We start from the raw sequence: 142639 nt of genomic DNA, 5'->3' as shown, positions 1-142639 counted from the left end.
CTTAATTGCTTGCACGCTGCCCGCCAGCGATAGAGGCTGCATGTCCCACCTCTTGAAGTCCTCCTCCATTTGTTCTACCAGCCGTGTCAGATTAAGTCTGTGCAAGGTTCCCCAGCTCCTAGCGATCTGAATCCCCAGGCATCGGAAGTTTCTTTCCACTTTCCTTAGAGGCAAGCCTTCTATCTCTCTACTCTGGTCCCCTGGATGTATCACAAATAATTCACTCTTCCCCATGTTTAGCCTATACCCCGAGAAATCCCCGAACACCCTCAAAATTTGCATAACCTCTATCATCCCCCCCGCTGGGTCCGACACGTATAACAATAGGTCATCCGCGTATAACGAGACTCGGTGTTCTTCTCCCCCTCTAATCACCCCTCTCCATTTCCTGGAGTCTCTCAACGCCATGGCCAGAGGTTCAATTGCCAACGCGAACAGCAATGGAGACAGCGGGCATCCCTGTCTTGTTCCCCTATATAGTCGGAAATACTCCGATCTATGTCGACCTGTAACTACGCTTGCCGTTGGAGCCCCATAAAGAAGTCTAACCCAGCCAATAAACCCGTTCCCAAACCCAAACCTCCTTAACACTTCCCATAAATACTCCCACTCCACCCTATCAAATGCCTTCTCTGCGTCCATTGCCGCCACTATCTCTGCCTCCCCCTCCACTGGGGGCATCATTATCACCCCTAATAGTCGTTGCACGTTAACATTCAGTTGTCTCCCTTTTACGAACCCTGTCTGGTCTTCGTGCACCACCCCCGGGACACAGCCCTCTATCCTCGTTGCCAGTACCTTTGCCAACAATTTGGCGTCCACGTTCAATAATGAAATGGGTCTCTAGGACCCGCACTGCAACGGATCTTTATCCCTCTTCAAAATTAACGATATCGTCGCCTCCGACATCGTCGGGGGTAGAGTCCCCCCTTCCCTGGCCTCATTGAACGTCCTCACCATCAACGGGGCCAACAAGTCCACATATTTTCTGTAATATTCCACCGGGAACCCGTCTGGTCCCGGGGCCTTCCCTGCTTGTATGCTTCCCAGTCCCTCAATAACCTCGTCCACCCCAATCGGTGCCCCCAGGCCTACCACCTCCTGCTCCTCCACTTTTGGGAACCTCAATTGGTCCAGGAACTGCTGCATCCCCTCTTCTCCCTCTGGGGGTTGAGACCTATACAGTTCCTCATAGAAGGTCTTGAACACCTCATTTATCTTTCCTGCCCTTCGCACCGTGTCTCCCCTTTCGTCTCTAATTCCTCCTATCTCCCTCGCTGCTGCCCTCTTTCGCAATTGATGAGCCAACAGGCGACTAGCCTTTTCCCCATATTCATACCTCCTCCCCTGTGCCTTCCTCCACAGTACCTCCGCCTTTCTGGTGGTCAGAAGGTCAAACTCCGTCTGGAGTCGTCTCCTCTCCCTGTACAATTCCTCCTCCGGGATCTCTGCAAATTCCCAATCCACCCTTAAAATCTCCCCCAGTAATTTTTCCCTTTCCTTGGCCTCTGTTTTCCTTTTGTGGGCCCCAATGGAGATCAGCTCTCCTCTGACCACCGCTTTTAGTGCTTCCCATACCACTCCCACAGGGACCTCCAGGTACCTCTCAATACACCCCCGCACTCTTGCACACACTCCCTCATCCGCCATCAGTCCCACATCTAATCGCCAGAGTGTTCTCTGCTCCCTTTCCTCTCCTAATTCCAGGTCCACCCAATGTGGGGCATGATCCGAAACCGCTATGGCTGAGTACTCAGCTTCATCCACCCTAGAGATCAACGACCTTCCCAAAACAAAAAAATCTATCCGGGAGTACACTTTATGGACATGGGAGAAGAAGGAAAACTCCCTAGCCCTAGGTCTAAGAAATCGCCATGGATCCACTCCCCCCATTTGGTCCATAAACCCCTTAAGTACCTTGGCCACTGCCGGCCTTCTTCCGGTCCTTGAGCTGGATCTATCTAGCCCCGGGTCCAGCACCGTATTAAAGTCCCCTCCTAAAATCAAGTTTCCTACCTCCAGGTCCGGTATACGCCCCAGCACCCGTCTCATAAATCCCGCATCGTCCCAGTTTGGGGCATACACATTAACCAACACGACATCCATTCCCTCCAGCCTGCCACTCACCATTACATATCTACCTCCGCTATCTGCTACGATGTTCTTTGCTTCAAATGCTACCCGTTTCCCCACCAAAATGGCCACCCCTCTATTCTTTGCATCCAGTCCTGAGTGGAACACCTGTCCCACCCATCCTTTCCTTAACCTAACTTGGTCCGCCACCTTTAGGTCTCTTGGAGCATAACCATGTCTGCCCTTAGTCCTTTCACATGCGCGAGAACTCGGGCCCTTTTTATCGGTCCGTTCAGTCCTCTCACGTTCCACGTGATCAGCCTCACTATGGGGATACCTGCCCCCCTCCCGTGTCGACTAGCCATTACCTTCTCTAGGCCAGTCCCATATCCCGCCTCCACGCTCCCGCTCGCTCCCCCAGCGTTGCACACCATCCCCGCCCACCCACTCTTTAGCCATTTCCTTTTGGATTTCCGCAGCAGCAACCCAGTTGTCCCCCCCCCCCCCCCCGCTAGATCTCTTTCTAGCATGATTGCTCCCCCCATATTACTTCCGTAAGTCAGCTGACTTCAACTGACCCCGGCTACTCCTGCTCACTCCTCGACCCCCCCCCCGTGTGGGGAACTCCCATCCGCCTTGCGCCTGTCTTCCCGCCTTATTCTTTCTGGCGCGGGAACATCCCTTTACCTGACCCGCCTCTTATGGCGCAGCTCCCTTTCCCCTCCCCCTCCCCTTCCCCATTCTCCAACTATGTCCCGTCCTTCCCCCCTCACCGGCGCCCACATTTCCCCAATGTCTCCCCCCTTCCAAATTTACTTCTCAATTAACTTCAACCATAACATTAACAATAACATTTCCTGCAGCATCAGTCCCTCAGTTCCGATCCAATTTCTCTTCTTTGATGAAGGTCCATGCTTCCTCCGCCGTCTCAAAATAATGGTGTCTCTCCTGATACGTGACCCATAGTCTTGCCGGCTGCAGCATCCCAAACTTCACCTTCCTTTTATGCAACACCTCTTTGGCTCGGTTGAAGCTCGCCTTCCTTCTCGCCACCTCCGCACTCCAATCCTGGTATACCCGTACCACTGCATTCTCCCATCTGCTACTCCGCACCTTTTTAGCCCATCTCAGGACCTCTTCTCTATCCTTAAGGCGGTAAAATCGCACGATTATCGCCCTGGGTGGTTCTCCCGCTTTTGGTCTTCTCGCCGGAATCCGATTTGCCCACTCCACCTCCAAGGGGCCCGTAGGGGCCTCAGCACGCATCAGCGAGCTCAGCATCGTACTTGCGTACGCTCCACAGTCCACTCCTTCCACTCCCTCAGGGAGACCCAGTATCCGAAGGTTCTTCCTTCGCGCTCCGTTTTCTAGGGCCTCGATCCTTTCAGTACACTTTTTATGAAGTGCCTCGTGCGTCTGTGTCTTAACCGCCAGGCCCAGGATCTCGTCCTCAATATCTGTCACCTTCTGCTCCACCACGCGGAGCTCTGTCTCCTGGGTCTTTAGTGTCTCCTTGAGCCCCTCAATTGCCTGTAGCATCGGGGTCAGCACCTCCCTCTTCAGCAGCTCCACGCACCGTCTCACAATTTCATCCTGCTCAGGCCCCCATGTCGCCTGCGCTTTCTCCGCCGCCATCTTGTACTTCTCTCTTTCTGACCCTTTGGTCGACGATTCCTCGCGCTGCAGCCGCCGGTTTTTTCCTCCTTCGTTTGGGGGGGACTCCCTTCTCACACACCCCACACCGGGTTGCGTTGTCAAAAAATTCCCCATTGGGGCTCATAAAAGAGCCCGAAGGTCCGTCGGAGCTGGAGCCGCCGAAACGTGCGGCTAGCTAGGCATCACCGCAACCGGAAGTCAAACCTAACACCTTCCTGACCCCTCTTGTGGTGACGGGTCGTGGCATTTGTTGAATTGCCTGCTTCCGATCTGCTGGTATTTCTTTAAGTCCTTGGGATATAAGGTGTCCTAGATATAGGACCTGTGCCTTCCCGATTTGTGCCTTCTTGGGGCTTACCTTTAACCCTGCAGTTTCCAACTCATGTAGGATTAGGTACAGTGCTTCCTGGTGTCCCGACTTGGACCCTGAAGCTATTAGGATATCATCTACATATTGTAGGGCCATGCTGCCCTCTGGTAGTTCTACCCTACTCAGGATGTCACTCATTACCCGATGGGAGATAGCGGGGCTGTTGTGGAATCCCTGTGGTAGGCGAGTCCACGTGTATTGTCTGTCCCTTACTGTAAAGGCAAATTTGTCCTGGGATTCTGGATCCAATGGTCGGGACCAGAATCCATTGGCTCTGTCCAATACTGTGAATATTTCATGTTCCTGCGACAGTCCATTCAGGATTGTCGAGGGGTTTGCTACAATGGGGTGCAATTTGGGCATGACTTTATTGAGTCCGGTATAGTCTATCGTGAGCCTATAGCTCCCATCAGGCTTGATTACTGGCCAGGTTGGGGAGTTAGTGATGCTTGTGGTCTCCCTTAGGATTCCCCTCTCCACTAACCCTTTGACTATTTCTACTACGGCCTTTTCTGCCTCTGGCTTAATTGGATACTGCCGGTGGGGCTTATGCTCTGGTCCTGGTACCCTTATCGGGTCCATTTTAGTCAGTCCAGTATCTAATTTTGTCTCCGCCCACACTCTGGGGATGGAAGCACAGATGGCTCCGAACCCCCCTGTCTCTAATTCCCAATTTCTGGCGGTGACTGTGGCCACCTTAATGATTTCCAAGTGATTTGTAAGTTTCCCTATTTTAGTTTTCCGACCGTCCTGTCTTGGCCAAATCAATTCTCCCTCTCCACAATCTATTTAATCTTTATATTCCTTCATTAAATCATTTCCCGTTATTGAACTCTCGTTATTTTGGCATGCATAGAATCTCATGGGTATATACAGATTATTTATTTCTACTAACGTGGTTTCGCTCAGGTAGGCGGGTGTTTTGTTCCCTCCTATCCTGGTTAGGTGAATCATTTTGTTTGTATGGGGTAAGGGTAGGTTGGTAACAGATATGGACGCTCCTGTGTCCACTAGCATCTCATATTGTCTGCCCCCTACTCGTGCAGACACATAAATTCTTCCCTCCTTTTTACCCTTGTGAGTGGGGGCTGCAGACAGTCAGCCCTGCTGACCTCGGAGGTTCCGTGATCCCTCCGGTTCTGTGATGGTCCTGGATCTGGTCGGGGGTCTCCCATGCTTCTCCCAACACACTGCCTCTGAGTGTCCATACTTATTACAGTGGCTGCAATGCTTCCCACTGTCTCCTGGTCTGTCTCCTTTCTGTGGGGCCCCGCAATCCCTCGCATTGTGCCCTTGCCGGCCACAATTGTGGCAGGTCAGTTTCGGCTTGGCCCAGTTCCCGTTACTGGGGGTTGCTACTCTTTCTGGTCTTGCTCTGACCTGGGACGTCTCCTCTACCTGTACACCGCTAGCCCACTCTACCAACTCGTCGTAATCCTGGGACATAATCACTCCCATTTTTAGGATAGCCTGGTGGGCACTAGAGAGTCCATCCATCTTGAAAAGTTTGGATGAACGCCCGATCCCCACGGCATGGGTTCCCTTGCCCTGAGCACTCTTGGTACACGTGGAACAATCGTTCCTCATATTCAGAAGCTCCTTCCCCTTTCTGCTGTCTTGTGGGAGTGATCTTGCTCCAATTAGTGGGAGCGTTCCCTAACACTCTCTGGATTTCCGTTTTAAATTGGGCGAAGGGGTCCTGCTGTGCATCTATCTCTGCTGTTAAAGCGACGGCATGTGTCCACCATCCCCCGTTATAATCCTGGGCTGCAGGAGTGGCGGGTCCGCCAGCTACCTGCCTCCACTTATCTGCTGGACAGGCTGCCCTGACCAGCTGGTGTACGTCTCTTAGGTCAAACTGGTGTCCTACCCAGATTGTGTCTAATTCTTCTCAGAATTTGGTGTTTGCGTTTCTAGGTTGTAACTTGCCCAGGGGAGCCATTGTCTGCTGTCTCTCACCTGGGGTAAAGGGTTTATAATTCGCCTTTGGCTGCGCCTCTGTTCCTCCTCGGGTTACTGGCACTAAATTGTATTCTAACGCACCCTACCCTACCGGAGGGGCGGTTGGCCCCTGCTGTGTGGGCTCGTAAAGGGGTAGGGGATCAGTTTCCCCGCTCCCTTGTTGTTCTCTCAACACATGGTTGTGTTTCTCCAGCTCCCTTACTCTAGATTCTAATTCCCTGATCTTCTCTTTGTCTTCCTTCCACTTTTCAGTAGAGGTGTCTATTTGTTCAATTAGTCCTGCTAACTGATGTACTAACATTATCCCTATCTTTTTAGTCTTGTTTCTCTTCTCTTTGCCTATCCAACCCCTTTGTTGTTCTAAGGTCTGGGAAGTGTCCCAGCCGTCCTTCTTCATCTTTTTTATCAACACTTGTCCGTCTGTCATATATGTCTCAATAAGAGAAACTGCAGATTCCCTTTTTATATCATTGACTGCCATCTTGCAGACTTCAATACCCCCGGTTACTATGAGTAAAGTGTGCTCTCTACTGGAGGGACTTCACTACCCCCCCCCAGCCACTATTATCATAGAATTTACAGTGCAGAAGGAGGCCATTCGGCCCATCAAGTCTGCACCGGCTCTTGGAAAGAGCACCCTACCCAAGGTCATCTAGGGTATTACTACCCTAGCACCGTCTGTACGGCAGCAGTTGCCTCCTAGCAAAGTGTGCTCTCTACTGAAGGGACTTCACTACCCCCCCCACCCCCCCAGCCACTATTACTACCCAAGCACCGTCTGTACGGCCGCAGCTGCCTCCTAGCAAAGTGTGTTCTCTACTGAAGGGACTTCACTGCCCCCCAGCCACTATTACTATTCCAGCGCCGCGCTATCGCTTCCGTCTCTCAGGGTTTGACTTATACTCATGGTGTCCACTATTACCACCTCGTCAACATGCTTCTCCACCGGAGTTCGGCTCTAGGTCAGAGTTGATCAGCTCCTTTTCCGCACCGCTAATAAGACATTGGTCAGCCCAGTACCCAACTTATGCTCTACTTTCATACAAGAACTCTGCGTTTGTTCGCCACTACAGAGTTCGGGGTTAGCCGATTTCTGCCACTTGTGCTTCACAATCCTTAGTGCCTTTGGTGCCTCAATACCCACATCAAATCCTGACCTTCACGTGGGCGATTCCTCCTTTTGACAGCCAGTCGAAGGCTGGGCGTTTGGGGCAGCACTACCTTGTCCGTTTGTTGATCATCACAAGCCACAAATCCTTAATACTATCAACAGTTATACAAAACCTGATCTATTATCATGTCACTATACAGTCAAGACTTATATCACTATGCTTATCACTATAGGTACCTTATTTTAAACTGCACCTTTTGACCTGTCTGACTCCTGCAGATTCGAAACGATCCTTACCCCGGCTTTCCGATCGAGGCCTTCGATCGGAACTCACCAGAAGTAAGATCCTGCCGACTACGCCAATATCTTGTGGGAAAAATCAACCACTTCAAGAGTCAGACTTGCTGTGATCAGATAAATGCAGTTTTATTGTTACACGAAGCTTCGGGAGAAAGCGTACGTACCCCGCGGTACAGTAGCCAGCCTTTCTCCCGGTTTGAATGGCAGTCATTCATTTTATACTTTGGGTTCACAATGAGCCCAGGTACAAAACAATTATCACCTTGTTATCTTTAAACATTTTATAGATTGTACATCGCTATTTGTAAGCATTTTGCCATTTACACATGGCCACAGTCAAAGAGGTTTAACAGGTTACAGGCAGCAGCAGGAAGGTAGTATCGATTGTCCCTTTGTTTTAGGAAATGGTCCAAGACATTCGTATTAGCATATCATTGTGTACACCTTGGCTGAAGTCAGCTTTATTCAAGTGGTGTCCCGCATTTATGTATTTCTTAATCTTCCTGCCTGGCTTCCTTTGTCCTGGATCTGTTCCTATCTGTCCTACCGGTACCCCGCTGGACTCCAGGCATCAGTTATGTCTGCTTTATTCTCTGTGTCTCCATCTTGTGTGTCAGGCAGCCATCTTCTGTGTCAAGTGCCCTTTTGAACCATTTCCCACTTCAGTAATACACAGGATCAGCAATAGGCGATTCGGCCCATCGAGCAGCGAAACCGTGGATGGCCTGATTGTGATCTTAGTTCCATTTTCCTGACAGTCCCTCTGGTCAGAGCTTCCACTGCTGGCTGGGAAAGGGAATGGAAATACCAGCGACCCTCAGGTTGAACCAATTCCCACTCCGCTCCATCTTAAATTTAACCTCGCCCCGCTTTTAATGTTCACGAAGCTCCAGATTACTGAAATGAGAGGAACATCTTCTCCTAATCTTGCCTGCCACGCCTCCTCAGAATGGGACATGTTTCACTAGGATCACCTCTCATTCTTCAAAGATTTAATGAGTATTGCCCAACATGGGCAAAATCTCCTCCAACCAACACCTTCATAACAGGAAAAAGCCAAGTGAAACGATTCTGAGTGTCATCTAATTGGAGCTGACCAACACTGTGTTCTCTCCAATGCCATGTATATAAAAAATCTCATCTTTTATACTTGTAATAAAGTTGAGCATCCGATTTGCATTTTGTGAGTCATGTACACTGAGAGCAAATCCCTCCAAACATACTGCTCACCCATGTCAATCCAATTCTGCTCTTCTGCACTCCCTGTCCAAGTGAGCAACTCTGTGACCCTGTATGTAAGATTCTGTAGGATTTGGTGTATTCTCCTCCTCATCATGACCTTCCCTGTCGCCCCTCCGCTCTGTACAGATATTTGTTGTTCCTCGTCCCACATCTAGGGGGTCCACAGCGAGCTTTACTTTGGACAGGTGGTTAATCTGTCACCGGAGATGACACCAAGTTACCCTGGAACCAGAACTGGAGATTTCACAATTGTGATCGATCGATTTCTGGTGGGACAGGGGATCAGGGCGTATACACTGAATTAATGTCCGCATCAGTCACAACCTCAGCGTATATTGGCCAAGGTTCAAGCGGGAATTAATGGCTTCCTCACGTTCCTGTGAACGAGGTTCGAGTGTGGCTGAAAGTGCATGCCTCAAATATCATGTTCATGTGTTCTCCTGTTCATGTGTCACGTGCTGTCCCAGCTGAGATTGTGATAAAAATAACATGCAGAAAAGTAAGCCATGACTAAATATATCACAGGTCAGAGAATGTTCCTTAGGTTTTATTGCTATTTATTGGAAGGGGAAGAATTTGGATGGAACGCTGAGTACAAATATGTGCGCAATGTTGTCATTCAATACTCACGGGATGTATTTACACTCGATTATCCACAGAGTAAATCTCCTTCTGCACCGCACTTATCAAATGCCCCCAAACACAGGGTTCGATACAAAGTAAAGCTAGCTCTACAATGTCCCTCCCGGGGAACATGGAGCTAGATACATCCAAAGCTCCCTCGATATTGTCCCTGTCAAGCACTTCCATCAAATGGTTCTCTAGAGATTGCAGTCCCCGAAACTGTCCAACAACGACGTCCTGGGCAGGTATATCAAGATGTAATTGAAGAGTAAATGCCCCTTTAGATTGTCCCATCCACATTTCCAGGGCAATTAAAGTGCCTATTAGATGCAGAATAAGGGCCTCTACACTTTTTTGTTAAACCCAGTTTGGGACCTGGATTGGTAGAAACGCAATGGGTGTGGACAGATTGCAAGGAAGGGGAGAGACAGAGGGTGAGACTGAGAGAAAGTGGAGCAAGCAGTGTGGTTGATAAATAAGGGGCGCGATTCTCCACTCCCACGCCGGTTGGGAGAATCGCCTGGGCTGCCAAAATTTCCGAGGACGCCGGTCCGACGCCCTCCCGCGATTCTCCCAAGCGGCGGGAACGGCCCGGTCGAGTTTCGTGGGCCGCAGGCCGGAGAATCGCCGGAGAAACCGAAAATGGCAATTCTCCGGCACCCCCGCTATTCTGAGGCCCGGATGGGCCGAGCGGCCAGGCCAAAACGGCGGGTTCCCCCCGGCGCCGTCCACACCTGGTCGCTGCAGTCGTGGGCGGTGCGTGAACGCTGGGGGGGCGGCCTGCGGGGGGGCGAGGGGGGATCCTGCACCGGGCTTCACCTGGAATGTGGGGTGGCCCGCGACCGGTGCCCACCGATCGTCGGGCCGTCCTCTCTGAAGGAGGACCTCCTTCCTTCCGCGGCCCTGCAAGATCCTTTCCCCCATCTTCTTGCGGGGCGGACTTAGAGAGGACGGCAACCACGCATGCGCGGATGACGTCCGTTATGTGGCGCCGGCCGCGTCATCTATGCGGCGCCGCCTTTACGCGGGCGACAAGGACTGGCGCGTGTAGATGACACAGCCCCGATACTGGCCCACTGTCAGGGCCTGAATCGGTCGGGACCTGGGCCGTTCCGCGCCGTCGTGAACCTCGACGGCGTGGCCACTTCGGCGTGGGGGTGGAGAATCACGCCCAGAGAGTGGGAGAGTGAAATAAAATAAAATGTGTGGAAATGATTCTCGGGAGGCGAGAGGGACTGATTATGCTGGAGAGTGAGGAAAGGTAATGGGAGAGGAATTCAATGTGATGTTGAGTGAGAGATAAAGTAGGGGAGTGAGTATTGAGCAGGAGGCAGAAAGCAAAAGTGGAGCCTGAGGGTTGAAGGTGGGAACAATGGACTGTGAAGAGACATATTGGTGTTGGGCAGTGAGAAGGAGAGCGGTGGATATCTGGTTAGAAACTTGTCTGAAGTCAGATAGGAACAGTCTGCAAACAGGCAGCGCCAGCTGCAGACAGTTCCCTGGGTGAGGGATGGCGTCGTCAAGAAAGCCCCAAGCTAAGTCTAAGGGTTGTCAGTACCGTTTGCCAATCCATTCACTGCCCTCAGATCCCTTACTGTTCTCAGCTCCCCACTGAGCTCCTTTTAACACCCCCCCCCCCCCCCCCGCCCCACCCACTCTCTGTCCATCCAGGGGAGCACAGTAAGAAGACTTACAATCCCAGGTTAAAGTCCAACAGGTTTGTTTTGAATCACTAGCTTTCGAAGCACTGCTCTTCCCTCAGGTGCATGGAGGTAGGTTCCAGAAACATATATATCGACAAAGTCAAAGATGCAACACAATGCTTTGAATGCGAGCATTTGCAGGTAATTAAGTCTTTACAGATCCAGAGATAGGGGTAACCCCAGGTTAAAGAGGTGTGAATTGTCTCAAGCCAGGACAGTTGGTAGGATTTCGCAAGCCCAGGCCAGATGGTGGGGGATGAATGTAATGCGACATGAATCCCAGGTCCCGGTTGAGGCCGCACTTATGTGTGCGGAACCTGGCTATAAGTTTCTGCTTGGCGATTCTGCATTGTCGCGCGTCCTGAAGGCCACCTTGAAGAATGCTTACCCGAAGATCAGAGGCTGAATGCCCTTGACTGCTGAAGTGTTCCCCGACTGGAAGGGAACATTCCTGCCTGGCGATTGTCGCGCGATGTCCGTTCATCCATTGTCGCAGCGTCTGCATGGTCTCGCCAATGTACCACACTTTGGGACATCCTTTCCTGCAGCGTACGAGGTAGACAACGTTGGCCTGTTTGAGGATACGTGGTTGTCTGAAGGCAAGTAGTGGAGATGTGGGGATGGCCTTGCCAAGATGTCCATCTTCATCGATGATAGGTTGAAGGCTTCGAAGAAGATGTCGTAGTTTCTCCGCTCCGGGGAAGTACTGGAAAATGAAGGGTACTCTGTCAGTTGTGTCCCATATTTGTCTTCTGTGGAGGTTGATGCAGTTTTTTGCTGTGACACATTGGAACTGCCGGTCGATAAGTCGAGCACCATATCCTGTTCTTATGAGCGCGTCTTTCAGAGCCTGTAGATGTCTGTTACGTTCCTCCTCGTCTGAGCAGATCCTGTGTATACGGGAGGCTTGTCCATAGGGGATGGCTTCTTTAATGTGTTTAGGGTGGAAGCTGGAGAAGTGGAGCATCGTGAGGTTATCCGTGGGTTTGCGGTAAAGCCAAGTGCTGAGGTGACCGTCCTTGATGGAGATGCAAGTGTCCGATTCTGGAGAGTAGTCCATGGTGAGTCTGAAGATGGGATGGAACTTATTGATGTCATTGTGTTGTCTTTTCAGTGATTCTTCGCTGTGGGTCCAAAGGAAAAAAATGTCATAGACATTGGGGCAGCAAGGTAGCATAGTGGTTAGCACAATCACTTCACAGCTCCAGGGTCCCAGGTTCGATTCCCGGCTTGGGTCACTGTCTGTGTGGAGTCTGCACATCCTCCCCGTGTGTGCGTGGGTTTCCTCCGGGTGCTCCGGTTTCCTCCCACAGTCTAAAGATGTGCAGGTCAGGAGAATTGGCCACGATAAATTGCCCTTAGTGTCCAAAATTGCCCTTAGTGCCGTGTGGGGTTACTGGGTTATGGGGATAGGATGGAGGTGTGGACATTGGGTAGGAAGCTCTTTCCAAAGAGCCGGTGCAGACTCGATGGGCCGAATGGCCTCCTTCTGCACTGTAAATTCTATGATCTATGTATCTGGCGTATAACATCGGTTGAAGGTCCTGTGCAGTGAGGAGGTCTTGTTTGAACTTGTGCGTGAAGATGTTGGCGTACAAATTTGGTTCCGTGTGTCCGGATGAAGAACTTGTTGTCGATGGTGAAGACGTTGTCAAGACGGCTCCTCTCCCACGCTTTAAAAATCTCCGGCTCCACACTCACTTTTAAATCTCCGGCTCCTCTCCTGCTTTTAAATCTCCGGCTCCTCTCCCGCTTTTAAATCTCTGGCTCCTCTCCCGCTTTTAAATCTCCGGCTCCTCTCCCGCTTTTAAATCTCCGGCTCCTCTCCCGATTTTAAATCTCTGGCTCCTCTCCCGATTTTAAACAAAAAGATAGTTACGTAATGAAAAAGAAGCTACAAATAGTTTGATAATGACAAACTGTTTCCATAAGGAAGACGCACTGTATTGTTTGAAAGGTATGACGTGCCTGGAAAACTGCTTAAAAGCTGATGTTTGGTTTTGGTCTGCGTGCTGAATGCAGAAATTGTGACATAATATATTTTATGTTCGTGGCAGTAATGTGGCTAACTAATCTATGTTAAGATGTCCAGTCTCTATATCAGCTAAAGCTGTGCTTCTGTGTTGTAAAAGGTGTGGCCATTATTGGTGACTACCACTTAATTATTTAAAAATAAAGCAACCAATGGAAATGTGTTTTGATTGCTGGAGATTCACTGGAGTACAAATAAATTTACAAGGCATGGTGGTCAGTCCTAGCTAAGCAGGTCATGGAAACTAGTGGGATACAGATGATATAATCAAGGGGAGGAGCCAGATCTGTGTGCAGTTTTTCAGTCTGCCAGAAGGTTTGAGTTGAATAGCAGGCTTGCCAAATGCAGTCTGGCTGGGCACAAGAGTCTGATAAGACAGAAGGATTTTCAGACTTCCTGAAAGGGAACTATCTCCAATGGTCTGCACAAATAAGCAGGTAAACCGTTGTGTTAACTTTACTTCTAAGTGGCATTTGAACCATCTTGGGTTGCTTAGTTGGAATATATATAGCAATGGTGTAAGGCATAAGTTTGAAATTTCCCTTATGTTTAAGAGCTCTTCAACTGACAGTTGTAAAGCTATCTTCTTTGATCTAAATGTGGGTAATTCTGTGCTTAAATTAAAGTTTGTTTGAAATAAAGGATACTTATTAATCAGAGTGATCACTCAGTTTAAGTAGGAATTTACTGGTAAGATTACTCTTTCAGTGAGGATGAGTTTCCTGGGTGTGGAAAAGGTTACTCTAGTTGTTTTCCAAATAGTGGTTAAAACAAAACTTTTGGATTTGGCGATCAAACTGCAATTGACTTTACCTGAAGGGGTGCAGACATTGGAGATAATTAAAGCGATAGCTCAGCATTTAAATTCACCAAAGGCATCATTCTGAATCAGTAGAACTAGCTAATATTTAGTTACGAGTGAAACATTTTGAAATGGAGGAAAAGCTTGAGCTCCTCAAAAGAAAATTGAAATGAGGAAACCTGTTGTGGAAATGGAAAGATGAACAAGGGATGAAAAGGAAAGAGGCAAACGAAGAAGAAAAGGTAAAGAAAAGAGCGGTAGCGGTAGAGGGAAAAGACAAGCAGAGAGATTTTGAACTTCGGAAAATGAATCTGCAAACAGATTACAAACTGAAAAGTTTGCAGTTAAATGCGGACGTTGAGGCTGTTGTATCATATTACTTCTCCTGGTAGCATGTTATAAAGTAATATATGTTACTCATTTGTTTATGCCGAGAAGTTCTTAACTTTGATGATGCTGAATACTCAAAGTCGTCCAGTGACAACAAATAATTTATTCAGTAACTAAGCAATTAACTTGTGAGTTTGATTCTTCAATACTTTTACTAGCAGTTAAATTAAACAAGATAGGATTGGATTAACTTTGAATATTATACTTGCACTCTGAGCTAACTCTACACTTCTGTTCTATAGTCACAACACACCCAAAGAGAGTGGGGAAATAGAGTGAGCCTGTATTTATACCCCCTGATAGTGTTGCCCTCTAGTGATCATTTGACTGTACTGACTAACCATTAACCCTTTATGTATATACATATACAGAGATCACTACAGAGGCAAGTTCAGAGGAAGGCAGGAGTGTCAAAAGCCTAGAGCGAAAATGTTTAAATATATTCCTGAACTTCCAACGGTTGAAGAGAAAGATGTCAAAAAACGTCTTTATTCTCATTGAGAAAGTAGCTGAATAATTGAATTAGCCAAAAACCATGTGGGTATTGTTGGTTCAAACAAAATTGTTAGGTAGAGCGAGTGAAGTGTTTGCATTGCTAGCAGAGGAGTTATCTCGGGATTATGATGAGGTGATAAAAGCCAATTAAAATGCATATGGACTAGTGCCAGATTCCTATGGATGAAAGTTTAGAAATCTATGGAAGGAATCACGTCAGACGTAAATGGAATTTGAAAGAATTAAACAAAATAATTTTGATATATGGATAAGAGAATTAAAAATAGACCTAACGCATGAAACCCATGGGGACATAGTTATTTGTTGACCAATGTGAAGATTCACTTCCTATAGTAGTGCGAACTGCTGTGAAAGAGCAAAGGGTTAAAATTACTCGACTGGCAGCAGAGCACTGTCAATTAGTTCATAAATCAAGGTTTGTAGTTCAACATCTATTTTAAACTGTGAAGGATATGAGCTGGGGAAATGAGAAGACTGCAGGTAGTGAAGGCAAAGCAGGTCTCGGAGATATTGATGACTTTTCAGCTCAGGTCAGAAAGGAATCGTATGGGTGTGGAAGAGATTGAAGAAAAGTTCAATGTTTTCATTGTAATAAGTTTGGATCCACAAAGTCACGGTGTTGATGTCTTAAGATAAAAACTAGGAAGACAAACAGGATAAACAAACAGGGTTTATTAAAATGGGGAAAAAAACACGGTTACCACTCAAGAGGTGCACAATACTGCACACTGGCTCAGAGGGTGCATGTTAGGAAGGTGTCAGGTTTGTTTAAATATTTTAGATGTGGGGTCGGGTTTACACATGTCTACAAGGTGGGTATGTAAAGAGATTAAGATCTTCAGGCAGACAGGAGGAAGTCAATCTTTAATGGGTGAGAGACAGAGGTATGTCGTTCAGATTAAAATTGCCCGATAAAGTGGTAAAATGTGGGATCACAATGAAGTGTGTCGTATTCCATTATGTAAAACTGGTGAAGTGGCTGCAGGGTAATTATCTTTTACAGGCAGGTCCAGTCCTTCGTGGGTAATTATATAGCGAGTGATGCCGACTGTGGTTGAAAGGCAATGGAAAGTGAAACAACTGAGGTGTTTCAAGAATCATATCCGAGTGGTGTTACTAGATTGTGTGGGAATAAAATCACAAAGTCACAGGTTGAGACATGAGGCGGAGAAAACAAGGAGTACGGATAGCAAGATTGAGGTTCATTTATCAGGTCCAGCCTTTAACCAGATGACTGATAAAGAACAAGAGCAAGTGGAGGGTGGAGGTCAGCTGTGGAATTCTCTGTCAGCGGATCCTCCGGCCCGCCGGTAGCACACCCACACCCGCACGTTTGCTGACGGCGAGGGTCGGCCCACAATCGGGTACTCCATTGGCCAGCTACGGGAATGGGGAATCCTGCTGCCGACGGGGGTGCGACGTGCAGGACTGGTGGACCGGAAAATTCCGCATATCTTTAGTTCCAGAAAATTAGGAGAATTACAACAGAGGAATTCAGAGATAAAGTTGATCAGAAAGCATACACAGAGATAGAATCTGAGTAGCCAGGTGTGTTATTACACAATAAATAATATATTAATAAGGAAGTGAAGCCCTTTAAATGCTCAGGTTGTTGATAAAAGGTCAGAGCTTGATCACATGGTATTAACAGTGCATTATAGAAATGAAGTTCTGTGGGTAGCACATGAGATTCCTGTAGGGGGTCATTTAGGAGTAAGGACAACTCCAGCAAATATACAAAAACATTTTCATTGGCCTGTCCTGCAGCGGGATGTCGTTGAACTTTGCCATACATGTCATACTTGATTGGTATTGGAAAATCTTAAACAACAATCAAGCCAGCTACCTTAATACCCATTCTTGCATTTGAGGAAACATTTGTTGAGGCCTCAATTGTTAAGACGTTAAAAATAAATCAATGTTTGTTGACAATAATGGGTGTGTTTGCTAGATTTCCGGAAGCAATTCTGTTGCAAAATATTACAGCAAAAAAGATTGTAGAGGACTTAACTTTGTTTTTGCCACAAACGGGCTACCAAAAGATATCTCGTCGGATCAGGGATCCAATTTTATGGCAACATTATTCAGGGAAGTTATTAATAGCTGAGGAATAAAGTGCATCATCCAGCATCAGAAGGAGCTTTAGAAAGGTGGCATTTGAAAAGTGGAATCAGACTTTAAAGACAACATCCATATTGACTGTGTTGACATCTTTATTTCTCTGTGAACCACAAGCTGTTTCCTGTATTGACTGAATGACCGCACGACTGGAGTATTAGTTCAAAGACAGTTTTCTGAATAACACAAGACTTACATCTATATGCAATGATACACGCGACTACGCACTAAATTAGACCTAATCCCAAAGATGACCTTTACTTCACTTCGGGGTGACTGGCTCTGTGCGAGAGATCAGGCCTTTATCTGTGTCCACGTGGGTCAGTTGGAAGTCTTCAGGTTCATCTCGGCTGGACTCGTCCTTCTGGTAGCGATCACGGGTCCTTGAAGTTGGCTAGTTGATATGTTGCAATTGGTCACACACAGGCTGGTTCAAAAGAGGCCGATCTTTCGGTTTGCAGTTCTTCTTATCCCCCTGGGCTTTTGCCCCCTTTGGGCGGTCCTAACTGCAGATCCAGTAGATCGATAGGGTTTCGATCACACTCTTTGACCCTAGTCATTTAGGGGCGGATACCTCGGTGGCTGGGCAGGTCCTAGCTACCATTGTCATAGGCACATCGGCCTTTCCAAATAACAGGAAGTGGCGCCGGTTAGTCTGCTACCGTTGTAACACCTTGATTCAAACTTGAGTGTGCTGGGGGACATGGTGATTGACCCTTAGTGGATATAAGTTTCAGTCAGGCCTGGCTTCTTTGCACAATACACAGAGGCTGTGTACCTGTCTGTGTCCAAGCTGACCACAATTCCCATGATCCTTTGCAGGTGGCCATTTTAGATGGCTACCGATACAAAGATTGCTCAGATACAAAAGGAGATTGCAAGCACCCTTAAGAATATCATTGAAGTCAATTACAACGATTGGAGATCAACTATTGTGATGGTACCAAAACCAGATGGAACAAAATGATTGTGTGTTGCACAAGCAAAGAGTAATATCAAAGTTTATTTACTAAACGTATCCTGACAAGTACCTTTAACAGACAGGGTGATAGAGATTCTGGCTTTTGTATCACCAAATGGCCTGCATCAGTTTAAAGTGGTGCCATTTGGAATGAATAATGCGTGAGCAACATTGTGAAGACTAACTGGACTACACAATTGTGCAGTGTACACTGCAGGTTTGGTGGTGTTCAGGTCTCTGCGAAAGGAGCTTTTGGAACATCTGAAGGATTTGCTCGATTGTCCACAGTGGAATGATTTGGTGGTAAACCTGATTCAACGTCTGTTTACCAAAACGAAACCACATTATTTAGCCACATTGTTGCTCATGGTCAGATTAACGCATGGAATGAGAAACTTAAAAGCGATTGGGCACTTCACAATGCCATCGATGAGAAGAGAACTTCTGAGATTTCTGGGCACGTGTTCCTTTTGGCAGAAACCCCACGCCACATTTCACCACGATGGTTGTTCCACTGTGTTCCGCCACCCTGGGCTAGTGCGTGGTCAATTCCAGCCTCACTTTACCCTGAGTTGCAGCACAATTTAAATTGACAATTAATTCTTCGAAAATATCTGAGGTCTCTGGACTTTCGCTGACAAAAGACGACAGTCATCAGGTATGTAAATGTAAACACATTTTGAAAAATTAATAACAGTAACTATAATTAACTATGCAGTAGATGAACGTGGTTAACTATTATCTAATTACTAATCCACCTCTTTAACTCACCCCCACTCTCTGTACACACAAATGCAAGACTGACAAACAAACACAGAGGGGGAAAAGGGTGTAAATATAATGATGGAAGTAAATGGATAAGGGTCTTTGTTTCAAATGGTTGTATTATAGTTCAGCTTTTTCATACGTTAGCCTTCTCGTACTCCTTTCTACAGTCTAGCCCTTCAGTTCGAGGTTTTTGTTTTCAGTCCATAATGGTTTTCAATACAGATTCATCCAAGTCTAAAGAACCTCTCCACAGGTACAGACATCTTCATTAGGCAGCATTAATGGAGGAAGAGAGAGAGAGAGAGAGCGTGAAAGAGAAAGATAGACATTCACAGCTGCTCAACTCAGCATCCAAGCTCCGAATGTCCTGGTTATCTGAAACAATTCCACTCAGGTAGGACCCATCATTGCCTGTCACCGGGCAGAATATGGCCCTTTGCCAATTCATTGGCTACCAGCCAACCAATTGAACCGCCTACCTCCGATCTCTCGGGTTCCACAAAGTCTGAGTTCTGCTGTTCAAAAGCACCACAGTTCATTATTTTACAACGTTTGAGTTCCTTGCTTGCTCTTTCACCTTAAAGGTATATGTTAAGAAAATATCCATGATCAAAATGATAACCACCAAGTAAAAGGAATGGGAAATAAAGGAATCACCACAAAAGGCACCTTACAACTGACTGACCTTGGAAGAAAGAACTAGAAATTCCTTTGGATGGCTGACCGTTTGGAGGTACTGACAAACTGAAAACTATGCTAGCTGTCGCATCAGTTTGAATCACACCGAATTACCACAAGCAATTTCAGGTGGCCATTGATGCCAGTGATGTGGGCCTTGGTGCTGTTATGTTACAAGAAAATGAAGAAGCTATGGAAAGACTTGTTTGCTCCCCCACCCCCCAAAAGCCAAATACTCGTCAAAGGATGTATTCGACCATTGAGAAGGAGGCGTTGGGTTTGGCATTGGCTTTGCAACCTTTTGGCATTGATGTTGCTACAAATTCATCAGCGATAATTGTTTGCACAAACCATAATCCATTGAAGTATTTGGTGAAATTTAAAAATTGAAACAAAATACTTATTCGATGGAATTTATTGCTGCAACAATTTAACTTGAAAGGTATACATGTGGCAGAAATAGAGAATGTGAATGCCGATATTTTATCATCATTTGAGATGAAAGAAGAATGGAACGTCAAAATTGGGAAAGACAGACTTAAATGTACTATACTGCTGTTTAAATGTTCATGCATAAATATGAGGGGATATGTATCATATAGAGCAATGTGAGTGCATAGTAATGAGTAGTGTTTAAAGTTGAAAATGTTATGCAAAATGAAGCCAAATTTTCATATTGCTAGTTCATTCTGTTAAGGGGTTAAGTGTGAGGAATGTACAGAATTGGTATATTTCTATTGCATTTCATATCTGTTGCAGGAATGCTCTTCAAAGCCTGGTTAAGGTAATATCTGTTGCAGTCATATTATTAAAGAACCTTGATTATGATATCCAGACTGTGTTTCTGTTAAAACTTATTTTAAGATGAGTAAAACATTAGGTAAACACTGTTTCTATCTATTTATGTCTTTTCATACAGAAAGCTAATGAAACATTGTTATTGTTTCTGGAAATCCCCTGGGTAATAGATCATTTATGAGAGATTGTATTTTGTGCTAGCTGATTAAGTGACGGGACATTATAGTGGGATACAAATGATGAAATTAATGTTAGGAGCCTTGTATTGCTGTCGTTTTGCAGTGTGTAATCAGCTTTTATGTTGAACAGCAGTTATGCAAATTCTGCCAGGGCCTATTAAGACACAGTGTATTGGATCTGCTGTTGAAAAAGTCTCTCTTTCTCCAAAAGGTCTGCACCGAGATAAGCAAGTAACCTATTTTGTCAACTTTACGTAGAAATGATATTTGAACTGTATTGGGTTGCTTCATTGGAATGAGTGGGTTAGGTGCAGACAGTAAGTACACGTTTTTTATTTTATTTAAGACCTGTTAACAAAGTTATTTATTTGATGCTAATCTTGTTAATTCTGTGTTTAAATTAACATGTGTTTTAACATAGAATATACTTATTGGTCAGAGTTATCATTCCTGGGGTGAAGTACCCTTCATTACTGTTTTACAAATAGAAAAAGAGCTCTGGGTTCCCGTCTGGTATTCTAAGAAAATTTGGGGCCTGTCCGTTTCCCCAATAGTATTAGTTTTAAAAGACATTTTGTAAGAGCTGACTGAAAGTTCAGAAATCTGCTGATAAAAGGTGTTTTTTTGGACAGACGCAGCATTTGTGTGAAATTGTTGGGAAGCGGCATATTCATTCGCATAGAGTCCTGTTGATCAGTTGAATGCAATGATTTCAACATAGGCTAGGATGATTTTTTAAACTGGCAGTTGCAAGTTTGGCTTTAAAAAATAAACAATCTCTTCATATTGCTAGTTAGGGGGAAGGTCTGGTGTATGTAGAACTTGTTATATATTACATATAATAATTATATTTGTGGCAGTAATGTTTTAATAGCCTGGATAAGGTATATATTTGTTGCAGTAATTTTATTAAATAATCTATGTTGTGATATCCAGACTGTATGTCTGATAAAGCTGTAATTAAGAGTGGCAAATGGTGGGGAAATGCTTGATCCCGACCATTCTCTTCTTTTTACAGATAAATGAGCTTTTAACTTGTGTTCCGATTGCTGGAGATTCCCCGGAGTGTCGGTAATTCATGGGGCAGTGGTGCTAAGTCCAAGCTAAGCAGGCCATGGAACTTAGTGGGATACAAGGATATAATGAATGCAGGCTAGGTATATCTGTAGTTTTGCTGTCTGCGAGAAATTTTAAGTTGAACAGCACTTTTGCCAAATGTGGTCAGCTTGGGAGGAGAATTCTGACAAGACCGATGAATTTTCAGTTTGTTCCTGAAAGGGAATCTCTCTCCAAAGGTCTGAACAAATAAGCAAGTAAACATGTTCTGCTAACTTTATTTATCAGTAGAATTTTAACCTTATTGTGTTACTTTGTTGGAATGGAGAAATCGTGGAGGTATGAGGCGTGAGTTGAAGTTTTTCCTTGTGTTCAAACACTGTTTACCCAATAATTGCTGTTATTTTCCTTGATGTTAATGCGGTTACTTCTTTGTTTAAATTTGCCATTCTCATCCCGTACCAATGCAATGTTGTGTTCTGGACCGGGATCTTGACATCTGGAAGAAAGGAGAAGGATCAACTGGGTGCTTGAAGATATCAACTCTTTGCATTTCAGAGCGTGCCCACAGCGGCACATAATTAGAAGCTGAGTGTCTGAAGATTATTCTCATGTCCGCCTGAAAACCAGTGCAAGAGTCATGGTTGGATTTATTGAGCTATGACCCAATTGTAAGCCACACATATTATCTGGCTAATGCTTCCTGCCTGGTCTCAGGAATAGGCAATATTTTCTGTAATTCCACTCTCTTTTCCTTTTTATGTTTTACAGTGAATTTGGTGTCAATTTTGATTATTTCCCGTGGAAAGTGCGGCCTCTCCACCTGCACCACACGCTACTTGGTGGCTATGGCAACAGCGGATCTTCTGGTCATTATCACTGAGGTCATACTAAACCGAATTTGATTATTTCCCATTGATTTTCCTAAGTATCACCCCTGTGTGTAGTGTTCGCTACGTCCTGCTCTGTATAGCCACAGACTGTTCTGTCTGGTTCACCGTCACTTTCACGTTTGATCGATTTGTCGCATTTGTTGTCAGAAGCTGAAATCTAAATATTGCACCAAGAGAACTGCAGCTGTGGTCCTAGCAATTATCGGCATTCTGTTCACATTCAAAAACATCCTCATCTACTTTCGATTTAAACCTAGAAGGATTATCGACAATGTACCATGGCAATGTTCAAATAAGCGGAGCTATTTTACTGACCCTGTTTGGATTGGATTCAGAAAATTTGCAACGGTTTTAACGCCACTGATACCATTCGGTTTAATTTTGCTACTGAACGTACTGACAGACACATTTTGGTGACCAGTCGGGTCCGTAAGCAACTGAGAGGTCAGAGCGTGGGGGATAATCACAGTGACCCGGAGATGGAGAGCAGAAGGAAGTCGATGATTTTACTCTTCTCCATATCCGGCAGCTTCATCCTCCTGTGGTTTGTTTATGTTTTGTATTTCTTTGATGTGAATGACTTCTTAGATGATGATTCATTTTACATCTTTGAAAATGTTGCCTATATGCTGCGGAACTTAAGTTGCTGCACAAACACCCTGATTTACGTCCTGACTCAGTCTAACTTCAGAGAGCAATTGAAGAGCATGCTGAAATACCCAGTTATATCAATTATTAAATTAATTAATAAACAACACATCTGAGACCAATCAGATGGTGAGGCAGTGCTGAAATGCAAGAGGATGAAGCAGGTAGTTCGGAAAGGAAAGGCCAGGAGCAGTGGGGAAAACAAAATAACTGTTAGGGATGGGCAAGGGTGAATGTGAATGTTCACATATTAGGAATATTACTGTGACAATGCATTATTATTATTTATTTATCAATATATTCATTTAGTCAATAAACGCTTTATTAAATCTGAGTCCCGAGCTTTCTTAACGCCTAGCTGGGTAATTGGGAAGGTGGGGAATGGGAAGATGGGGAATGTGGTATATGGGAGTTTGTGGAAGGTGGGTGATGGGGAAGAGCGGGTTTGGGAAAGGTGGTGTGTGGAGTGGGAAGGTTGACTAGGTGATGTTGAAGATGGGCTTAATGAACATGCGGGATGGGGCAGGTGGGACTGGAATTTGTGGGAAATGGGAAGGTGAGAGGGTGGAGAATGTGGAGGATGGGAAATGTAGTGGATGCGGATTGTGGAGGATTGAAAATGTGGGTTGGGGCAAGTTGAGGAATGGTTAAGTTGGGGGATGGGAAATTGGGCAATGGGAAAGTTGGGTGACGAGGAAGGGGGTGGGGTTGGGAATGTGTTGTTGGTGCAGGTGGGTGTGAAATTGGTGCCATGGGGTGGAGTGGGGTATTGGCATGGTGAGGGTGGGAAAGTTAGGGGATGGGGAGGTGTAGCCATCTGGGATGGCCACTTCCAGAACACAAAATGGACACACACAAAGAATGTAGGGGAATGTGGACATTGCTGGACAGCAAGCATGCACAGTGCCTGAATGTATATTTGGGAAGCAGTTACCAGACGGAATTGAAACTTTGGGTCGATTAGCATATTGCTGGCCCGTCTCCGAGAAACAAAGGACTAACACTCAGGTAGTTGATATAGTTCCACAGTTACAGTACACAGATACAGTGCACAGATATGTACACAGATACATAGTTGCAGGGGCTGGTTTAGCAGACTGGGCTAAATCATTGTCTTTTAAAGCAGACCAAGGCAGACCAGCAGCACGGTTCAATTCCCGTACCAGTCTCCCTGAAAAGGCGCCGGAATGTGGCGACTAGGGGCTTTTCACAGTAACTTCATTTGAAGCCTACTTGTGACAATAAGCGATTTTCATTTTCATTTTTCAGACATCCCGGCACCAGAAAGACACAAACAAAGCCAGGCCAACAGCCACCTAGGACAGGCCCAGCCATCAGGGCACCCACCCCTTTCACGCCCAGCCATCAGGGCACCCACCCCTTTCACGCCCAGCCATCAGGGCACCCACCCCTTTCACGCCCAGCCATCAGGGCACCCACCCCTTTCACGCCCAGCCATCAGGGCACCCACCCCTTTCACGCCCAGCCATCAGGGCACCCACCCCTTTCTTGGACAAGATCGATAACAATGATCGAGAAGCGGCCCAACTAATTGGGGCCAAGTTTAAGGCCCGCCTAAATGCGCAAAAGCCCCTCCAAGTATAAGAAGGAACCCCCACGAGAGATTCGCTCTCATGGACTTGGCTCTCAAAGCGGAGACACCCATCCACCAGCATCACCAGAAGCAAGTAAGTTTAAGGTCAACGCTCGCTACCAGACGGACGACCTTATCTGTTCTCCTGTACCCCTTCGAACCCAACAGCCTCAGATCCGAACAACGGCCATTGTTCCTCTGGCTGAGTGGGCGCCCGAAGTTAAGTATAGGCGTTAGCGTTAGAGATAGTTTAGTTTGTAGTACTGTTGTGCATGAGTAGATCTTACTGTGTGTGTAAATAAATAGTATTGACATTGAACTAACTAACTGGTGTACTGGCTCTTTGATCAGTATTCGGGTTTGAACCTTGTGGCGGTATCGAGAGATACCTGACGACTCTAAATGTAAACATAATAATGATTAAGGAAGGCGGACATATTGACCGCCATATTTATAACCAGAGAAACAGAGGTTGGGATGGCGAAGGTGTCCAATGTGGAACATTCATGATTGGGAAGGTGGCGACAGGAGAAGGTATGGAATGTGGTACATCAGGGATGGGGAATGTTGGGAATGAGGAATGTGGAATACACAGAAGGTGGGGGGTGGGGAAGATGGGGATGGTGAATTTGCCGGATGTGAAAGGTGGGGTGTGGTCAAGCCTAGACTCTGGCAGAGCGGTGTGGAGGTTGGTCGTCACCACCAGGACCCATTTTCCTTGTGGGGTGGCTGTGGGAGGACGGGGTGGGGAGGTCTTAGGGAGGGGAGCCGAGATCCTTGGCCATGTCAGTCGGGAATGCATTCTCATTGCTCACTTCGAAGTCTCATATTGTATCGTTTGAATTTCCTTCATTGGTAATTCAGCCTCTCCAGCTGGTGTTTGTTGTGGCAGAGAGTGAACGCAAGTAAGCTCATCCAGTAAAGTAGCAAATTATGCAGATCGCAACGTTTCAGGGTGTAAATAGATCTGTCAACGCCACAGCTTCATGGAAAACGCCCCATCCTTTATCCCGCCCAAATCGTTCTTGCTGACATGCAGCAACATATATCGTCCAATAAAAAGGCAAATTACTGCAGATGTGAAATCTGAAAAAAACAGGAAATGATGGAAAATCTCAGTGGGTCTGGCAGCATCTGTGAAGAGAGAACCGAGCTAACGTTTCGAGGCTGGGTCACTCTTCATCAGAGTAAATCATTTAATCATTCAATCTTTGCTCACAGACATCGCTGACAAACATTCAAAATGTTCCTACTGGATTTCCTGAGGTCAATCCTGTCGTGCATTCAAAGGAAAATACTGCACATGTTGTGAATCTGCATGAGAAACTAATAATGATTGGATTAAAGCTCAGAAAATTAGAGGATGTCAGTGGAGCCAGACACAGAGTTAATGTTTCAAATCCGTGTGATCCTTATTCAGAGCTGAAGCGAGGAGTACATACAATGGAGTAAATGAGGACTGATGTGACCATCAATTCACACGAGACGATTAGTAGAAGTGACAGCGGTTTTAATAAGCTAGATCGGTGCCTGCCTGCGACTGCTCTGTACTGAGGGCCGCCACAGGCTGCAGATTTATATACCACCCCCGAGGGGGCAGAACCACAGGCGGAGCCCACAAGGCCATCAACATAATACAATACAGAACAGTGGTGAATTGGAGTAGCAATACGTTCACCACATTCACCCGCTGTTTGAAGTCCAACGGGGGTGAAGTGGGCTCACAATCGAGTCTGTCCGGCGCCTTGATTGTTCTCTGTGATCGGCTCAGCTCCGGCTTTGCTGCGGGCACGGGTGTTGAACTCGTCGCTGCAGACACGGGTGTTGGGCTCATTGACTCAGGGAGTGTGTCGCCTGGAGCTTCATCACGGTGGGTCGGCGATGGGGGGAGGGGGTGTGTAGGCCGTGTAGGGGCGGGGGCGGTGTTCGGCGTAGGGGGAGCGTAGGTGATGGTCGCTGGGGAACCGGCGGGTGCCAGATCCCGGAGGGAGACTGTATCTTGTCGGCCGTTGCGGTGCGCCATGTAGGCGTACTGAGGGTTGGCATGTAGATGGTGGACCTTCTCGACCAGTGAGTCGGACTTATGGCTCCTCACGTGCTTCCGGAGGACGACAGGCCCCGGTGTTGTCAGCCAGGACGGAAGCGAGACCCCGGAGGTGGATTTCCTGGGGAAGACAAACAGACGGTCGTGAGGGGTCTCGTTCGTGGCTGTGCAGAGGAGCGACTGAATGGAGCGGAGCGTGTCGGGGTGGATCTCCTGCCAGCGGGAAACTTGGAGATTCCTAGACCGTAGGGCCAGAAGGACAGCCTTCCAGACCGTCACGTTCTCCCTCTCCACCTGTCCGTTTCCCCGGGGGTTGTAGCTGGTAGTCCTGCTCGAGGCAATGCCCTTACCGAGCAGGTACTGACGCAGCTCATCGCTCATAAACGAGGAGCACCGGTCTCTGTGGACGTAAGTGGGGAAACCGAACAGGGTGAAGATGCTGTGCCTTAATGACAGTGGCCGAGGTCATGTCGGGACATGCGATGGCAAAGGGGAAACAGGAGGACTCGTCAACGACGTTGAGAAAATAAACGTTGCGGTCAGTGGAGGGGAGGGGCCCTTTGAAATCGACGCTGAGGCGCTCAAAGGGGCGGGATGCCTTCACCAGGTGGACCTTGTCTGGCCGACAGAAGTGCGGCTTGCACTCAGCGCAGACTTGGCAGTCCCTGGTCATGGCCCTGACCTCCTCGGTGGAGTAGGGCAGGTTGCGGGCCTTGATGAAGTGGAGAAGCTGGGTGACAGAGGTCATTGTGGATGGCCCGAAGTCGGTCATCTTGTGCACTGTGCATGTGCTGTGGGACAGGGCATCTGGGGGCTCGTTGAGCTTCCCCGGACGATACACAATATCCTAATTCTAGGTGGAGAATACGATTCCCCACCACAAGATTTTATCATTCTTGATCTTGCCCCGCTGTGTGTTGTTGAACATAAAGGCTACCGACCGTTGGTCGGTGACGAGGGTGAACCTCCAATGCCGCACAGCTTCCACAATGGCTTGAGCTTCCTTTTCGACAGAGGAGTGTCGAATCTCGGAGGCATTGAGGGTACGGGAAAAGAAGGCCACGGGCCTGCCTGCCTGGTTAAGGTTAGCGGCCAGGACGACATCTGACGCATCGCTCTCCACCTGCAAGGGGATGGACTCGTCCACTGCATGCATCGCGGCCTTGAAGCGGCTGAAGGCCAGACGGGCCTCAGTCGTCAGGGGAAAGATGGTGGCTTTGATAAGTGGAAGGGCTTTGTCCGCATAGTTGGGGACCCACGTGGCATAATATGAAAAGAACCCCAGGCATCTTTTCAGGGCCTTGGGGCAGTGGGGAAGGGGGAGTTGCAGGAGGGGGCGCATGCGGTCGGGGTTGGGCCCTCGGACTCCGTTTTCCATGACATAGCCGAGGATGGCTGGAGGATGGGTGTGGAAAACGCATTTCTCCTTGTTGTAGGTGAGAGTGAGGGCTTGGGCAGTTTGAAGGAACTTCTGAAGGTTAGCGTCGTGGTCCTGCTGATCATGGCTGCAGATGGTGATGTTATCCAAGTACGGGAACGTGGCCCGCAGCCAGTACTGGTCAACCATTTGGTCCAACATTCTTTGGAAGACCGAGACCCCATTAGGTGATGCCGAAGGGGACCCTGAGGAAGTGGAAGAAGCGGCCGTCTACCTCAAAGGCAGTGTAGTGGCGGTCTTCCGGGCGGATCGGAAGCTGGTGGTATGCGGACTTCAGATCTACCGTGGAGAAAACCCAATAGTGTGCAATCTGATTAACCATGACCGCTATGCGGGGAAGGCGATACGCATCGAGTTGCGTGTACCGATTTATGGTCTGGCTGTAGTCTACAACCATCCGGTTCTTTTCCCCGGTCCTGACGACCACGAGGGGACTATAACTGGCCTCGATGATATCCTCCCTCAAGAGCCGCTGGATCTCTGACTTGATAAAAGTCCTGTCCTGGGCACTGTACACTGTCCTGGTGGCGACGGGTTTACAGTCGGGTCGCAAAGAACGAGGGAGGGGCGAGCTTAAGGGTCGCGAGGCTACATACGGTGGGAGGGGGTAGGGGTCCGCCAAACTTCAGAGTCAGGCTTCTGAGGTAGCACTGGAAATCCAGTCCTAACAGGAGAGGAGCGCAGAGAGGACATATAGTTTAAAATTAGCGTACTCGCCGCCCTGTATCGTGAGGTTCGCGACACAGTACCCCTGGATCTGCACTGAATGTGATCCGGAAGCAAGGGAGATTGTTTGGGATGCGGGGGAAATCTGGAGGGAACAGCGCCTTACCGTGTCCGGATGGATGAAGCTCTCCATGCTCCCAGAGTCAAACAGAAAGGGCGTTTCGTGCTCATTGACCCAAACGGTCATCATGGAGTTCTTGAGGTGCTTGGGCCGTGACTGGTCGAGAGTGACAGCGCCAAGCTGCGGGTAGCTGGCGTGGTCGGTGGTAGCGGGGTGGTCCCAAGATGGCAGCTAAGATGGCGGCCCCCGTCGGTCGCACGTGTCGGGCGGCGTTGAAGATGGCGGTCAAATGGCGGCCCCCGTCGGTCGTACGTGTCGGGTGGCGTTGAAGATATCGGCCAAGATGGCGGCCCCATGAGTCGCACGTGTCGGGTAGTGTTAAAAATGGCGGCCCCCACGGATAGCACGAGGCGGATGACACATCAGAAGGGGGCGGTACCGGCAGGAACACAGCCACGCTGCGGGGTCTGCGGACCTGTGAGTCGGGCCTGCGATTTTGAAACTTTGGGTCGGGCCAGACAGACTTTGGCAAAATGTCCTTTCTTGCCGCAGTCGCTGCAGGTTGTGTGCCGAGCTGGGCAACGCTGCCTGGGATGCTGGTTCTGGCCGCAGAAATAGGAAGGCGCCACCCCCCAGGTTGGGCGGGCAGCCGCGCGGCACAGGCCTGGGCCACCCTCGGGACTAATCGAAGACGCAACCAAGGAACCTGGGACACCCTCGGGCCGGGTGATGGTCCCGCCTCCGCTGCCCATGAGGAAATCGCGTGGTCGGAGGGGAAAGCATTTAGGCTATGGAAGGCTTCCTCTAATTAGGTGGATAGTTTTACCGTCTCGTCTAGGCCGAGGGCGCCCTTTTCGAGCAGGCGCTGTCTGACATAGTTGGAGCAGACTCCAGCCACATAGGTGTCCCGGATGGCGAGTTCCATGTGCTGCGAGGCCGTGACGTCCTTGCAGTTAAAATTTCGAGTGAGTACCCTCAGGTCGCGTAGATATTCCTCCAGCGTTTCCCCGGGGCGTTGACAACGTACGGTGAGGAGATGCCGCGCGAACGCTTCATTCACCGGCCTCACGTAATGTCTTTTCAGGATCGCGACCGTGTCTGCGTATGTGGTCGCGTCTTCGATTTGTACCGAGATTCTGTGGCTCACCCGGGCGTGGAGGAGACTCAGCTAATGTGCCTCAGTGACGGCGGGCGAGGAGGAGGCGGCGAGGTAGGCCTCAAAGCAGCGGAGACAGTGTGAAAAGATTCCTTTGGCTTCAGTTGTCTGTGGGTCGAGTTCCAGTCGATCAGGTGTGAGGATGGCTTCCATTGCGATATCTTAGCTTATTAAATTGATGCGACCATCAATTCACACGAGACGATTAGTAGTGCCTGCCTGCGACTGCTCTGTACTGAGTGCCGCCACCAAGCTGCAGATTTATATACCACTCCTGAGGGGGCGGAGCCCACAAGGGCATCAACATAATACAATACAATGCAGTGGTGAATTGTAGTAGCAATACGTTCACCACAAGGACAAAGTAAGTTGCGTGAAAAATGGGAGCTAAGGAAGGTTTGAATAAAGTTTGACATAAAGCAAACTTCAAGGTCGGTGCCACAGAGATTTTGCCAACTATTTCTGCATTCATCATTAAATTGGGAGCATTGTTTCACAGGCTACTTGCTTGGACCTAAAGGCATGAAAGCACTGCTTAAATTTGAAGTCAGGATCTCCTGTTTACAAGACAGGCGCTTTAACCATCTAAGCCACGGCACCAATCTGCAAGACAACTTTGCAAGTGTAGAACAGATTTCAATTGTTTTGATTAAACATCGGTATTGTTGATTTCTCCTGCTGACTTTGAGAGTGCAAACTAAAATATTCATCGTCACTGGGCTTTTGAAACTGTAAAGATTGCAGTTATTTCTGAAAGTTATTAATTTAAAAGCAGTTCTGCAGGAAAGAAGTATACAAACAGGAAATATTTTGCGAATTGGGAAGTGATTAAACATGGCCAGAAAACTACAGTGGTATAATGCAGGACAAGACCAGGAGAGAGTTTTTACATTCACTGAAAATCTAGCAAAAATTCTTGAAAATTCTGGACGGTTGTTACAATTTGGCAAACACGACGTTGTCACGGTTCTTCCACTTTCCATAAAGCATCCTGCATTCTTTATTTTTATTTCCTACCATTCACTGGGAAGCAAACGCCTTGAGCCAAAATCAAAGCTCTGACAGGCACTTGAACCCTGGACCTTCAGATTAAAAGTCTGATGCTCTAGCGACTGAGCTACCAGGGCCCATTATAAAAATGTTCTCATAGCTCACTTCAAAGTCTCATATTGTATCTTTTGAATTTCCTTCACTGGTCATTCAGCCTCTCCAGCTCATTTCCCTCGCAAGCAGACCGGCAGCCTCCCTTCGCCTTTCTTTCTCAAATTCTTCAACTTGGACTCGCATTTTACCAATGACCTGTGATGTGACAACTGTTGTTACCCAGGGACATGCACTGGGACTTCAAGACATTGAAGATTATGTTTAGTTCGCTGAGATATCAGTGGGAAGCTGCAAAGATACAGATTGTATTTTGAGAGAGGGAATAAAGGGTGTTCTCTGTTGTTTGTTGTGGCAGAGAGTGAACGCAAGTAAGCTCATCGAGTAAAGTAACAAATTATGCAAATCGCAAAGTTTCAGGGGGTAAATAGATCTGTCAACGCCACATCTTCATGGAAAACGCCCCATCCTTTATCCCGCCCAAATCGTTCTTGCTGACATGCAGCAACATATATCGTCCAATTAAAAGGCAAATTACTGCGGATGTGAAATCTGAAAAAAAACAGGAAATGATGGAAAATCTCAGTGGGTCTGGCAGCATCTGTGAAGAGAGAACCGAGCTAACGTTTCGAGGCAGGGTCACTCTTCATCAGAGTAAATCATTTAATCATTCAATCTTTGCTCACAGACATCGCTGACAGACATTCAAAATTTCCTGAGGTCAATCCTGTCGTGCATTCAAAGGAAAATACTGCACATGTTGTGAATCTGCATGAGAAACTAAATATGATTGGATTAAAGCTCAGAAAATTAGAGGATGTCTGTGGAGCCAGACACAAAGTTAATGTTTCAAATCCGTGTGATCCTTATTCAGAGCTGAAGCGAGGTTACATGCAATGGAGTCGATGAGGAAAATGGAAGTTGCGTGAAAAATGGGAGATATGGAAGTTTGAATAAAGTTTGATATTAAAACAGGGGAAAGCAAACTCGAAAGTCGGCACCACAGACATTTTGCCAACATTTTCTGTGTTCACCATTAAATGAGGAGCATTCTTCACAGGATACATGCTTTGACCTAAAGGTACAAAGGCATTGCTGAGATGTGAATTCAAGATCTTCTGTTTACAAGACAGGCGCTTTAACCATCTAAGCCACAGCACCAATCAGCAAGACAGCTTTGCAAGTGTAGAACAGATTTCAATTGTTTTGATTAAACATCAGTATTGTTTGTGGTATTATCAGGTATTGCTGTACCTAAGAGGCTGATGACCATTGGTTAAACCTAGGAGTTTACCATTGGCTGTTGATACGTAGCTCCGCCCTGACAGATGGTGTATAAGAACTGGTGCCATCCCAGCAGCCTTCACTTTCTGTACCAAAGCTGCTGGGGAACAGTTCTAGTCGATTAAAGCCTTCAGTTAGGAAATCACTTTGTCTTGAGTGTAATTGATCGCGCATCAATTTAATCGACTACACTTAAGCTGGAAGGATGGATCTCCGAATCAAACCGGAGTACCTACAACTCAGCCCCCACGCGGAGTACTCGGCTGCAATATTTAAACACTGGCTGGCGTGCTTTAAAGGCTACCTCGAGACGGCCGGAGGTACCCCCTCCGAAGGACAGAAAATGCATCTCCTGCACTCAAGGGTCAGCCCTGGGATCTACACCCTTATCGAGGAGGCGGAGGACTATGATCCCGCGATCGAACTGTTAAAAGGACATTATATCTGCCCTGTAAATCAGGTCTACGCACGTCACCTGCTTGCAACGAGACGGCAAAGGCCCGGGGAATCGTTGGAGGCTTTCTACCGGGCGCTACTGGTGCTGGGCCGAAACTGTGGCTGCCCGCAATTTTCAGGGAGCGAGCACACGGAACTTTTAATCAGGGATGCCTTCGTAGCAGGTATGAGCTCTTCTGAGATCCGCCAAAGACTATTAGAAAAGGACACCCTGGGACTTGGAGAGGCATGGGCCCTGGCAGGGTCCATGGACGTAGCCTCCCAAAACACGCAGTCCTATGCGCCCGACCGCGCAGCAGCCCCCTGGGCTGCGTGGCACCCCTCAGCGGCAGCCCCACAGAACTTCCCCTGACAGCGCAGGCCTGCGCTGCGAGACGGCCCACTAACGCCGCCGGGCACCGCTGTTCCTTCTGTGGGCATGTGAATCATTCCCGCCAGCGCTGCCCGGCCCGCACCGCCGCCTGCAAAGGGTGCAGCAAGAAGGGCCACTTTGTGGGGGTCTGCCAGGCCCACGCTGTGGCCGCGGTCTCCAGCGACTCCGGACCGCCGCGCCAACCCCCCTTCAGGTCCCAACCGGCCAGCGCTCACCGCCACCCCACTATCCTAGGGCCACACGCGACCCATGGGCATGGCCATCTTGCCCCCCGGACTCCACGCTGGACGGGTGGGTGCCGCCATTTTGTCCATCCCCGCCGCCATCTTGTCCATCACCGATCACCATGTGCGACCCATGGGAGACGCCAACTTGGATGGGGCCCCAGGCCCCCAGCACAACCGACGAAACGCTGCCCAATCAGAAATCGCAACTGCTTCATCTGGCCTCGGTGACACTGGACCAAAGTCGACCTCGGACACTCGCAACAGCAACAATGACGGTCTTCATCAACGGCCACGAGACATCTTGCCTGATTGACTCTGGGAGCACGGAAAGCTTTGTTCACCCCGACATGGTAAGGCGCTATTCACTTGTTACCCACCCTGTAAACCAAAGGATCTCCCTGGCCTCCGGGTCACACTCGGTGGAGATAAAGGGGTTCTGCCTAGCGAATCTCACTGTCCAAGGCAGGAGATTCAACAATTTCCGCCTTTTTGTCCTGCCGCACCTCTGCGTGGCTGCACTCATGGGGTTGGACTTCCAATGTAACTTGCAAAGCCTGACCTTTAAATCGGCGGCCCTATACCCCCCCTTAATGTCTGCGGCCTTGCGACCTTTAAGGTCGACCCGCCTTCCCTGTTTGCGAACCTCACCCTGGATTGCAAACCTGTCGCCACCAGGAGCAGACGGTACAGTGCCCAGGACCGGACCTTCATCAGGTCAGAGGTCCAAAGGCTGCTGAGGGAAGGGGTCATCGAAGCGAGCAACAGTCTCTGGAGAGCTCAAGTAGTGGCGGTAAAGACCGGGGAGAAACATAGGATGGTCATCGACTACAGTCAGACCATCAACAGGTTTACGCAGCTGGACGCGTACCCTCTCCCCCGTATAGCCGACCTGGTAAACAGGATTGCGCAATACAAGGTCTTCTCCACGGTGGATCTCAAGTCCGCCTACCATCAGCTACCCCTCCTTAATAGTGACCGCAAGTACACTGCCTTCGAAGCAGATGGGCGGCTCTATCAATTTTTAAGAGTTCCCTTTGGTGTCGGTCTTCCAGCGAGAGATGGACCGAATGGTTGACCAGTACGGCTTCCGCGCAACGTTCCCGTATCTGGATAACGTCACCATCTGCGGCCATGACCAGCAGGACCACAACACCAACCTCCGTAAATTTCTCCAGACCGCGAAAATCCTTAACTTTTTTTTAAAAATATATTTTATTGAAAATTTTTTCCCCAAACAACAATTTTTCCCCTCTTACAAAGCAAACGTAACAATACAGAAATGTTTAACAATACACAAATAACAAAACCCCATTATCTTTTGACATAAACTAAACTAAAACCCCCGCCCCCCCCCCCGCCCCCTCCCCCCCCTCCCCCCTGGGTTGCTGCTGCTGGTCATCTGTCTTCCCTCTAACGTTCCCCTAGGTAGTCGAGAAATGGCTGCCACCGCTTGGTGAACCCTTGAGCCGATCCTCTCAGGGCAAACTTTATCTGCTCCAGTTTAATGAACGCCGCCATATCGTTTACCCAGGCCTCCAGTCCGGGGGGTTTCGCCTCCTTCCACATGAGTAGGATCCTGCGCCGGGCTACTAGGGACGCAAAGGGCACAACGTCGGCCTCTTTCGCCTCCTGCACTCCCGGCTCTTCCGCAACTCCAAATAGAGCTAACCTGAAAATCCTTAACTTAACGTACAATAAGGATAAATGCGTATTCAACACCGACTGTCTAGCCATTCGAGGCTACGTAGTGCGAAATTGAGTTTTAGGCCCCGACCCTGAGCGCATGCGCCCCCTTATGGAGTTCCCCCTCCCTCACTGCCCCAAGGCCCTGAAGCGCTGTCGAGGGTTTTTCGGTTACTACGCCCAGTGGGTCCCGAACTACGCAGCCAAAGCCCGACCCCTAATCCAGTCCACAACCTCCCCCCTGTCGACCGAGGCCCGCCAGGCCTTCAGCCGTATCAAAGCAGACATTGCAAAGGCCACGATGTGCGCCATCGACGAGTCCTTCCCCTTCCAGGTCGAGAGCGATGCGTCCGACATAGCTCTGGCGGCCACCCTCAACCAAGCGGGCAGGCCCGTGGCCTTCTTCTCCTGTACCCTCCACGCTTCCAAAATGCGCCATTCCTTGGTCGAAAAAGAGGCACAAGCCATAGTTGAAGCTGTGAGACATTGGAGGCATTACCTGGCCGGCAGGAGATTCACTCTCCTCACGGACCAACGGTCGGTTGCTTTCATGTTCGATAATGCACAGCGGGGCAAGATTAAAAATGACAAGATCTTGCGGTGGAGGATAGAACTCTCCACCTTCAACTACGAGATCTTGTACCGTCTGGGGAAGCTAAACGAGCCTCCTGATGCCCTGTCCCACGGCACTTGTGCCACTGCACAAGTGGACCCCCTCCGAGCCCTCCACGAGGACCTCTGCCACCCGGGGGTCACTCGTATCTTCCACTTCATCAAGACCCGCAACCTGCCCGACTCCATCGAGGAGGTCAGGACAGTCACCAAGGACTGACAAATCTGCGCGGAGTGCAAACCACACTTCTACCGGCCAGAGAGGGTGCACCTGATAAAGGCTTCCCATCTCTTTGAACTCCTCAGCATGGATTTCAAAGGCCCCCTCCCCTCCACCGACCGCAACACGTATTTCCTGAACGTGAGTGACGAGTACTCCCGGTTCCCATTCGCCATCCCCTGCCCCGACATGACCGCAACCACCATCATCAAGGCCCTCCAGGGTATCTTTACACTGTTCGGTTTCCCTGCGTACATACGCAGTGATAGGGGGTCCTCCTTTATGAGCGACGAACTGCGTCAATTCCTGCTCAGCAGGGTCATTGCCACAAGCAGGATGACCAGTTACAACCCCCGGGGAAACGGACAGGTGGAGAGGGAGAACGGAACGGTCTGGAAGACTGTTCTACTGGCCCTATGGTCCAGGAATCTCCCAGTCTCCCGCTGGCAAGAAGTCCTCCCGGTGGCCCTCCACGCCATCCGGTCGCTGCTCTGTACAACTACCAATCAGACACCTCATGAACGTCTCCTTGTTTTCCCCAGGAAGTCCTCCTCCGGGACCTCGCTCCCAACCTGGCTAGCGACACCCGGACCCATCCTGCTTCGGAAGCATGTGCGGGCGCACAAGTTGGACCCATTGGTCGAGAGGGTCCACCTGCTGCACGCTAACCCCCAGTACATCTTTGTGGCGTTCCCTGACGCCAGGCAAGATACAGTCTCCCTCCGGGACCTGGCGCCCGCCGGAACCCCACACGCACCCGGACCATTACCCCCACCCCCACCCCCCTGACAGCACCTCACTGGAGGGTCAGTACTCCCGCCGCTCCAGCCTACGCCTGCCCACCCACCGATGCCCCCTACAGGCGACCCCCCCGTGTCAACCGTTTGCCCCAACAGCACCGCCTAGGGGTGACGAAGCTGCCAGGGAGGCCAAAGCTACACTCCCGGAGTCGCAACCACCTGGACCCCCACCAGAATCACCACCGAAGCCCAGACGGTCCAGAAGGACGACCAGGTCACCCGATCGACTGATTGCTTCGCTGTGACTTTAACCGTGAACAAACAATTTGTAAATATTCTCGACAGCTCTGTAAGGACGTATCACAGTACCTCCATATCTGATCATACCATGTTAAAGGCGACTGTTACCACTGGCCACCACCCCCGCCGGACTCTTTTTTAACAGGGGGTGAATGTGGTATTATCAGGTATTGCTGTACCTAAGAGGCTGATGACCATTGGTTAAACCTAGGAGTTTACCATTGGCTGTTGATACGTAGCTCCGCCCTGACAGGTGGAGTATAAGAACTGGTGCCGTCCCAGCAGCCTTCACTTTCTGTACCGAAGCTGCTGGGAAACAGTTCTAGTCGATTAAAGCCTTCAGTTATGAAATCACTTTGTCTTGAGTGTAATTGATCGTGCATCATTGTTGATTTCTCAAACTGACTTTGTGAGTGCACTGGGGTTTTGAAACTGTTAAAATTGCAGTTATTTGCTGAAAGTTATTAGTTTATAGCAGTTCTGCAGGAAAGAAGTAAACAAACAGGAAATGTTTTGCGAATTGGGAAGTGATTAAACATGGCCAGAAAACTATAGTGGTATAATGCAGGACCAGACCAGGAGAGAGTTTTTACATTAACTGAAAATCTAGCAAGAATTCTTGAAAATTCGCGACGGCTGTTGCAATTTGGCAAACACGACGTTATTCACGGTCCTTCCACTTTCCATAAAGCATCCTGCATTCTTTATTCTTTTTTCCTACCGTTCATTGGGAAGCAAATGCCTTGAGCCAAAATCAAAGCCCTGACAGGGACTTGAACCCTCGACCCTCAGATTAAAAGTCTAATGCTCTACCAACTGAGCTCCCAGGACCCATTTCAAAAATGCTCTCATATCTTACGTCAAAGTCTCATATTGTATCTTTTGATTTTCCTTCACTGGTCATTCAGCCTCTCCAGCTCATTTCCCTCGCAAGCAGACCGGCAGCCTCCCTTCGGCTTTCTTTCTCAAATTCTTCAACTTGGACTCGTATTTTACCAATGGCCTGTGATGTGACAACTGTTGTGACCCAGCGATAATGCACTGGGACTTCAAGACATTGAAGATTACGGTTAGGTCGCTGAGATATGAGTGGGAAGCTACAGAGATACAGATTGTATTTTCAGAGAGGTAATAAAGCGTGTCATCTGTTGTTTGTTGTGGCAGAGTGTGAACGCAAGTAAGCTCATTTTGTAAACCGCAAATTATGCAAATCGCAAAGTTTCAGGGCGTAAATAGATCTGTCAACTCCACATCTTAATGGAAAACGCCTCAAGCTTTATCCCGCCCAAATCGTTCTTGCTGACATGCAGCAACATATATTGTCCAATAAAAAGGCAAATTACTGCAGATGTGAAATCTGGAATCAAACAGGAAATGATGGAAAATCTCAGTGGGTCTGGCAGCATCTGTGAAGAGAGAACCGAGCTAACGTTTCAAGGTTGGGTCATTCTTCATCAGAGTAAATCATTTAATCATTCAATCTTTGCTTACAGATATCGCTGATAAATTTTCAAAACGTTCCTTCTGGAATACCGGAGGTAAATCCTGTCATGCATTCAAAGAAAATACTGCGGATGTTGCGAATCTGCATGAGAAGCTAAACATGATAGGATTGAAGCTCAGAAAATCAGAGGATATATGTGGAGCCAGACACAGAGTTAACATTTCAAATCCGTGAGATCCTTAATCAGAGCTGAAGTGAGGAGTAAATGCAATGGAGTAGATGAGAAAATGGAAGTTGCGTGAAAAATGGAGCTATGAAAGGTTTGACATAAGAGTAGGGAAAGCACCTTCAAGGTTAGTGCCATGGAGATTTTGCCAATATATTCTGCATACACCATTAAATTGGGAGCTTTTCATAAGAGGTTACTTGTTTTGGCATAAAGGTATAAAGGTACTGCTGAGATTTGAACTCAGGATTGCCTGTTTACTAGACAGGCGCTTTAACCATCTAAGCCACAGCACCTACTGGCACACCAGCTCTGCAAGTTTGGAACAGATTTCCATTATTTTGATTACCGCTCAGTATTGTTGATTTCTCATACTGACTTTGAGAGTGCAAATTAAAATATTCATCGGCACTGGGCTTTTGAAACTGTAAAAATTGCAATTATTTCTGAAAGTTATTAGATTATAGCATTCTGCAGGGAAGAAGTAATAAAACAGGAAATATTTTGTGAAGTGAAAGTAAATAAACATGACCACAAAACTAAAGTGGAATAATGCAGGACAAGACCAATAGAGTTGTTACATGAACTGAAAATCTAGCAAAAATTCTTGAAAGTTGTCGACGGCAATTGCAATTTGGCAAACACGACTTTGTCACGGTTCATCCACTTTCCCAAAAGCACCCTGCATTCTTTATTCTTTTTTCCTGTCGTTCATTGGGAACAAAAACGCCTTGAGACAAAGTTGAAGCCCAGGCAGGGACTTAAACCCATCGATCTTCAGATTAAAAGTCAGATGCTCTACCGACTGCGCTTCCAGGGCCCATTCCAAACGCAGTCTTATAGCTCACTTCAATGTCTCATATTGTATCTTTTGAATTTCCTTCAATGGTCATTCAGCCTCACCAGCACATCTCCCTCGCAAGCAGACCGGCAGCCTCCCTTTGGCTTCCTTTCTCAAATTCTACAGATTATACTCGCTTTTTACCAGTGACTTGTGATGTGACAACTGTTTACTCAGGGACCTGCACTGAGACTTCAAAACTTTGAAGATTACATTTAGTTCGGTGAGATCTGAGTGGGAAGCTACAGGGACAAAGGTTGTATTTTCAGAGAGGGAATAAAAGGTATCATCTGGTGTTTGTTGTGGCAGAGTGTGAACGTAAATAAATTCATCTTGTAAACTAGCAAATTATGCAAATCGCAAAGTTTCAGGATAGAAATAGATCTGTCAGCACCACATCATCATGGAAAATAACCCCATCCTTTATCCCGCCCGAGTCGTTCTTGCAAACGTGCAGCAACATAAATCGTTCAATATAAAAGCAAATTACTGCGGATGTAAAATCTGAAAGAAAAACAGGAAATGATGGAAAATCTCAGCGGGTCTGGCACCACCTGTGAAGAGAGAACCGAGTTAACATTTCGAGGATGGGTCACTCTTCGTCCCAGTAAATCAATTAATCATTCAATCGTTGCTCACAGATGTCGCTAAAAAACATTCAAAAAGTTCCTTCAGGATTACCGGAGGTAAATCCTGTCATGCATTCAAAGAAAATACTGCAGATGGTGCGAATCTGCATGAGAAGCGAAACATGATAGGATTGAAGCTCAAAAAATCAGAGGATATATGTGGAGCCAGACACAGAGTTATCATTTCAAATCCGTGTGATCCTTAATCAGAGCTGAAGTGAGGAGTAAATGCAATGGAGTAGATGAGATGGAGTAGATGAGATGGAGTAGATGAGAAAATGGAGCTATTAAAGGTTTGACATTAGAGTAGGGTGGGCATTTTCAAGGTGAGTGCCATGGAGATTTTGCCATTTAACTCTGCATTCACCATTAAATTGGGAGCTTTCATAACAGGTTACTTGTTTCGACAGAAAGGTATAAAGGCACTGCTGAGATTTGAACTAAGGATCTCCTGTTTACTAGACAGGCGCTTTAACCATCTAAGCCACAGCACCTACTTGCACACCAGCTCTGCAAGTTTGGAGCAGATTTCCATTATTTTGATTACCGCTCAGTATTGTTGATTTCTCATGCTGACTTTGAGAGTGCAAATTTCATTGGCACTGGACTTTTGAAACTGCAAAAATTGCTGTTATTTCTGAAAGTTATTAGATTATAGCATTCTGCAGGGAGGAGTTAACAAACAGGAAATATTTTGTGAATTGGAAGTAATTAAACATGACCACAAAACTATAGTGGTATAATGCAGGACAAGACCAGGAGAGAGTTTTTACATTAACTGAAAATCTAGCAAAAATTCTTGAAAGTTGTCGATGCCAATTGCAATTTGGCAAACACGACGTTGTCACAGTTCATCCACTTTCCCAAAATCACCCTGCATTCTTTATTCTTTTTTCCTGTCGTTCATTGGGAACAAAAACAGCTAGAGACAAAGTTGAAGCCCAGGCAGGGACTTAAACCCATCGATCTTCAGATTAAAAGTCAGATGCTCTACCGACTGCGCTTCCAGGGCCCATTCCAAACGCAGTCTTATAGCTCACTTCAAAGTCTCATATTGTATATTTTGAATTTCCTTCAATGGTAATTCAGCCTCACCAGCACATTTCCCTCGCAAGCAGACTGGCAGCCTCCCTTTGGCTTCCTTTCTCAAATTCTTCAGCTTGTTCTCGCTTTTTACCAGTGACTTGTGACTTGACAACTGTTTACCCAGGGACCTGCACTGGGATTCCAGACTTTGAAGATTACGTTTAGTTCGGTGAGATCTGAGTGGGAAGCTACAGAGACAAAGATTGTATTTTGAGAGAGGGAATAAAAGGTATCATCTGGTGTTTGTTGTGGCAGTGTGTGAACGTAAATAAATTCATCTAGTAAACTAGCAAATTATGCAAATCGCAAAGTTTCAGGATATAAATAGATCTGTCAGCACCACATCATCATGGAAAATAACCCCATCCTTTATCCCGCCCGAGTCGTTCTTGCAAACGTGCAGGAACATAAATCGATCATTATAAACGCAAATTACTGCGGATGTAAAATCTGAAAGAAAAACAGGAAATGACGGAAAATCTCAGCGGGTCTGGCACCACCTGTGAAGAGAGAACCGAGTTAACATTTCGAGTCCGGGTCACTCTTCGTCACAGTAAATCAATTAATCATTCAATCGTTGCTCACAGATGTCACTAAAAAACATTCAAAATGTTCCTTCAGGATTACCGGAGGTAAATCCTGTCATGCGTTCAAAGAAAATACTGCTGATGGTGCGAATCTGCATGAGAAGCTAAACATGATAGGATTGAAGCTCAAAAATTCAGAGGATATATGTGGAGCCAGACACAGCGTTAACATTTCAAATCCGTGTGATCCTTAATCAGAGCTGAAGTGAGGAGTAAATGCAATGGAGTCGATGAGATGGAGTAGATGAAAAAATGGAAGTTGCGTGAAAAATGGAGCTATGAAAGGTTTGACATAAGAGTCGGGAGGGCATCTTCAAGGTTAGTGCCATGGAAATTTTGCCAATAAACTCTGCATTCACCATTAAATTGGGAGCTTTTCATAACAGGTTACTTGTTTTGACGTAAAGGTATAAAGGCACTGCTGAGATTTGAACTCAGGATCTCCTGTTTACTTGACAGGCGCTTTTACCATCTAAGCCACAGCACCTACTTGCAGACTCGATCTGCAAGTTTGGAGCAAATTTCCATTATTTTGATTACCGCTCAGTATTGTTGATTTCTCATGCTGACTTTGAGAGTGCAAATTTCATTGGCACTGGACTTTTGAAACTGCAAAAATTGGAGTTATTTCTGAAAGTTATTAGATTATAGCATTCTGCAGGGACTAGTAAACAAACAGGAAATATTTTGTGAATTGGAAGTAATTAAACATGACCACAAAACTATAGTGGTATAATGCAGGACAAGACCAGGAGAGAGTTTATACATTAACTGAAAATCTAGCAGAAATTCTTGAAAGTTGTCGGCGGCAATTGCAATTTGGCAAACACGAAGTTGTCACGGTTCATCCACTTTCCCAAAATCACCCTGCATTTTTTATTTTTTTTTCCTGTCGTTCATTGGGAACAAACACACCTTGAGACAAAGTTGAAGCCCAGGCAGGGACTTAAACCCATCGATCTTCAGATTAAAAGTCAGATGCTCTACCGACTGCGCTTCCAGGGCCCATTCCAAACGCAGTCTTATAGCTCACTTCAAAGTCTCATATTGTATATTTTGAATTTCCTTCAATGGTAATTCAGCCTCACCAGCACATTTCCCTCGCAAGCAGACCGGCAGCCTCCCTTTGGCTTCCTTTCTCAAATTCTTCAGCTTGTACTCGCTTTTTACCAGTGACTTGTGATGTGACAACTGTTTACCCAGGGACCTGCACTGGGACTTCAAGACTTTGAAGATTACGTTTAGTTCGGTGAGATCTGAGTGGGAAGCTACAGAGACAAAGATTGTATTTTGAGAGAGGGAATAAAAGGTATCATCTGGTGTTTGTTGTGGCAGTGTGTGAACGTAAATAAATTCATCTAGTAATCTAGCAAATTATGCAAATCGCAAAGTTTCAGGATATAAATAGATCTGTCAGCACCACATCATCATGGAAAATAACCCCATCCTTTATCCCGCCCGAGTCGTTCTTGCAAACGTGCAGCAACATAAATCGTTCAATTTAAAAGCAAATTACTGCGGATGTAAAATCTGAAAGAAAAACAGGAAATGATGGAAAATCTCAGCGGGTCTGGCACCACCTGTGAAGAGAGAACCGAGTTAACATTTCGAGTCCGGGTCACTCTTCGTCACAGTAAATCAATTAATCATTCAATCGTTGCTCACAGATGTCGCTAAAAAACAATCAAAATGTTCCTTCAGGATTACCGGAGGTAAATCCTGTCATACATTCAAAGAAAATACTGCAGATGTTGCGAATCTGCATGAGAAGCTAAACATGATAGGATTGAAGCTCAAAAATTCAGAGGATATACGTGGAGCCAGACACAGAGTTAACATTTCAAATCCGTGTGATCCTTAATCAGAGCTGAAGTGAGGAGTAAATGCAATGGAGTAGATGAGATGGAGTAGATGAGAAAATGGAGCTATGAAAGGTTTGACATTAGAGTAGGGTGGGCATTTTCAAGGTTAGTGCCATGGAGATTTTGCCATTTAACTCTGCATTCACCATTAAATTGGGAGCTTTCATAACAGGTTACTTGTTTCGACAGAAAGGTATAAAGGTACTGCTGAGATTTGAACTAAGGATCGCCTGTTTATTAGACAGGCGCTTTAACCATCTAAGCCACAGCACCTACTTGCACACCAGCTCTGCAAGTTTGGAGCAGATTTCCATTATTTTGATTACCGCTCAGTATTGTTGATTTCTCATGCTGACTTTGAGAGTGCAAATTTCATTGGCACTGGACTTTTGAAACTGCAAAAATTGCTGTTATTTCTGAAAGTTATTAGATTATAGCATTCTGCAGGGAGAAGTTAACAAACAGGAAATATTTTGTGAATTGGAAGTAATTAAACATGACCACAAAACTATAGTGGTATAATGCAGGACAAGACCAGGAGAGAGTTTTTACATTAACTGAAAATCTAGCAAAAATTCTTGAAAGTTGTCGATGCCAATTGCAATTTGGCAAACACGACGTTGTCACAGTTCATCCACTTTCCCAAAATCACCCTGCATTCTTTATTCTTTTTTCCTGTCGTTCATTGGGAACAAAAACGGCTAGAGACAAAGTTGAAGCCCAGGCAGGGACTAAAACCCATCGATCTTCAGATTAAAAGTCAGATGCTCTACCGACTGCGCTTCCAGGGCCCATTCCAAACGCAGTCTTATAGCTCACTTCAAAGTCTCATATTGTATATTTTGAATTTCTTTCAATGGTAATTCAGCCACACCAGCACATTTCCCTCGCAAGCAGACCGTCAGCCTCCCTTTGGCTTCCTTTCTCAAATTCTTCAGCTTGTTCTCGCTTTTTACCAGTGACTTGTGATGTGACAACTGTTTACCCAGGGACCTGCACTGGGACTTCAAAACTTTGAAGATTACGTTTAGTTCGTGAGATCTGAGTGGGAAGCTACAGAGACAAAGATTGTATTTTGAGAGAGGGAATAAAAGGTATCATTTGGTGTTTGTTGTGGCAGTGTGTGAACGTAAATAAATTCATCTTGTAAACTAGCAAATTATGCAAATCGCAAAGTTTCAGGATATAAATAGATCTGTCAGCACCACATCATCATGGAAAATAACCCCATCCTTTATCCCGCCCGAGTCGTTCTTGCAAACGTGCAGCAACATAAATCGTTCAATATAAAAGCAAATTACTGCGGATGTAAAATCTGAAAGAAAAACAGGAAATGATGGAAAATCTCAGCGGGTCTGGCACCACCTGTGAAGAGAGAACCGAGTTAACATTTCGAGGATGGGTCACTCTTCGTCCCAGTAAATCAATTAATCATTCAATCGTTGCTCACAGATGTCGCTAAAAAACATTCAAAAAGTTCCTTCAGGATTACCGGAGGTAAATCCTGTCATGCATTCAAAGAAAATACTGCAGATGGTGCGAATCTGCATCAGAAGCGAAACATGATAGGATTGAAGCTCAAAAAATCAGAGGATATATGTGGAGCCAGACACAGAGTTATCATTTCAAATCCGTGTGACCCTTAATCAGAGGTGAAGTGAGGAGTAAATGCAATGGAGTAGATGAGATGGAGTAGATGAGAAAATGGAAGTTGCGTGAAAAATGGAGCTATGAAAGGTTTGACATAAAAGTCGGGTGGGCGTTTTCAAGGTTAGTGCCATGGAGATTTTGCCAATAAACTCTGCATTCACCATTAAATTTGGAGCTTTTCATAACAGGTTACTTGTTTTGACGTAGAGATATAAAGGCACGGCTGAGATTTGAACTCAGGATCTCCTGTTTACTAGACAGGCGCTTTAACCATCTAAGCCACAGCGCCTACTTGCACACCAGCTCTGCAAGTTTGGAGCAGATTTCCATTATTTTGATTACCGCTCAGTATTGTTGATTTCTCATGCTGACTTTGAGAGTGCAAATTTCATTGGCACTGGACTTTTGAAACTGCAAAAATTGGAGTTATTTCTGAAAGTTATTAGATTATAGCATTCTGCAGGGACTAGTAAACAAACAGGAAATATTTTGTGAATTGGAAGTAATTAAACATGACCACAAAACTATAGTGGTATAATGCAGGACAAGACCAGGAGAGAGTTTTGACATTAACTGAAAATCTAGCAAAAATTCTTGAAAGTTGTCGGCGGCAATTGCAATTTGGCAAACACGATGTTGTCACGGTTCATCCACTTTCCCAAAATCACCCTGCATTTTTTATTTTTTTTTCCTGTCGTTCATTGGGAACAAACACACCTTGAGACAAAGTTGAAGCCCAGGCAGGGACTTAAACCCATCGATCTTCAGATTAAAAGTCAGATGCTCTACCGACTGCGCTTCCAGGGCCCATTCCAAACGCAGTCTTATAGCTCACTTCAAAGTCTCATATTGTATATTTTGAATTTCCTTCAATGGTAATTCAGCCTCACCAGCGCATTTCCCTCGCAAGCAGACCGGCAGCCTCCCTTTGGCTTCCTTTCTCAAATTCTTCAGCTTGTACTCGCTTTTTACCAGTGACTTGTGATGTGACAACTGTTTACCCAGGGACCTGCACTGGGACTTCAAGACTTTGAAGATTACGTTTAGTTCGGTGAGATCTGAGTGGGAAGCTACAGAGACAAAGATTGTATTTTGCGAGAGGGAATAAAAGGTATCATCTGGTGTTTGTTGTGGCAGTGTGTGAACGTAAATAAATTCATCTAGTAAACTAGCAAATTATGCAAATCGCAAAGTTTCAGGATATAAATAGATCTGTCAGCACCACATCATCATGGAAAATAACCCCATCCTTTATCCCGCCCGAGTCGTTCTTGCAAACGTGCAGCAACATAAATCGTTCAATTTAAAAGCAAATTACTGCGGATGTAAAATCTGAAAGAAAAACAGGAAATGATGGAAAATCTCAGTGGGTCTGGCACCACCTGTGAAGAGAGAACCGAGTTAACATTTCGAGTCCGGGTCACTCTTCGTCACAGTAAATCAATTAATCATTCAATCGTTGCTCACAGATGTCGCTAAAAAACATTCAAAATGTTCCTTCAGGATTACCGGAGGTAAATCCTGTCATACATGCAAAGAAAATACTGCGGATGTTGCGAATCTGCATGAGAAGCGAAACGTGATAGGATTGAAATTCAAAAAATCAGAGGATATATGTGGAGCCAGACACAGAGTTATCATTTCAAATCCGTGTGACCCTTAATCAGAGGTGAAGTGAGGAGTAAATGCAATGGAGTAGATGAGATGGAGTAGATGAGAAAATGGAAGTTGCATGAAAAATGGAGCTGTGAAAGGTTTGACATTAGAGTAGGGTGGGCATTTTCAAGGCTACTGCCATGGAGATTTTGCCATTTAACTCTGCATTCACCATTAAATTGGGAGCTTTCATAACAGGTTACTTGTTTCGACAGAAAGGTATAAAGGCACTGCTGAGATTTGAACTAAGGATCTCCTGTTTACTAGACAGGCGCTTTAACCATCTAAGCCACAGCACCTACTTGCACACCAGCTCTGCAAGTTTGGAGCAGATTTCCATTATTTTGATTACCGCTCAGTATTGTTGATTTCTCATGCTGACTTTGAGAGTGCAAATTTCATTGGCACTGGACTTTTGAAACTGCAAAAATTGCTGTTATTTCTGAAAGTTATTAGATTATAGCATTCTGCAGGGAGAAGTTAACAAACAGGAAATATTTTGTGAATTGGAAGTAATTAAACATGACCACAAAACTATAGTGGTATAATGCAGGACAAGACCAGGAGAGAGTTTTTACATTAACTGAAAATCTAGCAAAAATTCTTGAAAGTTGTCGATGCCAATTGCAATTTGGCAAACACGACGTTGTCACAGTTCATCCACTTTCCCAAAATCACCCTGCATTCTTTATTCTTTTTTCCTGTCGTTCATTGGGAACAAAAACGGCTAGAGACAAAGTTGAAGCCCAGGCAGGGACTAAAACCCATCGATCTTCAGATTAAAAGTCAGATGCTCTACCGACTGCGCTTCCAGGGCCCATTCCAAACGCAGTCTTATAGCTCACTTCAAAGACTCATATTGTATATTTTGAATTTCTTTCAATGGTAATTCAGCCACACCAGCACATTTCCCTCGCAAGCAGACCGGCAGCCTCCCTTTGGCTTCCTTTCTCAAATTCTTCAGCTTGTTCTCGCTTTTTACCAGTGACTTGTGATGTGACAACTGTTTACCCAGGGACCTGCACTGGGACTTCAAGACTTTGACGATTACGTTTACTTCGGTGAGATCTGAGTGGGAAGCTACAGAGACAAAGATTGTATTTTGAGAGAGGGAATAAAAGGTATCATCTGGTGTTTGTTGTGGCAGTGTGTGAACGTAAATAAATTCATCTAGTAATCTAGCAAATTATGCAAATCGCAAAGTTTCAGGATATAAATAGATCTGTCAGCACCACATCATCATGGAAAATAACCCCATCCTTTATCCCGCCCGAGTCGTTCTTGCAAACGTGCAGCAACATAAATCGTTCAATTTAAAAGCAAATTACTGCGGATGTAAAATCTGAAAGAAAAACAGGAAATGATGGAAAATCTCAGCGGGTCTGGCACCACCTGTGAAGAGAGAACCGAGTTAACATTTCGAGTCCGGGTCACTCTTCGTCACAGTAAATCAATTAATCATTCAATCGTTGCTCACAGATGTCGCTAAAAAACAATCAAAATGTTCCTTCAGGATTACCGGAGGTAAATCCTGTCATACATTCAAAGAAAATACTGCGGATGTTGCGAATCTGCATGAGAAGCTAAACATGATAGGATTGAAGCTCAAAAATTCAGAGGATATATGTGGAGCCAGACACAAAGTTAACATTTCAAATCCGTGTGATCCTTAATCAGAGCTGAAGTGAGGAGTAAATGCAATGGAGTAGATGAGATGGAGGAGATGAGAAAATGGAGCTATGAAAGGTTTGACATTAGAGTAGGGTGGGCATTTTCAAGGTTAGTGCCATGGAGATTTTGCCATTTAACTCTGCATTCACCATTAAATTGGGAGCTTTCATAACAGGTTACTTGTTTCGACAGAAAGGTATAAAGGTACTGCTGAGATTTGAACTAAGGATCGCCTGTTTACTAGACAGGCGCTTTAACCATCTAAGCCACAGCACCTACTTGCACACCAGCTCTGCAAGTTTGGAGCAGATTTCCATTATTTTGATTACCGCTCAGTATTGTTGATTTCTCATGCTGACTTTGAGAGTGCAAATTTCATTGGCACTGGACTTTTGAAACTGCAAAAATTGCTGTTATTTCTGAAAGTTATTAGATTATAGCATTCTGCAGGGAGAAGTTAACAAACAGGAAATATTTTGTGAATTGGAAGTAATTAAACATGACCACAAAACTATAGTGGTATAATGCAGGACAAGACCAGGAGAGAGTTTTTACATTAACTGAAAATCTAGCAAAAATTCTTGAAAGTTGTCGATGCCAATTGCAATTTGGCAAACACGACGTTGTCACAGTTCATCCACTTTCCCAAAATCACCCTGCATTCTTTATTCTTTTTTCCTGTCGTTCATTGGGAACAAAAACAGCTAGAGACAAAGTTGAAGCCCAGGCAGGGACTTAAACCCATCGATCTTCAGATTAAAAGTCAGATGCTCTACCGACTGCGCTTCCAGGGCCCATTCCAAATGCAGTCTTATAGCTCACTTCAAAGTCTCATATTGTATATTTTGAATTTCCTTCAATGGTAATTCAGCCTCACCAGCACATTTCCCTCGCAAGCAGACTGGCAGCCTCCCTTTGGCTTCCTTTCTCAAATTCTTCAGCTTGTTCTCGCTTTTTACCAGTGACTTGTGACTTGACAACTGTTTACCCAGGGACCTGCACTGGGACTTCAAGACTTTGAAGATTACGTTTAGTTCGGTGAGATCTGAGTGGGAAGCTACAGAGACAAAGATTGTATTTTGAGAGAGGGAATAAAAGGTATCATCTGGTGTTTGTTGTGGCAGTGTGTGAACGTAAATAAATTCATCTAGTAAACTAGCAAATTATGCAAATCGCAAAGTTTCAGGATATAAATAGATCTGTCAGCACCACATCATCATGGAAAATAACCCCATCCTTTATCCCGCCCGAGTCGTTCTTGCAAACGTGCAGGAACATAAATCGATCATTATAAACGCAAATTACTGCGGATGTAAAATCTGAAAGAAAAACAGGAAATGATGGAAAATGTCAGCGGGTCTGGCACCACCAGTGAAGAGAGAACCGAGGTAACATTTCGAGTCCGGGTCACTCTTCGTCCCAGTAAATCAATTAATCATTCAAACGTTTCTCACAGATGTCGCGAAAAAACATTCAAAAAGTTCCTTCAGGATTACCGGACGTAAATCCTGTCATGCATTCAATGAAAATACTGCTGATGGTGCGAATCTGCATGAGAAGCTAAGCATGATAGGATTGAAGCTCAAAAATTCAGAGGATATATGTGGAGCCAGACACAGCGTTAACATTTCAAATCCGTGTGATCCTTAATCAGAGCTGAAGTGAGGAGTAAATGCAATGGAGTCGATGAGATGGAGTAGATGAAAAAATGGAAGTAGCGTGAAAAATGGAGCTATGAAAGGTTTGACATAAGAGTCGGGAGGGCATCTTCAAGGTTAGTGCCATGGAGATTTTGCCAATAAACTCTGCATTCACCATTAAATTGGGAGCTTTTCATAACAGGTTACTTCTTTTGACGTAAAGGTATAAAGGCACTGCTGAGATTTGAACTCAGGATCTCCTGTTTACTAGACAGGCGCTTTTACCATCTAAGCCACAGCACCTACTTGCAGACTCGCTCTGCAAGTTTGGAGCAAATTTCCATTATTTTGATTACCGCTCAGTATTGTTGATTTCTCATGCTGACTTTGAGAGTGCAAATTTCATTGGCACTGGACTTTTGAAACTGCAAAAATTGCTGTTATTTCTGAAAGTTATTAGATTATAGCATTCTGCAGGGAGAAGTTAACAAACAGGAAATATTTTGTGAATTGGAAGTAATTAAACATGACCACAAAACTACAGTGGTATAATGCACGACAAGACCAGGAGAGAGTTTTTACATTAACTGAAAATCTAGCAGAAATTCTTGAAAGTTGTCGACGGCAATTGCAATTTGGCAAACACGACGTTGTCACGGTTCATCCACTTTCCCAAAATCACCCTGCATTCTTTATTCTTTTTTCCTGTCGTTCATTGGGAACAAAAAACACCTTGAGACAAAGTTGAAGCCCAGGCAGGGACTGAAACCCATCGATCTTCAGATTAAAAGTCAGATGCTCTACCGACTGCGCTTCTAGGGCCCATTCCAAACGCAGTCTTATAGCTCACTTCAAAGTCTCATATTGTATATTTTGAATTTCCTTCAATGGTAATTCAGCCTCACCAGCACATTTCCCTCGCAAGCAGACTGGCAGCCTCCCTTTGGCTTCCGTTCTCAAATTCTTCAGCTTGTTCTCGCTTTTTACCAGTGACTTGTGATGTGACAACTGTTTACCCAGGGACCTGCACTGGGACTTCAAGACTTTGAAGATTACGTTTAGTTCGGTGAGATCTGAGTGGGAAGCTACAGAGACAAAGATTGTATTTTGAGAGAGGGAATAAAAGGTATCATCTGGTGTTTGTTGTGGCAGTGTGTGAACGTAAATAAATTCATCTTTTAAACTAGCAAATTATGCAAATCGCAAAGTTTCAGGATATAAATAGATCTGTCAGCACCACATCATCATGGAAAATAACCCCATCCTTTATCCCGCCCGAGTCCTTCTTGCAAACGTGCAGCAACATAAATCGTTCAATATAAAAGCAAATTACTGCGGATGTAAAATCTGAAAGAAAAACAGGAAATGATGGAAAATCTCAGCGGGTCTGGCACCACCTGTGAAGAGAGAACCGAGTTTACATTTCGAGTCCGGGTCACTCTTCGTCCCAGTAAATCAATTAATCATTCAATCGTTGCCCACAGATGTCGCTAAAAAACATTCAAAAAGTTCCTTCAGGATTACCGGAGGTAAATCCTGTCATGCATTCAAAGAAAATACTGCAGATGGTGCGAATCTGCATGAGAAGCTAAACATGATAGGATTGAAGCTCAAAAATTCAGAGGATATATGTGGAGCCAGACACAGCGTTAACATTTCAAATCCGTGTGATCATTAATCAGAGCTGAAGTGAGGAGTAAATGCAATGGAGTAGATGAGATGGAGTAGATGAGAAAATGGAAGTTGCGTGAAAAATGGAGCTATGAAAGGTTTGACATAAAAGTCGGGTGGGCGTTTTCAAGGTTAGTGCCATGGAGATTTTGCCAATAAACTCTGCATTCACCATTAAATTTGGAGCTTTTCATAACAGGTTACTTGTTTTGACGTAGAGATATAAAGGCACGGCTGAGATTTGAACTCAGGATCTCCTGTTTACTAGACAGGCGCTTTAACCATCTAAGCCACAGCGCCTACTTGCACACCAGCTCTGCAAGTTTGGAGCAGATTTCCATTATTTTGATTACCGCTCAGTATTGTTGATTTCTCATGCTGACTTTGAGAGTGCAAATTTCATTGGCACTGGACTTTTGAAACTGCAAAAATTGGAGTTATTTCTGAAAGTTATTAGATTATAGCATTCTGCAGGGACTAGTAAACAAACAGGAAATATTTTGTGAATTGGAAGTAATTAAACATGACCACAAAACTATAGTGGTATAATGCAGGACAAGACCAGGAGAGAGTTTTGACATTAACTGAAAATCTAGCAAAAATTCTTGAAAGTTGTCGGCGGCAATTGCAATTTGGCAAACACGATGTTGTCACGGTTCATCCACTTTCCCAAAATCACCCTGCATTTTTTATTTTTTTTTCCTGTCGTTCATTGGGAACAAACACACCTTGAGACAAAGTTGAAGCCCAGGCAGGGACTTAAACCCATCGATCTTCAGATTAAAAGTCAGATGCTCTACCGACTGCGCTTCCAGGGCCCATTCCAAACGCAGTCTTATAGCTCACTTCAAAGTCTCATATTGTATATTTTGAATTTCCTTCAATGGTAATTCAGCCTCACCAGCGCATTTCCCTCGCAAGCAGACCGGCAGCCTCCCTTTGGCTTCCTTTCTCAAATTCTTCAGCTTGTACTCGCTTTTTACCAGTGACTTGTGATGTGACAACTGTTTACCCAGGGACCTGCACTGGGACTTCAAGACTTTGAAGATTACGTTTAGTTCGGTGAGATCTGAGTGGGAAGCTACAGAGACAAAGATTGTATTTTGCGAGAGGGAATAAAAGGTATCATCTGGTGTTTGTTGTGGCAGTGTGTGAACGTAAATAAATTCATCTAGTAAACTAGCAAATTATGCAAATCGCAAAGTTTCAGGATATAAATAGATCTGTCAGCACCACATCATCATGGAAAATAACCCCATCCTTTATCCCGCCCGAGTCGTTCTTGCAAACGTGCAGCAACATAAATCGTTCAATTTAAAAGCAAATTACTGCGGATGTAAAATCTGAAAGAAAAACAGGAAATGATGGAAAATCTCAGTGGGTCTGGCACCACCTGTGAAGAGAGAACCGAGTTAACATTTCGAGTCCGGGTCACTCTTCGTCACAGTAAATCAATTAATCATTCAATCGTTGCTCACAGATGTCGCTAAAAAACATTCAAAATGTTCCTTCAGGATTACCGGAGGTAAATCCTGTCATACATGCAAAGAAAATACTGCGGATGTTGCGAATCTGCATGAGAAGCGAAACGTGATAGGATTGAAATTCAAAAAATCAGAGGATATATGTGGAGCCAGACACAGAGTTATCATTTCAAATCCGTGTGACCCTTAATCAGAGGTGAAGTGAGGAGTAAATGCAATGGAGTAGATGAGATGGAGTAGATGAGAAAATGGAAGTTGCATGAAAAATGGAGCTGTGAAAGGTTTGACATTAGAGTAGGGTGGGCATTTTCAAGGCTACTGCCATGGAGATTTTGCCATTTAACTCTGCATTCACCATTAAATTGGGAGCTTTCATAACAGGTTACTTGTTTCGACAGAAAGGTATAAAGGCACTGCTGAGATTTGAACTAAGGATCTCCTGTTTACTAGACAGGCGCTTTAACCATCTAAGCCACAGCACCTACTTGCACACCAGCTCTGCAAGTTTGGAGCAGATTTCCATTATTTTGATTACCGCTCAGTATTGTTGATTTCTCATGCTGACTTTGAGAGTGCAAATTTCATTGGCACTGGACTTTTGAAACTGCAAAAATTGCTGTTATTTCTGAAAGTTATTAGATTATAGCATTCTGCAGGGAGAAGTTAACAAACAGGAAATATTTTGTGAATTGGAAGTAATTAAACATGACCACAAAACTATAGTGGTATAATGCAGGACAAGACCAGGAGAGAGTTTTTACATTAACTGAAAATCTAGCAAAAATTCTTGAAAGTTGTCGATGCCAATTGCAATTTGGCAAACACGACGTTGTCACAGTTCATCCACTTTCCCAAAATCACCCTGCATTCTTTATTCTTTTTTCCTGTCGTTCATTGGGAACAAAAACGGCTAGAGACAAAGTTGAAGCCCAGGCAGGGACTAAAACCCATCGATCTTCAGATTAAAAGTCAGATGCTCTACCGACTGCGCTTCCAGGGCCCATTCCAAACGCAGTCTTATAGCTCACTTCAAAGACTCATATTGTATATTTTGAATTTCTTTCAATGGTAATTCAGCCACACCAGCACATTTCCCTCGCAAGCAGACCGGCAGCCTCCCTTTGGCTTCCTTTCTCAAATTCTTCAGCTTGTTCTCGCTTTTTACCAGTGACTTGTGATGTGACAACTGTTTACCCAGGGACCTGCACTGGGACTTCAAGACTTTGAAGATTACGTTTACTTCGGTGAGATCTGAGTGGGAAGCTACAGAGACAAAGATTGTATTTTGAGAGAGGGAATAAAAGGTATCATCTGGTGTTTGTTGTGGCAGTGTGTGAACGTAAATAAATTCATCTAGTAATCTAGCAAATTATGCAAATCGCAAAGTTTCAGGATATAAATAGATCTGTCAGCACCACATCATCATGGAAAATAACCCCATCCTTTATCCCGCCCGAGTCGTTCTTGCAAACGTGCAGCAACATAAATCGTTCAATTTAAAAGCAAATTACTGCGGATGTAAAATCTGAAAGAAAAACAGGAAATGATGGAAAATCTCAGCGGGTCTGGCACCACCTGTGAAGAGAGAACCGAGTTAACATTTCGAGTCCGGGTCACTCTTCGTCACAGTAAATCAATTAATCATTCAATCGTTGCTCACAGATGTCGCTAAAAAACAATCAAAATGTTCCTTCAGGATTACCGGAGGTAAATCCTGTCATACATTCAAAGAAAATACTGCGGATGTTGCGAATCTGCATGAGAAGCTAAACATGATAGGATTGAAGCTCAAAAATTCAGAGGATATATGTGGAGCCAGACACAAAGTTAACATTTCAAATCCGTGTGATCCTTAATCAGAGCTGAAGTGAGGAGTAAATGCAATGGAGTAGATGAGATGGAGGAGATGAGAAAATGGAGCTATGAAAGGTTTGACATTAGAGTAGGGTGGGCATTTTCAAGGTTAGTGCCATGGAGATTTTGCCATTTAACTCTGCATTCACCATTAAATTGGGAGCTTTCATAACAGGTTACTTGTTTCGACAGAAAGGTATAAAGGTACTGCTGAGATTTGAACTAAGGATCGCCTGTTTACTAGACAGGCGCTTTAACCATCTAAGCCACAGCACCTACTTGCACACCAGCTCTGCAAGTTTGGAGCAGATTTCCATTATTTTGATTACCGCTCAGTATTGTTGATTTCTCATGCTGACTTTGAGAGTGCAAATTTCATTGGCACTGGACTTTTGAAACTGCAAAAATTGCTGTTATTTCTGAAAGTTATTAGATTATAGCATTCTGCAGGGAGAAGTTAACAAACAGGAAATATTTTGTGAATTGGAAGTAATTAAACATGACCACAAAACTATAGTGGTATAATGCAGGACAAGACCAGGAGAGAGTTTTTACATTAACTGAAAATCTAGCAAAAATTCTTGAAAGTTGTCGATGCCAATTGCAATTTGGCAAACACGACGTTGTCACAGTTCATCCACTTTCCCAAAATCACCCTGCATTCTTTATTCTTTTTTCCTGTCGTTCATTGGGAACAAAAACAGCTAGAGACAAAGTTGAAGCCCAGGCAGGGACTTAAACCCATCGATCTTCAGATTAAAAGTCAGATGCTCTACCGACTGCGCTTCCAGGGCCCATTCCAAATGCAGTCTTATAGCTCACTTCAAAGTCTCATATTGTATATTTTGAATTTCCTTCAATGGTAATTCAGCCTCACCAGCACATTTCCCTCGCAAGCAGACTGGCAGCCTCCCTTTGGCTTCCTTTCTCAAATTCTTCAGCTTGTTCTCGCTTTTTACCAGTGACTTGTGACTTGACAACTGTTTACCCAGGGACCTGCACTGGGACTTCAAGACTTTGAAGATTACGTTTAGTTCGGTGAGATCTGAGTGGGAAGCTACAGAGACAAAGATTGTATTTTGAGAGAGGGAATAAAAGGTATCATCTGGTGTTTGTTGTGGCAGTGTGTGAACGTAAATAAATTCATCTAGTAAACTAGCAAATTATGCAAATCGCAAAGTTTCAGGATATAAATAGATCTGTCAGCACCACATCATCATGGAAAATAACCCCATCCTTTATCCCGCCCGAGTCGTTCTTGCAAACGTGCAGGAACATAAATCGATCATTATAAACGCAAATTACTGCGGATGTAAAATCTGAAAGAAAAACAGGAAATGATGGAAAATGTCAGCGGGTCTGGCACCACCAGTGAAGAGAGAACCGAGGTAACATTTCGAGTCCGGGTCACTCTTCGTCCCAGTAAATCAATTAATCATTCAAACGTTTCTCACAGATGTCGCGAAAAAACATTCAAAAAGTTCCTTCAGGATTACCGGACGTAAATCCTGTCATGCATTCAATGAAAATACTGCTGATGGTGCGAATCTGCATGAGAAGCTAAGCATGATAGGATTGAAGCTCAAAAATTCAGAGGATATATGTGGAGCCAGACACAGCGTTAACATTTCAAATCCGTGTGATCCTTAATCAGAGCTGAAGTGAGGAGTAAATGCAATGGAGTCGATGAGATGGAGTAGATGAAAAAATGGAAGTAGCGTGAAAAATGGAGCTATGAAAGGTTTGACATAAGAGTCGGGAGGGCATCTTCAAGGTTAGTGCCATGGAGATTTTGCCAATAAACTCTGCATTCACCATTAAATTGGGAGCTTTTCATAACAGGTTACTTCTTTTGACGTAAAGGTATAAAGGCACTGCTGAGATTTGAACTCAGGATCTCCTGTTTACTAGACAGGCGCTTTTACCATCTAAGCCACAGCACCTACTTGCAGACTCGCTCTGCAAGTTTGGAGCAAATTTCCATTATTTTGATTACCGCTCAGTATTGTTGATTTCTCATGCTGACTTTGAGAGTGCAAATTTCATTGGCACTGGACTTTTGAAACTGCAAAAATTGCTGTTATTTCTGAAAGTTATTAGATTATAGCATTCTGCAGGGAGAAGTTAACAAACAGGAAATATTTTGTGAATTGGAAGTAATTAAACATGACCACAAAACTACAGTGGTATAATGCACGACAAGACCAGGAGAGAGTTTTTACATTAACTGAAAATCTAGCAGAAATTCTTGAAAGTTGTCGACGGCAATTGCAATTTGGCAAACACGACGTTGTCACGGTTCATCCACTTTCCCAAAATCACCCTGCATTCTTTATTCTTTTTTCCTGTCGTTCATTGGGAACAAAAAACACCTTGAGACAAAGTTGAAGCCCAGGCAGGGACTGAAACCCATCGATCTTCAGATTAAAAGTCAGATGCTCTACCGACTGCGCTTCTAGGGCCCATTCCAAACGCAGTCTTATAGCTCACTTCAAAGTCTCATATTGTATATTTTGAATTTCCTTCAATGGTAATTCAGCCTCACCAGCACATTTCCCTCGCAAGCAGACTGGCAGCCTCCCTTTGGCTTCCGTTCTCAAATTCTTCAGCTTGTTCTCGCTTTTTACCAGTGACTTGTGATGTGACAACTGTTTACCCAGGGACCTGCACTGGGACTTCAAGACTTTGAAGATTACGTTTAGTTCGGTGAGATCTGAGTGGGAAGCTACAGAGACAAAGATTGTATTTTGAGAGAGGGAATAAAAGGTATCATCTGGTGTTTGTTGTGGCAGTGTGTGAACGTAAATAAATTCATCTTTTAAACTAGCAAATTATGCAAATCGCAAAGTTTCAGGATATAAATAGATCTGTCAGCACCACATCATCATGGAAAATAACCCCATCCTTTATCCCGCCCGAGTCCTTCTTGCAAACGTGCAGCAACATAAATCGTTCAATATAAAAGCAAATTACTGCGGATGTAAAATCTGAAAGAAAAACAGGAAATGATGGAAAATCTCAGCGGGTCTGGCACCACCTGTGAAGAGAGAACCGAGTTTACATTTCGAGTCCGGGTCACTCTTCGTCCCAGTAAATCAATTAATCATTCAATCGTTGCCCACAGATGTCGCTAAAAAACATTCAAAAAGTTCCTTCAGGATTACCGGAGGTAAATCCTGTCATGCATTCAAAGAAAATACTGCAGATGGTGCGAATCTGCATGAGAAGCTAAACATGATAGGATTGAAGCTCAAAAATTCAGAGGATATATGTGGAGCCAGACACAGCGTTAACATTTCAAATCCGTGTGATCATTAATCAGAGCTGAAGTGAGGAGTAAATGCAATGGAGTAGATGAGATGGAGTAGATGAGAAAATGGAAGTTGCGTGAAAAATGGAGCTATGAAAGGTTTGACATAAGAGTAGGGAGAGCATCTTCAAGGGTATTGCCATGGAGATATTGCCAATAAACTCTGCATTTACCATTAAATTGGGAGCTTTTCACAACAGGTGACTTGTTTTGACATAAAGGTATAAAGGCACTGCTGAGATTTGAACTCAGGATCTCCTGTTTACTAGACAGGCGCTTTAACCATCTAAGCCACAGCGCCTACTTGCACACCAGCTCTGCAAGTTTGGAGCAGATTTCCATTATTTTGATTACCGCTCAGTATTGTTGATTTCTCATGCTGACTTTGAGAGTGCAAATTTCATTGGCACTGGACTTTTGAAACTGCAAAAATTGCTGTTATTTCTGAAAGTTATTAGATTATAGCATTCTGCAGGGAGAAGTTAACAAACAGGAAATATTTTGTGAATTGGAAGTAATTAAACATGACCACAAATCTACAGTGGTATAATGCAGGACAAGACCAGGAGAGAGTTTTTACATTAACTGAAAATCTAGCAGAAATTCTTGAAAGTTGTCGACGGCAATTGCAATTTGGCAAACACGACGTTGTCACGGTTCATCCACTTTCCCAAAATCACCCTGCATTCTTTATTCTTTTTTCCTGTCGTTCATTGGGAACAAACAACACCTTGAGACAAAGTTGAAGCCCAGGCAGGGACTGAAACCCATCGATCTTCAGATTAAAAGTCAGATGCTCTACCGACTGCGCTTCCAGGGCCCATTCCAAACGCAGTCTTATAGCTCACTTCAAAGTCTCATATTGTATATTTTGAATTTCCTTCAATGGTAATTCAGCCTCACCAGCACATTTCCCTCGCAAGCAGACCGGCAGCCTCCCTTTGGCTTCCTTTCTCAAATTCTTCAGCTTGTACTCGCTTTTTACCAGTGACTTGTGATGTGACAACTGTTTACCCAGGGACCTGCACTGGGACTTCAAGACTTTGAAGATTACGTTTAGTTCGGTGAGATCTGAGTGGGAAGCGACAGAGACAAAGATTGTATTTTGAGAGAGGGAATAAAAGGTATCATCTGGTGTTTGTTGTGGCAGTGTGTGAACGTAAATAAATTCATCTAGTAAACTAGCAAATTATGCAAATCGCAAAGTTTCATGATATAAATAGATCTGTCAGCACCACATCATCATGGAAAATAACCCCATCCTTTATACCGCCCGAGTCGTTCTTGCAAACGTGCAGCAACATAAATCGTTCAATATAAAAGCAAATTACTGCGGATGTAAAATCTGAAAGAAAAACAGGAAATGATGGAAAATCTCAGCGGGTCTGGCACCACCTGTGAAGAGAGAACCGAGTTAACATTTTGAGTCCGGGTCACTCTTCGTCCCAGTAAATCAATTAATCATTCAATCGTTTCTCACAGATGTCGCTAAAAAACATTCAAAAAGTTCCTTCAGGATTACCGGAGGTAAATCCTGTCATGCATTCAAAGAAAATACTGCAGATGTTGCGAATCTGCATGAGAAGCTCAACATGATAGGATTGAAGCTCAAACATTCAGAGGATATATGTGGAGCCAGACACAGCGTTAACATTTCAAATCCGTGTGATCCTTAATCAGAGCTGAAGTGAGGAGTAAATGCAATGGAGTAGATGAGATGGAGAAGATGAGAAAATGGAAGTTGCGTGAAAAATGGAGCTATGAAAGGTTTGACATCAGAGAAGGGAGAGCATTCTCAAGGGTAGTGCCATGGAGATGTTGCCAATAAACTCTGCATTCACCATGAAATTGGGAGCGTTTCACAACAGGTGACTTGTTTTGACGTAAAGGTATAAAGGCACTGCTGAGATTTGAACTCAGGATCTCCTATTTACTAGACAGGCGCTTTAACCATCTAAGCCACAGCGCCTACTTGCACACCAGCTCTGCAAGTTTGGAGCAGATTTCAATTATTTTGATTACCGCTCAGTATTGTTGATTTCTCATGCTGACTTTGAGAGTGCAAATTTCATCGGCACTGGACTTTTGAAACTGCAAAAATTGCAGTTATTTCTGAAAGTTATTAGTTTATAGCATTCTGCAGGGAGAAGTAAACAAACAGGAAATATTTTGTGAATTGGAAGTAATTAAACATGACCACAAAACTACAGTGGTATAATGCAGGACAAGACCAGGAGAGAGTTTTTACATTAACTGAAAATCTAGCAGAAATTCTTGAAAGTTGTCGACGGCAATTGCAATTTGGCAAACACGACGTTGTCACGGTTCATCCACTTTCCCAAAATCACCCTGCATTCTTTATTTTTTTTTCCTGTCGTTCATTGGGAACAAAAACGCCTTGAGACAAAGTTGAAGCCCAGGCAGGGACTTAAACCCACCGACCTTCAGATTAAAAGTCAGATGCTCTACCGACTGCGCTTCCAGGGCCCATTGCAAACACAGTCGTATAGCTCACTTCAATGTCTCATATTGTATATTTTGAATTTCCTTCAATGGTAATTCAGCCTCACCAGCACATTTCCCTCGCAAGCAGACCGGCAGCCTCCCTTTGGCTTCCTTTCTCAAATTCTTCAGCTTGTACTCGCTTTTTACCAGTGACTTGTGATGTGACAACTGTTTACCCAGGGACCTGCACTGGGACTTCAAGACTTTGAAGATTACGTTTAGTTCGGTGAGATCTGAGTGGGAAGCTACAGAGACAAAGATTGTATTTTGAGAGAGGGAATAAAAGATATAATCTGGTGTTTGTTGTGGCAGTGTGTGAACGTAAAAAAATTCATCTAGTAAACTAGCAAATTATGCAAATCGCAAAGTTTCAGGATATAAATAGATCTGTCAGCACCACATTATCATGGAAAATAACCCCATCCTTTATACCGCCCGAGTCGTTCTTGCAAACGTGCAGCAACATAAATCGTTCAATATAAAAGCAAATTACTGCGGATGTAAAATCTGAAAGAAAAACAGGAAATGATGGAAAATCTCAGCGGGTCTGGCACCACCTGTGAAGAGAGAACCGAGTTAACATTTCGAGTCCGGGTCACTCTTCGTCCCAGTAAATCAATTAATCATTCAATCGTTGCCCACAGATGTCGCTAAAAAACATTCAAAAAGTTCCTTCAGGATTACCGGAGGTAAATCCTGTCATGCATTCAAAGAAAATACTGCAGATGGTGCGAATCTGCATCAGAAGCTCAACATGATAGGATTGAAGCTCAAAAATTCAGAGGATATATGTGGAGCCAGACACAGCGTTAACATTTCAAATCCGTGTGATCCTTAATCAGAGCTGAAGTGAGGAGTAAATGCAATGGAGTAGATGAGATGGAGAAGATGAGAAAATGGAAGTTGCGTGAAAAATGGAGCTATGAAAGGTTTGACATAAGAGTAGGGAGAGCATCTTCAAGGGTAGTGCCATGGAGATGTTGCCAATAAACTCTGCATTCACCATGAAATTGGGAGCGTTTCACAACAGGTGACTTGTTTTGACGTAAAGGTATAAAGGCACTGCTGAGATTTGAACTCAGGATCTCCTGTTTACTAGACAGGCGCTTTAACCATCTAAGCCACAGCGCCTACTTGCACACCAGCTCTGCAAGTTTGGAGCAGATTTCAATTATTTTGATTACCGCTCAGTATTGTTGATTTCTCATGCTGACTTTGAGAGTGCAAATTTCATCGGCACTGGACTTTTGAAACTGCAAAAATTGCAGTTATTTCTGAAAGTTATTAGTTTATAGCATTCTGCAGGGAGAAGTAAACAAACAGGAAATATTTTGTGAATTGGAAGTAATTAAACATGACCACAAAACTACAGTGGTATAATGCAGGACAAGACCAGGAGAGAGTTTTTACATTAACTGAAAATCTAGCAGAAATTCTTGAAAGTTGTCGACGGCAATTGCAATTTGGCAAACACGACGTTGTCACGGTTCATCCACTTTCCCAAAATCACCCTGCATTCTTTATTCTTTTTTCCTGTCGTTCATTGGGAACAAAGACGCCTTGAGACAAAGTTGAAGCACAGGCAGGGACTTAAACCCATCGATCTTCAGATTAAAAGTCAGATGCTCGACCGACTGCGCTTCCAGGGCCCATTCCAAACGCAGTCTTATAGCTCACTTCAAAGTCTCATATTGTATATTTTGAATTTCCTTCAATGGTAATTCAGCCTCACCAGCACATTTCCCTCGCAAGCAGACTGGCAGCCTCCCTTTGGCTTCCTTTCTCAAATTCTTCAGCTTGTTCTCGCTTTTTACCAGTGACTTGTGATTTGACAACTGTTTACCCAGGGACCTGCACTGGGACTTCAAGACTTTGAAGATTACGTTTAGTTCGGTGAGATCTGAGTGGGAATCTACAGAGACAAAGATTGTATTTTGAGAGAGGGAATAAAAGGTATCATCTGGTGTTTGTTGTGGCAGTGTGTGAACGTAAATAAATTCATCTAGTAAACTAGCAAATTATGCAAATCGCAAAGTTTCAGGATATAAATAGATCTGTCAGCACCACATCATCATGGAAAATAACCCCATCCTTTATACCGCCCGAGTCGTTCTTGCAAACGTGCAGCAACATAAATCGTTCAATTTAAAAGCAAATTACTGCGGATGTAAAATCTGAAAGAAAAACAGGAAATGATGGAAAATCTCAGCGGGTCTGGCACCACCTGTGAAGAGAGAACCGAGTTAACATTTCGAGTCCGGGTCACTCTTCGTCACAGTAAATCAATTAATCATTCAATCGTTGCTCACAGATGTCGCTAAAAAACATTCAAAATGTTCCATCAGGATTACCGGAGGTAAATCCTGTCATGCATTCAAAGAAAATACTGCGGATGTTGCAAATCTGCATGAGAAGCTAAACATGATAGGATTGAAGCTCAAAAATTCAGAGGATATATGTGGAGCCAGACACAGAGTTAACATTTCAAATCCGTGTGATCCTTAATCAGAGCTGAAGTGAGGAGTAAATGCAATGGAGTAGATGAGATGGAGTAGATGAGAAAATGGAAGTTGCGTGAAAAATGGAGCTATGAAAGGTTTGACATAAGAGTAGGGAGCGCATCTTCAAGGGTAGTGCCATGGAGACGTTGCCAATAAACTCTGCATTCACCATTAAATTGGGAGCTTTTCACAACAGGTGACTTGTTTTGACGTAAAGGTATAAACGCACTGCTGAGATTTGAACTCAGGATCTCCTGTTTACTAGACAGGCGCTTTAACCATCTAAGCCACAGCACCTACTTGCACACCAGCTCTGCAAGTTTGGAGCAGATTTCCATTATTTTGATTACCGCTCAGTATTGTTGATTTCTCATACTGACTTTGAGAGTGCAAATTTCATTGGCACTGGACTTTTGAAACTGCAAAAATTGCTGTTATTTCTGAAAGTTATTAGATTATCGCATTCTGCAGGGAAAAGTAAACAAACAGGAAATATGTTGTGAATTTGAAGTAATTAAACATGACCACAAAACTATTGTGATACAATGCAGGACAAGACCAGGAGAGAGTTTATACATTAACTGAAAATCTAGCAGAAATTCTTGAAAGTTGTCGACGCCAATTGCAATTTGGCAAACACGACGTTGTCACAGTTCATCCACTTTCCCAAAATCACCCTGCATTCTTTATTCTTTTTTCCTGTCGTTCATTGGGAACAAAAACGCCTTGAGACAGAGTTGAAGCCCAGGCAGGGACTTAAACCCATCGATCTTCAGATTAAAAGTCAGATGCTCTACCGACTGCGCTTCCAAGGCCCATTCCAAACGCAGTCTTAAAGCGCACTTCAAAGTCTCATATTGTATATTTTGAATTTCCTTCAATGGTAATTCAGCCTCACCAGCACATTTCCCTCGCAAGCAGACTGGCAGCCTCCCTTTGGCTTCCTTTCTCAAATTCTTCAGCTTGTTCTCGCTTTTTACCAGTGACTTGTGATTTGACAACTGTTTACCCAGGGACCTGCACTGGGACTTCAAGACTTTGAAGATTACGTTTAGTTCGGTGAGATCTGAGTGGGAAGCTACAGAGACAAAGATTGTATTTTGAGAGAGGGAATAAAAGGTATCATCTGGTGTTTGTTGTGGCAGTGTGTGAACGTAAATAAATTCATCTAGTAAACTAGCAAATTATGCAAATCGCAAAGTTTCAGGATATAAATAGATCTGTCAGCACCACATCATCATGGAAAATAACCCCATCCTTTATACCGCCCGAGTCGTTCTTGCAAACGTGCAGCAACATAAATCGTTCAATATAAAAGCAAATTACTGCGGATGTAAAATCTGAAAGAAAAACAGGAAATTATGGAAAATCTCAGCGGGTCTGGCACCACCTGTGAAGAGAGAACCGAGTTAACATTTTGAGTCCGGGTCACTCTTCGTCCCAGTAAATCAATTAATCATTCAATCGTTTCTCACAGATGTCGCTAAAAAACATTCAAAAAGTTCCTTCAGGATTACCGGAGGTAAATCCTGTCATGCATTCAAAGAAAATACTGCAGATGTTGCGAATCTGCATGAGAAGCTCAACATGATAGGATTGAAGCTCAAACATTCAGAGGATATATGTGGAGCCAGACACAGCGTTAACATTTCAAATCCGTGTGATCCTTAATCAGAGCTGAAGTGAGGAGTAAATGCAATGGAGTAGATGAGATGGAGAAGATGAGAAAATGGAAGTTGCGTGAAAAATGGAGCTATGAAAGGTTTGACATCAGAGAAGGGAGAGCATTCTCAAGGGTAGTGCCATGGAGATGTTGCCAATAAACTCTGCATTCACCATGAAATTGGGAGCGTTTCACAACAGGTGACTTGTTTTGACGTAAAGGTATAAAGGCACTGCTGAGATTTGAACTCAGGATCTCCTATTTACTAGACAGGCGCTTTAACCATCTAAGCCACAGCGCCTACTTGCACACCAGCTCTGCAAGTTTGGAGCAGATTTCAATTATTTTGATTACCGCTCAGTATTGTTGATTTCTCATGCTGACTTTGAGAGTGCAAATTTCATCGGCACTGGACTTTTGAAACTGCAAAAATTGCAGTTATTTCTGAAAGTTATTAGTTTATAGCATTCTGCAGGGAGAAGTAAACAAACAGGAAATATTTTGTGAATTGGAAGTAATTAAACATGACCACAAAACTACAGTGGTATAATGCAGGACAAGACCAGGAGAGAGTTTTTACATTAACTGAAAATCTAGCAGAAATTCTTGAAAGTTGTCGACGGCAATTGCAATTTGGCAAACACGACGTTGTCACGGTTCATCCACTTTCCCAAAATCACCCTGCATTCTTTATTTTTTTTTCCTGTCGTTCATTGGGAACAAAAACGCCTTGAGACAAAGTTGAAGCCCAGGCAGGGACTTAAACCCACCGACCTTCAGATTAAAAGTCAGATGCTCTACCGACTGCGCTTCCAGGGCCCATTGCAAACACAGTCGTATAGCTCACTTCAATGTCTCATATTGTATATTTTGAATTTCCTTCAATGGTAATTCAGCCTCACCAGCACATTTCCCTCGCAAGCAGACCGGCAGCCTCCCTTTGGCTTCCTTTCTCAAATTCTTCAGCTTGTACTCGCTTTTTACCAGTGACTTGTGATGTGACAACTGTTTACCCAGGGACCTGCACTGGGACTTCAAGACTTTGAAGATTACGTTTAGTTCGGTGAGATCTGAGTGGGAAGCTACAGAGACAAAGATTGTATTTTGAGAGAGGGAATAAAAGATATAATCTGGTGTTTGTTGTGGCAGTGTGTGAACGTAAAAAAATTCATCTAGTAAACTAGCAAATTATGCAAATCGCAAAGTTTCAGGATATAAATAGATCTGTCAGCACCACATTATCATGGAAAATAACCCCATCCTTTATACCGCCCGAGTCGTTCTTGCAAACGTGCAGCAACATAAATCGTTCAATATAAAAGCAAATTACTGCGGATGTAAAATCTGAAAGAAAAACAGGAAATGATGGAAAATCTCAGCGGGTCTGGCACCACCTGTGAAGAGAGAACCGAGTTAACATTTCGAGTCCGGGTCACTCTTCGTCCCAGTAAATCAATTAATCATTCAATCGTTGCCCACAGATGTCGCTAAAAAACATTCAAAAAGTTCCTTCAGGATTACCGGAGGTAAATCCTGTCATGCATTCAAAGAAAATACTGCAGATGGTGCGAATCTGCATCAGAAGCTCAACATGATAGGATTGAAGCTCAAAAATTCAGAGGATATATGTGGAGCCAGACACAGCGTTAACATTTCAAATCCGTGTGATCCTTAATCAGAGCTGAAGTGAGGAGTAAATGCAATGGAGTAGATGAGATGGAGAAGATGAGAAAATGGAAGTTGCGTGAAAAATGGAGCTATGAAAGGTTTGACATAAGAGTAGGGAGAGCATCTTCAAGGGTAGTGCCATGGAGATGTTGCCAATAAACTCTGCATTCACCATGAAATTGGGAGCGTTTCACAACAGGTGACTTGTTTTGACGTAAAGGTATAAAGGCACTGCTGAGATTTGAACTCAGGATCTCCTGTTTACTAGACAGGCGCTTTAACCATCTAAGCCACAGCGCCTACTTGCACACCAGCTCTGCAAGTTTGGAGCAGATTTCAATTATTTTGATTACCGCTCAGTATTGTTGATTTCTCATGCTGACTTTGAGAGTGCAAATTTCATCGGCACTGGACTTTTGAAACTGCAAAAATTGCAGTTATTTCTGAAAGTTATTAGTTTATAGCATTCTGCAGGGAGAAGTAAACAAACAGGAAATATTTTGTGAATTGGAAGTAATTAAACATGACCACAAAACTACAGTGGTATAATGCAGGACAAGACCAGGAGAGAGTTTTTACATTAACTGAAAATCTAGCAGAAATTCTTGAAAGTTGTCGACGGCAATTGCAATTTGGCAAACACGACGTTGTCACGGTTCATCCACTTTCCCAAAATCACCCTGCATTCTTTATTCTTTTTTCCTGTCGTTCATTGGGAACAAAGACGCCTTGAGACAAAGTTGAAGCACAGGCAGGGACTTAAACCCATCGATCTTCAGATTAAAAGTCAGATGCTCGACCGACTGCGCTTCCAGGGCCCATTCCAAACGCAGTCTTATAGCTCACTTCAAAGTCTCATATTGTATATTTTGAATTTCCTTCAATGGTAATTCAGCCTCACCAGCACATTTCCCTCGCAAGCAGACTGGCAGCCTCCCTTTGGCTTCCTTTCTCAAATTCTTCAGCTTGTTCTCGCTTTTTACCAGTGACTTGTGATTTGACAACTGTTTACCCAGGGACCTGCACTGGGACTTCAAGACTTTGAAGATTACGTTTAGTTCGGTGAGATCTGAGTGGGAATCTACAGAGACAAAGATTGTATTTTGAGAGAGGGAATAAAAGGTATCATCTGGTGTTTGTTGTGGCAGTGTGTGAACGTAAATAAATTCATCTAGTAAACTAGCAAATTATGCAAATCGCAAAGTTTCAGGATATAAATAGATCTGTCAGCACCACATCATCATGGAAAATAACCCCATCCTTTATACCGCCCGAGTCGTTCTTGCAAACGTGCAGCAACATAAATCGTTCAATTTAAAAGCAAATTACTGCGGATGTAAAATCTGAAAGAAAAACAGGAAATGATGGAAAATCTCAGTGGGTCTGGCACCACCTGTGAAGAGAGAACCGAGTTAACATTTCGAGTCCGGGTCACTCTTCGTCACAGTAAATCAATTAATCATTCAATCGTTGCTCACAGATGTCGCTAAAAAACATTCAAAATGTTCCATCAGGATTACCGGAGGTAAATCCTGTCATGCATTCAAAGAAAATACTGCGGATGTTGCAAATCTGCATGAGAAGCTAAACATGATAGGATTGAAGCTCAAAAATTCAGAGGATATATGTGGAGCCAGACACAGAGTTAACATTTCAAATCCGTGTGATCCTTAATCAGAGCTGAAGTGAGGAGTAAATGCAATGGAGTAGATGAGATGGAGTAGATGAGAAAATGGAAGTTGCGTGAAAAATGGAGCTATGAAAGGTTTGACATAAGAGTAGGGAGCGCATCTTCAAGGGTAGTGCCATGGAGACGTTGCCAATAAACTCTGCATTCACCATTAAATTGGGAGCTTTTCACAACAGGTGACTTGTTTTGACGTAAAGGTATAAACGCACTGCTGAGATTTGAACTCAGGATCTCCTGTTTACTAGACAGGCGCTTTAACCATCTAAGCCACAGCACCTACTTGCACACCAGCTCTGCAAGTTTGGAGCAGATTTCCATTATTTTGATTACCGCTCAGTATTGTTGATTTCTCATACTGACTTTGAGAGTGCAAATTTCATTGGCACTGGACTTTTGAAACTGCAAAAATTGCTGTTATTTCTGAAAGTTATTAGATTATCGCATTCTGCAGGGAAAAGTAAACAAACAGGAAATATGTTGTGAATTTGAAGTAATTAAACATGACCACAAAACTATTGTGATACAATGCAGGACAAGACCAGGAGAGAGTTTATACATTAACTGAAAATCTAGCAGAAATTCTTGAAAGTTGTCGACGCCAATTGCAATTTGGCAAACACGACGTTGTCACAGTTCATCCACTTTCCCAAAATCACCCTGCATTCTTTATTCTTTTTTCCTGTCGTTCATTGGGAACAAAAACGCCTTGAGACAGAGTTGAAGCCCAGGCAGGGACTTAAACCCATCGATCTTCAGATTAAAAGTCAGATGCTCTACCGACTGCGCTTCCAAGGCCCATTCCAAACGCAGTCTTAAAGCGCACTTCAAAGTCTCATATTGTATATTTTGAATTTCCTTCAATGGTAATTCAGCCTCACCAGCACATTTCCCTCGCAAGCAGACTGGCAGCCTCCCTTTGGCTTCCTTTCTCAAATTCTTCAGCTTGTTCTCGCTTTTTACCAGTGACTTGTGATTTGACAACTGTTTACCCAGGGACCTGCACTGGGACTTCAAGACTTTGAAGATTACGTTTAGTTCGGTGAGATCTGAGTGGGAAGCTACAGAGACAAAGATTGTATTTTGAGAGAGGGAATAAAAGGTATCATCTGGTGTTTGTTGTGGCAGTGTGTGAACGTAAATAAATTCATCTAGTAAACTAGCAAATTATGCAAATCGCAAAGTTTCAGGATATAAATAGATCTGTCAGCACCACATCATCATGGAAAATAACCCCATCCTTTATACCGCCCGAGTCGTTCTTGCAAACGTGCAGCAACATAAATCGTTCAATATAAAAGCAAATTACTGCGGATGTAAAATCTGAAAGAAAAACAGGAAATTATGGAAAATCTCAGCGGGTCTGGCACCACCTGTGAAGAGAGAACCGAGTTAACATTTCGGGTCCGGGTGTCACTCTTCGTCACAGTAAATCAATTAATCATTCAATCGTTGCTCACAGATGTCGCTAAAAAACATTCAAAATGTTCCTTCAGGATTACCGGAGGTAAATCCTGTCATGCATTCAAAGAAAATACTGCGGATGTTGCAACTCTGCATGAGAAGCTAAACATGATAGGATTGAAGCTCAAAAATTCAGAGGATATATGTGGAGCTAGACACAGAGTTAACATTTCAAATCCGTGTGATCCTTAATCAGAGCTGAAGTGAGGAGTAAATGCAATGGAGTAGATGAGATGGAGTAGATGAGAAAATGGAAGTTGCGTGAAAAATGGAGCTATGAAAGGTTTGACATTAGAGTAGGGAGAGCATCTTCAAGGTAAGTGCCATGGAGATGTTGCCAATAAACTCTGCATTCACCATGAAATTGGGAGCTTTTCACAAGAGGTGACTTGTTTTGACGTAAACGTATAAAGGCACTGCTGAAATTTGAACTCAGGATCTCCTGTTTACTAGACAGGCGCTTTAACGATCTAAGCCACAGCGCCTACTTGCACACCAGCTCTGCAAGTTTGGAGCAGATTTCCATTATTTTGATTACCGCTCAGTATTGTTGATTTCTCATACTGACTTTGAGAGTGCAAATTTCATTGACACTGGACTTTTGAGACTGCAAAAATTGCTGTTATTTCTGAAAGTTATTAGATTATAGCATTCTGCAGGGACTAGTAAACAAACAGGAAATAGTTTGTGAATTGGAAGTAATTAAACATGACCACAAAACTATCGTGGTATAATGCAGGACAAGACCAGGAGAGAGTTTTTACATGAACTGAAAATCTAGCAGAAATTGTTGAAAGTTGTCGACGGCAATTGCAATTTGGCAAACACGACGTTGTCACGGTTCATCCACTTTCCCCAAATCACCCTGCATTCTTTATTCTTTTTTCCTGTCGTTCATTGGGAACAAAGACGCCTTGAGACAAAGTTGAAGCCCAGGCAGGGACTTCAACCCATCGATCTTCAGATTAAAAGTCAGATGCTCGACCGACTGCGCTTCCAAGGCCCATTCCAAACGCAGTCTTAAAGCTCACTTCAAAGTCTCATATTGTATATTTTGAATTTCCTTCAATGGTAATTCAGCCTCACCAGCACATTTCCCTCGCAAGCAGACTGGCAGCCTCCCTTTGGCTTCCTTTCTCAAATTCTTCAGCTTGTTCTCGCTTTTTACCAGTGACTTGTGATTTGACAACTGTTTACCCAGGGACCTGCACTGGGACTTCAAGACTTTGAAGATTACGTTTAGTTCGGTGAGATCTGAGTGGGAAGCTACAGAGACACAGATTGTATTTTGAGAGAGGGAATAAAAGGTATCATCTGGTGTTTGCTGTGGCAGTGTTTGAACGTAAATAAATTCATCTAGTAAACTAGCAAATTATGCAAATCGCAAAGTTTCAGGATATGAATAGATCTGTCAGCACCACATCATCATGGAAAATAACCCCATCCTTTATACCGCCCGAGTCGTTCTTGCAAACGCGCAGCAACATAAATCGTTCAATATAAAAGCAAATTACTGCGGATGTAAAATCTGAAAGAAAAACAGGAAATGATGGAAAATCTCAGCGGGTCTGGCACCACCTGTGAAGAGAGAACCGAGTGAACATTTCGAGTCCGGGTCACTCTTCGTCACAGTAAATCAATTAATCATTCAATCGTTGCTCACAGATGTCGCTAAAAAACATTCAAAATGTTCCTTCAGGATTACCGGAGGTAAATCCTGTCATGCATTCAAAGAAAATACTGCGGATGTTGCAAATCTGCATGAGAAGCTAAACATGATAGGATTGAAGCTCAAAAATTCAGAGGATATATGTGGAGCCAGACACAGAGTTAACATTTCAAATCCGTGTGATCCTTAATCAGAGCTGAAGTGAGGAGTAAATGCAATGGAGTAGATGAGATGGAGTAGATGAGAAAATGGAAGTTGCGTGAAAAATGGAGCTATGAAAGGTTTGACATAAGAGTAGGGAGAGCATCTTCAAGGGTAGTGCCATGGAGATGTTGCCAATCAACTCTGCATTCACCATTAAATTGGGAGCTTTTCACAACAGGTGACTTGTTTTGACGTAAAGGTATAAAGGCACTGCTGAGATTTGAACTCAGGATCTCCTGTTTACTAGACAGGCGCTTTAACCATCTAAGCCCCAGCGCCTACTTGCACACCAGCTCTGCAAGTTTGGAGCAGATTTCCATTATTTTGATTACCGCTCAGTATTGTTGATTTCTCATACTGACTTTGAGAGTGCAAATTTCATTGGCACTGAACTTTTGAAACTGCAAAAATTGCTGTTATTTCTGAAAGTTATTAGATTATCGCATTCTGCAGGGAAAAGTAAACAAACAGGAAATATGTTGTGAATTTGAAGTAATTAAACATGACCACAAAACTATTGTGATACAATGCAGGACAAGACCAGGAGAGCGTTTATACATTAACTGAAAATCTAGCAGAAATTGTTGAAAGTTGTCGACGGCAATTGCAATTTGGCAAACACGACGTTGTCACGGTTCATCCACTTTCCCCAAATCACCCTGCATTCTTTATTCTTTTTTCCTGTCGTTCATTGGGAACAAAGACGCCTTGAGACAAAGTTGAAGCCCAGGCAGGGACTTCAACCCATCGATCTTCAGATTAAAAGTCAGATGCTCGACCGACTGCGCTTCCAAGGCCCATTCCAAACGCAGTCTTATAGCTCACTTCAAAGTCTCCTATTGTATATTTTGAATTTCCTTCAATGGTAATTCAGCCTCACCAGCACATTTCCCTCGCAAGCAGACTGGCAGCCTCCCTTTGGCTTCCTTTCTCAAATTCTTCAGCTTGTTCTCGCTTTTTACCAGTGACTTGTGATTTGACAACTGTTTACCCAGGGACCTGCACTGGGACTTCAAGACTTTGAAGATTACGTTTAGTTCGGTGAGATCTTAGTGGGAAGCTACAGAGACAAAGATTGTATTTTGAGAGAGGGAATAAAAGGTATCATCTGGTGTTTGTTGTGGCAGAGTGTGAACGTCAATAAATTCATCTAGTAAACTAGCAAATTATGCAAATCGCAAAGTTTCAGGATATAAATAGATCTGTCAGCACCACATCATCATGGAAAATAACCCCATCCTTTATACCGCCCGAGTCGTTCTTGCAAACGTGCAGCAACATAAATCGTTCAAAATAAAAGCAAATTACTGCGGATGTAAAATCTGAAAGAAAAGCAGGAAATGATGGAAAATCTCAGCGGGTCTGGCACCACCTGTGAAGAGAGAACCGAGTTAACATTTCGAGTCCGGGTCACTCTTCGTCACAGTAAATCAATTAATCATTCAATCGTTGCTCACAGATGTCGCTAAAAAACATTCAAAATGTTCCTTCAGGATTACCGGAGGTAAATCCTGTCATGCATTCAAAGAAAATACTGCGGATGTTGCAAATCTGCATGAGAAGCTAAACATGATAGGATTGAAGCTCAAAAATTCAGAGGATATATGTGGAGCCAGACACAGAGTTAACATTTCAAATCCGTGTGATCCTTAATCAGAGCTGAAGTGAGGAGTAAATGCAATGGAGTAGATGAGATGGAGTAGATGAGAAAATGGAAGTTGCGTGAAAAATGGAGCTATGAAAGGTTTGACATAAGAGTAGGGAGAGCATCTTCAAGGGTAGTGCCATGGAGATGTTGCCAATAAACTCTGCATTCACCATTAACCTGGGAGCTTTTCACAACAGGTGACTTGTTTTGACGTAAAGGTATAAAGGCACTGCTGAGATTCGAACTCAGGATCTCCTGTTTACTAGACAGGCGCTTTAACCATCTAAGCCACGGCGCCTACTTGCACACCAGCTCTGCAAGTTTGGAGCAGATTTCCATTATTTTGATTACCGCTCAGTATTGTTGATTTCTCATGCTGACTTTGAGAGTGCAAATTTCATTGGCACTGGACTTTTGAAACTGCAAAAATTGCAGTTATTTCTGAAAGTTATTAGATTATAGCATTCTGCAGGGACTAGTAAACAAACAGGAAATATTTTGTGAATTGGAAGTAATTAAACATGACCACAAAACTATCGTGAAATTTGCCCTGGTAGCTCAGTCGGTAGAGCATCAGACTTTTAATCTGAGGGTCCAGGGTTCAAGTCCCTGTCAGGGCTTTGATTTTGGCTCAAGACATTTACTTCCCAATGAACGGTAGGAAATAAAAATAAAGAATGCAGGATGCTTTATGGAAAGTGGAAGAACCGTGACAACGTCGTGTTTGCCAAATTGCAACAGCCGTCCAGAATTTTCAAGAATTTTTGATGCTAGATTTTCAGTGAATGTAAAAACTCTCTCCTGGTCTTGTCCTGCGTTATACCACTGTAGTAATCTGGCCATGTTTAATCACATCCCAATTCGCAAAATATTTCCTGTTTGTATACTTCATTCCTGCAGAACTGCTTTTAAATTAATAACTTTCAGAAATAACTGCAATTTTTACAGTTTCAAAAGCCCAGTGCCGATGAACATTTTAATTTGCACTCTCAAAGTCAGCAGGAGAAATCAACAATACTGATGTTTAATCAAAACAATTGAAATCTGTTCTACACTTGCAAAGCTGTCTTGCAGATTGGTGCTGTGGCTTAGATGGTTAAAGTCCCTGTCTTGTAAACAGGGGCTTCTGAGTTCAAATCTCCGCATCAACTTTTAAACATTCAGGTTTAAGCATGTCGCCTGTGAAGAATGCTCCTCATTTAATGGTGAACACAGAAAATGTTGACAACATTTCTGTGGTACTGACCTTCAAGATTGCTTTCCCTTGCTTTATGACAAACTTGATTCAAACTTCCATATCTCCCATTTTTCACTCAACTTCCATTTTCCTCATCTACTCCATTGCATGTACTCCGCGCATCAGCTCTGAATAAGGATCACACGGATTAGAAACATAAACATTGTGTCTGGCTCCACAGACATCCTCTAATTTTCTGAGATTTAATCCAATCATATTTAGTTTCTCATGCAGATTCACAACATGTGCAGTATTTTGCTTTGAATGCATGACAGGATTGACCTCAGGAAATCCAGAAGGAACATTTTGAATGTTTGTCAGCGATGTCTGTGAGCAAAGATTGAATGATTAAATGATTTACTCTGATGAAGAGTGACCCAGCCTCGAAACGTTAGCTCGGTTCTCTCTTCACAGATGCTCCCAGACCCACTGAGATTTTCCATCATTTCCTGTTTCTTTTCAGATTTTATAACTGCAGTAATTTGCCTTTTTATTGGACGATATATGTTGCTGCATGTCAGCAAGAACGATTTGGGCGGGATAAAGGATGGGACGTTTTCCATGAAGATGTGGCGTTGACAGATCTATTTACACCCTGAATCTTTGCGATTTGTATAATTTGCTACTTTACCCGATGAACTTAATTGCGTTCACACTCTGCCACAACAAACAACAGATGACACGCTTTATTCCCTCTCTCAAAATACAATCTGTATCTCTGCAGCTTCCCACTGATATCTCAGCGAACTAATCGTAATCTTCAATGTCTTAAAGTCCCAGTGCAGGTCCCTTGGTCACAACAGTTGTCACATCACAGGTCATTGGTACATGCGAGTCAAAGTTGAAGAATTTGAGAAAGAAAGCCGAAGGGAGGCTGCCGGTCTGCTTGCGAGGGAAATGAGCTGGAGAGGCTGAATGACCAGTGAAGGAAATTCAAAAGATACAATATGAGACTTTGAAGTGAGCTGTGAGAACATTTTTGAAATGGGTCTTGGTAGCTCAGTCGGTAGAGCATCAGACTTGTAATCTGAGGGTCCAGGGTACAAGTCCCTGTCAGGGTTTTGATTTTGGCTCAAGGTGTTTGCTTCCCAATGAAAGGTAGGAAATAAAAATAAAGAATGCAGGATGCTTTATGGAAAGTGGAAGAACCGTGACAACGTCGTGTTTGCCAAATTGCAACGGCCGTCCAGAATTCTCAAGAACTTTTGCTAGATTTTCAGTTAATGTAAAAACTCTCTCCTGGTCTTATCCAGCATTATACCACTGTAGTTTTCTGGCCATGTTTAATCACTTCCCAATTCGCAAAATTTTTCCTGTTTGTACACTTCTTTCCTGCAGAACTGCTTTTAAATTAATAACTTTCAGAAATAACTGCAATTTTTCAGTTTCAAAAGCCCAGCCGATGAATATTTTAATTTGCACTCTCAAAGTCAGCAGGAGAAATCAACAATACTGATGTTTAATCAAAACAATTGAAATCTGTTCTACACTTGCAAAGCTGTCTTGCGGATTGGTGCTGTGGCTTAGATGGTTAAATGGCCTGTATTTTAAACAGCAGATCCTGAGTTCAAATCTCAACATGAACTTTTATACGTTCAGGTTTAAGCATGTAGCCTGTGAAGAATGCTCCTCATTTAATGGTGAACTCAGAAAATGTTGACAACATTTCTGTGGTACTGACCTTCAAGATTGCTTTCCCTTGTTTTATGTCAAACTTGATTCAAACTTCCATATCTCCCATTTTTCACTCAACTTCCATTTTCCTCATCTACTCCATTGCATGTACTCCGCGCTTCAGCTCTGAATAAGGATCACACGGATTAGAAACATAAACATTGTGTCTGGCTCCACAGACATCCTCTAATTTTCTGAGATTTAATCCAATCATATTTAGTTTCTCATGCAGATTCACAACATGTGCAGTATTTTCCTTTGAATGCACGACAGGATTGACCTCAGGAAATCCAGAAGGAACATTTTGAATGATTGTCAGCGATGTCTGTGAGCTAAGATTGAATGATTAAATGATTTACTCTGATGAAGAGTGACCCAGCCTCGAAACGTTAGCTCGGTTCTCTCTTCACAGATGCTCCCAGACCCACTGAGATTTTCCATCATTTCCTGTTTTTTTTCAGATTTCACATCCGCAGTAATTTGCCTTTTTATTGGACGATATATGTTGCTGCATGTCAGCAAGAACGATTTGGGCGGTATAAAGGATGAGGCGTTTTCCATGAAGATGTGGCATTGACAGATCTATTTACAACCTGAATCTTTGCGATTTGCATAATTTGCTACTTTACCCGATGAACTTAATTGCGTTCACACTCTGCCACAACAAACAACAGATGACATGCTTTATTCCCTCTCTCAAAATACAATCTGTATCTCTGCAGCTTCCCACTGATATCTCAGCGAACTAATCGTAATCTTCAATGTCTTGAAGTCCCAGTGCAGGTCCCTTGGTCACAACAGTTGTCACATCACAGGTCATTGGTAAAATACGAGTCCAAGTTGAAGAATTTGAGAAAGAAAGCCGAAGGGAGGCTGCCGGTCTGCTTGCGAGGGAAATGAGCTGGAGAGGCTGAATGACCAGTGAAGTTAATTCAAAAGATACAATATGAGACTTTGAAGTGAGCTGTGAGAATATTTTTATAGTGGGCCCTGGTAGCTCAGTCGGTAGAGCATCAGACTTTTAATTTGAGAGTCCAGGGTTCTAGTCCCTGTCAGGGTTTTGATTTTGTCTCAAGGCGTTTGCTTCCCAATGAAAGGGCGGAAATAAAAATAAAGAATGCAGGATGCTTTATGGAAAGTGGAAGAACCGTGACAACGTCGTGTTTGTTAAATTGCAACAGCCGTCCAGAAATTTCAAGAATTTTTGCTAGATTTTCAGTTAACGTAAAAACTCTCTCCTGTTCTTATCCAGCATTATACCACTATAGTTTTCTGGCCATGTTTAATAATTTCCCAATTCGCAAAATATTTCCTGTTTGTATACTTCTTTCCTGCAGAACTGCTTTTAAATTAATAACTTTCAGAAATAACTGCAATTTTTCAGTTTCAAAAGCCCAGTGCCGATGAATATTTTAATTTGCACTCTTAAAATCAGCAGGAGAAATCAACAATACTGATGTTTGATCAAAACAATTGAAATCTGTTCCACACTTGCAAGCATGTCTTGCAGCTTGGTGCTGTGGCTTAGATGGTTAAAGCGTGTGTTTTGTAAACAGGAGATCCTGAGTTCAAATCTCAATAGTACCTTTATACATTCAGGTCAAAGCATGTTTCCTGTGAAGAATGGTGAACATATTAAATGTTGACAACATTTCTGAGGTCCTGACCTTCAAGATTGTTTTTGCTTATTTTATGTCAAACTTGATTCAAACTTCCATATCTCCCATTTTTCACGCAACTTCCATTTTCCTCATCTACTCCATTGCATGTAACCTCGTATCAGCTCTGAATAAGGATCACACGGATTTGAAACATTAACTTTGTGTCTGGCTCCACAGGCATCCTCAAATTTTATGAACTTTCATCCAAGCATTTTTAGTTTCTCATGCAGATTCACAATATGTGCAGTATTTTCCTTTGAATGCACGACAGGATTGACCTCAGGAAATCCAGTAGGAATATTTTGAATGTTTGTCAGCGATGTCTATGAGCAAAGATTGAACGATTAAATGATTTACTCTGATGAAGAGTGACCCAACTTCGAAACGTTAGCTCGGTTCTCTCTTCACAGATGCTGCCAGACCCACTGAGATTTACCATCATTTCCTGTTTTAATTCAGATTTCACATCCGCAGTAATTTGCTTTTTTATTGGACGATATATGTTGCTGCATGTTAGCAAGAACGATTCGGGCGGGATAAATTGTTGGGCATTTTCCATGAAGGTGTGGTGTTGACAGATCTATTTACACCCTGAAATTTGCGATTTGCATAATTTGCTACTTTACTAGATGAGCTTACTTGCGTTCACACTCTGCCACAACAAACAACAGATGACACGCTTTATTCCCTCTCTCAAAATACAACCTGTATCTCTGCAGCTTCCCACTCACATCTCAGCGAACTAAACATAATCTTCAATGTTGTGAAGTCCCAGTGCATGTCCCTGGGTAACAACAGTTGTCACATCACAGGTCATTGGTAAAATGCGAGTCCAAGTTGAAGAATTTGAGAAAGAAGGCCGAAGGGAGGCTGCCAGTCTACTTGCGAGGGAAATGAGCTGGAGAGGCTGAATGACCAGTGAAGGAAATTCAAAAGATACAATATGAGACTTTGAAGTCAGCTATGAGAATATTTTTATAATGGGCCCTGGTAGCTCAGTAGGTAGAGCATCAGGCTTTTAATCTGAGGGTCCAGGGTTCAAGTCGCTGTCAGGGCTAAGAATTTGGCTCAAGGCGTTTGCTTCCCAATGAATGGTCGGAAATAAAAATAAAGAATGCAGGATGCTTTATGGAAAGTGGAAGAACCGTGACAACGTCGTGTTTGCCAAATTGCAACAGTTGTCCAGAATATTAAAGAATTTTTGCTAGATTTTCAGTTAACGTAAAAACTCTCTCCTGTTCTTATCCAGCATTATACCACTATAGTTTTCTGGCCATTTTTCTCCCCTGTGATTGTCCCCCTCTCGAACAGATATACCCCTTTGGATACTGTCGGGGGGGATAGCCTATCAGGGGAAAACAGCAGCAGCCAGAGCAGTGGCACCACGGCTGGCTCTGATGTTCAGAAGGGAGGGTCAAAGCGCAGAAGAGTAATAGTAATGGGGGACTCTATAGTCAGGGGCACAGATAGGCGCTTCTGTGGACGTCAAAGAGACTCCAGGATGGTATGTTGCCTCCCTGGTGCCAGGGTCCAGGATGTCTCCGAACGGGTAGAGGGAATCCTCAAGGGGGAGGGCAAACAGGCAGAGGTCGTTGTACATATTGGTACTAACGACATAGGCAGGAAGGGGCATGAGGTCCTGCAGCAGGAGTTCAGGGAGCTAGGCAGAAAGTTAAAAGACAGGACCTCGAGGGTTGTAATCTCGGGATTCCTCCCTGTGCCACGTGCCAGTGAGGCTAGAAATAGGAAGATAGAGCAGATAAACACGTGGCTAAACAGCTGGTGTAGGAGGGAGGGTTTCCATTATCTGGACCACTGGGAGCTCTTCCGGGGCAGGTGTGACCTGTATAAGAAGGACGGGTTGCATCTAAACCGGAGAGGCATAAATATCCTGGCCGCGAGGTTTGCTAGTGTCACACGGGAGGGTTTAAACTAGTATGGCAGGGGGGTGGGCACGGGAGCAATAGGTCAGAAGGTGAGAGCATTGAGGGAGAACTAGGGAATAGGGACAGTGTGGCTCTGAGGCAGAGCAGACGGGGAGAAGTTGCTGAACACAGCGGGTCTGGTGGCCTGAAGTGCATATGTTTTAATGCAAGGAGCATTACGGGTAAGGCAGATGAACTTAGAGCTTGGATTACTACTTGGAACTATGATGTTGTTGCCATTACAGAGACCTGGTTGAGGGAAGGGCAGGCTTGGCAGCTAAACGTTCCAGGATTTAGATGTTTCAGGCAGGATAGAGGGGGATGTAAAAGGGGAGGTGGAGTTGCGCTACTTGTTCGGGAGAATATCACAGCTATACTGCGAGAGGACACCTCAGAGGGCAGTGAGGCTATATGGGTAGAGATCAGGAATAAGAAGGGTGCAGTCACAATGTTGGGGGTATACTACAGGCCTCCCAACAGCCAGCGGGAGATAGAGGAGCAGATAGGTAGACAGATTTTGGAAAAGAGTAAAAACAACAGGGTTGTGGTGATGGGAGACTTCAACTTCCCCAATATTGACTGGGACTCACTTAGTGCCAGGGGCTTAGATGGGGCGGAGTTTGTAAGGAGCATCCAGGAGGGCTTCTTAAAACAATATGTAAACAGTCCAACTAGGGAAGGGGCGGTACTGGACCTGGTATTGCGGAATGAGCCCAGCCAGGTGGTAGATGTTTCAGTAGGGGAGCATTTCGGTAACAGTGACCACAATTCAGTAAGTTTTAAAGTACTGGTGGACAAGGATAAGAGTGGTCCGAGGATGAATGTGCTAAATTGGGGGAAGGCTAATTATAACAATATTAGGCGGGAACTGAAGAACATAGATTGGGGGCGGATGTTTGAGGGCAAATCAACATCTGACATGTGGGAGGCTTTCAAGTGTCAGTTGAAAGGAATACAGGACCGGCCTGTTCCTGTGAGGAAGAAAGATAAATACGGCAATTTTCGGGAACCTTGGATGACGAGTGATATTGTAGGCCTCGTCAAAAAGAAAAAGGAAGCATTTGTCAGGGCTAAAAGGCTGGGAACAGACGAAGCCTGTGTGGCATATAAGGAAAGTAGGAAGGAACTTAAGCAAGGAGTCAGGAGGGCTAGAAGGGGTCACGAAAAGTCATTAGCAAATAGGGTTAAGGAAAATCCCAAGGCTTTTTACACGTACATAAAAAGCAAGAGGGTAGCCAGGGAAAGGGTTGGCCCACTGAAGGATAGGCAAGGGAATCTATGTGTGGAGCCAGAGGAAATGGGCGAGGTAGTAAATGAATACTTTGCATCAGTATTCACCAAAGAGAAGGAATTGGTAGATGTTGAGTCTGGAGAAGGGGGTGTAGATAGCCTGGGTCACATTGTGATCCAAAAAGACGAGGTGTTGGGTGTCTTAAAAAATATTAAGGTAGATAAGTCCCCAGGGCCTGATGGGATCTACCCCAGAATACTGAAGGAGGCTGGAGAGGAAATTGCTGAGGCCTTGACAGGAATCTTTGGATCCTCGCTGTCTTCAGGGGATGTCCCGGAGGACTGGAGAATAGCCAATGTTGTTCCTCTGTTTAAGAAGGGTAGCAAGGATAATCCCGGGAACTACAGGCCGGTGAGCCTTACGTCAGTGGTAGGGAAATTACTGGAGAGAATTCTTCGAGACAGGATCTACTCCCATTTGGAAGCAAATGGACGTATTAGTGAGAGGCTGCCGGTCTGCTTGCGAGGGAAATGAGCTGGAGAGGCTGAATGACCAGTGAAGGAAATTCAAAAGATACAATATGAGACTTTGACGGGAGCTATGAGAGGATCATTGAAATGGGCCCTGGTAGCTCAGTCGGTAGAGCATCAGACTTTTAATCTGATGGTCCAGAGTTCAAGTCCCTGTCAAGTTGTTGATTTTGGCTCAAGGCGTTTTCTTCCCAATTAACGGCCGGAAATAAAAATAAAGTATGCAGGATGCTTTATGGAAAGTGGAAGAACCGTGACAACGTCGTGTTTGCCAAATTGCAACAGCCGTCCAGAATTTTCAAGAATTTTTGCTAGATTTTCAGTTGATGTTTAAACTCTCTCCTGGACTTGTCCTGCATTATATCACTATAGTTTTCTGGCCATGTAAAATCACTTACCAATTCGCAAAATATTTCCTGTTTGTATACTTCTTTCCTGCAGAACTGCTTTTAAATTAATAACTTTCAGAAATAACTGCAATCTTTACAGTTTCAAAAGCCCAGTGACGATGAATATTTTAATTTGCACTCTCAAAGTCAGCTGGAGAAATCAACAATACTGATGTTTAATCAAAATAATTGAAATCTGTTCTACACTTGCAAAGCTGCCTTGCAGATTGGTGCTGTGGCTTAGATGGTTAAAGTGCCTGTCTTGTAAACAGGAGATCCTGAGTTCAAATCTCAGCAGTACCTTTATACATTCAGGTCTAAGCATGTAGCCTGAGATGAATGTTTCTCATTTAATGGTTACTACATTTCTGTGGTACTAACCTTCAAGATTGCTTTCCCCTGTTTTACGTCAAACTTCCATATCTCCCATTTTTCACGCAACTTCCATTATCCTCATCTACTCCATTGCATGTAACCTCGCTTCAGCTCTGACTAAGGATCACACGGATTTGAAACATTAACTTTGTGTTTGGCTCCACAGACATCCTCAAATTTTATGTGCTTTAATCCAAATATTTTTAGTTTCTCATGCAGATTCACAACATGTGCAGTATTTTCCTTTGAATGCACGACAGGATTGACCTCAGGAAATCCAGTAGGAACATGTTGAATGTCTGTCAGCGATGTCTGTGAGCAAAGATTGAATGATTAAATGATTTACTCTGATGAAGAGTGACGCAGCCTCGAAACGTTAGCTCGGTTCTCTCTTCACAGATGCTGCCAGACCCACGGAGATTTTCCATCATTTCCTTTTTTTTTCAGGAAATGATGGAAATTTTAAATTAATAACTCACAGAAATGACTGCAATTTTTCAGTTTCAAAAGCCCAGTGCCGATGAATATTTTAATTTGCACTCTCAAAGTCAGCAGGAAAAATCAACAATACTGATGTTTAATCAAAACAATTGAAATCTGTTCCACACTAGCAAGCCTGTCCAGCAGATTGGTGCTGTTGCTTTGATGGTTAAAGTGCATGTCTGGTAAACAGCAGATGCTGAGTTCAAATCTCAGCAGTACCTTTATACATTCAGGTCAAAGCATGTAGCTTGCGAAGAATATTCCTCATTTCATGTTGAACACAGAAAATGTTGACAACAATTCTGTGGTACTGACCTTCAAGATTGCTTTCCCCTGTTTTATGTCAAACTTCCATATCTCCCATTTTTCACGCAACTTCCATTTTCCTCATCTACTCCATTGCATGTAACCTCGCTTCAGCTCTGAATAAGGATCACACGGATTTGAAACATTAACTTTGTGTTTGGCTCCACAGACATCCTCAAATTTTATGAGCTTTCATCCAAGCATTTTTAGTTTCTCATGCAGATTCACAATATGTGCAGTATTTTCCTTTGAATGCACAACAGGATTGACCTCAGGAAATCCAGTAGGAACATTTTGAATGTTTGTCAGCGATGTCTGTGAGCAAAGATTGAATGATTAAATGATTTACTCTGATGAAGAGTGACCCAACTTCGAAACGTTAGCTCGGTTCTCTCTTCACAGATGCTGCCAGACCCACTGAGATTTTCCATCATTTCCTGTTTTAATTCAGATTTCACATCCGCAGTAATTTGCTTTTTTATTGGACGATATATGTTGCTGCATGTCAGCAAGAACGATTCGGGCGGGATAAATTGTTGGGCATTTTCCATGAAGATGTGGTGTTGACAGATCTATTTACACCCTGAAATTTGCGATTTGCATAATTTGTTAGTTTTCTATATGAGTTTACTTGCGTTCACTCTCTGCCACAACAAACACCAGATGACACCCTTTATTCCCTCTCTTAAAATACAATCTGTATCTCTGTAGCTTCCCACTCATATCTCAGCGAACTAACCGTAATCTTCAATGTCTTGAAGTCCCAGTGCATGTCCATGGGCAACAACAGTTGCCAATTCTCAAGTCATTGGTAAAATGCGAGTCCAAGTGAAGAATTTGAGAAAGGAATCCAAAGGGAGGCTGCCGGTCTGCTTGCGAGGGAAATGAGCTGGAGAGGCTGAATGACCAGTGAAGGAAATTCAAAATATATAATATGAGACTTTGAAGTGAGCTATGAGAACATTTTTACGTTGGGCCCTGGTAGTTCAGTCGGTAGAGCATCAAACCTTTAATCTGATGGTCCAGAGTTCAAGTCCCTATCAGGGGTTTGATTTTGGCTCAAGGCGTTTGCTTCCCAATGAACGGGAAGAAATAAAAATAAAGAATGCAGGATGCTTCATGGAAAGTGGAAGAACCGTGACAACATCGTGTTTTCCAAATTGCAACAGCCGTCCAGAATTTTCAAGAATTTTTGCTAGATTTTCAGTTGATGTTTAAACTCTCTCCTGGTCTTATCCAGCATTATACCACTATAGTTTTCTGGCCATGTTTAATAACTTGCCAAATCGCAAAATATTTCCTGTTTGTATACTTCTTTCCTGCAGAACTGCTTTTAAATTAATAACTTTGAGAAATAACTGCAATCTTTACAGTTTCAAAAGCCCAGTGATGATGAATATTTTAATTTGCACTCTCAAAGTCAGCAGGAGAAATCAACAAGACTGATGTTTAATCAAAACAATTGAAATCTGTTCTAAACTTGCAAACCTGGCTTGCAGATTGGTGCTGTGGCTCAGATGGTTCAAACTCCTGTCTTGTAAACGGGAGATCCTGAGTTCAATACTCAGCAGTACCTTTAAACATTCAGGTCACAGCATGTAGTCTGTGAAGAATGCTCCTCATTCAATGGTGGACACAGGAAATGGTGACAACGTTTCTGTGGTACTGATCTTCAACATTGCTTTCCCTTGATTTATTTCAAACTTCCATATCTCCCACTTTTCACGCAACTTCCATTTTCCTCATCGACTCCATTGCATGTAACCTCGCTTCAGCTCTGAATAAGGATCACACGGATTTGAAACATCAACTTTGTGTCTGGCTCCACAGACATCCTCAAATTTTATGATCTTTCATCCAATCATTTTTTGTTTCTCATGCACATTCACAACATGTGCAGTATTTTCCTTGGAATGCACGACAGGATTGAGCTCAGGAAATCCAGTAGGAACATTCTGAATGTCTGTCAGCGATGTCTGTGGGCAAAGATTGAATGATTAAATGATTTACTCTGATGAAGAGTGACGCAGCCTCGAAACGTTCGCTCGGTTCTCTCTTCACAGTTGCTGCCAGACTCACTGAGATTTTCCATCATTTCCTGTTTTTTTTCAGATTTCACATCTGCAGTAATTTGCCTTTTTATTGGACGATATATGTTGCTGCATGTCAGCAAGAACGATTTGGGCGGGATAAAGGATGGGGCGTTTTCCATGAAGATGTGGCGTTGACAGATCTATTTACACCCTGAAACTTTGCGATTTGCATAATCTGTTACTTTACTAGATGAGCTTACTTGCGTTCACACTCTGCCACAACAGACAACAGATGACACGCTTTATTCCCTCTCTCAAAATACAATCTGTATCTCTGCAGCTTCCCACTGATATCTCAGCAAACTAGTGTAATCTTCAATGTCTTGAAGTCCCAGTGCATGTCCTTGGGTAACAACAGTTGTCACATCACAGGTCATTGGTAAAATGCGAGTCCAAGTTGAAGAATTTGAGAAAGAAAGCCGAAGGGAGGCTGCCGGTCTGCTTGCGAGGGAAATGAGCTGGAGAGGCTGAATTACCAGTGAAGGAAATTCAAAAGATACAATATGAGACTTTGAACTGAACTATGAGAACATTTTCGGATTGGGCCCTGGTAGCTCAGTCGGTAGAGCATCAGACTTTTAATCTGAGGGTCCAGGGTTCAAGTCCCTGTCAGGGTTTTGTTTTTGGCTCAAGGCGTTTGCTTCCCAATGAACGGTCGGAAATAAAAATAAAGAACGCAGGATGCTTCAAGGAAAGTGGAAGAACCGTGACAACGTCGTGTTTGCCAAATTGCAACAGCCGTCCAGAATTTTCAAGAATTTTTGCTAGATTTTCTGTGAATGTAAAAACTCTCTCCTGGTCTTATCCAGCATTATACCACTGTAGTTTTCTGGCCATGTTTAATCACTTCCCAATTCGCAAAATATTTCCTGTTTGTATACTTCTTTCCTGCAGACCTGGTTTTAAATTAATACCTTTCAGAAATAACTGCAATTTTTACAGTTTCAAAAGGCCAGTGCTGATGAATATTTTAGTTTGCACTCTCAAAGTCAGCAGGAGAAATCAACAATACTGATGTTTAATCAAAACAATTGAAATCTGTTCTAAACTTGCAAAGCTGTCTTGCAGATTGGTGCTGTGGCTTAGATGGTTAAAGTGCCTGTCTTGTAAACAGGAGATCCAGAGTTCAACTCTCAGCAGTACCTTTATACATTCAGGTTTAAGCATGTAGCCTGTGAAGGTTGCTCTTCATTTAATGGTGGACACAGGAAATGTTGACAACATTTCTGTGGTACTGACCTTCAACATTGCTTTCCCTTGATTTATGTCAAACTTGATTCAAACCTCCATATCTCCCACTTTTCATGCAACTTCCATTTTCCTCATCTACTCCATTGCATGTAACCTCGCTTCAGCTCTGAATAAGGATCACACGGATTTGAAACATTAACTTTGTGTCTGGCTCCACAGACATCCTCTAATTTTCTGAGCTTTAATCCAATCATATTTAGCTTCTCATGCAGGTTCACAACATCTGCAGTATTTTCCTTTGAATGCACGACAGGATTGACCTCAGGAAATCCAGTAGGAACATTTTGAATGTCTGTCAGCGATGTCTGTGAGCAAAGATTGAATGATTAAATGATTTACTCTGATGAAGAGTGACCCAGCCTCGAAACGTTAGCTCGGTTCTCTCTTCACAGATGCTGCCAGACCCACTGAGATTTTCCATCATTTCCTGTTTTTTTTCAGATTTCACATCTGCAGTCATTTGCGTTTTTATTGGACGATATATGTTGCTGCATGCTAGCAAGAACGATTCGGGCGGCATAAAGGATGGGGCGTTTTCCATGAAGATGTGGCGTTGACAGATCTATTTACACCCTGAAATTTGCGATTTGCATAATTTGCTACTTTACTAGATGAGCTTACTTGCGTTCACTCTCTGCCACAACAAACACCAGATGATACCCTTTATTCCCTCTCTTAAAATACAATCTGTATCTCTGTAGCTCCCCACTCATATCTCAGAGAACTAACCTTACTCGTCAATGTCTTGAAGTCCCAGTGCATTGTCCCTGCGCAACAACAGTTGCCACATCGCAAGTCATTGGGAAAATGCGTGTCCAAGTTGAAGAATTTGGGAAAGGAAACCAAAGGGAGGCTGCCGGTCTGCTTGTGACGAATGTGATATAAAATAGTTCCTTTAGAGATATTAGTTAATGTAATGTAGAAATAAGCCACTTTGATTCTGGCAAGTAGAGACAAAGGATTTTAGACCGCATGGAAAAAAGCAGGAAGAGGTGTGTCTATGAGAGTGATGTTGAATTGATAGGGGCCGGAGAAAGGGATTGGAAGTGAGCCAATCAGAATAGATCAAACAAGTCAGGAGGGACATAGGATGACCTATGGGTGTCGAGTATGTGAAACTTGATGCCATTTGAATGTATCAGTACTGATCTCTTTGTGTGGGACCTTCACTTAGCTCCCGGGGCTGCAGAGAGCAACATGTTATCTGTATCACTGTCGGCTAGGTAGCTTGCAAGCTGAATAAAATAACTAATGTTATACCTGCAAATCCATCTTGACTTTTATTGAGGCCAGACTGACGGATAAAGACATTTGGGATTCAACATTTGGTGCCGAAAACCTGGATTTCTCAGGGCGATCCTGGTTTCAACTGCGAAATCAGAATTAGACTGATTATGAACAGGAGGATGGGGAACGAGGGCCCTCAATGTAGAACTGGAAAATGACCGCACATTGATTGTTCCCCTCTTCTTATCATCTGATTAGTCTGGTCACTCGCGGTTGGCACAGAAAGACCGCCTCGACGAAATCACAGGTCAATCTGGGGATTAGCATTTTAATTGATGGGATTTCATTTGTGAGTTAATTCGGCTGGGGTAGGCTATATTGTTGATGGGACATTTAAAACTATAAATGGTTCAACTTCATTTGTGAGTTAATTCGGCTGGGTAGGCTATATTGTTGATGGGACATTTAAAACTATAAATGGTTCAACTTCATTTGTGAGTTAATTCGGTTGGGTTAGATTATGGGAGGTCGATGCGACATTTGAAATTGAAAATTGTTCACCTCCATGTGTGTGTGTGTTAAAAATATAGTTGATTCAGCTAAAATTGTCTCCTTGGACTGTAGTGGCGAAAAACGCAGTTCCGAGGACTAGTTGAGATTATGGGGAATTCCTTGGATAGCACAAATGATCCAGGCATGCCACTGCAAATATTATGTGATAAGTATCCGGACAAAGCGAAGGATTTTAGAAAATTGTCAGCACAGTTAAGAACTAAAATGGGAGATGAATGGCCACTAGGGGGCACCAAAGACCTAGAAATGGTTAAGAAAATCCAGGGACAAATTTGGAGAAAAAATCAAAGTATGAAAGCTAAAGAATTAATTGGATTATGGAGGCAATATTGTCAAGAGAAAAGAGATAAGATTATGTTGTCTAGCTGGCAGGACAATGCCCTTAAAATGGGGATTCCAATTAGTGAACAGGGTAACCTAAAAACATTACAGATCTTGAAAAAGGAATGTGCATTTAAAAAAGAGCAAGTAGAGACAGGAAAGACGCGGGCCAAACAAGAGATGAGCTACGTAGTTCAATGGCTGGCCTTGAATTGACAGAAAAAGAAAAATTCAATAATTTGGAAAAGTCAGTAAAAGTTCCGTCTGCACCTGTAGCATGGTCTGCGCTCATTCCAGAACCACCAGAGTACAATAATATATACCCAGTCATTGCTCCCCAGATTCCAAATATGCCAGAAACTCAAGCCCTTTTGGATGATAGTGTGGGTGATAGTGTGGGTCCTGATTTACCAACTTCACGACCAGAAGAGCAAAAGGAACTCTGTCCCACAAGCCCAGTTAGCTCTAGGACAAGATCTCGGACAGCGAGAGAGGGGCTTGACCCTCACCAGAAACAATTAAGCATATCACCTAAGTCTCTCCAAACTAAGGAGAAACCACAAGATTCGGGAACAAAGGAAGCTGAAACAACTTCTTTTGAAGAGAAAGAACTCCCCCTAGTGACAGCGAGAGACGTTGAAGTCTTGGAACAACCAGGGGAAATAGCTAGAGTGCCCCCTGGTGACATTCGGAGACAGTTACCGATTAGGAAGATGCGAAACCCCGACGCAGTGACTGCGGGAGCGAACCCCACGATAGACGTTTACTTCCCATGGACACCCAGTGAGATGATGGCTATTATGGCTACAATCCCAGATAGAAAAAAATCTCCTGCTGCCTTCGTGGATTCCTTGAGAACTACCATCTCAATTTATCAAGCTGATTCAAGGGACCTCTGGGCCCTAGTCCAGCAGATTTTAACCCCAGCAGAGTACCGCAATTATCTTAACCACCTGAATTATGCTAGTCATGCCGCACTTCAGCAGGCCTATGCGTTAGACGACGATAGAAGGACACAGATCTTGAATGCGTTGAATACACATTTCAAAGGCCCATAAATCTTTCTGTTCTCTTAGACCTAAAACCTAAGAAGACTGAAGAGCCAGAGGAATTTCTGGAGCGTTTTAATGAAATCTACCGGGGGCAGTCAGGCGATTTGCTGTATCAAAATGGTCAGAAGTCCCCTCAATATTGTGCTATGTTAATTTATTGCATACCACCTTCTGTGGTTACTGCTGTGAAATGTAATAACATGAATTGGACAGAGAACGACCCTTCCCAGATGGCAAGGGTAGTCAGATTTTATTGGAAGGAGGGTGTAGGCCAAGAAGGAGGCTCAGTTACAAAGCTTAAGACTGAGTATGTAATGAAAAAGGATGATTGGCGATCCCAACAAGCGGCAGAAATGGTAGTTTACCAGCAGGAGCCCCAATATAGTGACTTTGGGTGGGTGGATCAGCGAAGAGGAGGATACCAAACCCACCCAAAGGGACCCTCACCCCCTTTTTATGGCCCACCGAACAAATCAACAGCTCTACAACCGCAGCCCCCTCTGAGGGGCCATTGGTCTACTGGAAGAAGAGGACGGGGCAGAAATAGAGGGAGCAATGCATGTTTTAATTGCGGCCATGTAGATCACTGGCAACAGGGATGCCCCTTTAAAAGACAGGCAGTAGAAGGAGATTATCCGACCCAAAGGAGAGGGTACCCACCAAGGGGAGGACAGACGAGATACACTGACTTCTCCCAGGAAAACCCTTTCCCAACACAGGATTGACGAGCTAATTTAGCCATAAGGACTCTCCAATCGGACAGGGAACCAATTATCTCTCTGCAGATAGGAGATCAACATCACTCATTTGTAATCGACACCGGGGCAGCCATGTCTTCTGTGCAATCAGCACTTAAATTACCATTATCCGACCACACGCAGCAATTGTCAGGGTTCCAAGGACAGGTGTGTGAGTATCCTATTTCTGAACCTGTGACAGTCACTTACGAGAATAAGTCTGCAGAGCATCAGTTTGTAGTGACTACTGGATTGGACTGTAACTTGTTGGCCCGAGATTTACTGTGTATCTTGCAGCTACAGCTAGAATGCGGAGATGAGGGGGTAACGGTTACATCATGGCGGATGAGACAACAGTGCTATATTTCTATCACCCCCCAGTGGTGGACGTTAGACGTTGAACAGTCACTGCATCACGTTACCCTGGCCTATGACAGAACTGGACGAAACAGGGAGTTGGAGGACAAATACCGGCCATTACTTGAGACCGAATGGCCAGTCAAGGTTACAGCCACAGTCACTGGAAAAGAAGGTACAGCCGATTTTGTTACAATATCACCACATTTATGGCCACAGTCAGCTTCGGTAAGCCCTCATATTACACGTCAGGTCCGTGACCAGTACCATGCCAGGGATATGGGGCGAATGGTCAGGAGGGCGGTGGATCATTCGGATCCAACAGACTACGCACTTCAAGTCATGCCGGACGGCACTACCATAAAATATTTTGAGGTCCCTGAAACGATTAACACTCGACTGCAGCATCACAGGGGACATGATGTGTTGGAATATGTCAATCCACAGGTCTGGGCGGAATACCCATCACAAGTGGGAAAGACAAATGTTACACCTATTAAGGTAATGATTAAGGATCATGTAAAGCTACCTTCCATTCGACTATACCCCCTGAAATCTCAAGCTGCTCCATCAATAGATAAATTAATTCAAGAGCTGTTGAAACAGGGTATTTTGGTCCCTTGCCAATCAGAATGTAACACCCCCATACTTGCTGTGCCTAAACCAGCCAAACCAGACCAGTACCGATTAGTACAGGATTTACGTTCAATTAATGCCATCGCACAGCCGTTACATGCTCTCGTCCCTAACCCTGCCCACATACTGGCTCAAATTCCAGCTCAAGCCCGGGTCTTCGCCGTAATTGACCTTCAGCACGCCTTCTTTGCCCTCCCACTTGCGACTGAAAGTCAATATTTGTTTGCCTTCACTTCCAATGGACAGCAGTATACCTGGACCCGACTGCCACAGGGGTTCGTCAATTCACCTACACTCTTCTCCAGCTGTCTGCAGACCCAACTCCAGGCCTTGACATTGGAGCATGGTTCCACTCTGGTGCAGTATGTAGATGACATATTGGTGGCAAGTCCTGACGAGCCCAGTAATAGGGATGATGTGATCCAATTATTGAACCACCTATCCTCGTTGGGTTATGTTGTTTCACAAGCAAAGGTCTTGGTGGCTCAGAGAAAAGTTAAGTTCTTAGGAGTTTTACTTACAGCCACAGAAAGAAGTCTCGAACCCAGTAGGATTGAACCAATATGCCAATTCCCCGCCCCTACAATAGCCAAGGAGGTTCGTCATTGGCTGGGTATGATGAATTATTGTCGGCAGTGGATACCAAACATCGCTGTCTATACAAAGCTGCTGACGCCTTACACTAGTGAAGGGGGGAATTTTACTCTCACCACCGAGGCACTCGAGGCCTTCCGTTGCCTGAAGCAGGCCTTGCTACAAGCACCGGCCCTCGGTAGGCCCCTATACGACCGACCATTCCAGATATACTGTACTGTTCTGGAAGGATGTTCAACAGCGGTACTCACCCAGCAACATGGGGACAAGCACCGGCCCGTAGCATATTACTCTTCCAAACTCGACCCAGTGGCGTTGGGCCACCCTGTTTGCACCCAGATCTTGGCAGCGATATACAATAGTTTGCAGGCTGCTGCCAACATCACTCTCCAACAGGATATTACGGTGTATAGCTCCCACTCGGTAATCGCACTATTGGGGCAACTGCAGACTCAGCATCTTACCGCAGCTCGTCAGAATAGGTATGAGATATACCTTTTGAACAATCCACGTCTGACATTTAAATACTGTACCACTATCAATCCAGCCTGTTTTCTTAGTGGTCCCCCTGTCAATGAGGACGCGCCTGGTCACGACTGTTTAGCCTTGATTCAGGAAACTACAACAATAAGGGACGATCTGAGTGATATTCCGTTAGAACAACCTGACATGATTATGTATGTTGATGGCAGTGCATTAGTAATCGCCACTGGCCGGAGATTGTCGGGTTATGCAATCATTGATCAGGATGGTCTGATTCTAGAAGCGGCAGCTTACTCAGCACAACAAGCCGAACTTTTTGCCCTCACCCGTGCATGTATACTTGGGGGAGATCGCCGGGTAAATATCTACACTGACTCCCGATATGCTTTCGGGGTAGTTCATGACTTCGGACAACTCTGGAAGAATAGGGGATTCCTTACCTCGGCAGGCACAGAAATATCCAACCGGGGTTTAGTTAATGACCTACTGCAGGCCCTCCTTATGCCCGCGCAGATTTCCGTTATTAAATGCGCTGCCCACACGAATGGTACAACCCCAGTTGACGTTGGTAATGAACGAGCAGATTGTGCAGCGCGAACAGCCGCGCAAATTCAGCAAGTGATGGTGTAGAAGACAGATATGAAAGTGTATAACTGAAAAGTTTCTCCCGGCCATTTTAGGTTAGGTTTGGTTTTAGTGTTTAGTTTAGTCAGTTTTGTCCTTTATAGTCTCCATTTTAGAGATGTCTTTTGGGCATTCTGTCAGTCTAACAGCCTGTGTCAGTGATGTTAGTCCACTTTTGACTTTGAGTTTGAGTTTAGCTGAAGATTAGCTCTCTCTCTCTCTTCATGTTTCATTGCCAGACTTTGGCCTTTAAAAAGTTACTTTCGAGCTGTCTGCCTAAGCAAAGAAAGATAATGTCTGTAATTCTCTGAAAGCTTCGAATTGTCTACGAATTGCCTTTTAAATGACTTTCAAATTGTAATCAAGCGACTACAAATAAAACAATTCTTTTTGGCACCTGAGGAGTTTATACTGCAAATTTCTGCTGAGTTCCAGTATTCGCAAAGTGCTACTGATAACCGAATAGCAGAGATGATATAAATTCCTTCAACTATACACAGTCGAATAATACAAGGAATCGAACAACTTAACACAGTCTACAAATATTATAAATCTTACAACTTGTCGTATTGCGCCAGGACTTGATTCATCAACTAAGCTTCCCCCAAACTTGGCATAGTTCGACAGGTTAAGAATCTCTATAAATTATAGTTTCCTTTAATTGGCGAGCCAGCCAGGAGTCGAACCTAGAATCTTCTGATTACAAGTCATTCATTTTGGCGTAGTCAGGCAGTGGGGGGGAGTACTGAGGACGACCTTCGGAGGCCCAGGTGACGACAGAAAGCTTCGAAGATAATCGGAGGAGGTCGGGAACCTTCGGGAAGCTTCGGAGATAATCGGAGGAGGCCCAGAAGACAGCCGGAACCCATGGCTAGACTAGGGTAAGAAATATCTTTTTCACCCATTAAAAGTCTTAAAGCCGCATCAATCAGTACTTCGACCCTTGAAAAGAACATTTTTTATAAACTGTGTTAAATAAATCAAGTGCCAGTCGGTCAGACTATCAGACGTGACTGGAAGATGAGTCACTGCAGTAACTAAAATAAAACGGCAGTCAGCGATCAAGAAAAGTTATGGCTGATCCTAATCAAAGTGTAGATTCAGAGCCTTTAGAAGGCAGAAAATTACTCCCCACTACACCCAAGGGGGGTGCTGGAATACCAGATGTTTCTGTTGAAGATACGTTGGGGGATTGTAGATCTTTCACTCGTAGACATTTTAACCTATGTGAAACCTCAAAGAAAATTGAATCAAAGTATGATATCCCCAGAGGACAGTGGTCCTTCAATAATATCAAGAGAGCATGGGGAAAATGCACACGATTACACGGTGCAGAACGTGTAAAATGGTCCTTGGTAATTACGGGACAGATACACAGTCAGCAAGAGATCATTGTTAAAAATAAAAGTGATCATCAGCTTCAGTCCACTAAAGACCAACTAAGTGCAGTTCTTGAAGATTTGCAAGATGCAAAATCCAAACTTGAGCATTATGATGAAATTAGAACAGATTTGCAAAATAAAACCTCTGAACTCCAGACCCACTGGAATGTCCACAATATCTGTTCAAATCGGAGAATTTCAAAATCAAGTTTTTAAAGTGGAGTCAAAATACCAACAGTTACAATTAAATACTGAACGAAGTGATGATGAGTATAGGTCTACTAAAAGGCAACTAATTACAGTTGTTGAAGAATTGCAAGATGCAAAATCCAAACTTGAAACAGATTTGCAAGATGCAAAATCCAAACTTGAGCATTCTGATGAAATTAAAACAGATTTGCAAGTTGCAAAATCCAAACTTGAGCATTATGATGAAATTAAAACAGATTTGCAAGATGCAAAATCCAAACTTGAAACAGAATTGCAAGTTGCAAAATCCAAACTTGAGCATTATGATGCTAAACTAGTATGGCAGGGGGGTGGGCACGGGAGCAATAGGTCAGAAGGTGAGAGCGTTGAGGGAGAACTAGGGAATAGGGACAGTGTGGCTCTGAGGCAGAGCAGACGGGGAGAAGTTGCTGAACACAGCGGGTCTGGTGGCCTGAAGTGCATATGTTTTAATGCAAGGAGCATTACGGGTAAGGCAGATGAACTTAGAGCTTGGATTACTACTTGGAACTATGATGTTGTTGCCATTACAGAGACCTGGTTGAGGGAAGGGCAGGATTGGCAGCTAAACGTTCCAGGATTTAGATGTTTCAGGCGGGATAGAGGGGGATGTAAAAGGGGAGGCGGAGTTGCGCTACTTGTTCAGGAGAGTATCACAGCTATACAGCGAGAGGACACCTCAGAGGGCAGTGAGGCTATATGGGTAGAGATCAGGAATAAGAAGGGTGCAGTCACAATGTTGGGGGTATACTACAGGCCTCCCAACAGCCAGCGGGAGATAGAGGAGCAGATAGGTAGACAGATTTTGGAAAAGAGTAAAAACAACAGGGTTGTGGTGATGGGAGACTTCAACTTCCCCTATATTGACTGGGACTCACTTAGTGCCAGGGGCTTAGACGGGGCAGAGTTTGTAAGGAGCATCCAGGAGGGCTTCTTAAAACAATATGTAAACAGTCCAACTAGGGAAGAGGCGGTACTGGACCTGGTATTGTGGAATGAGCCCGGCCAGGTGGTAGATGTTTCAGTAGGGGAGCATTTCGGTAACAGTAACCACAATTCAGTAAGTTTTAAAGTACTGGTGGACAAGGATAAGAGTGGTCCGAGGATGAATGTGCTAAATTGGGGGAAGGCTAATTATAACAATCCAAACTTGAGCATTATGATGAAATTAAAACAGAATTGCAAGATGCAAAATCCAAACTTGAAACAGATTTGCAAGATGCAAAATCCAAACTTGAGCATTCTGATGAAATTAAAACAGATTTGCAAGTTGCAAAATCCAAACTTGAGCATTATGATGAAATTAGAACAGATTTGCAAAACAAAACCTCTGATCTCCAGCAATTTCAAATCCATGTTTTTAAAGTGGAGTCAAAATACCAACAGTTGCAATGAACTACTGAGCGAAGCGATGATGAGTATAGGTCCACTAAAAAGCAACTAATTGCAGTTGTTGAAGGATTGCAAGATGCAAAATCCAAACTTGAGCATTCTGATGAAATTAAAACAGAATTGCAAGTTGCAAAATCCAAACTTGAGCATTATGATGAAATTAAAACAGATTTGCGAAACAAAACCTCTGAACTCCAGCAGTTATCTTTTCAAATAACAGAATTCCAAAATCAAGTCTTTGAAGTGGAGTCAAAATACCGACAATTGCAATTAAAAACTGAGCGAATTGAACTTGAAAATTGCAAGTTAGTGAAAGAAAGATGTGTTTTAGAAAGGAATATAACCAGCGTGACTGAACATTGCAATTCTTTGACAAACATGCTTTCTGTACAAAAGATTGAGCAAACTCAGAAAGCAGTCCAAGCCACCCACCTAGTGGCACAATCGGCAATTGCACAGCCGAGATCAATTGTTAAACATAAATCATTTTCTCTGTCGGATGAATCAGACGAAGATAGTGTTCCTACAATACAAAATACTAAAGCAATTCGACTAGCCCCTTTAAAACGCAAACGGGTTAGGGTTGGAAGCAAAAAAATAGAAGAAGATGGTGAAACTATCACTAGAAACATATTTGACCACCAATGGGTTCATGAACAAATTGATCCTTCTAAAATTGATGAATGGTCCAAGGGTCTTCCACACCCTAAAAAGGGTGGTATGACCACATGGGATGGAATTCACAGATTACAAGCCATTTACAGTCTCCACCCACTTGATGGAGTACAAATTCTGACTATCATGCTAGGTACTCGTATAAGTTTAACCCTTAAAAATGAAGTAGAAGTTCCCTTTGGAGACGATTTGCAAAATTTAGAAGCTGGTTGGCAAGCAGTCAAGAATTGGCTATTAAAATTCCGTCCCCCGAGGACCAATTGGTCTAAGATCACAGCTTGCATTCAAAAAAATGATGAAGATATTCAGGATTTTGAGGAAAGATTTTTACATACTTGGATGGAATATTCAGGGATGACACTCGACCAGGAAAATGACACATGGGATGCAAGCACTTTAAGTCCATTAAAAACGGCTTTTATAGCCGGTGTTAAACCTGGAATTTCTGCTGCCTTGAATTTGGTTTTACCAGCTTGGGCCACAGCTGGCACATACCGAGACATAGTTGACCGATGCATTCAGATAGATCGTAGTTTGTACAATCAGGCAACTTTTAACACTGCAGCTGCTCAAATGCAGCCTATTGCTCAAATCCAGCCCATGTTACCTGCTGCTCCAGCGGCGGCTGTTGCAGTACCTGCAGGAATATCAGCAGTAACTACAATTTCACCACTGGCGCCAGGGCAAACATGTACCCTTGCTCCATTAAAATCACGTAAGGAAATACCACAATGTCTTTTCTGTGGTAGAGTAGGACACTGGATGGCAAAATGCTATCAAAAACAACGGATGGATTCAAGAGATGATAATGAAGTAGAAAATATTCATTACAATACATACCCACCTCGTGGTCAATTACGTAACTCACACAAACAAGACGCACCTAGGGTTACTTTCCAACAAGACACACCCAGACTTGCGTACAGGGATTCTAGGCCCTCCCAGCCGTACCCACGTAGGGAGGAACCGTACCCACGTAGGGACGAGCTGTACCCACGTAGGGAGGAACCGTACCCACGTAGGGACGAGCTGTACCCACGTAGGGAGGAACCGTACCCACGTAGGGACGAGCTGTACCCACGTAGGAATCTATACGATGATGATAATGCTATGAATGAAATGTTAAACAGCTGTCCTCCAGCTCAAAGAAGTTCTCTGTATGATAATTCAAAAAACTACTAGAACCCACTCTTGATGATTCTCTCCATTTCTCTCTACATGCACTTGTGGAACAAAAACATGATGGACTATATATTTCATTAAGAGTGGGAGGCATTTATATCGATTTTTTATTTGACACTGGAGCTGAACTTACCTGTGTTACTGAACAGAGTGCTGCTTTCTTTCCCCTAACTGTAGAAACAATTGAAGCTTTTGCTGCAGGAGGAGGCTCGGTCACTCTTCGGAAGACTAAACCACTGCTTTTAGAATTTGGACCACATCAACTGATGACATCAATATGGGTAGGTCCGGTAACACAAGCACTTCTAGGTATGGACATCTTATCACAACTAAATTCTTCACTCAATTTCAATAATGGAAAAATCACCTGGTCCATTAGACACATCAAAAAAGGTGAAATACAAATTCATCCAATTTGGGCAATTGACAAAAATGATTGTGGTCTTTTAAAAATGGAACCAGTCACTTTTATGGGATCCGCTCCACCTTGTACCAAACAATACCCTATTAATAAAACTTCAATTCAATGCATTCTACCTATAATAAAACAACTTGAAGAGAGGGGTATTTTAATGCGCATTCACAGTTCATCAAACAGCCCTGTATGGCCTGTAAAAAAGGCTAATGGCACATGGCGCCTCACTATTGACTATAGAAAGGCAAATCAATTCATTGTCAGAAAAGCTCCTTTAGTGGCAGATCCATCTACAATCTTTAACTCTTTAACTCCTGACCTTCAATGGTTTTCAGTTATTGACATGGCAAATGGCTTCTGGTCAGTACCACTGGCTAAACATGTACAACCATGGTTTGCTTTTACAGTCAATCAGCAACAGCACACATGGACTAGACTACCGCAAGGTTTTCATAATAGCCCAACTGTTTACCACATGGCTCTGCAGAATCATCTCAGGCAACTGCCTGATCTGCCTTCCACCATTATTCAGTATGTAGATGATGTTCTAATAGCCTCCATCAATAAAGATGATCATGACAAAGACTTACGGGTGGTCTTGAACCACCTCAGTACAAATGGTCACAAAGCTAGCTTTGCCAAAGCACAAATTGCCCAGGAAGAAGTTGTTTACTTGGGTCAGAAAATTTCCAAAGGCAAAAGGGAACTTACTCAGAACAGAACAATTGCCATCAAAGCAGCTAAAGAACCCTCAACTGTACAGGAAGTCAGATCTTTCTTGGGCCTCTGTAATTTTAACAGAAATTGGATTGATTCTTATACTCAGTTATGTCAGCCATTAAATGATCTTTTAAAAGGAAACAGAAAATCAAAAGATCAAGTTAAACTCAATTCAGAACAAAAACAATCATTTCTGAATTTGAAAAAGGTCTTGTGTTCGGCACCAGCCTTAGGTATTCCAAACAACGGAAAACCTTTTACCATGTTTGTTCATGAAAGAGATGGTTACATGACTGCATTTCTAGCTCAAGAACATGGTGATCAGTTAAGACCAGTTGGGTACTATTCCCTTAAACTTGACAATGAGGCACTGGCATTTGGCAGTTGTTTACGAGCCATGGAAGCCACATGTCGAGCTGTAATGATGACATCAGGCCTTGTTCTAGACCAAAAATTAACCATTAAATGTCCACACTCAGTCCATTCTCTACTATCCATGAACAGAGTGTCACAAGTTACATCAGCGAGATGGACTAGGTGGACAGCAGTACTGGAAGCTCCCAACCTATGTTTTCACAAAGCTAGTCCTATAAACCCATCATCCTTGCTCCCGCTTCCCGAGGAACAAAAGGGAGGGGAGGGAGAAGGGCATGACTGTGTGAAAATAATAGAGGAAATGGAAGAAGTACGCTTCGTAGAAGAAGAGCCACTACAGAACCCAGATTTAATCCTATTCACTGATGGTTCCTCTTTTATTGACAAGGGTATCAGAAAAGCTGGGTGGGCAGTCACAAGCCCATACGAAGTATTAGCTGAAGGAAGCTTGCCCCCAGGTACATCAGCTCAGCAGGCCGAATTAAAGGCACTAACAGAAGCATGTCATGTGGCAAGAGATAAAACTGCTAACATCTATACTGACTCCAGATATGGTTTTGGAGTAGCACATGATTTTGGCCATCTGTGGAGAAAAAGAGGATTTTTCACAACGGCAGGTACACCTATCCGAAATGGTTTTACCAAAAGAAGTATCAGTTCTAAAATGCAAAGCCCATACTCATGGGGACTCTATGGAAGCAAGAGGAAATGCTCTTGCTGACCAAGCAGCAAGGGAAGCTGCCTCCCTTTGTGCCTCTCAGTGGCATCAGAATCCAGTCACATTTACAAATTGGGAGTAACTACCTTATTACATGATTTACGTGAAATGCAGAATGATTGTACAAAGGAAGAAAAATGGACATGGTTAGAATCAGGTATTCAACCAGGTGATGATGATGACATTTGGAGAGAAGTTCAAACTTGTAAACCAGTTGCACCACAATCGCTAATGCCTTTTTTAGCTCAACAAATTCATTCATGGGGACACATATCACCTCAACAAATGATGGATCGATTCCATAGAAGTTGGTGTGGTAAAGGATTCAAAAAACATGCACAATTGGTAGCAAACCGCTGTGTAACCTGTCAAAAGAATAACTTGGGACCCATAACATCAATGCCTCAATTAAGAGCTCCTGCTCCTGCAGGTCCATTCCAGGATATACAGGTAGATTACATCAGCCTTCCTAAATGTCAAAAGTACAATGACGTCCTTGTAATAGTGGATAAATTCTCCAGATGGGTGGAAGCTGCTCCAGCTAGAAGAGGGACAGCTGCCCAGACAGCCAAAGTGCTATGCAAAGACTTTATCCCTCGATGGGGAGTTCCAGCTAGCATTGACTCAGACAATGGATCCCACTTCACAGGTGCTGTTTGTAAGGAAGTCTGTAAACTACTAAACATTAACTGGAATTTACACTGTCCTTACATCCACAATCACCAGGACAAGTGGAACGTATGAATCGAACTTTGAAAGAAAGACTGTCTAAATACAGCCAGGAAGGCATGAATTGGGTCCAAGCTTTGCCAATAGTGTTATGCAGTATTAGAGCTACACCAAACAGAACAACAGGCCTGAGTCCATTTGAAATCATCACAGGCAGACCAATGTCTCTGCCAGGAACTATTGACTTGTGGAAAGCAGACTGTCATTTAATGAGTGATACTTTGTTGTCTTACTGTCAAGATCTAACAAATGCAGTTAGCTCTGCTTCTCAACAGGTGTTAGCTGCTTGGGGAGATCCTCCAGAAGGTGGGCACGACCTGGTGCCTGGTGAAGAAGTGTACGTTAAAAAGCTGCAAAAGGAACCCTTAGGATCAAAGTGGGAAGGTCCTTTCGTAATCCTTCTCACCACCCAATCCACTGTGAAGTTAAAAGGAAAGAAAAGTTGGATTCACGCATCACACGTGAAGCGCGCATACAAGTAAAATGTTTGCCGCAATTTTAATTTTCAGTTCTGTGATTGGCTTTGTGAACGTTGTATCAGAACTGAATAAGAACACATTCCTTTACACATCTACGATATATGCTAAAAACTTTAATATTTCCAACTGTTGGGTATGCATTGCAACCCCTACTAACTCAGGGGAGGGTATTCCCTTTCTAACTATTCCCTTTAATGCTTCAGAAACGGCAGAATGGTACATCTATCAAAGTGTCCCTCACTCTGTGGTGATCCGTTCTGGAGCATATTCATGTGAAAAAGGAAGGTTCCAGGTTCGCATCCAAAAATATATTAAACTATGGAAATCTGCAGGTTATCCACTAAATACCTTTTTAGGATGGCACCAACTTAAATATAACCCTAACCAAAAACCTCAACATCTCAACCTCCCAACTAATGGTAAACAAAACGGATCAATTTGCTTCATGAGTAAGAACCCTAAAGGGATACAAATGGGTAATAGTATTTGTACTAATTATGTAGATGTTAACACAGCTTATAAATGTACAAACAATCTCTTACAAAGAGTTCTGCTGTCCTCAAAGATAACAGGCATACCTAATCTCAAAAATAATAAAACATTCGAAGACCGATGGTTCTTAGAAAATATTTACTTATATTCTGCTTATAATGGAACTTATTTTATTTGTGGTAACAAAGCATATCCCTGGCTCCCAACATCCTGGTCAGGATCTTGCTATTTAGGATACATTGTACCGGCCATTCGTCATGTGATTAATCTTCCTCATGCTTCAGAAGCAGTTGCTCGAAGGAACAAACGTTCCATTTTCTTAAAAGATGCAATTTTTGATAGAATGATTCCTTTCTATCAGGAAATGAGGATGGAGAATAAATTGAATAAAATAACAACCATCATACAAAACGTAGCAGATTACACCGCCACTGCCCTAGATAAAATTTCTGACGAAATGCGAGCAATTCGAACCATGGTGTTACAAAATCGAATGGCACTTGACTATGTGCTAGCTGAAAAAGGTGGCACCTGCGCCCTGATTGGTGCAGAATGTTGCACTTTCATTCCCGATAACTCGAAAGAAGTTAAAGATTTGGCATTACATATCCAAAACGAAATCAAAAAACTTGATCCACCCCAATTTATCTCTCTCTGGGATAAAATTTGTGGGTGGCTTGGACCCACTGGAATGTCCACAATAAGAATAATCTCATTCTCCTGTGTAGCTGTATTCACCATTTACATAACATACCAATGTGCTAAGTGCATAAAAAACCTATTCGCTAAACGCAGGGGACCAACTATCAGAATGATTCAAACTAACCCAACGGTACTCGTAATTGATGAACTTGAGCTGAAATACTATTATTGAAATATTACTGATCAATCAACTATTTGACTATTATTAACATATTGTATCATTTATTAATACTGAATCAGTAGGATCAAATTTGATTAATTCATTAATTATAATAATTATTTTGACTGTATTATTAACATTGTATAATTTATTAATACTGAATCAGTAGGGTCAAATTTGATTAATCTATTAATTATAATAATTATTTTGAAATGTCTGTTGTATTTTAAGTGTCAATTTTATTGTTTAAAACTACAATGATTCTTTGCGCTTTTACCTATCCTATCGCATTAATGATGTATTTTAATCTTTTCTGATATATCTCAATTTTTCGATTTATCAAAGGGCCGACTGTAGAAGCCAGGTATTTCGAATACAACTAGTATAGGTAAAAGATAGCTGTTTAAGCATAAATGTTGAGCCCCAGTTTTAATACCCATTTATACAGCATAATTCACTTTTACTGAAGTCCGTTGTTCTGGCAAATGCATATTTTCAAAGACAGTGTGACATTAAAACAGCAAGATAATTTGACACTGCTTGTGCTAATTGTCAAGGACAGGGACTGAATACACAGCACCATTGTTCACAATGCCGATAACAGTTAGGTCAGAAAAGCTGATGTTGCACATTGAAGATGGACGGCTTGCCATCAAATCAAATGTGTTTGAGTCTAACCCAAACCAATTAGGATTATATTGGGGTGTAATTAGACGACTTAAGACAGATATGAAAGTGTATAACTGAAAAGTTTCTCCCGGCCATTTTAGGTTAGGTTTGGTTTTAGTGTTTAGTTTAGTCAGTTTTGTCCTTTATAGTCTCCATTTTAGAGATGTCTTTTGGGCGTTCTGTCAGTCTAACAGTCTGTGTCAGTGATGTTAGTCCACTTTTGACTTTGACTTTGAGTTTAGCTGAAGATTAGCTCTCTCTCTCTCTTCATGTTTCATTGCCAGACTTTGACCTTTAAAAAGTTACTTTCGAGCTGTCTGCCTAAGCAAAGAAAGATAATGTCTGTAATTCTCTGAAAGCTTTGAATTGTCTACGAATTGCCTTTTAAATGACTTTCAAATTGTAATCAAGCGACGACAAATAAAACAATTCTTTTTGGCACCTGAGGAGTTGAGACTGCAAATTTCTGCTGAGTTCCAGTATTCGCAAAGTGCTACTGATAACCGAATAGCAGAGATGATATAAATTCCTTCAACTATACACAGTCGAATAATACAAGGAATCGAACAACTTAACACAGTCTACAAATATTATAAATCTTACAACTTGTCGTATTGCGCCAGGACTTGATTCATCAACTAAGCTTCCCCCAAACTTGGCGTGGTTTGACAGGTTAAGATCCTATAAATTAAAGATTCCTTCAGATGTTAAGATGCCTAAGATGTTAAGTCAGACTAAACGATCTACTATAAATATGTCTGCTTCTGACAAGTCAATGCCAACCATCCAAGACGTCATAAGATTACAGGAGGACGCTCCTGAGAGTGATAAACAAATGTGGAAACGGTTAGGTTGTACATATGATTCTGTTTCCTCTTTATGGACCACGCCTGCACATCAGACTTATATGTCTCATGTGCTGGCTTTATGGGTAATTGAATGTGTACACTTTGCACTCATTGTGGGGCTCAAGGGACGAGTGATTTGTTGCTGGACACTTGGTGGCACCCTAAAATGCAGGGGTTGGCCCAAAGTATCAGTAATCGGTGTTTGATTTGTCAGCAATATAACACCGGAAAAGGTATCTCTTGTGGGATGGGGCAAACCCCGTTGCCCAGTGGTCCCTTTGAGACGCTCCAAATGGATTACATTGAGTTGGAAAGGTGTCAATGTTATAAATATGTTTTGGTCATTGTGGATGTGTTCAGCAGATGGGTCGAGGCGTATCCGACTATCGATAATAAAGTTGCTACTGTGGTTAAAGTCTTGATGAGGGAATTCATTCCCCGGTACGGTATACCAGCTCAGTTAAGTTCTGATAATGGGCCTCATTTAATTGGACAAATTAACAAGGAGTTTTGCTCACAGTTGGGCATACGCCAGCAGTTACACTGTGCTTATAGACCGCAGGCGGCCGGGTTGGTTGAGAGACACAATCAGACCCTCAAAACTAAATTGGCTAAATTAAGAGCAGACAGGGGACTGACATGGCTTAAGTTGCTCCCCGTTGCCCTCTTCCAGCTGCGGGTTACACCTGCGGGACCGGCCCGGCTCTCTCCCGCTGAGATTCTTTATGGCAGGCCTCTTAGAACTCCCTGGAGCCTGCAGGTTCCCAGACTGGTTCAGTTTCATCAGATGACTGAAGAGATGACCACCTATGTTCTAGCCCTCACGCAAGTGCTCAAGGAACTCCATGGCCAGGTCCACGCGGCTCACAAGCCATCGCCCCCAGTACCTAGCTCACTTTCAGTCCAGCCCGGTAGTTATGTCATGGTCAAAAATTGGACTAGGAAGGGGTCGGAGCCGCGATGGGACAGGCCCTTCCAAGTTCTCCTTACCACCCCCACAGCAGTTAAAGTGGAGGGGCGAAGTGCTTGGGTCCACCTACATCACTGTAAATTGAGTCCATCTCCACTACTGTAAAAGATCGGATACTAAACTGCCTCCCTTCTCCAGTGCTATTTTACAGGTGTGGAGCATGATGGAGTGGCTACGCATCGTCTGTCTGATATTTGGCCTCACTTCGTTTGGCGTGTTATTGGCGATGGACATGGAAAAGGGGAATATTATGTATCTGTGTAGCCCCAACCAATCTACAAGGATACATCACCTATGCAAAGGTGATGTTCTTCGCTGCCCCCATATACGAGGACATGGTATCGACTCACGGAAGGTCATCAAAGTTAAGGAGAATGCAGGAGTCATGAAGCAGTTGCACCGGTCCCGGCGATGTGAAGGGAACATTATATGGACATTGCCTTGTTTTTGGAATACATGTAAATTTGATTTTGGATGTGTTAAGAGTGGTACAATAAAGGTAAAATCAGGCTGTCAGAAGAGTGTAGGAAGAGGCTATGAGAAAGAGAAAGGGACTAGAGAGAGGACGGGGCGTATGAGAAGGGAAGTACAGCTAGAACGTAGGTTACCGGGAGATACACTTAAGTTAATTAAAGGCCAAACTGAGGTAAACCCGGGTAGTATGAATCTCTTCTACCAGATTTACCACCGTCTGTATGGCCAGGGACGGGTTGTCTGCTACCCAAACCCCGCAGCGGTGTCTAGGTTATTTTCTGTTTCACCGCTTTGGGGCACTCCCCAAACGGTGGTTCATTGTCAGCATTCCGAACCACTGCCCGATCAGGTCACTCTTCCTTACGATCCGGGTTCAGCACCACCGGCTATTTGCCTTCCCCTTCCTCGGGATAATTCCCATTCACAGTACGATAGGCTGCGACGGTGGAGGGCGTACATACCTAGCCACTTCACTCCCAATAGGGATTCACGGTCGTTCGAGAATTGCTTCAGCAGTGAAGGATATGGCTGTTTGCTGGTAGAGGTGGACACAAATATAACATGTCTGGTTCCCACCTGTACGGACAGGAGGTGCCATATCACCCAGGCGTCTGGCCAATGCGTTTGTTACAACACCACTTGCGTTCCATTGAACGCCGGCCTCCAGCTCCTCTGTGGCTGTGCAAATGTCTCTCATATCACTGTTGGGACTAGGGCTTTCCGCATTGCTGGGCGGCCCGAATGGGCATTTCAAAGTTGGATAAACTGGGCTACTGGGAGGTCCTTACGCAACCGACATGCTGATTGTGATGCTAGCCTCCACACGGAACAAGGATACTACTTTTTGTTTAATGGTACAGCGACCAACGTTTTGTCACCCCCATTTCCCCGCCGAATTGCTATAGGGACTCTAGTCCCCACCACAGTCCACTGACCTTCGGCGTGGAACCTGCATAATCAGTTAGCACGCCGGGCAGTCTCTGCTGAATTTTGCGAGAACTGGAAAAAACCTCAGGTTCTTGCACCCAACCGGGGCCACTCAGCCGGGTGGGGCATTCTGAGCGTATTGACACTGGGAGGTGTGGGGGGTTCCTTGGCTGTCAGTGATCGGAATTATTTTATTTGCGGCCTTACCATCTTGGGAAATGAAACCTTGGGAGCCCTCGGGGCAATAACCAAGGAGTTGTCTCAGCTACGGTTGTTTGCAATGCAGAACCGGTATGCACTTGACTATCTTCTGGCCCGTGAGGGTGGGGTATGCGCCATAGTGCAGGGCAAGTGTATCGTGGGAGTTCAAGACTTGACCGCTAACATCACTAAATTTATGGATCGCATACGGGATCACTTGGACGGGATGCAGGATCCTGGCTCTTGGGGTAACTGGGGATTTGGAGGTTGGAAGGACTGGTTGATAAATATGGCCATGTATCGAGTGGTAGCTATCGGCTGCATCTTTGTGGGCCTGGCCATCCTTAAATGTGTGATGGGTAGAATGCGGGGTGCACTGGATCAGATCACCGCCCCAAAAAATGTAACTGTTAAAATCCATGAGGGTGAAGCAGATGAAGGGGGGCTAAGACAGGAATTGGAAATGCAGCGACAGGTCTTTTTAGATGAGGAACCGTAGCTATGGATTGGATAGTTCGGTTATCATGGAATGATAAAAGGAGGGAATGACGAATGTGATATAAAATAGTTACTTTAGAGATATTAGCTAATGTAATGTAGAAATAAGCCACTTTGATTCTGGCAAGTAGAGACAAAGGATTTTAGACCGCATGGAAAAAAGCAGGAAGAGGTGTGTCTATGAGAGTGATGTTGAATTGATAGGGGCCGGAGAAAGGGATTGGAAGTGAGCCAATCAGAATAGATCAAACAAGTCAGGAGGGACATAGGATGACCTATGGGGTCGAGTATGTGAAACTTGATGCCATTTGAATGTATCAGTACTGATCTCTTTGTCTGGGACATTCACTTAGTTCCCGGGGCTGCAGAGAGCAACATGTTATCTGTATCACTGTGGACTAGGTAGCTTGCAAGCTGAATAAAATAACTAATGTTATACCTGCAAATCCATCTCGACTTTTATTGAGGCCAGACTGACGGATAAAGAAATTTGGGATTCAACATTTGCGAGGGAAATGAGCTGGAGAGGCTGAATTGCCAGTGAAGGAAATTCAAAAGATACAATATGAGACTTTGACGTGAGCTATGAGAGAACTGTTGAAATGGGCCCTGATAGCTCAGTCGGGAGAGCATCAGACTTTTAATCTGAGGGTCCAGAATTCAAGTCCCTGTCAGGGCATTGTTTTTGGTTCAAGGCGTTTGCTTCCGAATGAACGGTTGGGAATAAAAATAAAGAATGCAGGATGTTTTATGGAAAGTGGAAGAACCATGACAACGTCGTGTTGGCCAAATTGCAACAGCCGTCCAGAATTTTGAAGAATTTTTGCTAGATTTTCAGTGAATGTAAAAACTCTCTCCTGGTCTTATCCAGCATTATACCACATAGTTTTCTGGCCATGTTTAATCACTTCCCAATTCACAAAATATTTCCTGTTTGTATACTTCTTTCCTGCAGAACTGCTTTTAAATTAATAACTTTCAGAAATAACTGCAATTTTTACAGTTTCAAAAGCCCAGTGCCGATGAATATTTTAGTTTGCACTCTCAAAATCAGCAGGAAAAATCAACAATACTGATGTTTATTCAAAACAATTGAAATCTGTTCTACACTTGCAAACATGCTATGCAGGTTGGTGCTGTGGTTTAGATGGTTAAAGCGCCTGTCTTGTAAACAGGTGATCCTGAGATCAAATCTCAACAACACATTTACACTTTCAGGTCAAAGCATGTAGCCTGTGAAAAATGCTTGTCATTTAATGGTGAACACAGAAAATGTTGACAACATTTCTGTGGTACTGACCTTCAAGATTGCTTTTCCTTGATTTATGTCAAACTTGATTCAAACTCCCATATCTCCCACTTTTCACGCAACTTCCATTTTCCTCATCTACTCCATTGCATGTAACCTCGCTTCAGCTCTGAATAAGGATCACACGGATTTGAAACATTAACTTTGTGTCTGGCTTCACAGACATCCTCAAATTTTATGAGCTTTAATCTAATCATTTTTAGTTTCTCATGCAGATTCACAACATGTGCAGTATTTTCCTTTGAATGCACGACAGGATTGACCTCAGGAAATCCAGAAGGAACATTTTGAATGTCTGTCAGCGATGTCTGTGAGCAAAGATTGAATGATTAAATGATTTACTCTGATGAAGAGTGACACAGCCTCGAAATGTTAGCTCGGTTCTCTCTTCACAGATGCTGCCAGACCCACTGAGATTTTCCATAATTTCCTGTTTTTTTTCAAATTTCATAACTGCAGTAATTTGCCTTTTTATTGGACGATATATGTTGCTGCATGTCAGCAAGAACGATTTGGGCGGCATAAAGGATGGGTTGTTTTCTCTGAAGATGTGGCGTTGACAGATCTATTTGCACCCTGAAACTTTGCGATTTGCATAATTTGCTACTTTACTAGATGAGCTTACTTGCGTTCACTCCCTGCCACAACAAACAACAGATGACATGCTTTATTACCTCTCTAAAAATACAATCCGTATCTCTGCAGCTTCCCACTGATATCTCAGCGAACTAACCGTAATCTTCAATGTCTTGAAGTCCCAGTGCATGTCCCTGGGTAACAACAGTTGTCACATCACAGGTCATTGGAAAAATGCGAGTCCAAGTTGAAGAATTTGAGAAAGAAAGCCGAAGGGAGGCTGCCGGTCTGCTTGCGAGGGAAATGAGCTGGAGAGGCTGAATGACCAGTGAAGGAAATTCAAAAGATACAATATGAGACTTTGAAGTGAGCTGTGAGAAAGTTTTTGGAATGGGCCTTGGTAGCTCAGTCGGTAGAGCATCAGACTTTTAATCTGAGGGTCGAGGGTTCAAGTCACTGTCAGGGTTTTGATTTTGGCTCAAGGCGTTTGCTTCCCAATGAACGGTAGGAAATGAAAGATAAAGAATGCAGGATGCTTTATGGCAAGTGGAAGAACCGTGACAACGTCGTGTTTGCCAAATTGCAACAGCCGTCCAGAATTTTCAAGAATTGTTGCTAGATTTTCAGTTGATGTTTAAACTCTCTCCTGGACTTGTCCTGCATTATATCACTATAGTTTTCTGGCCATGTTTAATCACTTACCAATTCGCAAAATATTTCCTGTTTGTATACTTCTTTCTTGCAGAACTGCTTTTAAATTAATTACTTTCAGAAATAACTGCAATCTTTACAGTTTCAAAACCCAGTGCCGATGAATATTTTAATTTGCACTCTCAAAGTCAGCAGGAGAAATCAACAATACTGATGTTTAATCAAAACAATTGAAATCTGTTCCACACTTGCGAAGCTGTCTTGCAGATTGGTGCTGTGGCTTAGATGGTTAAAGTGCCTGTCTTCTAAACAGTAGATCCTGAGTTAAATCTCAGCAGTACATTTATACATTCAGGTCAAAGCATGTAGCCTGTGAAGAATTCTCCTCATTTAATGGTGAACACAGAAAATGTTGACAACATTTCTGTGGTACTGACCTTCAAGATTGCTTTCCCTTGTTTTATGTCAAACTTGATTCAAACTTCCCTATCGCCCATTTTTCACGCAACTTCCATTTTCCTCATCTACTCCATTGCATGTAACCTCGCTTCAGCTCTGAATAAGGATCACACGGATTTGAAACATTAACTTTGTGTTTGGCTCCACAGACATCCTCAAATGTTATGTGCTTTAATCCAATCATTTTTAGTTTCTCATGCACATTCACAACATGTGCAGTATTTTCCTTTGAATGCACGACAGGATTGACCTCAGGAAATCCAGTAGGAACATGTTGAATGTCTGTCAGCAAAGATTGAATGGTTAAATGATTTACTCTGATGAAGAGTGACGCAGCCTCGAAACGTTCGCTCGGTTCTCTCTTCACAGATGCTGCCAGACCCACTGAGATTTTCCATCATTTCCTGTTTTTTTTCAGATTTCACATCTGCAGTAATTTGCCTTTTTATTGGACGATATATGTTGCTGCATGTCAGCAAGAACGATTTGGGCGGGATAAAGGATGGGGCGTTTTCCATGAAGATGTGGCATTTGCAGATCTATTTACACCCTGAAAATTTGCGATTTGCATAATTTGCTACTTTACTAGATGAGCTTACTTGCGTTCACACTCTGCCACAACAAACAACAGATGACACGCTTTATTACCTCTCTCAAAATACAACCTGTATCTCTGCAGCTTCCCACTCACATCTCAGCGAACTAAACATAATCTTCAATGTCTTGAAGTCCCAGTGCATGTCCCTGGGTAACAACAGTTGTCACATCACAGTTCATTGGTAAAATGCGAGTCCAAGTTGAAGAATTTGAGAAAGAAAGCCGAAGGGAGGCTGCCGGTCTGCTTGCGAGGGAAATGAGCTGGAGAGGCTGAATGACAAGTGAATGAAATTCAAAAGATACAATATGAGACTTTGAAGTGAGCTATGAGAATATTTTCAGAATGGGCCCTGGTAGCTCAGTCGGTAGAACATCAGACTTTTAATCTGAGGGTCCAGGGTTCAAGTCCCTGTCAGGGGTTGGATTTTGGCTCAAGGCGTTTGCTTCCCAATGAACGGTCGGAAATAAAAATAAAGAATGCAGGATGCTTTATGGAAAGTGGAAGAACCGTGACAATGTCGTGTTTGCCAAATTGCAACAGCCGTCCAGAATTTTCAAGAATTTTTGCTAGATTTTCAGTTGATGTTTAAACTCTCTCCTGGACTTGTCCTGCATGATATCACTATAGTTTTCTGGCCATGTTTAATCACTTACCAATTCGCAAAATATTTCCTGTTTGTATACTTCTTTCTTGCAGAACTGCTTTTAAATTAATAACTTTCAGAATAACTGCAATTTTTACAGTTTCAAAAGCCCAGTGCCGATGAATATTTTAATTTGCACTCTCAAAGTCAGCAGGAGAAATCAACAATACTGATGTTTAATCGAAGCAATTGAAATCTGTTCCACACTTGCAAGCCTGTCTTGCAGATTGGTGCTGTGGCTTAGATGGTTAAAGTGCCTGCCTTGTAAACAGATGATCCTGAATTCAAATCTCAGCAGTACCTTTCTACATTCAGGTCAAAGCATGTAGCCTGTGAAGATTCCTCCTCATTCAATGGTAAACACAGAAAATGTTGACAACATTTCTGTGGTACTGACCTTCAAAATTGCTTTCCCCTGTTTTATGTCAAACTTCCATATCTCCCATTTTTCACGCAACTTCCATTTTCCTCATCTACTCCATTGCATGTAACCTCGCTTCAGCTCTGAATAAGGATCACACGGATTTGAAACATTAACTTTGTGTTTGGCTCCACAGACATCCTCAAATTTTATGAGCTTTCACCCAATCATTTTTAGTTTCTCATGCAGATTCACAATATGTGCAGTATTTTCCTTTGAATGCACGACAGGATTGACCTCAGGAAATCCAGTAGGAACATTTTGAATGTCTGTCAGCGATGTCTGTGAGCAAAGATTGAATGATTAAATGATTTACTCTGATGAAGAGTGACCCAACTTCGAAACGTTAGCTCGGTTCTCTCTTCACAGATGCTGCCAGACCCACTGAGAATTTCCATCATTTCCTGTTTTAATTCAGATTTCACATCCGCAGTAATTTGCTTTTTTATTGGACGATATATGCTGCTGCATGTTAGCAAGAATGATTCGGGCGGGATAAATTGTTGGGCATTTTCCATGAAGATGTGGTGTTGACAGATCTATTGACACCCTGAAATTTGCGATTTGCATAATTTGTTAGTTTTCTAGATGAGCTTACTTGCGTTCACACTCTGCCACAACAAACAACAGATGACATCCTTTATTCCCCCTCTTAAAATACAATCTGTAGCTCTGTCGCTTCCCACTCATATCTCAGCGAACTAACCGTAATCTTCAATGTCTTGAAGTCCCAGTGCATGTCCGTGGGCATCAACAGTTGCCACATCTCAAGTCATTGGTAAAATGCGAGTCCAAGTTGAAGAATTTGAGAAAGGAAACCAAAGGGAGGCTGCCAGTCTGCTTGCGAGGGAAATGAGCTGGAGAGGCTGAATGACCAGTGAAGGAAATTCAAAAGATACAATATGAGACTTTGAAGTGAGCTATGAGAACATTTTTACATTGGGCCCTGGTAGCTCAGTTGGTAGAGCATCAGGCTTTTAATCTGATGGTCTAGGGTTCAGGTCCCTATCAGGGTTTTGATTTTGGCTCAAGGCGTTTGCTTCCCAATGAACGGTTGGAAATAAAAATAAAGAATGCAGGATGCTTTATGGAAAGTGGAAGAACCGTGACAACGTCGTGTTTGCCAAATTGCAACAGCCGTCCAGAATTTTCAAGAATTTTTGCTAGATTTTCAGTTGATGTTTAAACTCTCTCCTGGTCTTGTCCTGCATTATACCACTATAGTTTTCTGGCCATGTTTAATCACTTACCAATTCGCAAAATATTTCCTGTTTGTATGCTCCTTTCCTGCAGAACTGCTTTTAAATTAATAACTTTCAGAAATAACTGCAATCTTTACAGTTTCAAAAGCCCAGTGACAATGAATATTTTAATTTGCACTCTCAAAGTCAGCAGGAGAAATCAACAATACTGATGTTTAATCAAAACAATTGAAATCTGTTCTACACTTGCAAAACTGTCTGGCAGGTTGGTGCTGTGGCTTAGATGGTTAAAGCGCCTGTCTTGTAAACAGGAGATCCTGAGTTCAAATCTCAGCAGTACCGTTGTACATTAAGGTCAAAGCCTGTGAAGAATGCTTCTCATTTAATGGTGAACACAGAAAATGTTGACAACATTTCTGTGGTACTGACCTTCAAGGTTGCTTTCCCCTGTTTTACGTCAAACTTCCATATCTCCCATTTTTCACGCAACTTCCATTATCCTCATCTACTCCATTGCATGTAACCTCGCTTCAGCTCTGAATAAGGATCACACGGATTTGAAACATTAACTTTGTGTTTGGCTCCACAGACATCCTCAAATTTTATGTGCTTTAATCCAATCATTTTTAGTTTCTCATGCACATTCACAACATGTGCAGTATTTTCCTTTGAATGCACAACAGGATTGACCTCAGGAAATCCAGTAGGAACATGTTGAATGTCTGTCAGCGATGTCTGTGAGCAAAGATTGAATGATTAAATGATTTACTCTGATGAAGAATGACCCTGCCTCGAAACGTTAGCTCGGTTCTCTCTTCACAGATGCTGCCAGACCCACTGAGATTTTCCATCATTTCCTGTTTTTTTTCAGATTTCACATCTGCAGTAATTTGCCTTTTTATTGGACGATATATGTTGCTGCATGTCAGCAAGAACGATTTGGGCGGGATAAAGGATGGGGCGTTTTCCATGAAGATGTGGCGTTGACAGATCTATTTACACCCTGAAAATTTGCGATTTGCATAATTTGCTACTTTACTAGATGAGCTTACTTGCGTTCACACTCTGCCACAACAAACAACAGATGACACGCTTTATTACCTCTCTCAAAATACAACCTGTATCTCTGCAGCTTCCCACTCACATCTCTGCGAACTAAACATAATCTTCAATGTCTTGAAGTCCCAGTGCATGTCCCTGGGTAACAACAGTTGTCACATCACAAGTCACTTGTAACATGCGAGTCCAAGTTGAAGAATTTGAGAAAGAAAGCCAAAGGGAGGCTGCCGGTCTGCTTGCGAGGGAAATGAGCTGGAGAGGCTGAATGACCAGTGAAGGAAATTCAAAAGATACAATATGAGACTTTGAAGTGAGCTATAAGAACGTTTTTATACTGGGTTCTGGTACCTCAGTCGGAAGAGGGTCAGACATTTAATCTGAGGGTCCAGGGTTCAAGTCCCTCTCAGGGTTTTGATTTTGGCTCAAGGCGTTTGCTTCCCAATGAACGGTCGGAAATAAAAATAAAGAATGCAGGATACTTTATGGAAAGTGGAAGAACCGTGACAACGTCGTGATTGCCAAATTGCAACAGCCGTCCAGAATTTTCAAGAATTTTTGCTAGATTTTCAGTTGATGTTTAAACTCTCTCCTGGTCTTGTCCTGCATTATACCACTGTAGTTTTCTGGCCATGTTTCATCACTTACCAATTCGCAAAATATTTCCTGTTTGTATGCTCCTTTCCTGCAGAACTGCTTTTAAATTAATAACTTTCAGAAATAACTGCAATCTTTACAGTTTCAAAAGCCCAGTGACGATGAATATTTTAATTTGCACTCTCAAAGTCAGCAGGAGAAATCAACAATACTGATGTTTAATCAAAACAATTGAAATCTGTTCTACACTTGCAAAACTGTCTGGCAGATTGGTGCTGTGGCTTAGATGGTTAAAGCGCCTGTCTTGTAAACAGGAGATCCTGAGTTCAAATCTCAGCAGTACCATTGTACATACAGATCAAAGCATGTAACCTGTGACGAATGCTTCTCATTTAATTGTGAACACAGAAAATGTTGACAACATTTCTGTGGTACTGACCTTCAAGGTTGCTTTCCCCTGTTTTACGTCAAACTTCCATATCTCCCATTTTTCACGCAACTTCCATTATCCTCATCTACTCCATTGCATGTAACCTCGCTTCAGCTCTGAATAAGGATCACACGGATTTGAAACATTAACTTTGTGTTTGGCTCCACAGACATCCTCAAATTTTATGAGCTTTAATCCAATCATTTTTAGTTTCTCATGCACATTCACAACATGTGCAGTATTTTCCTTTGAATGCACGACAGGATTGACCTCAGGAAATCCAGTAGGAACATGTTGAATGTCTGTCAGCAAAGATTGAATGGTTAAATGATTTACTCTGATGAAGAGTGACGCAGCCTCGAAACGTTCGCTCGGTTCTCTCTTCACAGATGCTGCCAGTCCCACTGAGATTTTCCATCATTTCCTGTTTTTTTTCAGATTTCACATCTGCAGTAATTTGCCTTTTTATTGGACGATATATGTTGCTGCATGTCAGCAAGAACGATTTGGGCGGGATAAAGGATGGGGCGTTTTCCATGAAGATGTGGCATTTGCAAATCTATTTACACCCTGAAAATTTGCGATTTGCATAATTTGCTACTTTACTAGATGAGCTTACTTGCGTTCACACTCTGCCACAACAAACAACAGATGACACGCTTTATTACCTCTCTCAAAATACAACCTGTATCTCTGCAGCTTCCCACTCACATCTCAGCGAACTAAACATAATCTTCAATGACTTGAAGTCCCAGTGCATGTCCCTGGGTAACAACAGTTGTCACATCACAAGTCACTTGTAACATGCGAGTCCAAGTTGAAGAATTTGAGAAAGAAAGCCGAAGGGAGGCTGCCGGTCTGCTTGCGAGGGAAATGAGCTGGAGAGGCTGAATGACCAGTGAAGGAAATTCAAAAGATACAATATGAGACTTTGAAGTGAGCTATGAGAACATTTTCAGAATGGGCCCTGGTAGCTCAGTCGGTACAGCATCAGACTTTTAATCTGAGGGTCCAGGGTTCAAGTCCCTGTCAGGGCTTGGATTTTGGCTCAAGGCGTTTGCTTCCCAATGAACGGTTGGAAATAAAAATAAAGAATGCAGGATGCGTTATGGAAAGTGGAAGAACCGTGACAACGTCGTGTTTGCCAAATTGCAACAGCCGTCCAGAATTTTCAAGAATTTTTGCTAGATTTTCAGTTGATGTTTAAACTCTCTCCTGGACTTGTCCTGCATGATATCACTATAGTTTTCTGGCCATGTTTAATCACTTACAATTCGCAAAATATTTCCTGTTTGTATACTTCTTTCTTGCAGAACTGCTTTTAAATTAAGAACTTTCAGAATAACTGCAATTTTTACAGTTTCAAAAGCCCAGTGCCGATGAATATTTTAATTTGCACTCTCAAAGTCAGCAGGAGAAATCAACAATACTGATGTTTAATTGAAGCAATTGAAATCTGTTCCACACTTGCAAGCCTGTCTTGCAGATTGGTGCTGTGGCTTAGATGGTTAAAGTGCCTGTCTTGTAAACAGGAGATTCTGAATTCAAATCTCAGCAGTACTTTTCTCCATTCAGGTCAAAGCATGTAGCCTGTGAAGAATGCTTCTCATTTAATGGTGAACACAGAAAATGTTGACAACATTTCTGTGGTACTGACCTTCAAGATTGCTTTCCCCTGTTTAACGTCAAACTTCCATATCTCCCATTTTTCACGCAACTTCCATTATCCTCATCTACTCCATTGTATGTAACCTCGCTTCAGCTCTGAATAAGGATCACACGGATTTGAAACATTAACTTTGTGTTTGGCTCCACAGACATCCTCAAATTTTATGTGCTTTAATCCAATCATTTTTAGTTTCTCATGCACATTCACAATATGTGCAGTATTTTCCTTTGAATGCACGACAGGATTGACCTCAGGAAATCCAGTAGGAACATTTTGAATGCTTGTCAGCGATGTCTGTGAGCAAAGATTGAATGATTAAATGATTTACTCTGATGAAGAGTGACCCATCCTCGAAACGTTAGCTCGGTTCTCTCTTCACAGATGCTGCCAGACCCACTGAGATTTTCCATCATTTCCTGTTTTAATTCAGATTTCACATCCGCAGTAATTTGCTTTTTTATTGGACGATATATGTTGCTGCATGTTAGCAAGAACGATTCGGGCGGGATAAATTGTTGGGCATTTTCCATGAAGATGTGGTGTTGACAGATCTATTGACACCCTGAAATTTGCGATTTGCATAATTTGTTAGTTTTCTAGATGAGCTTACTTGCGTTCACACTCTGCCACAACAAACAACAGATGACACCCTTTATTCCCCCTCTTAAAATACAATCTGTAGCTCTGTCGCTTCCCACTCATATCTCAGCGAACTAACCGTAATCTTCAATGTCTTGAAGTCCCAGTGCATGTCCGTGGGCATCAACAGTTGCCACATCTCAAGTCATTGGTAAAATGCGAGTCCAAGTTGAAGAATTTGAGAAAGAAAGCCGAAGGGAGGCTGCCGGTCTGCTTGCGAGGGAAATGAGCTGGAGAGGCTGAATTACCAGTGAAGGAAATTCAAAAGATACAATATGAGACTTTGAAGTGAGCTATGAGAACATTTTTATCTTGGGCCCTGGTAGCTCAGTTGGTAGAGCATCAGGCTGTTAATCTAATGGTCCAGGGTTCAGGTCCCTGTCAGGGTTTTGATTTTGGCTCAAGGCGTTTGCTTCCCAATGAACGGTAGGAAATAAAAATAAAGAATGCAGGATGCTTTATGGAAAGTGGAAGAACCGTGACAACGTCGTGTTTGCCAAATTGCAACAGCCGTCCAGAATTTTCAAGAATTTTTGCTAGATTTTCAGTTGATGTTTAAACTCTCTCCTGGTCTTGTCCTGCATTATACCACTCTCGTTTTCAGGCCATGTTTAATCACTTACCAATTCGCAAAATATTTCCTGTTTGTATGCTCCTTTCCTGCAGAACTGCTTTTAAATTAATAACTTTCAGAAATAACTGCAATCTTTACAGTTTCAAAAGCCCAGTGACAATGAATATTTTAATTTGCACTCTCAAAGTCAGCAGGAGAAATCAACAATACTGATGTTTAATCAAAACAATTGAAATCTGTTCTACACTTGCAAAACTGTCTGGCAGATTGGTGCTGTGGCTTAGATGGTTAAAGCGCCTGTCTTGTAAACAGGCGATCCTGAGTTCAAATCTCAGCAGTACCGTTGTACATTCAGGTCCAAGCATGTAGCCTGTGAAGAATGCTTCTCATTTAATGGTGAACACAGAAAATGTTGACAACATTTCTGTGGTACTGACCTTCAAGGTTGCTTTCCCCTGTTTTACGTCCAACTTCCATATCTCCCATTTTTCACGCAACTTCCATTATCCTCATCTACTCCATTGTATGTAACCTCGCTTCAGCTCTGAATAAGGATCACACGGATTTGAAACATTAACTTTGTGTTTGGCTCCACAGACATCCTCAAATTTTATGTGCTTTAATCCAATCATTTTTAGTTTCTCATGCACATTCACAACATGTGCAGTATTTTCCTTTGAATGCACGACAGGATTGACCTCAGGAAATCCAGTAGGAACATGTTGAATGTCTGTCAGCGATGTCTGTGAGCAAAGATTGAATGATTAAATGATTTACTCTGATGAAGAGTGACCCAGCCTCGAAGCGTTAGCTCGGTTCTCTCTTCACAGATGCTGCCAGACCCACTGAGATTTTCCATCATTTCCTGTTTTTTTTCAGATTTCACATCTGCAGTAATTTGCCTTTTTATTGGACGATATATGTTGCTGCATGTCAGCAAGAACGATTTGGGCGGGATAAAGGATGGGGCGTTTTCCATGAAGATGTGGCGTTGACAGATCTATTTACACCCTGAAAATTTGCGATTTGCATAATTTGCTACTTTACTAGATGAGCTTACTTGCGTTCACACTCTGCCACAACAAACAACAGATGACATGCTTTATTCCCTCTCTCAAAATACAACCTGTATCTCTGCAGCTTCCCACTCACATCTCAGCGAACTAAACATAATCTTCAATGTCTTGAAGTCCCAGTGCATGTCCCTGGGTCACAACAGTTGTCACATCACAGGTCATTGGTAAAATGCGAGTCCAAGTTGAAGAATTTGAGAAAGAAAGCCGAAGGGAGGCTGCCGGTCTGCTTGTGAGGGAAATGAGCTGGAGAGGCTGAATCACCAGTGAAGGAAATTCAAAAGATACAATATGAGACTTTGAAGTCAGCTATTAGAATATTTTCATAATGGGCCCTGGTAGCTCAGTTGGTAGAGCATCAGACTTTTAATCTGAGGGTCCAGGGTTCAAGTCCCGGTAAGGGGTTTGATTTTGGCTCAAGGCGTTTGCTTCCCAATGAACGGTCAGAAATAAAAATAAAGAATGCAGGATGTTTTATGGAAAGTGGAAGAACCGTGACAACGTCGTGTTTGCCAAATTGCAACAGCCGTCCAGAATTTTCAAGAATTTTTGCTAGATTTTCAGTTGATGTTTAAACTCTCTCCTGGACTTGTCCTGCATGATATCACTATAGTTTTCTGGCCATGTTTAATCACTTACCAATTCGCCAAATATTTCCTATTTGTATACTTCTTTCTTGCAGAACTGCTTTTAAATTAATAACTTTCAGAATAACTGCAATTTTTACAGTGTCAAAAGCCCAGTGCCGATGAATATTTTAATTTGCACTCTCAAAGTCAGCAGGAGAAATCAACAATGCTGATGTTTAATCAAAACAATTGAAATCTGTTCCACACTTGCAAGCCTGTCTTGCAGATTGGTGCTGTGACTTAGATGGTGAAAGTGCCTGTTTTGTAAACAGGAGATCCTGAGTTCAAATCTCGGCAGGACCTTTATACATTCAGGTTAAAGCATGTAGCCTGTGAAGAATTCTCCTCATTTAATGGTGAACACAGAAAATGTTGACAACATTTCTGTGGTACTGACCTTCAAGATTGCTTTCCCCTGTTTCATGTCAAACTTGATTCTATCTTCCATATCTCCTCCTGTAGGATGTGGGTGGTGAGGGATACCACCGGTGTCCCCACTGACTATACCTGCGGGAAGTGCACCCAACTTCAGCTCCTCAAAGACCGTGTTAGGGAACTGGAGCTGAAGCTGGATGAACTTCGGATCATCCGGGAGGCAGAGGGGGTGATTGAGAAGAGTTACAAGGAGGTAACCCACCCAAGGTACAGGACAAGAATAGCTGGGTAACAGTCAGGGGGAAAAAACAAACAAACAAACAGGCAGACAGTGCAGGGATCCCTCGTGGCCGTTCCCCTTCAAAACAAGTATACCATTTTGGATGCTGTTGGGGGGGATGACCTATCGGGGGAAGGCCCTAGCGGCCAGGTCTCTGGCACTGAGTCTGGCTCTGGGGCTCAGAAGGGAAGGGGGGAGAATAGTAAAGCAATAGTTGTAGGAGATTCAATGGTTAGGGGAATAGATAGGAGATTCTGTGGTCGCGAGCGAGACTCCCGGAAGGTATGTTGCCTCCCGGGTGCCAGGGCCAGGGATGTCTCGGATCGTGTCTTCAGGATCCTTAAGGGGGAGGGTGAGCAGCCAGAAGTCGTGGTGCACATTGGTACCAACGACATAGGTAGGAAAAGGGGTGCGGAGGTAATAAACAAGTTTAGGGAGTTAGGCTGGAAGTTAAAAGCCAGGACAGACAGAGTTGTCATCTCTGGTTTGTTGCCGGTGCCACGTGATAGCGAGGCTAGAAATAGGGAGAGAGTGCAGTTGAACACGTGGCTGCAGGAATGGTGTAGGAGGGAGGGCTTCAGGTATTTGGATAATTGGAGCGCATTCTGGGGAAGGTGGGACCTGTACAAGCAGGACGGGTTGCATCTGAACCAGAGGGGCACCAATATCCTGGGAGGGAGGTTTTCTAGTACTCTTCGGGAGGGTTTAAACTAATTTGGCAGGGGAATGGGAACCGGATTTGTAGTCCAGCAACTAAGGTAGCCGATATTCAGGACGCCAAAGCGTGTAATGAGGCAGTGGGGAAGGGAACACTGACAAAGGAGAGTACTTGCAGGCACGGAGAGGGGTTGAAGTGTGTATACTTCAACGCAAGAAGCATCAGGAATAAGGTGGGTGAACTTAAGGCATGGATCGGTACTTGGGACTACGATGTGGTGGCCATCACGGAAACTTGGATAGAAGAGGGGCAGAAATGGTTGTTGGAGGTCCCTGGTTATAGATGTTTCAATAAGATTAGGGAGGGTGGTAAAAGAGGTGGGGGGGTGGCATTATTAATTAGAGATAGTATAACAGCTGCAGAAAGGCAGTTCGAGGAGTATCAGCCTACTGAGGTAGTATGGGTTGAAGTCAGAAATAGGAAAGGAGCAGTCACCTTGTTAGGAGTTTTCTATAGGCCCCCCAATAGTAGCAGAGATGTGGAGGAACAGATTGGGAAACAGATTTTGGAAAGGTGCAGAAGTCATAGGGTAGTAGTCATGGGCGACTTTAACTTCCCAAATATTGAGTGGAAACTCTTTAGATCAAATAGTTTGGATGGGGTGGTGTTTGTGCAGTGTGTCCAGGAAGCTTTTCTAACGCAGTATGTAGATTGTCCGACCAGAGGAGGGGCAATATTGGATTTAGTACTGGGTAATGAGCCAGGGCAAGTGATAGATTTGTTAGTGGGGGAGCATTTTGGAGATAGTGACCACAATTCTGTGACTTTCACTTTAGTAATGGAGAGGGATAGGTACGTGCAACAGGGCAAGGTTTACAATTGGGGGAAGGGTAAATACGATGTTGTCAGACAAGAATTGAAGTGCATAAGTTGGGAACATAGGCTGGCAGGGAAGGACACAAATGAAATGTGGAACTTGTTCAAGGAACAGGTGCTACGTGTCCTTGATATGTATGTCCCTGTCAGGCAGGGAAGAGATGGTCGAGTGAGGGAACCATGGTTGACAAGAGAGGTTGAATGTCTTGTTAAGAGGAAAAAGGTGACTTATGTAAGGCTGAGGAAACAAGGTTCAGACAGGGCATTGGAGGGATACAAGATAGCCAGGAGGGAACTGAAGAAAGGGATTAGGAGAGCTAAGAGAGGGCATGAACAATCTTTGGCGGGTAGGATCAAGGAAAACCCCAAGGCCTTTTACACATATGTGAGAAATATGAGAATGACTAGAGCGAGGGTAGGTCCGATCAAGGACAGTAGCGGGAGATTGTGTATTGAGTCTGAAGAGATAGGAGAGGTCTTGAACGAGTACTTTTCTTCTGTATTTACAAATGAGAGGGGCGATATTGTTGGAGAGGACAGTGTGAAACAGATTGGTAAGCTCGAGGAAATACTTGTTAGGAAGGAAGATGTGTTGGGCATTTTGAAAAACTTGAGGATAGACAAGTCCCCCGGGCCTGACGGGATATATCCAAGGATTCTATGGGAAGCAAGAGATGAAATTGCAGAGCCGTTGGCAATGATCTTTTCGTCCTCACTGTCAACAGGGGTGGTACCAGGGGATTGGAGAGTGGCGAATGTCGTGCCCCTGTTCAAAAAAGGGACTAGGGACAACCCTGGGAATTACAGGCCAGTTAGTCTTACTTCGGTGGTAGGCAAAGTAATGGAAAGGGTACTGAAGGATAGGATTTCTGAGCATCTGGAAAGACACTGCTTGATTAGGGATAGTCAGCACGGATTTGTGAGGGGTAGGTCTTGCCTTACAAATCTTATTGAATTCTTTGAGGAGGTGACCAAGCATGTGGATGAAGGTAAAGCAGTGGATGTAGTGTACATGGATTTTAGTAAGGCATTTGATAAAGTTCCCCATGGTAGGCTTATGCAGAAAGTAAGGAGGCATGGGATAGTGGGAAATTTGGCCAGTTGGATAACGAACTGGCTAACCGATAGAAGTCAGAGAGTGGTGGTGGATGGAAAATATTCAGCCTGGATCCCAGTTACCAGTGGCGTACCGCAGGGATCAGTTCTGGGTCCTCTGCTGTTTGTGATTTTCATTAATGACTTGGATGAGGGAGTTGAAGGGTGGGTCAGTAAATTTGCAGACGATACGAAGATTGGTGGAGTTGTGGATAGTAAGGAGGGCTGTTGTCGGCTGCAAAGAGACATAGATAGGATGCAGAGCTGGGCTGAGAAGTGGCAGATGGAGTTTAACCCTGAAAAGTGTGAGGTTGTCCATTTTGGAAGGACAAATATGAATGCGGAATACAGGGTTAATGGTAGAGTTCTTGGCAATGTGGAGGAGCAGAGAGATCTTGGGGTCTATGTTCATACATCTTTGAAAGTTGCCACTCAAGTGGATAGAGCTGTGAAGAAGGCCTATGGTGTGCTCGCGTTCATTAACAGAGGGATTGAATTTAAGAGCCGTGAGGTGATGATGCAGCTGTACAAAACTTTGGTAAGGCCACATTTGGAGTACTGTGTACAGTTCTGGTCGCCTCATTTTAGGAAGGATGTGGAAGCTTTGGAAAAGGTGCAAAGAAGATTTACCAGGATGTTGCCTGGAATGGAGAGTAGGTCTTACGAGGAAAGGTTGAGGGTGCTAGGCCTTTTCTCATTAGAACGGAGAAGGATGAGGGGCGACTTGATAGAGGTTTATAAGATGATCAGGGGAATAGATAGAGTAGACAGTCAGAGACTTTTTCCCCGGGTGGAACAAACCATTACAAGGGGACATAAATTTAAGGTGAAAGGTGGAAGATATAGGAGGGATATCAGAGGTAGGTTCTTTACCCAGAGAGTAGTGGGGGCATGGAATGCACTGCCTGTGGAAGTAGTTGAGTCGGAAACATTAGGGACCTTCAAGCAGCTATTGGATAGGTACATGGATTACGGTTAAATGATATAGTGTAGATTTATTTGTTCTCAAGGGCAGCACGGTAGCATTGTGGATAGCACAATTGCTTCACAGCTCCTGGGTCCCAGGTTCGATTCCGGCTTGGGTCACTGACTGTGCGGAGTCTGCACGTCCTCCCCGTGTCTGCGTGGGTTTCCTCCGGGTGCTCCGGTTTCCTCCCACAATCCAAAAATGTGCCGGTTAGGTGAATTGGCCAATGATAAATTGCCCTTAATGTCCAAATTGACCTTGGTGTTGGGTGAAGGTGTTGAGTTTGGGTAGGGTGCTCTTTCCAAGAGCCGGTGCAGACTCAAAGGGCCGAATGGCCTCCTTCTGCACTGTAAATTCAATGATAATCTATGATTAATCTAGGACAAAGGTTCGGCACAACATCGTGGGCCGAAGGGCCTGTTCTGTGCTGTATTTTCTATGTTCTATCTCCCATTTTTCACGCAACTTCCATTTTCCTCATCTACTCCATTGCATGTAACCTCGCTTCAGCTCTGAATAAGGATCACACGGATTTGAAACATTAACTTTGTGTTTGGCTCCACAGACATCCTCAAATTTTATGAGCTTTCACCCAAGCATTTTTAGTTTCTCATGCAGATTCACAATATGTGCAGTATTTTCCTTTGAATGCACGACAGGATTGACCTCAGGAAATCCAGTAGGAACATTTTGAATGTTTGTCAGCGATGTCTGTGAGCAAAGATTGAATGATTAAATGATTTACTCAGATGAAGAGTGACCCAACTTCGAAACGTTAGCTCGGTTCTCTCTTCACAGATGCTGCCAGACCCACTGAGATTTTCCATCATTTCCTGTTTTAATTCAGATTACACATCCGCAGTAATTTGCTTTTTTATTGGACGATATATGTTGCTGCATGTTAGCAAGAACGATTCGGGCGGGATAAATTGTTGGGCATTTTCCATGAAGATGTGGTGTTGACAGATCTATTGACACCCTGAAATTTGCGATTTGCATAATTTGTTAGTTTTCTAGATGAGCTTACTTGCGTTCACACTCTGCCACAACAAACAACAGATGACACCCTTTATTCCCCCTCTTAAAATACAATCCGTATCTCTGCAGCTTCCCACTGATATCTCAGCGAACTAACCGTAATCTTCAATGTCTTGAAGTCCCAGTGCATGTCCCTGGGTAACAACAGTTGTCACATCACAGATCATTGGTAAAATGCGAGTCCAAGTTGAAGAATTTGAGAAAGGAAACCAAAGGGAGGCTGCCAGTCTGCTTGCGAGGGAAATGAGCTGGAGAGGCTGAATGACCAGTGAAGGAAATTCAAAAGATACAATATGAGACTTTGAAGTGAGCTATGAGAACATTTTTACATTGGGCCCTTGTAGCTCAGTTGGTAGAGTATCAGACTTTTAATCTGATGGTCCAGGGTTCAAGTCCATGTCAGGGCTTTGATTTTGGCTCAAGGCGTTTGCTTCCCAATGAACGGTCGGAAATAAAAATAAAGAATGCAGGATGCTTTATGGAAAGTGGAAGAACCGTGACAACGTCGTGTTTGCCAAATTGCAACAGCCGTCCAGAATTTTCAAGGATTTTTGCTAGATTTTCAGTTGACGTTTAAACTCTCTCCTGGTCTTGTCCTGCATTATACCACTATAGTTTTCTGGCCATGTTTAATCATTTACCAATTCGCAAAATATTTCCTGTTTGTATGCTCCTTTCCTGCAGAACTGCTTTTAAATTATTAACTTTCAGAATAACTGCAATTTTTACAGTGTCAAAAGCCCAGTGGCGATGAATATTTTAATTTGCACTCTCAAAGTCAGCAGGAGAAATCAACAATACTGATGTTTAATCAAAACAATTGAAATCTGTTCTACATTTGCAAAATTGTCTTACAGATTGGTGCTGTGGCTTAGATGGTTAAAGCGCCTGTCTTGTAAACAGGAGATCCTGAGTTCAAATCTCAGCAGTACCTTTATACATTCAGGTTTAAGCATGTAGCCTGTGAAGAATGCTCCTCATTTAATGGTGAACACTGAAAACGTTGGCAAAATTTCTGTGGTACTGACCTTCAAGATTGCTTTCCCTTGATTTATGTCGAACTTGATTCAAACTTCCATATCTCCCACTTTTCACGCAACTTCCATTTTCCTCATCGACTCCATTGCATGTAACCTCGCTTCAGCTCGGAATAAGGATCACATGGATTTGAAACATTAGCTTTGTGTCTGGCTCCGCAGACATCCTCAAATTTTATGAGCTTTAATCCAATCATTTTTAGTTTCTCATGCAGATTCACAACATGTGCAGTATTTTCCTTTGAATGCACGACAGGTTTGACCTCAGGAAATCCAGTAGGAACATTTTGAATGTTTGTCAGCGATGTCTGTGAGCAAAGATTGAATGATTACATCGAACATAGAACATAGAACGATACAGCGCAGTACAGGCCCTTCGGCCCACGATGTTGCACCTAAACAAAAGCCATCTAACCTACACTATGCCATTATCATCCATATGTTTATCCAATAAACTTTTAAATGCCCTCAATGTTGGCGAGTTCACTACTGTAGCAGGTAGGGCATTCCACGGCCTCACTACTCTTTGCGTAAAGAACCTACCTCTGACCTCTGTCCTATATCTATTACCCCTCAGTGTAAAGCTATGTCCCCTCGTGCCAGCCATTTCCATCCGCGGGAGAAGGCTCTCACTGTCCACCCTATCTAACCCCCTGATCATTTTGTATGCCTCTATTAAGTCTCCTCTTAACCTTCTTCTCTCCAACGAAAACAACCTCAAGTCCATCAGCCTTTCCTCATAAGATTTTCCCTCCATACCAGGCAACATCCTGGTAAATCTCCTCTGCACCCGCTCCAAAGCCTCCACGTCCTTCCTATAATGCGGTGACCAGAACTGTACGCAATACTCCAAATGCGGCCGTATCAGAGTTCTGTACAGCTGCAACATGACCTCCTGACTCCGGAACTCAATCCCTCTACCAATAAAGGCCAACACTCCAGAGGCCTTCTTCACAACCCTATCAACCTGGGTGGCAACTTTCAGGGATCTATGTACATGGACACCTAGATCCCTCTGCTCATCCACACTTCCAAGAACTTTACCATTAGCCAAATATTCCGCATTCCTGTTATTCCTTCCAAAGTGAATCACCTCATACTCCTCTACATTAAACTCCATTTGCCACCTCTCAGCCCAGCTCTGCAGCTTATTTAAATCCTTCTGTAACCTGCTACATCCTTCCACACTATCGACAACACCACCAACTTTAGTATCGTCTGCAAATTTACTCACCCACCCTTCTGCGCCTTCCTCGAGGTCATTGATAAAAATGACAAACAGCAACGGCCCCAGAACAGATCCTTGTGGTACTCCACTTGTAACTGAACTCCATTCTGAACATTTCCCATCAACCACCACCGTCTGTCTTCTTTCAGCTAGCCAATTTCTGATCCACATCTCTAAATCACCCTCAATCCCCAGCCTCTGTATTTTCTGCAAGAGCCTACCGTGGGGAACATTATCAAACGCTTTGCTGAAATCCATATACACCACATCAACTGCTCTACCCTCGTCTACCTGTTCAGTCACCTTCTCAAAGAACTCGATAAGGTTTGTGAGGCATGACCTACCCTTCACAAAGCCATGCTGACTATCCCTGATCATATTATTCCTATCTAGATGATTATAAATCTTGTCTCTTATAATCCCCTCCAAGACTTTACCCACTACAGACGTGAGGCTCACTGGTCTATAGTTGCCGGGGTTGTCTCTGCTCCCCTTTTTGAACAAAGGGACCACATTTGCTGTCCTCTGGCACTATTCCTGTAGCCAATGATGACATAAAAATCAAAGCCAAAGGTCCAGCAATCTCTTCCCTGGCCTCCCAGAGAATCCTAGGATAAATCCCATCAGGACCCGGGGACTTATCTATTTTCAGCCTGTCCAGAATTGCCAACACCTCTTCCCTACGTACCTCAATGCCATCTATTCTATTAGCCTGGGTCTCAGCATTCTCCTCCACAACATTATCTTTTTCCTGAGTGAATAAAGAACAAAGAACAAAGAAATGTACAGCACAGGAACAGGCCCTTCGGCCCTCCAAGCCCGTGCCGACCATACTGCCCGACTAAACTACAATCTTCTACACTTCCTGGGTCCGTATCCTTCTATTCCCATCCTATTCATATATTTGTCAAGATGCCCCTTAAATGTCCCTATCGTCCCTGCTTCCACTACCTCCTCCGGTAGTGAGTTCCAGGCACCCACTACCCTCTGCGTAAAAAACTTGCCTCGTACATCTACTCTAAACCTTGCCCCTCTCACCTTAAACCTATGCCCCCTAGTAATTGACCCCTCTACCCTGGGGAAAAGCCTCTGACTATCCACTCTGTCTATGCCCCTCATAATTTTGTATACCTCTATCAGGTCGCCCCTCAACCTCCTTCGTTCCAGTGAGAACAAACCGAGTTTATTCAATCGCTCCTCATAGCTTATGCCCTCCATACCAGGCAACATTCTGGTAAATCTCTTCTGCACCCTCTCTAAAGCCTCCACATCCTTCTGGTAGTGTGGTGACCAGAATTGAACACTATACTCCAAGTGTGGCCTAACTAAGGTTCTATACAGCTGCAACATGACTTGCCAATTCTTATACTCAATGCCCCGGCCAATGAAGGCAAGCATGCCGTATGCCTTCTTGACTACCTTCTCCACCTGTGTTGCCCCTTTCAATGACCTGTGGACCTGTACTCCTAGATCTCTTTGACTTTCAATACTCTTGAGGGTTCTACCATTCACTGTATATTCCCTACCTGCATTAGCCCTTCCAAAATGCATTACCTCACATTTGTCCGGATTAAACTCCATCTGCCATCTCTCCGCCCAAGTCTCCAGACAATCTAAATCCTGCTGTATCCTCAGACAGTCCTCATCGCTATCCGCAATTCCACCAACCTTTGTGTCGTCTGCAAACTTACTAATCAGACCAGTTACATTTTCCTCCAAATCATTTATATATACTACAAAGAGCAAAGGTCCCAGCACTGATCCCTGTGGAACACCACTGGTCACAGCCCTCCAATTAGAAAAGCATCCCTCCATTGCTACCCTCTGCCTTCTATGGCCTAGCCAGTTCTGTATCCACTTTGCCGGTTCACCCCTGATCCCGTGTGACTTCACCTTTTGTACTAGTCTACCATGAGGGACCTTGTCAAAGGCCTTACTGAAGTCCATATAGACAACATCTACTGCCCTACCTGCATCAATCATCTTAGTGACCTCCTCGAAAAACTCTATCAAGTTAGTGAGACACGACCTCCCCTTCACAAAACCGTGCTGCCTCTCACTAATACGTCCATTTGCTTCCAAATGGGAGTAGATCCTGTCTCGAAGAATTCTCTCCAGTAATTTCCCTACCACTGAAGTAAGGCTCACCGGCCTGTAGTTCCCGGGATTATCCTTGCTACCCTTCTTAAACAGAGGAACAACATTGGCTATTCTCCAGTCCTCCGGGACATCCCCTGAAGACAGCGAGGATCCAAAGATTTCTGTCAAGGCCTCAGCAATTTCCTCTCCAGCCTCCTTCAGTATTCTGGGGTAGATCCCATCAGGCCCTGGGGACTTATCTACCTTAATATTTTTTAAGACACCCAACACCTCGTCTTTTTGGATGACAATGTGACCCAGGCTATCTACACCCCCTTCTCCAGACTCAACATCTACCAATTCCTTCTCTTTGGTGAATACTGATGCAAAGTATTCATTTAGTACCTCGCCCATTTCCTCTGGCTCCACACATAGATTCCCTTGCCTATCCTTCAGTGGGCCAACCCTTTCCCTGGCTACCCTCTTGCTTTTTATGTACGTGTAAAAAGCCTTGGGATTTTCCTTAACCCTATTTGCCAATGACTTTTCGTGACCCCTTCTAGCCCTCCTGACTCCTTGCTTAAGTTCCTTCCTACTTTCCTTATATGCCACACAGGCTTCGTCTGTTCCCAGCCTTTTAGCCCTGACAAATGCCTCCTTTTTCTTTTTGACGAGGCCTACAATATCACTCGTCATCCAAGGTTCCCGAAAATTGCCGTATTTATCTTTCTTCCTCACAGGAACATGCCTGTCCTGTATTCCTTTCAACTGACACTTGAAAGCCTCCCACATGTCAGATGTTGATTTGCCCTCAAACATCCGCCCCCAATCTATGTTCTTCAGTTCCCGCCTAATATTGTTATAATTAGCCTTCCCCCAATTTAGCACATTCATCCTCGGACCACTCTTATCCTTGTCCACCAGTACTTTAAAACTTACTGAATTGTGGTCATTGTTACCAAAATGCTCCCCTACTGAAACATCTACCACCTGGCCGGGCTCATTCCCCAATACCAGGTCCAGTACTGCCCCTTCCCTAGTTGGACTGTTTACATATTGTTTTAAGAAGCCCTCCTGGATGCTCCTTACAAACTCCGCCCCGTCTAAGCCCCTGGCACTAAGTGAGTCCCAGTCAATATTGGGGAAGTTGAAGTCTCCCATCACCACAACCCTGTTGTTTTTACTGTTTTCCAAAATCTGTCTACCTATCTGCTCCTCTATCTCCCGCTGGCTGTTGGGAGGCCTGTAGTATACCCCCAACATTGTGACTGCACCCTTCTTATTCCTGATCTCTACCCATATAGCCTCACTGCCCTCTGAGGTGTCCTCTCGCAGTATAGCTGTGGGAACAAGTAGCGCAACTCCGCCTCCCCTTTTACATCATCCTCTATCCCGCCTGAAACATCTAAATCCTGGAACGTTTAGCTGCCAATCCTGCCCTTCCCTCAACCAGGTCTCTGTAATGGCAATAACATCATAGTTCCAAGTAGTAATCCAAGCTCTAAGTTCATCTGCCTTACCCGTAATGCTCCTTGCATTAAAACATATGCACTTCAGGCCACCAGACCCGCTGTGTTCAGCAACTTTTCCCCGTCTGCTCTGCCTCAGAGCCACACTGTCCCTATTCCCTAGTTCTCCCTCAATGCTCTCACCTTCTGACCTATTGCTCCCGTACCCACCCCCCTGCCATACTAGTTTAAACCCTCCCGTGTGACACTAGCAAACCTCGCGGCCAGGATATTTATGCCTCTCCGGTTTAGATGCAACCCGTCCATCTTATACAGGTCACACCTGCCCCGGAAGAGCTCCCAGTGGTCCAGAAAACGGAAACCCTCCCTCCTACACCAGCTGTTTAGCCACGTGTGTGTCTGCTCTGTCTTCCTATTTCTAGCCTCACTGGCACGTGGCACAGGGAGTAATCCCGAGATTACAACCCTCGAGGTCCTGTCTTTTAACTTTCTGCCTAGCTCCCTGAACTCCTGCTGCAGGACCACATGCCCCTTCCTGCCTATGTCGTTAGTACCAATATGTAGAACGACCTCTGCCTGTTTGCCCTCCCCTTCAGGATTCCCTCTACCCATTCGGAGACATCCTGGACCCTGGCACCAGGGAGGCAACATACCATCCTGGAGTCTCTTTCACGTCCACAGAAGCGCCTATCTGTGCCCCTGACTATAAAGTCCCCTATTACTATTACTCTTCTGCGCTTTGACCCTCCCTTCTGAACATCAGAGCCAGCCGTGGTGCCACTGCTCTGGCTGCTGCTGTTTTCCCCTGATAGGCTATCCCCCCCGACAGTATCCAAAGGGGTATATCTGTTCGAGAGGGGGACAACCACAGGGGATTCCTGCACTGACTGCCTGCCCTTTCTGGTGGTCACCCATTTCTCTGCCTGCACCTTGGGTGTGACCACATTTACATAACTGCGATCTATGACGCTTTCCGCCACCTGCATGCTCCTAAGTGCATCCAATTGCTGCTCCAACCGAACCATGCGGTCTGTGAGGAGCTGCAGTTGGGTGCACTTTCTGCAGATGAAGCCATCCGGGACGCTGGAAGCCTCCCGGACCTGCCACATCTCACAGTCAGAGCACAGCACCCCTCTAACTGACATTGCGTCAATTAATTAAAATTAAAATTTGTCTTTTTTTTTTTTTTAATACTTTTTTTTTAAATTGCAAAGTTACTGTCAACTATCTGTTTCCTAGCACTAGATTTCTAATAGAAATGCGATAGCTAACTATAATACTCTCCGATCTCTGGCTTAGATATCCTCTAAATTATAATTAAGTTATTATGTTTAATTAGTTCCCAAATACTCAAATTTTTTTTTTTAAATTTAGGTTAGAATCCCAACCAGCCACTCAGGTCACAGCTTTTCTGTGATGTCGCTTCAGTTTCCCCCCGACACACACAATTTGAAAAAAGGTATAAAAGTAAAAATCACTTACTTGCCTTCTGAGTGTCTGAGATGTTCTCAGGTTCTCTCGCTGACAGAGACTGCTCCTCCACCTCTGATCCTTGACCTGCACAATGCTAATAATATAATAATATAATATGGCACTTACCTTACACCAATGGGTCTTATTATTAGGTTAGAGGAGGAGGGCGGGTGGGAGACACTACACGTGTAGTGTCTCGGGTTTCCTCTCCACCAGAATTTATTGGTTGGGGGGGGGGACTTGCCAGAGGTAGAACTTCCGGTTCCCGCCTTATATAAAAACAAATAAAACTGAAAAGAAGAACAGACACGGGACCAGGCAAGGCTTTTTAAACTAACTACTCACCTCCCAGAAGGCCCCTGCGCACCGCTGCCGCCGAAATCCAAAGGGCTGCTCCTGGAAAGGCAAGTGGTTTTAAATACACTACTCACCTCCCAGAAGGTGAGTATCGCCAGAAAGAATAAGGCGGGAAAATAGGCGCAAGGCGGATGGGAGTTCCCTCACACCGGGGGGGGGTCGAGGAGCGAGCAGGAGTAGCCGGGGTCAGTTGAAGTCAGCTGACTTACGGAAGTGATATGAGGGGAGCAATCAAGCTAGATAGGGATCTAGCGGGGCAGGGGGGGGGGGGTGTGGGAGGGGACAACCGGGTTGCTGCTGTGAAATCCAAAAGGAAATGGCTAAAGAGAGGGTGGTCGGGGGCGGAATGCGACGCTGGGGGAGCGAGCGGGAGCGCGGAGGCGGGATATGGGACTGGCCTAGAGAAGGTAATGGCTAGTCGACACGGGAGGGAGGCAGGTAGCCCCCAGTGAGGCTGATCACGTGGAATGTGAGAGGCCTGAATGGACCGATAAAAAGGGCCCGAGTGCTCGCGCATTTGAAAGGACTGAGGGCAGACGTGGCTATGCTCCAAGAGACGCACCTCAAGGTGGCAGACCAAGTTAGGCTAAGGAAAGGATGGGTGGGACAGGTGTTCCACTCAGGACTGGACGCAAAGAACAGAGGGGTGGCCATTTTGGTGGGGAAACGGGTAGCATTTGAAGCAAAGAACATCGTAGCAGATAGTGGAGGTAGATATGTAATGGTGAGTGGTATGCTGGAGGGAATGGAGGTCGTGTTGGTTAATGTGTATGCCCCAAATTGGGACGATGCGGGGTTCATGAGATGGATGCTGTGGCGTATACCGGACCTGGAGGTAGGAAATTTGATTTTAGGAGGGGACTTTAATATGGTGCTGGACCCGGGGCTAGATAGATCCAGCTCAAGGACTGGAAGAAGGCCGGCAGCGGCCAAGGTACTTAAGGGGTTTATGGACCAAATGGGGGGAGTGAATCCATGGCGATTTCTTAGACCCAGGGCTAGGGAGTATTCCTTCTTCTCCCACATCCATAAAGTGTACTCCCGGATAGATTTTTTTGTTTTAGGAAGGTCGTTGATCTCTAGGGTGGAAGAAGATGAATACTCAGCCATAGCGGTTTCGGATCATGCCCCACATTGGGTGGACCTGGAAGTAGGAGGGGACAGGGAGCAGAGAACACTCTGGCGATTAGATGTGGGACTGTTGGCGGATGAGGGAGTGTGTGCAAGTGTGAGGGGGTGTATCGAGAGATACCTGGAGGTCAATGACGACGGCGAGGTCCCTGTGGGTGTGGTCTGGGAAGCACTAAAAGCGGTGGTCAGAGGAGAGCTGATTTCTATTGGGGCCCACAAAAGGAAAACAGAGGCCAAGGAAAGGGATAGATTACTGGGGGAGATTTTAAGGGTGGACAGGGAATTTGCAGAGACCCCGGAGGAGGAGCTACACAGGGAGAGGAGACGACTCCAGACCGAGTTTGACCTTCTGACCACCAGAAAGGCGGAGGTACTGTGGAGGAAGGCACAGGGGAGGAGGTATGAATATGGGGAAAAGGCTAGTCGCCTGTTGGTGCACCAACTGCGAAAGAGGGCAGCAGCGAGGGAGATAGGAGGAATTAGGGATGAAAGGGGAGACACTGTGCGAAGGGCAGGAAAGATAAATGAGGTGTTTAAGACCTTTTATGAAGAACTGTATAGGTCTCAGCCCCCAGAGAGAGAGGAGGGGATGCGGCAGTTCCTGGACCAGTTGAGGTTCCCGAAAGTGGAGGAGCAGGCGGTGGCAGGCCTGGGGGCGCCGATTGAGGTGGACGAGGTTATTAAGGGACTGGGAAGCATGCAAGCAGGGAAGGCCCCGGGGCCGGACGGGTTCCCGGTGGAATTCTACAGAAAATATGTTGACTTGTTGGCCCTGTTGTTGGCGAGGACGTTCAATGAGGCCAGGGAAGGGGGGACACTACCCCCGACAATGTCGGAGGCGACGATATCGCTAATTTTGAAGAGGGACAAAGATCCGATGCAGTGTGGGTCCTATAGACCTATTTCACTATTGAACGTGGACGCCAAACTGCTAGCAAAGGTGCTGGCATCGAGGATAGAGGACTGTGTCCCAGGGGTGGTGCACGAAGACCAGACAGGGTTCGTAAAAGGGAGACAATTGAATGTTAACGTGCGACGGCTATTAGGGGTGATAATGATGCCCCCAGTGGAGGGGGAGGCAGAGATAGTGGCGGCAATGGACGCAGAGAAGGCATTTGATAGGGTGGAGTGGGAGTATTTATGGGAAGTGTTAAGGAGGTTTGGGTTTGGGAACGGATTTATTCGCTGGGTTAGACTACTTTATGGGGCACCAACGGCAAGCGTAGTTACAGGTCGACATAGATCGGAGTATTTCCGATTATATAGGGGAACAAGACAGGGATGCCCGCTGTCTCAATTGTTGTTTGCGCTGGCAATTGAACCTCTGGCCATGGCGCTGAGAGACTCCAGGAAATGGAGAGGGGTGACTAGAGGGGGAGAAGAACACCGAGTCTCGTTATACGTGGATGACCTATTGTTATACGTGTCGGACCCAGCGGGGGGGATGATAGAGGTTATGCGAATCTTGAGGAGGTTCGGGGAATTTTCGGGGTATAGGTTAAACATGGGGAAGAGTGAATTATATGTGATAAATCCAGGGGACCAGAGTAGAGAGATAGAAGGCTTGCCGCTAAGGAAAGTGGAAAGAAACTTCCGATACTTGGGGATTCAGATCGCTAGGAGCTGGGGAACCTTGCACAGACTTAATCTGACACGGCTAGTAGGACAAATGGAGGAGGACTTTAAGAGGTGGGACATGCAGCCTTTATCGCTGGCGGGCAGGGTGCAGGCAATTAAGATGATGGTCCTCCCGAGGTTCTTATTTGTATTTCAATGTCTCCCTATTTTAATCACCAGGACCTTTTTTAATAAAATAGATAGGAGCATTACGAGCTTTGTGTGGGCAGGGAAAGTTCCGAGAGTAAGGAGGGGGTTCCTGCAGCGCAGTAGGGACAGAGGAGGACTGGCACTACCGAACTTGGGAGATTATTATTGGGCCGCCAATGTGGCAATGATACGTAGATGGATGATGGAGGGTGAGGGAGCGGCATGGAAAAGGCTGGAGAGAAGGTCCTGTGAAGGGACGAGTCTCGAGGCGCTGGTGACGGCGCCGCTACCGTTCTCACCAAAAAGGTACACCACGAACCCGGTGGTGGCGGCAACACTGAACATATGGGGACAGTGGAGGCGACAGAGAGGGGTGCGGGGAGCCCTGGTGGGGTCCCCTATCAGGAACAACCATAGGTTCGCCCCAGGAAGAATGGACTGAGGATTTCAGAGCTGGTACCAGTTGGTAATTAGGAAGGTGGGAGATTTATTCATAGATGGGACTTTTGCGAGCTTGGGAGCACTGGAGGAAAAGTATAAGTTACCCCGGGGGAATTTCTTGAGATATATGCAGGTGAGGGCGTTTACTAGACAACAGGTGAGGGAATTTCCGCGGCTCCCGACACAGGGGATACAGGACAGGGTGCTTTCAGGGGTGTGGGTCGGAGAGGGCAAGGTGTCAGAGATTTATAGAGAGATGAGGGAAGAGGGGGAGGAGTCGGTGGGCGAACTAAAAAGAAAGTGGGAAGAAGAATTAAGGGAGGAGATGGAGGAGGGTATGTGGGCTGATGCCCTAAGCAGGGTAAATTCCTCTTCCTCATGCGCCAGGCTTAGCCTGATTCAATTTAAGGTGCTACATAGAGCACACATAACGGGGGCAAGATTGAGCAGGTTCTTTGGAATGGAGGACAAATGTGGGAGGTGTGGCGGGAGCCCGGCAAACCACGCACATATGTTTTGGGCGTGCCCGGCACTGGAAGGGTACTGGAAGGGAGTGACGGGCGTGTTTCGCAGGTGGTGAAGGCCCGGGTCAAACCAGGCTGGGGGTTAGCTCTATTTGGAGTTGCGGAAGAGACGGGAGTGCAGGAGGCGAAAGAGGCCGATGTCGTGGCCTTTGCGTCCCTCGTAGCCTGGCGCAGGATCCTACTCATGTGGAAGGAGGCGAAACCCCCCGGACTGGAGGCCTGGGTAAACGATATGGCGGGGTTCATTAAACTGGAACAGATAAAGTTTGCCCTGAGAGGATCGGCTCAAGGGTTCACCAGGCGGTGACAGCCATTTCTCGACTACCGAGGGGATCGTTAGAGGGAAGACAGATGACCAGCAGCAGCAACCCAGGGGGGAGGGGGGGGGGGGAGGGGGGAGGAGGCTTAGTTGAGTATAGGTCAATAGAGTACGAGGTTTTGTTACTTGTATATTATTATTATTATTATTGTTAAAAAGTTTTTAAAAATTCTGTTTTGTTATTGTTATCGTTTCGTTTGTTTTGTAAGCGGGAAAAATGTTGCTCAGGGAAAAAAAATTTCAATAAAACCAGTACTGAGCCTCTGACTGTGTGGCACTATCCCCAGTACTGAGCCTCTGACTGTGTGTAACTATCCCCAGTACTGAGCCTCTGACTGTGTGGCACTATCCCCAGTACTGAGCCTCTGACTGTGGCACTATCCTCAGTACTGAGCCTCTGACTGTGTGGCACTATCCCCAGTACTGAGCCTCTGACTGTGTGGCACTATCCCCAGTACTGAGCCTCTGACTGTGTGGCTCTATCCCCAGTAGTGAGCCTCTGACTGTGTGGCACTATCCCCAGTACTGAGCCTCTGACTGTGTGGCTCTATCCCCAGTACTGAGCCTCTAACTGTGTGGCCCTATCCTCAGTACTGAGCCTCTGACTGTGTGGCTCTATCCCCAGTACTGAGCCTCTGACTGTGTGGCTCTATCCCCAGTACTGAGCCTCTGACTGTGTGGCTCTATCCCCAGTACTGAGCCTCTGACTGTGTGGCTCTATCCCCAGTACTGAGCCTCTGACTGTGTGGCACTATCCCCAGTACTGAGCCTCTGACTGTGGCACTATCCCTAGTACTGAGCCTCTGACTGTGTGGCACTATCCCCAGTACTGAGCCTCTGACTGTGTGGCACTATCCCCAGTACTGAGCCTCTGACTGTGTGGCCCTATCCCCAGTACTGAGCCTCTGACTGTGTGGCACTGTCCCCAGTGCTGAGCCTCTGACTGTGTGGCACTAACCCCAGTACTGAGCCTCTGACTGGCACTAACCCCAGTACTGAGCCTCTGACTGTGTGGCACTATCCCCAGCACTGAGCCTCTGACTGTGTGGCACTATCCCCAGTACTGAGCCTCTGACTGTGTGGCAATGTTCCCAGTACTGAGCCTCTGACTGTGTGGCACTATCCCCAGTACTGAGCATCTGACTGTGTGGCACTATCCCCCAGTACTGAGCCTCTGACTGTGTGGCACTATCCTCAGTACTGAGCATCTGACTGTGTGACACTATCCCCAGTACTGAGCCTCTGACTGTGTGGCACTATCCTCAGTACTGAGCCTCTGACTGTGTGACACTATCCCTAGTACTGAGCCTCTGACTGTGTGCACTATCCCCAGTACTGAGCATCTGACTGTGTGGCACTATCCCTAGTACTGAACCTCTGACTGTCTGGCACTATTATCAGTACTGAGCCTCTGACTGTGTGGCACTATACCCAGCACTGAGCCTCTGACTGTGTGGCACTATCCCCAGTACTGAGCCTCTGACTGTGTGGCACTAACACCAGTACTGAGCCTCTGACTGTGTGGCACTATCCCCAGTACTGAGCCTCTGACTGTGTGGCACTATCCCCAGTACTGAGCCTCAGTCTGTGTGGCACTATCCCCAGTACTGAGCATCTGACTGTGTGGCACTAACCCTAGTACTGAGCCTCTGACTGTGTGGCTCTCTCCCCAGTACTGAGCCTCTGACTGTGTGGCTCTATCCCCAGTACTGAGCCTCTGACTGTGTGTCACTATCCCCAGTACTGAGCCTCTGACTGTGTGGCACTATCCCCAGTACTGAGCATCTGACTGTGTGGCACTATCCCTAGTACTGAGCCTCTGACTGTGTGGCACTATCCCCAGTACTGAGCCTCTGACTGTGTGTCACTATCCCCAGTTCTGAGCCTCTGACTGTGTGGCACTATCCCCAGTACTGAGCCTCTGACAGTGTGGAACTATCCACAGTCCTGAGCCTCTGACTGTGTGGCACTATCCTCAGTACTGAGTCTCTGACTGTGTGGCACTATCCCCAGTACTGAGCCTCTGAATGTGTGGAACTATCCTCAGTACTGAGCCTGACTGTGTGGCACTATCCCCAGTACTGAGCCACTGAATGTGTGGAACTATCCCCAGTGCTGAGCCTGACTGTGTGGCACTATCGCCAGTACTGAGCCTCTGACTGTGTGGCACTATCCCCAGTCCTGAGCCTCTGACTGTGTGGACCTATCCCCTGTACTGAGCCTCTGGCTGTGTGGCACTATCCCCAGTACTGAGCCTCTGAATGTGTGGCACTATCCCCAGTCCTGAGCCTCTGAATGTGTGGCACTATCCCCCAGTACTGAGCCTTTGACTGTATGGCACTATCCCTAGTACTGAGCCTCTGACTGTCTGGCATTATTATCAGTACTGAGCCTCTTACTGTGTGGCACTATACCCAGTACTGAGCCTCTGACTGTGTGGCACTATCCTCAGTACTGAGCCTCTGACTGTGTGGCACTAACCCTAGTACTGAACCTCTGATTGTCTGGCACTATTGTCAGTACTGAGCCTCTGACTGTGTGGCACTAACACCAGTACTGAGCCTCTGGCTGTGTGGCACTATCCCTAGTACTGAGCCTCTGACTGTGGCACTATCCCCAGTACTGAGCCTCTGACTGTGTGGCACTATCCCCAGTACTGAGCCTCTGACTGTGTGGCACTATCCCCAGTACTGAGCCTCTGACTGTGTGGCACTATCCCCAGTACTGAGCCTCTGACTGCGTGGCACTATCCCCAGTACTGAGCCTCTGACTGTGTGGCACTATCCCCAGTACTGAGCCTCTGACTGTGTGGCACTATCCCCAGTACTGAGCCTCTGACTGTGTGGCACTATCCCCAGTACTGAGCCTCTGACTGTGTGGCACTATCCCCAGTACTGAGCCTCTGACTGTGTGGCACTATCCCCAGTACAGCGCCTCTGACTGTGTGGCACTATCCCCTGTACTGAGCCTCTGACTGTGTGGCACTATCCCCAGTACTGAGCCTCTGACTGTGTGGCACTATCCCCAGTACTGAGCCTCTGACTGTGTGGCACTATCCCCAGTTCTGAGCCTCTGTCTGTGTGACACTATCCCCAATACTGAACCTCTGTCTGTGTGGCACTATCCCCAGTACTGAACCTCTGTCAGTGTGACACTATCCCCAGTACTGATCCTCTGACTGTGTGGCACTGTCCCCAGTACTGAGGCTCTGACTGTGTGGCTCTATCCCCAGTACTGAGCCTCTGACTGTGTGGCACTATCCCCAGTACTGAGCCTCTGACTGTGTGACACTATCCCTAGTACTGAGCCTCTGACAGAGTGGCACTATCCCCAGTACTGAGCCTCTGACTGTGTGGCACTATCCCCAGTGCTGAGCCTCTGACTGTGTGGCACTATCCCCAGTACTGAGCCTCTGACTGTGTGGCACGATCCCCAGTACTGAGCCTCTGACAGTGTGGCACTATCCCCAGTACTGAGCCTCTGACTGTGTGGTACTCTCCCCAGTACTGAGCCTCTGACTGTGTGGCACTATCCCCAGTACTGAGCCTCTGACAGTGTCGCACTATCCCCAGGACTGAGCCTCTGACTGTGTGGCACTATCCTCAGTACTGAGCCTCTGACTGTGTGGCACTATCCCCAGTACTGAGCCTCTGACTGTGTGGCAGTATCCCCAGTACTGAGCCTCTGTCTGTGTGACACTATCCCCAATACTGAACCTCTGTCTGTGTGGCACTATCCCCAGTACTGAACCTCTGTCTGTGTGACACTATCCCCAGTACTGATCCTCTGACTGTGTGGCACTGTCCCCAGTACTGAGGCTCTGACTGTGTGGCTCTATCCCCAGTACTGAGCCTCTGACTGTGTGGCACTATCCCCAGTACTGAGCCTCTGACTGTGTGACACTATCCCTAGTACTGAGCCTCTGACTGTGTGGCACTATCCCCAGTACTGAGCCTCTGACTGTGTGACACTATCCCCAGTACTGAACCTCTGACTGTGTGGCACTATCCCCAGTACTGAGCCTCTGTCTGTGTGGCCCTGACCCCAGCACTGTGTCTCTGACTGTGAGGCACTATCCTCAGTACTGAGCCTCTGACTGTGTGACACTATCCCCAGCACTGAGCCTCTGTCTGTGTGGCACTATCCCCAGTACTGAGCCTCTGACTGTGTGGCACTGTCCCCAGTACTGAGGCTCTGACTGTGTGGCCCTGTCCCCAGCACTGAGCCTCAGACTGTGAGTTGTTATTCACAGCACTAAACCTCTTGTTATGTGGAACTATCCCAAGTCTTACGATCTGACAATGCGGCCGCTCTTCAATGCTCACTTGAACTCACACGGTTCTGATGCTAGAAACGGGCTGTGATGTGCAGATTGATTGGAATAACACAATGGTTAAAATGGCTGAACTGGGAGTATGTACTCCAACCTCGAATATTATCTTGAATAAATTAAAATAAATTCAGAATAATTGGAATCATGAATATAGTAATACACAGGATCAGCAATAGGCGATTCGGCCCATCGAGCAGCGAAACCGTGGATGGCCTGATTGTGATCTTAGTTCCACTTTCCTGACAGTCCCTCTGGTCAGAGCTTCCACTGCTGGCTGGGAAAGGGAATGGAAATACCAGCGACCCTCAGGTTGAACCAATTCCCGCTCCGCTCCATCTTAAATTTAACCTCGCCCCACTTTTAATGTTCACGAAGCTCCAGATTACTGAAATGAGAGGAACATCTTCTCCTAATCTTGCCTGCCACGCCTCCTCGGAATGGGACATGTTTCACTAGGAGCACCTCTCATTCTTCAAAGATTTAATGAGTATTGCCCAACATAGGCAAAGTCTCCTCCTAACCAACACCTTCATAACAGGAAAAAGCCAAGTGAAACGATTCTGAGTGTCATCTAATTGGAGCTGACCAACACTGTGTTCTCTCCAATGCCATGTACATCAAGGAATCTCATCTTTTATACTTGTAATAAAGTTGAGCATCCGATTTGCATTTTGTGAGTCATGTACACTGCAAACATACTGCTCACCCATGTCAATCTAGTTCTGCTCTTCTGCAATCCCTGTCCAAGTGAGCAACTCTGTGACCCTGTATGTAAGATTCTGTAGGATTTGGTGTATTCTCCTCCTCATCATGACCTTCCCTGTCGCCCCTCCACTCTGTACAGATATTTGTTGTTCCTCGTCCCACATCTAGGGGTCCTCAGCGAGCTTTACTTTGCACAGGTGGTTCCCCTGAACCAGGCTCGAGTGTGGCTGAAAGTGCATGCCTCAAATATCATGTTCATGTGTTCTCCTGTTCACGTGTCACGTGCTGTCCCAGCTGAGATTGTGATAAAAATAACATGCAGAAAAGTAAGCCATGACTAAATATATCACAGGTCAGAGAATGCTCCTTAGCTTTTATTGTTATTTATTGGAAGGGGAAGAATTTGGATGGAACGCTGAGTACAAATATGTCCGCAGTGTTGACATTGAAT

General features: G+C 44.3%; 35 non-coding genes across 35 annotated transcripts; 13 read left to right on the top strand and 22 right to left on the bottom strand.

Moving 5' to 3' along the window:
- Positions 1 to 38787: 38787 nt before the first annotated feature.
- On the bottom strand, positions 38788 to 38861 carry trnat-agu (transfer RNA threonine (anticodon AGU)). Its single transcript has one exon. It is a non-coding gene; the product is annotated as a tRNA-Thr (tRNA).
- A 1594-nt stretch (positions 38862 to 40455) lies between these two features.
- Positions 40456 to 40529, bottom strand: trnat-agu (transfer RNA threonine (anticodon AGU)). The gene has a single exon. It is a non-coding gene; the product is annotated as a tRNA-Thr (tRNA).
- Positions 40530 to 42121: 1592 nt separating this feature from the next.
- On the bottom strand, positions 42122 to 42195 carry trnat-agu (transfer RNA threonine (anticodon AGU)). Its single transcript has one exon. It is a non-coding gene; the product is annotated as a tRNA-Thr (tRNA).
- A 1574-nt stretch (positions 42196 to 43769) lies between these two features.
- trnai-aau (transfer RNA isoleucine (anticodon AAU)) lies at positions 43770 to 43843 on the bottom strand. The gene has a single exon. It is a non-coding gene; the product is annotated as a tRNA-Ile (tRNA).
- Positions 43844 to 45435: 1592 nt separating this feature from the next.
- Positions 45436 to 45509, bottom strand: trnat-agu (transfer RNA threonine (anticodon AGU)). Its single transcript has one exon. It is a non-coding gene; the product is annotated as a tRNA-Thr (tRNA).
- A 1592-nt stretch (positions 45510 to 47101) lies between these two features.
- trnat-agu (transfer RNA threonine (anticodon AGU)) lies at positions 47102 to 47175 on the bottom strand. Its single transcript has one exon. It is a non-coding gene; the product is annotated as a tRNA-Thr (tRNA).
- A 1574-nt stretch (positions 47176 to 48749) lies between these two features.
- On the bottom strand, positions 48750 to 48823 carry trnat-agu (transfer RNA threonine (anticodon AGU)). Its single transcript has one exon. It is a non-coding gene; the product is annotated as a tRNA-Thr (tRNA).
- A 1593-nt stretch (positions 48824 to 50416) lies between these two features.
- trnat-agu (transfer RNA threonine (anticodon AGU)) lies at positions 50417 to 50490 on the bottom strand. The gene has a single exon. It is a non-coding gene; the product is annotated as a tRNA-Thr (tRNA).
- Positions 50491 to 52084: 1594 nt separating this feature from the next.
- Positions 52085 to 52158, bottom strand: trnat-agu (transfer RNA threonine (anticodon AGU)). Its single transcript has one exon. It is a non-coding gene; the product is annotated as a tRNA-Thr (tRNA).
- A 1592-nt stretch (positions 52159 to 53750) lies between these two features.
- Positions 53751 to 53824, bottom strand: trnat-agu (transfer RNA threonine (anticodon AGU)). Its single transcript has one exon. It is a non-coding gene; the product is annotated as a tRNA-Thr (tRNA).
- A 1574-nt stretch (positions 53825 to 55398) lies between these two features.
- On the bottom strand, positions 55399 to 55472 carry trnat-agu (transfer RNA threonine (anticodon AGU)). The gene has a single exon. It is a non-coding gene; the product is annotated as a tRNA-Thr (tRNA).
- Positions 55473 to 57065: 1593 nt separating this feature from the next.
- Positions 57066 to 57139, bottom strand: trnat-agu (transfer RNA threonine (anticodon AGU)). The gene has a single exon. It is a non-coding gene; the product is annotated as a tRNA-Thr (tRNA).
- Positions 57140 to 58733: 1594 nt separating this feature from the next.
- Positions 58734 to 58807, bottom strand: trnat-agu (transfer RNA threonine (anticodon AGU)). Its single transcript has one exon. It is a non-coding gene; the product is annotated as a tRNA-Thr (tRNA).
- A 1594-nt stretch (positions 58808 to 60401) lies between these two features.
- On the bottom strand, positions 60402 to 60475 carry trnat-agu (transfer RNA threonine (anticodon AGU)). The gene has a single exon. It is a non-coding gene; the product is annotated as a tRNA-Thr (tRNA).
- Positions 60476 to 62068: 1593 nt separating this feature from the next.
- On the bottom strand, positions 62069 to 62142 carry trnat-agu (transfer RNA threonine (anticodon AGU)). The gene has a single exon. It is a non-coding gene; the product is annotated as a tRNA-Thr (tRNA).
- A 1593-nt stretch (positions 62143 to 63735) lies between these two features.
- On the bottom strand, positions 63736 to 63809 carry trnat-agu (transfer RNA threonine (anticodon AGU)). The gene has a single exon. It is a non-coding gene; the product is annotated as a tRNA-Thr (tRNA).
- Positions 63810 to 65402: 1593 nt separating this feature from the next.
- trnat-agu (transfer RNA threonine (anticodon AGU)) lies at positions 65403 to 65476 on the bottom strand. Its single transcript has one exon. It is a non-coding gene; the product is annotated as a tRNA-Thr (tRNA).
- Positions 65477 to 67069: 1593 nt separating this feature from the next.
- trnat-agu (transfer RNA threonine (anticodon AGU)) lies at positions 67070 to 67143 on the bottom strand. The gene has a single exon. It is a non-coding gene; the product is annotated as a tRNA-Thr (tRNA).
- A 1593-nt stretch (positions 67144 to 68736) lies between these two features.
- trnat-agu (transfer RNA threonine (anticodon AGU)) lies at positions 68737 to 68810 on the bottom strand. Its single transcript has one exon. It is a non-coding gene; the product is annotated as a tRNA-Thr (tRNA).
- Positions 68811 to 70405: 1595 nt separating this feature from the next.
- On the bottom strand, positions 70406 to 70479 carry trnat-agu (transfer RNA threonine (anticodon AGU)). Its single transcript has one exon. It is a non-coding gene; the product is annotated as a tRNA-Thr (tRNA).
- A 1593-nt stretch (positions 70480 to 72072) lies between these two features.
- trnat-agu (transfer RNA threonine (anticodon AGU)) lies at positions 72073 to 72146 on the bottom strand. Its single transcript has one exon. It is a non-coding gene; the product is annotated as a tRNA-Thr (tRNA).
- Positions 72147 to 73739: 1593 nt separating this feature from the next.
- trnat-agu (transfer RNA threonine (anticodon AGU)) lies at positions 73740 to 73813 on the bottom strand. The gene has a single exon. It is a non-coding gene; the product is annotated as a tRNA-Thr (tRNA).
- Positions 73814 to 74062: 249 nt separating this feature from the next.
- trnak-uuu (transfer RNA lysine (anticodon UUU)) lies at positions 74063 to 74135 on the top strand. The gene has a single exon. It is a non-coding gene; the product is annotated as a tRNA-Lys (tRNA).
- Positions 74136 to 75740: 1605 nt separating this feature from the next.
- Positions 75741 to 75813, top strand: trnat-ugu (transfer RNA threonine (anticodon UGU)). The gene has a single exon. It is a non-coding gene; the product is annotated as a tRNA-Thr (tRNA).
- A 6578-nt stretch (positions 75814 to 82391) lies between these two features.
- On the top strand, positions 82392 to 82465 carry trnat-ugu (transfer RNA threonine (anticodon UGU)). The gene has a single exon. It is a non-coding gene; the product is annotated as a tRNA-Thr (tRNA).
- Positions 82466 to 85963: 3498 nt separating this feature from the next.
- Positions 85964 to 86036, top strand: trnak-uuu (transfer RNA lysine (anticodon UUU)). Its single transcript has one exon. It is a non-coding gene; the product is annotated as a tRNA-Lys (tRNA).
- A 22080-nt stretch (positions 86037 to 108116) lies between these two features.
- trnak-uuu (transfer RNA lysine (anticodon UUU)) lies at positions 108117 to 108189 on the top strand. The gene has a single exon. It is a non-coding gene; the product is annotated as a tRNA-Lys (tRNA).
- Positions 108190 to 111449: 3260 nt separating this feature from the next.
- On the top strand, positions 111450 to 111522 carry trnak-uuu (transfer RNA lysine (anticodon UUU)). Its single transcript has one exon. It is a non-coding gene; the product is annotated as a tRNA-Lys (tRNA).
- Positions 111523 to 113637: 2115 nt separating this feature from the next.
- trnat-ugu (transfer RNA threonine (anticodon UGU)) lies at positions 113638 to 113711 on the top strand. Its single transcript has one exon. It is a non-coding gene; the product is annotated as a tRNA-Thr (tRNA).
- A 1582-nt stretch (positions 113712 to 115293) lies between these two features.
- trnat-ugu (transfer RNA threonine (anticodon UGU)) lies at positions 115294 to 115367 on the top strand. The gene has a single exon. It is a non-coding gene; the product is annotated as a tRNA-Thr (tRNA).
- A 1049-nt stretch (positions 115368 to 116416) lies between these two features.
- On the top strand, positions 116417 to 116489 carry trnak-uuu (transfer RNA lysine (anticodon UUU)). The gene has a single exon. It is a non-coding gene; the product is annotated as a tRNA-Lys (tRNA).
- Positions 116490 to 118076: 1587 nt separating this feature from the next.
- Positions 118077 to 118149, top strand: trnan-guu (transfer RNA asparagine (anticodon GUU)). Its single transcript has one exon. It is a non-coding gene; the product is annotated as a tRNA-Asn (tRNA).
- A 454-nt stretch (positions 118150 to 118603) lies between these two features.
- trnat-ugu (transfer RNA threonine (anticodon UGU)) lies at positions 118604 to 118677 on the top strand. Its single transcript has one exon. It is a non-coding gene; the product is annotated as a tRNA-Thr (tRNA).
- A 1588-nt stretch (positions 118678 to 120265) lies between these two features.
- Positions 120266 to 120339, top strand: trnat-ugu (transfer RNA threonine (anticodon UGU)). Its single transcript has one exon. It is a non-coding gene; the product is annotated as a tRNA-Thr (tRNA).
- Positions 120340 to 126185: 5846 nt separating this feature from the next.
- trnat-ugu (transfer RNA threonine (anticodon UGU)) lies at positions 126186 to 126259 on the top strand. Its single transcript has one exon. It is a non-coding gene; the product is annotated as a tRNA-Thr (tRNA).
- The last annotated feature ends 16380 nt before the right edge of the window (positions 126260 to 142639 follow it).

This window comes from Scyliorhinus torazame, chromosome 4 (assembly GCF_047496885.1).
Source record: "Scyliorhinus torazame isolate Kashiwa2021f chromosome 4, sScyTor2.1, whole genome shotgun sequence".
In the NCBI taxonomy this organism is placed as follows: domain Eukaryota; kingdom Metazoa; phylum Chordata; class Chondrichthyes; order Carcharhiniformes; family Scyliorhinidae; genus Scyliorhinus; species Scyliorhinus torazame.
This window is presented reverse-complemented; position numbering and strand designations above follow the sequence as displayed.